Genomic DNA, 113036 nt, shown 5'->3' on the forward strand with positions numbered 1-113036 from the left:
AGGCCCGCGGGTCCCCAACCCTGCTCTCGATCCCCCCACGACGGTGGGACCCCCGCGGGGTCCGGCCCGCGCTCCAGCAGAGCCCCGCGCCCCGAAGTCAGACTTTGTCCCCAGCGCAGCCACTCGGCGGGGCCGGGGTCGCGGCGGGGCCGCGCTCGCGCTCGCTCCGGGGGCCCCGCGCCCCCGCCCGCCGGCTCCCCCATCCCCTCCCCCGGCGGGAGGAGGAGACTCGGCGGCCCTCCCTCGGCCCTCCCGGCGGCGGCCCAGCCCGCACCGTGCCCGCCCCACCCAGCCGCAGCGGCTCGGACGTCCGGAGTCCCTCGGCCCTGGCCAGAGGTGAGCGCGGCGGCGGGGCGGGAAGCCACCACGGCCAGAGACTCGCTCAGGCCGCGAACGTCCTCCGGGAGGGAAGGGGGTTAAAGGTGGGGGGCGTGCTGGAGGCGAGGGGAGGAGCGGGCGCGTCCGCAGCAGCCCCCAAACTTGGAGCAGAACTTTCTCGCCCCCTTCCCGGGCTCCCCCAGCTCCCGGGGCGCGGGCCTCCGCTGGGGAGGGGCTGCTGGGGCTGTGGGGGAGGGGGCCGCCTACGGAATAACGCGGGCCGGGGCCGGCCGGGAGGGGGCGGCGGGCGGGGGCGGAATGTGGAACTCTCCCGGGGGACCCAACGTGGTCACCATGGCGAGTGCAGGATGGACAGGCCGAACTGGCCAATCACAGCACGGTGCCTCCCTCAGGCCCGCGGCGGCTGCCAATGGGGGCCGCGTACTGGGGGTGGGCGGGACCGTGCCGGCCGGAGGCCCCGCCACCCACCGCTAGGGGGAGTGGGGCAGCTCGCAGGGCTGAAGCAGCAGAAGAGGGGGCGTCTAGGTGGGGACTTAGCCTGGTCAGGGACAAGGGAAGCAGAAAAGTAACTTCTGGATGGAGTTGGGGCAGGTGGAGAGGCGGCTCGGTGGGCCTCAGGTGTCCATCTTTTTGGGGTAGTGTGGAAAGGTGATGTCGGCAAGCCCCAGGTGCAACTTTGTTTTCTCTTAAGTAGGAATAATTACCCCCATCCTATCCTCTCTGCAGAGCGTTTGTGGGAAGTGGACTGTTTCAGGTTGACACAAAGTCTGCCCACCTGCTGGACAGAGCTTTTAGGAATGTTACTGCCTCTCTATATGTAGGAAAACTGAAGTCCAGAGAGGCCAGGGACCTTACATATCGCAGGGCATATCAATGACATCATTGGAATTAGTGGGACGTCTATTGTACAGAGGTAAAGTGTTCTAGGAGTTACTTTGGGACTTGGGTCCCCCCACCCCATGAAGGCGTCCCCCCTCCGCATCGCAGCTATACTTGTCCACTAGGCCTGGTATCTGAGGACCCCATCCAGGTGCTCCCATGGACATCGTGCCCTTCGTGACCCAGGAGAGGAAGCATCCAATGCCATTACTCTAGTTCCCTGTCCTGCCTTTACTGCTGATTCACTGTGTGGAGCACAGAAGTAGCTGCCCCTCTGGGCCTTAGTTGATCCAGCTGTATGAGAAGTTAGAAGGACCGCGCGATAGAGCACTTGCCTAGCATGTGCAAGGCCTTGGGTTCCATCCCCAGCATTGGAAGGAATTGGAATCTGTGACCTGGAATATCTTTGGGGCTGCTCAGTGTGAGATGAGGGTGCCTGGAAACAGGCTAGGTGCAGCCTGGAGACCTTGACACTCTCCCACCCTCCCAGTTCTCTCCTGGAGGTCCAGCAGCTAGAACCAGGGAAGCAGGTCAGAGGGACAGGTGCCCACAATCTGTGGGCTGACCAGCCTTGGGCCCTGCACTTATCCAATCAGGCTGTCCTCTGCGGTTTCCTGCTGGGCTCTGCTCCCTGCCCGCATCCAGGCCTGTGGCCATGGGCTTGTCCCAGAGTCCTACCTGAAAGATTCTGGGAGGACAGAATGAGGGGCTCTGAGCTGAGGGAAGGGGTCCTGGCTTCTGAGCCCTCAGTTCCCTCAGCTGGCTCCCATCCAACATTGCTCACTCCTCTGGATATTAAAAGACACTTACAAACATACTGAGGGCAAAACACAAGGATGTCTCCCTTGAATCAGTTAGGCTTCCTCAGGCAAGCAGCCAGACCTCTAACTGACCTTGACCACAAATGGCCTCAGACACCTACCTGTCTCAGAGCTGGGTGGAAAACTGACTTCTGATCCTTAAGAAAGCTCAACCCTCCCAAGCTCTCCTGGTCACATGGGGACCCCCTGACAGTAGCCTGTGTCCGTCTTCCATCCATCAGCCCAGAAGTGTTTGCACTGTATGCTGCATGCTGGGTCATGTGCTGACACCAGCAAGACCAGGATGCTCTTAGGGCCTTCACAGTGGGCACTGCTGAGAAACTAGGTGTCTGGTGCTTTGGGAGAACTGGCCTGCTATACACAGAGGTTAGGGAAGGCGTCTCAGGGGAGGAGATTCTGCCTAGGGGTTTTGAAGGATGTGTAGGAATTTGCAGGTGGAGAAAGAGAGGGAGAGACACTCTACACAGGTCTGTGAACAAAAAGAGCCTCTGGTCACTTTCTGTGGGCAGGGTGAGGAGGCTGTAGACTGTATGGAATGTGAAATCAAAGCAGCCTTGTTCCTGTCCTAGGGCAGGCAGCTATGGGGTTCAGGACCTCTGAGTCCCACTCAGCTCTGCTGCCCAGCCAAAAGTATGAAAGATCCAAGTTCAGCTTTCTTTTCTCTCCATTCCACCAGCTAGCTTTAAGCAGCTACTATACGCAGGGCACAACTGTCGCTCCTGTGCTGTAAGACAGAGGGCAGCTGGCCAGGTCTGGCTGTGGAGGCTGTAGGGTTGTGTTCCACGGGTGGGGGATGGGGCAGGGGCCATTGAGGCACTTCCTGGAAATGGTGGCACCTGAGCTGGAAGGATGAGGGCTCATAGTCTGGGAGGGGGCATTCTGAATGAAGGGGGTCACCCTCAAGAGCAAGCCAACTCAACAGCAGGAACAGATGTCTGATAGCCAGCTGTGGTTGGGTACATCTCTAATCCCATACTTGGAGGCTGAAGCAGGAGGATGTACAGTTCAAGGCCAGTTTGAGTCATGTAGTGAGACCCTGTCTCAGAAAACAAAAAGGAGGAAGTGTTTGGTTAACTCTGTGGCAGTAAGGAGGGGAGGGTGGAAAGGGGAGGCTCCCCAGGACGTAGATCAGCAGGTCCCACCCTGACCTTTCCTTGGGGGAATCAGGAAGCCACCCCCCACACACACATGCACCCCACAGGAAGAAGGCATGAGTCTGATGGGCAAGGGGTTAGGTACGGAAGCCTGGCTCTACAGTGAGCCAGGCCTGTGTGCCAGTTACCAGGGCTGTGTGTGAGCGTACTCAAGTGTGTCACGTGAGTAGGGAGGAGTAGGGGGGGAGTGGGGGATGTGTTGCTAGGCAGGGGCTGTCTGCACGGGTGTACAGGATTCCTGGTATGCTGGCGGCGGGTGAACATCTGCAGAAAGCCAGCCTGAAAACTCCTACCCCTTCCCCTACAGCTCCCACTGCGCCTTTCCTACCCCTTACCCCCACCAGAGGGCTGACTCTGGAGCCCCCACCCCTGCCTTCAGTGTGGGTGCCTGGAAGCCATTAGGGCCCGTGTGGTGCCTGCTCTACCCCTGCAGTACAGGCTTGGGATTCCTGGAAAGAGCCAGTGCCCCCTTCCAACCTAGCTCCACGCCAGGCCTGGCAGCTCCCAGAGGCGAGTGTGTGGCGAGTGTGTGGCAGCAGCCTCCCTGCTACACTCTTACTTTAGGGGCTGGAAGAAAGCCACGGAAGCTCTGCAGTGGCGGGGCTCAGACTGGGACTACTGGGCTGGCATTCGGGTTTCCTGCTTTCCCCCCTCCCCCTCCTCTCTAGGCTCTGGGTCATATTGCTTCTCTTTTCCAAGAGCTTCTCCCTGTGGAGCTGGGCCAGGAAAGTGGGGCGCGGAGTAGCGCGAGTGTGTACGTGTGCATGTGCGTGTGTGTGTATCCGCTTCTCTGAGAGGCTGAGTATAAATCTTCATGTCTTTGGGCCCATCTGCAGCGTGCAGTGCCTGTGTACAGGTGTGTCCATGTCTGCAGACGTGGAGCCTCTCCTGCATCTGAGCAGCTGGGGAAGGGGGTGCGAGTCCATCTCTGACTGTGTGGGATTACATGTGTGCCTGCAGGTGTGTCTGTGTGTGCATGGATGTCTGGATGCTTGTGGACTTCAAGGCTGCCACCTTGTTGCAGAGGAAGAGACCACTGGGTCACAGAGGGCATCTGCCAGGGATCCCTTGGGTTGTTGGGGGGGGGTGTGTGGAACTGAAGCCTGATCTGTCCACATCTGTCCACACAGGCGTTGTGGGGGTAGGGAATGTATGTGTCTGTGTATGGAAATATGGGAAGGCAACACTGAATACTCACGCACCCCAGACTTGGAGCCCTGAAGTGCCACTCCCAGCTGCATACCTACTGAGTACCCCTCTGGGGGATGGGGCTGAGGAACTGTGTTTTAGGCAAGTGTCCAGGTGAACTTGAAGCACCCCCTGATAAAGACATGCTGGAGTCCCTCACCTGCCCCCATTCCACAGGTGCAGAACCTGAGGCCCAGAAAGGCCCTGTGGCTTATGTGAGGTTGGTGGTGGAGCTGGGCCTACAATGCATGTCTGGTAAGGGCACAAAAGAACTAGAGAAAGGTAGGGCCTTCGATTAAGACCCAGGAGTGGGAGCTGGATAGGGGACAGGGCCACACACAGGGTACTATGGCTCCTTTGGGCTGGAGATTGTTGGAGTTGGATTCCTAGAGGGAGTGAGCTTGGAATTGATGCTAGAGTCCCAGCTGTGGTAATGAGCAAGGGCACAGTCAGGTTTGCATTTTTAAAAACTCACTCTGACTGCTGCTGCTGCTGCTGCTGCTGCTGCTGAGACTGAATTTGAAGGAGGCCAAAGTGCTTGAGAGATGGCTCGGGTGGGGGCTGGGCAGGGGAAGGAGAAGGCTACCCAGGACTAAGACAATGAGCTGGGAGCCATCAGGGAACAGGAGCAGGAACAATGGTGTCCAGAACTGGAGAGCACTGGAAGCCATCTGACATGAATGGCAGGTGAGGGAGTGATGGTAGAGAATGTGGGCCATCTGCCTGAGCCTTGAAAGGAAAGAGAGGAGGAGAGGGGAGAGTGCCAGGCAGGAAGGCCCCTGAAAGGATGACATCATTGGCAGGGGTGGGACGAGGGCCTGCACCCAAGCAAGGAGAGCCCTGTGCTCTCTCAAGTAGAGGGGAGGGGACCACAGGGCTTGATAGCTTCCCTTTTCACTTTAGATCACCTGCAGACTCTGAGGGGTTTAGAGATTGGGAAAGGGTGGGTGAAGGGGGACAGGTAGCCAATGGCTCCCTCTGAAGTGCCTGGAGTCCCACCAACAACAATGGTCACTGGGAAGGGGTGGGTCTTTGAGGTAGGTGTGAAGATTTGTGGACCAGACAAGGAGGGGTGTGATGTCCTGGGGGCCGGCTAGTAGCTGTCAGCTACTAGAGCCTAGAGCAGGTTGGGGACAGAGAGGACAGATATCTTGTTTATTTTAAAGGGAGGTGTGGCCCATGAATGGCAGAGCCATGGGTGTGGGGAGGCTGAGGTGACATGCAAGCCAGAGGGAGAGAGAGATGTCTGCAGGGATGACAGTGCTGAGGTGTCAGGGAGGAGTGGCTCTGGCAGAGGAGGGCAGGGAACCTCCCACCTTCCCAGTTCCCTGCCATCTGTGACATTGGTCTGGTTCCATCGTGTCACAGGTATGTCCATTTAGTCAGCAAATCCTCACCACTGTTTGCATTTTGAGTCGTGGATATTGTAACCAGTGATAATTCTCTCACCTCAAGACTGAGAGGAATAAAGGAGGTTTCTCAAATAAAGCCCTGGTCTATAGTCAGAAATGTCATTGTCATAAGTGTTGGGAGTAAACTAGTGTCCAAAACCCACAGGTGCAGTCCTGAGCAAACTCACAGCCTGGGACTACATGGGGAGTGGACATGGATAAATGGTTGGTAAGCATAGTGAGGAGGAAGGGCAGGAGTCTCAGAGGGCTTCTAGGAGGTGGTGATATCTCATGAGTTGCAGAGATGGCCGGTGTAGGAAAAGGCAGGGAGAGGTCGCCTGGCAACACGCTGGTGATCCCTCAAGGTTTGGTGTGGATGTGACGTCTACATATTCAACCAGTGGACCGGCACAGTGAAGATCAAAGACAGCAAATCAAGGTTTCAGATCAGTCCCTGGCTAGGCTGAGGGATGAGGGGATTAGAGGGGGGTCGGCCTTTGTTCGTGGGTTCCGCCTACCTCGCAGGTGATGCCCTGGAACACACCTCCCTCCTCCACCTGTGCCCACTGCCCGCCCACATACACCTGATCTTAATGGAACGTGGGTGGGCAAAGCCTAATGGTTGTATTCTCCCACAGGTCCAAGGCGGCATCCCCCACCCTGTGGCCTGGAGAACAGTGGGTCGTGGCGGTCATCATGCACAGTGGTATCCTGTCCACCTAGCATCCCCTGTTCCCCCTCTGAGCCCGGCCTCAAGTTCCAGCCCAAGGCCCGCCCCAGCCACACCATGAGCCACGGGCCGAGCCCCCGGCTGATCGAGTCCCCACAGTTGTCCAAGGGCAGCCTCCTGACCATCCTGGGCAGCCCGTCGCCCGAGCGCATGGGGCCGGCCGACTCGCTGCCGCCCACGCCGTCCAGCGGCACCCCCTCGCCTGGGCCGCCGCCGGCGCTCGCCTTGCCGCCGGTGCCCGCGCTGCTGGCCGACGGGGACTGGGAGAGCCGCGAGGAGCTGCGGCTGCGGGAGCTGGAGGAGGCGCGCGCGCGGGCGGCGCAGATGGAGAAGACCATGCGCTGGTGGTCGGACTGCACGGCCAACTGGCGCGAGAAGTGGAGCAAGGTGCGCGCCGAGCGCAACCGCGCGCGCGAGGAGGTGCGCCAGCTGCGCCAGCGCCTCGACGCGCTCACCAAGGAGCTGGCGGGCGCGCGGCGCGAGCGCCAGGAGGCGCAGGGCGAGTGCGAGGCGCGGGGCCGCGAGCTGGCGCGGCTGCGGGGCGCCGCTGACAAGACGCACGACGGCCGGGAACCGGATCCCGAGCGGGAGCACGAGCCGGTGCGCGACGTCGGGTCAGAGAGGCCTCCGGGCAGCCAGGTGCAAAGCGGGGCTACAGATGTGGGTTTGGGAGGAGGCCAGTGTGCTGCGCCCCGCCCCCGTAGGGACACAGATCAGCTCCCCTCCCCAGACCCCCAAGATGGATAATCCCAGATTCTGGACCCTCCACTGCCACGCCTGAGAAGTCAACACAACCAAGAAATTGTTCCCTTTGAGCAGGAGAGGGATGCAGTGACTTGCCTGGAAGTTATGGGATTAGTAGCAGAGCTGAATCCATTCATTCTCTGAACTTGACTTTGGGGGCAAATTCACCAGGGCAGAGGGCCTGGTGAGTCTGGGGATGGCAGTAGGGGCCCATCACTCAGTAGGAGCCTCCACCTGCTCATCCTGCCAGTGCACTATGTAGTTAACCCCCACAGCAGCCCACCAAACCCAGATCTAAGCCGGTGACTACAGCTGCTGGGTTTGTACCTGGGCAGTCTGGCTTCAGAGCCAGACGAGTATGGCTGGGGCATTAATGGTGGGTACGAAGGCTGCCCATCCTGAACCAGCAGGCCTCTCACTAGAAGGCCACCTGGGGCAGGAGGCTCATCTCCCCAGCTCCATCCACAGGCAGGCCAGCTTCTCCTCTCCAGCCCTGTCCCCTGCCTGTGGACACTGCTGCCTCCTGGTGGCTGAGCCCCACTGTGAGGGGTCTGGGTAGTGTTTGGAGGTGTCCCCTACACCTGTTGGGGACTTCCAGCTCCTGTCCTCATGGCCTGTTATCACAGTCTGGGAACCCACAAGTACTGTGGGCAATACTTGCAGTCAGAGTTTCCACACCAGTCCAGCCACTCTGTGCTCTGCCACCCAGATCCAGTTCCCTCTTTCCCTGTTTCCCCATTTGTGAGATGGGGCTTTGGACCAGATAGCATCCAAGGTCCCCACTAAACAATCTGAGACAGCAAAAGGAAAGGAGGTCAGTCCTCCAAATGTCATCCATCTCCCTGCACCTCAATGTTTGCCCCCTAATAAGTCAGATCATGGAGCTAGAGTTCCTTTTGAGGGAATTGTCTTCAGTCACAGTAGGATCCCTGCTTCGGTATCCATTCCAACCAGTCCCATCAAGGTTTGCATACTTGCAATGACAGGGAGCTCACCCCTTTCCTGGATACATGAAACTCTGGTGGCTGATTGTGCAGTTCCAGGAGATAAAGGGGAAGACCCAGAGAATGGTGTGTTCCCCCAGCCCCAGAGATGGAGGAGGCAGCCGCAAAAGACGAAACTAGGGCCCAGCAGCCTAGAGTCTAGAGTCTCTCTTGTGACTTGCCCCAGGGCAGCCAGACCAGAGCCTGGAAGAGGCCATGAGAAAGACTGCCTGGGGAGGGCCTGGTGGCCAGGGGTGGCCAGGGGTGGCCAGGTGCAGCTTCACCTTGATCCCCACAGGAGCTGGACCTGGTGGAGAGCTTGCTGAAGAGCAGGCCAGAGGAGCCCGAGGGCTGTTGGGAGGCATGCAGCATGGCAGCCGGGGGCCCGAGGAGCAGCTCAGGCCGCCAAGATCGCAGCCGGCTACCCTGGGAGGACACAGCTGCCACCGAAGAGGACACCTCCAAGCTGACTGCCCTGCGGCTGCGGCTGGACGAGTCCCAGAAGGTGCTGCTCAAGGAGCGAGAGTGAGTCTCGAGGGGCAGGTGTGGGCTGGGGTACTCCCAGAATCCCAGAATGAAATCCGTGTCTCAGAATGTGAGACCCACAAGGTGCTATTGAGGCAGAAGTCTTGGTTTAGAGCAGTGGTGTTCCAGCCGAGGACTGAAAGCAGGATTTTATTCATTCTAATGAGTGTGAGGCATCTGCACAGGCCAATCACTGTGCTCAGCCCTGAGCCAGACTGGGGGGCCAGTCCTGAGGGCCAAGGTGAAGCAGGGAGGAAGTTGGGGGATTGGGTTGTAGGCAGGTGAGTGTGTGAATGAGACTGGGGTAGAGAGACAGGCAGTATTAAGAGCCAGGAGCCTGAGCCAGCGAAGTTCAGAAGTTGGCTGGGGGAAGGGGGAAGCAAGGGAGATGGAGAATGGAGCCAGTTCCAGTTCTGGGGAAGAGGACCAGAGAAAAGGTGTTTCACAGAGGACAGAGTGGTCAGCTAGCCCTGTAAAGAGGACTGAGTGCTGGCCATTGCCTTCAGGACATGAAGGTCATTTTGATCAGGGCAGTTAGAGGACCCAAGCCTGATGCTAATGAATACTCAGCCACTCTGCTGTCCAGAAAATAAATATGTAAATTGCACACTCCATCTACACACAGGATTCTTCACACGTGGAGTTCTCTTTTTTTGTGGTACTGGGGCTTGAACTCAGGGCCTTCACCTTGAGCTGTTCCACCAGTCCTATTTTTGTGAAGGGTTTTTCGAGATAGGGTCTCTTGAAACTATTTTCCTGGGCTAGCTTCCAACTGCCATCCTCCTGATCTCTGCCTCCTGCATAGCGAGGATTACAAGTGGTAGCCACCGGCGCCCGCTCACGTGAGTTCTTGTCCAGCATGCTCAAAGTCAAGATAATGCCATCAAGAAGATGAAGGTCAGGGTGACACGTTCACAGGTGTCATTGCTTTTGTGGTCAAGGAATGCCAAAGATGGGCAGCCAGCCAGCAGAAACTGGGGAGAGGCAGGGGCAGGTTCTTTGTCACAGCCCCAGGCGGAGCCACCCTGCCAGCACTTGACCTTGACATTGACCTCCTAGCTTCCAAGACTGTGAGAGAATACATGTCTGCTGTTTAAAATTTAAAAAGTCAAGCTAATACACTAACTGAAATATCAAGTAGAAATGAGAGTGAGTTGTGATAACACATGTATTGGCCTGTTCCTTCCCCAGGGACAAGCTGGCACTGAGTAGGAGCATTGAGAAGCTGGAGGCAGAGCTCAGCCAGTGGAAGATCAAGTATGAGGAGCTGAACAAGACCAAGCAGGAGATGCTTAAGCAAGTGAGTCTGGAGACGAGAGCAGCTTCCTGGAGGCAGCAGTCGCACACTGTTGAATTCTAGCAGTGGGGATGAGAAAGTGGGATTCATTCACTGAACGGCTACTCTGAGCACTAGGGATGGCGGGATGGCTGCAGGCCAGGGCACAGAGACAAAGTGACCAGGAACTTAAAATCATGAGTGGTAAAGAGTAGAAGCAATATGAGAGAGATGGGGTGGGGCCCAGGAAGGGCCTGTATAAGAAGGTGATGTTTGAGGCAAGACCTAAAGGAGGGTAGAAGAAGTCACCCTTGAGAAGACACGAGAACCAGGTGTTCACCGAAAACGCAAAGGTCCTGAGGCAGGTGAAAGCCTAGTGTGTACTGGACTTAAAAGAAAACCAGTGTGGCTGGAGAGTCCTAAGTGAGAGGTGAGGCCACAGCGGCAGATTTCACAGGGCACGTGAGTGGAACGGAGGAGTCAGATGGGACATCATTGACCGCCTAGTGTGTGCCAGACGTCATTGAAGCCTCGTGGCAGTCAAGGGGGTTTGGGTCTCACACCTCCAGCTTACAGATGAGGAAATGGGGGAGCCCACTGTTGCAGTAGCCGGGCTCTGGGCAGACTGGGCTGTCATCTGTCTCCTGCACCAGCCCAAGTGACCATCAGGGGGCGTAGCCACCCAGGGAAAGCCAAGCTGGGCTGGGTTTCCAGATGTAGAAAACCACAGCCCTCAGCACCTGAAACTTGGCCCTATAAGAGACTGGAGCCTGGTCTTCCTTTAGGATTTCTTAGGGAACTCCTAAAAGACAGTCCCAGGGCTCAGCCCCATCCGTCTGTCTGTCCATCATCTTTGGGGATTAGATCCTGGAACCTAGCTCTTTCAACTTTTCAAATGTGAAGTATGGCTGTTGAAGAAAAGTGAGTGAACTGTGAATGTGCACCATAGTAGGAAATTCTCCCTTTTGTGTTTGGCATCTTTTCTCAGCTTGCATTTTTCAGACTCACCCCTGTGATGTGGAGCCTGTTGGGTTTGCCACTGTGCAGCAGGGAAGTGTATCATTTTAAAAGCACTCTGAGTAGTTCTGCACCCCTCCTACAGCTCAGTGTGTGTGTGTATTGAGGGCTCTTGGACCAGGGCCATGCAGGGATACGAAGGTGGAAGACAGACAAGCCTCTGTCCTCTGGCTTGCATTCCAGTAGGCAGTGAGATGAGGAAACCCCCTCCTCTAGGCAAGGTGGGAAGGAGTGGCCTTCCTAGGAGGGGGTGTTTGGGCCAGAGCCTGAGGATAAGAACAGTCAATCCTGCAAAATACCTCAGAGCATTCCAGGCGAGGAGACCACATATGCAAAGGCCCTGCAGTGGGCAGGAACTTGGCATGTGGGAGGAATAGAAAGCCACCCATCGCCTGAACACAGTGGACTAGCGGGAAGGAGGTAACTGAGGTTGAGGAAAAGCGCATAGGAATCTGATTGTACAGGGTTTGTGAGACCACAGGATTTGGATTTTAGCCCAAGAGGGCAGAAGAGTATGTGATTGAATTTACCTTTTATCAACGCTAACTCTTTTTTGTTGTTGTTTTTTGGTGGGGGGCAGTTTTGCGGCTGAACTCAGAGTCTTGTACTTGCTAGGTGGGAGCTCTACCACTTGAGCCACACTTTCAGCTCTTTTTGCTTTAGTTATTTTATAGGTAGGGTCTCTCATTTTTGCTCCACTGGCCTGGACTGAGATCCTTCCATCTCTGCCTCTCATGTGGCTGGGATGACACCACATCCAGCTTGTTCTTTGAGATGGTAGTCTTGCTACCTTGATCCTTCCTATCTGTGCCTCCTGAGTAGCTGGGATTACAGGGATATACTACTGTACCTGGTTTAAAAGCTAACTCTTTCCTATGGTGGAAAACAGGCTGACAGAAGTCATGAACAGACACTCAGAGGCCAAGTGATGGGGAGGTGGGCAGCGAGAGGTGTGGGAGGCATAGAGTGTTCAGGTTCAGGGTCTCTTCTGGGTTCCTTGTGCCTCATTTGGGCGCTACCTTGGGCTCCTGCCCAGCACTCCTGCCCCACCCCCAGAGCTGGTTAACCAGGTTAAGTCCTGGTGGTCCTCATGTCATCATGCTAGGCATTGTCTTTGCAGCTCAGTATCCTGAAGGAGGCACACCAGGACGAGCTGGGCCGCATGTCTGAAGACCTTGAGGATGAGCTGGGTGCACGGTCCAGCATGGACAGGAAGATGGCTGAGCTGAGGGGCGAGGTGAGGCAGCTGGGAGGACCCTGGGAGGCCTGGTGCTTGGGGGTCCAGGAGCTGCATCAACAGGTCACTAGGAAAAAGGCAAGAGCCAGGGCTGTGTTCTGAGGGGGCATCCAGTCTGCAGGAGGTGCCCCCTCCCACCCAGAGACTAGAAGCACCCCACGTCCTTCCCACTGTGAAAGAAGCCCAGCCTAATTATGGCTGCTACAGCTGGATCTGCTTCCTGGAGCCATTTTTGGCTCTGGGAGGTAGGGGTCGTCCAGCTTGGCCCTCTGTGCCCATCCCCCAGGAATCTCACTGTGTCCTGTCCTATTGCAGATGGAGCGACTGCAGGCCGAGAATGCTGCCGAGTGGGGCCGCCGGGAGAGGCTGGAGACCGAGAAGCTGGGCCTGGAGCGGGAGAACAAGAAGTTGCGGGCACAGGTCGGGGACCTGGAGGAGGCGCTGGCCCGACGGCGACGGCAGACGGCCAGCGCCCTGGACTGCGACCTGCGGACCAGCCAGGCCGCACTGTTCGAAAAGAACAAGGTGGGGCCAGGGATTGAAGTGGCCAGGGCCTCCGTTCAACTGAGCAGTGCACCTACTATATACCCAGCCTGTTGATAAATTTGGTCCATTACAGCCTCTCTGGCCCAAAAATCTGAAATCCGAAATGCTCCAAAATCCAAAACTTTGAGCACCAATGTGATGCCCACATCTGCCATGTAACAGGTCCCAGTCAAAACGCGGGCGCACTAAAAATACTGCACGAGATTCCTTCAGGCTCTGCGTGTTATTCAAGAAAAGTGAGCAAATCACTTTTGAAAAGTATGTGTGAAATATATATGAATTTTGTGTGCAGATGGGAGTCCCATTCCTAAGACATCTCATTATATACATGCAGATATTCCAATGTCCTAGAAAATTTGAAACCAAATACACTTCTAGTCCCAAGCATCTTGGGTAAAAGATACTCACCTTGCTGCACTTCCTGAGCACGCACTGGATGCTAGATGGGTTGTAATTACAGCAGCTGTATTTATTTATCAAGAACCTCCTGGGTGCATGAGGGCACAGCAGTGAACAAGCCAATGTGCTGCCCCTCTGTGGAGCTGATGGCTAGCGGGGGTGCAGACATTGCTTTTGATCACAAAAGCTCATATTGACTGCACAGTCCATGGTTGTGGTAGGAAGAAGGGACCTGGCTTAGGCCCGGGGTCTTGGGAAGGCCTCCTGGAGGCAATGGTGTTTGAGCTGAGGTCTCCAGGAAAAGCAGAAGTTAATTGGTGGTGAACTGACTTTGCGGGGGGTGGGGGCAAAGACTGGGAAATGGCATAAGTAAGCGTCCCATGGGGAGAGGGTGAAGAGGGTCAGAAGAACAAGAAGGTCTATGTGACTGGAGGGACTGGGGTAGAGGAGGCAGGGGCCGTGGCCTCATTGGGAGAGCTTTACCAGAGGGGAGACCACTGCCATTGCCTGGGCAACAGGGATGATGGAGACCTGGACCCGGAGATGAAACAGTGGATTCAGGAGACCCGTCCCCATTTGACAGATGGGGACACTGAGAAGCCCAGAGCTTAGTCAGGGAGTGGGGAAGCAGTAGCATCTGCTTTGCCAGCCACTCGGACCTCTGATCTCTTCCTCTGACACCCACTTCTTGGCCTAGTTCACCCCAGACCAAAGCTTAATGCCCGGCTTCAACGCTGAAGCCTCCAGGCCCATCCCTCCCCCAGATCCTGACCCACAGCCTCGGCCTGCGGGATGTTTCCACACATCGTGCAGTTACACTTCCAAGTGGAGCCCCCAGTCCACCACGCCTTCTTTATTACCCCAGCCTTCTCGCCTTTCCTCTGGCACGTCTAGGCCCCAGGTTCCCACACAGCAGATGGGGAGACCCTGTGGAGAAGACACCAGCCAGCCCGCAGCACCACCCGGTGCCTGTGTGACCCTGCCTCCCCCATCCCCAGGAGCTGGCCGACCTGAAGCACGTACACGGCAAGCTGAAGAAGCAGTTCCAGGAGAAGGTGGCAGAGCTGGTGCATGCCAACCGGCGGGTGGAGCAGCACGAGGCGGAGGTGAAGAAGCTGCGGCTGCGGGTGGAGGAGCTCAAGAAGGAGCTGGCCCAAGCTGAGGACGAGGCTAGTACCCGCAGCCCGGGAGGAGGGCAGCCCACAGGATCACCTGTGCCACTCTGTGCCAGGGCCTGATGCCTGGCACAAGCCAGATGCTCAGGAGGCACCCAAGGCAGTGAGCAGGCGGGTGACGGGTGGGTGAGAAAGAAACGGTGAATGAGTGGGTGAGTGGGTGAGTGGATGTGTGGGCATGGCTGAGTGGAAGTTCAGAAGGAGGACTCCATAGATGGATGGACAGGTGGATGGAGGACTATGTGGACAGGTGGATGGGAGGGAGGATGATGGATGAGATATAGCAACAGACATCTACTGGCTAGGGGAAGGCTGGGTGGATGATTGTGTGCAAACAGACAGATGGCTTGTGGGTAGACAGTAGACAGATGGATGGACAAGCGGCTGCATGAGTGCGTGGAGGAATGAGTGGGCCAGGGAAGGAAGGAGAATGAAGACAGGTAAGTCTGGAGCATGTGGCCCGGCAGGTGCTGAGGGCCAGGTGGGTATCTCTATGGGCAGATGGATGGCTGATCGGCAGTTTAGGCTATGGAGGGTAGGGGCAGCAAGAGTGGAGAACAGGGGTGAGCACTTCACACTCCTGGAGGAGGTGGCACTGGGGCCAGGCCTCAGGAGCACATGCTGTCCTCCCACAGTGGACCAGGGGAGCTGGTTGGGCCAGGGCTGCCCCCACCCAAGGTAACCCTCATGCCTTTGGGCTCACTCACCCACAGTTGGATGAAGCCCACAACCAGGCGCGGAAGCTGCAGCGGTCACTGGACGAGCAGACAGAGCAGAGCGAGAACCTACAGGTGCAGCTGGAGCACCTGCAGTCCAGGTAGGCCTCCCGGGGTGGGCTGTGGGGGAGGGGACCATGCCTGGCCCAGGCAGGCAGAGGATCCAGGACTGGGGCTGGAGCCCCCAAGAGGGCCAGAGGGGAACACCAAGAAGGAGGAGATCCTGGGGCCAGAATCCTGTTCCCTCTGGGCAGGAAGAATCAGGGCCAGGAAACCAGGAGGGGGTCGGTGCAGGAAGCCAGCCCAGCTGGGGGCCCTGGAATTGTCTCTATCTGGTGGGTGTAGTAAGGACCGGAAGGGCCAGCAAGGTCAGACTAAGGCTGGAGACAGTGGGTGGGGCCAGTGTGGCTGGGAAAAGAGCAAGTAGCCCCTGACGTTGCAGGACAGCAGGGCTCTGAAGATCTGGAGGACAGGGAGTGACAGAGGGTCCCTGCCATGGCAGGCCAAGCCATCAGCTGCCCACAGGACCTGTCAGTCCCTGTGGCAGGTCTGAGGGTCTCTGGTAGGCTCATCTGGCCCGCTCGCCTCTCCCTGCCCCACACCATTGTCTCTGAGTTGTGTGAATCAAGTCTTCTCCCTGCCCCTCCCCTGACATCAGGAAATGTCAGAGTTCACATTCAGTCCCTCCCTGGAAGCCGCAGGGGCAGCAGGGCCACAGCACTGACCACGCCCTCACCTGCCTCCTCTTGTCTATGGAGCAGAAGGCCCTGGGCTCTGCAGCCCAGCTGCCTGCGAGGGTCAGGAAAGCTGGGTGGTTGGGACGCTTCGCCTCCCTGGTCAGTTTTCCCTTCTGTACAGTTGGGAGGATGGTCGTAACTCTTACCTCTTGGTCATTGTGAGACTCAAACAAGCTGATTCATGTTGCTACAAGCACCTGGCACGATCAATGCTGAGTAATTGTCCACTGCTGCTGTAGTCACTACCACAGTCACTGCCAACCTGGGCAGGGGGCTTAGGTTTCAGTTAGATACCATGCCACAGAAACATGTACCATCTGTGAGCCAAAGAAAGGGAGAAAGCTTTCTTTCTAGGGGGCCTGGCAGACAAAGCCCAAGAGGGAAAGTCCTTTGGCAGCCACACAGCTGGAGGGGGGCCAGGCCGGATCACCCCTGGCATCGGTCCCCCATTCGTTGAACATGTACTAAGTGCTACTGTCTACTGAGGTCTAGTGACTAGGAGCATAGGCTCTGGAGCCAGAACAAACAGTGGTGTGTCATGGTCATCTGGGCCTCAGTTTTCCCATCTGCCTGTGGTGATGGCTGAAAAGTATTGTGCAGGGGCCCAGCCATAAGTCTTCAGTCGCCCTTGTTGTGGCCAGCTCTGCCCAGTGCAGTGGCCACCCACACCCCTCCAAAGGCCACTTGGTCTGGGCTTTCCCACAGTGTCAGCTGCATTCCTCAGGAGCCATAAACTCCCAAAATGGGCAGGCGCTCTGCTCAACCTCCCAAGCCTTCACCCGGGCCGCCTGGGCCACCCAGCTCTGCCGCTTTAATGTTCCCAGACAGCTCAGTAAATCACCTCACAGTAATGGAGCCCCACACCGGGCCCTCCCTGCCATGTTAATAATTCATGCCTTCCAGTAAGACGCACCAGCCGGGCAGCCGCTTTGCTGGGCTTTTGGGGAGACGTATTTCCTCCAACGCCTCTTCTGAGAGGCAAAGTTTCCCTGGGCCATTTCAACTTCGGGAATTTTAATGAGAGGAACTATGACTGACGATGTTCTCACTGATGGTGGGAATACAGGGGGCCCAGACCACCACCGCCACCAAACTCTCTTCCCTCTGCTCTTGGATCCCCATCTCAGCAGCATGACATGGAGCCAGCTATGTCACCTCTCTAAGCCCCCAGCCACTCCAAATCCTGTGCTACAGTTCAGAGCCCAGCCTCACGGTCTCTCCTCTGCGTGGCTTTGGGTCGTTCCTCAACCTCTTTGCCCAGTTTCCTTGTCCATAAATGGTGGTGACACTAGCACTTCCCCCATACAAGTGGAGGTACCACAGGTTGTCTGATCATGCATAAGGGATGGTATAGCACTGGCAGTGCAGCTGAAGCCGCATCATCAGAAAGCAGCAGAGCCAAGACTCCTGCTCTGAGGTCCTGTCACCCATGCCCCACAGGCTCCGCAGACAGCAGCAGAACGCCCCCCTCTTTGGGAAGATACGCAGTGCCCGCTTTGGCAACGAGGAGGCTGGGGATGGAGCCAGCGACCTGGATGAAGACGAAGACCTGCAAATCCAGGTGGCCTAGGGCCTCCAGGACTGGACAACTGCCCAGCCGCTCGAACTGACACAGAGGCCTCACTGCTGTGCTCACTGTGGGTCCACACCCTGCCCCCTGCCACAGACCACTTTCTTCTCTCCCTGGCCCTGGAGAGGGGAAGCCTGTTTGATATATATATTATATATATGCCTGGGGCTGCTCGCACCCATTTGGTTTATAAACACAGGACCACTGCTGCCCAGGCCAGGCAGCTCCGCCCACCCAGGACTTCATGCAGGGGTGAGGCCCCCACCTAGGCTGTCTCTCTAGGCCTTGGCAGCTTGACCAGAGCTGTTTATAATACAATGCAATGAACCTAGTCGTTTGTAATAAATGGAGTTCAAGTTCTCGAAGCAGAGTCCTGAAAGTGTGACAGATACGGGGATGGGATGTAGGGGGCTCAGCATCAGCCTGCACTGACACTGAACCAGAGCTCAAAATTGTTAAGTGATTTAATGAGTGAATGAATGTGAACAGAATGAATGACCATCTGAGCTGCTGAGGGGTCTGGTATCGCACTCCTGTCGAGGAAGGTGATAGTATATGTCCACTGAGGAAAAGAAGAGACTTCAGTTCCAGCACCTGGTAGACTCAGATCTCTGCTCTGTTCCTTATTGGCTGTGCGGCCTCAGGCAAGTTACTTGCCTTCTCTGACCCTCAGTTTCAATTAAGATGTCTCATAGAGCAGTCGGAGGATTATAGGAGCTCCTCTGGAACTCAGTGAAGTTATTATTAAAATACTTGGAGGTCTGCCCTGGAGAGAAGGGATTTGCCAGCTGGACACAGGTAAAGAAGTTCCAGTGAATTTACCCAGGGATAGAGTTCACAATAAATAATTAACCCTCTTGTTTTTTCCTTAGCCCTACTTGGGTAGTAAAATTACAGGTAATTTTATTTTCTAAACCTTCTGCATCAGGCAGATGTGTATTGAATGTGTAGGAATGGTTAGAGGAACTCGCCTGCCCTTGGTGAGCTGCTGTGGTTAGGTATTGTGAGCAGATAGTGAGTTCCCCATATCCAGGGGTGTACAAGGAAAGGCTGAGGCTCAGCCTGGCACGGAAGACAAATTCAGTTGATAAAGGGGCTATCTGCTGGGGTGGGCAGCTACGCTGAATGACTGGGACCAGGGGCACCTCAAGCCCAGCTGGGAGCCTGTAAATGGGGCCCTCATCCTGGTCCTCCCTGCCTGGCCTGACTAATGATGCTATTGGGTGGGTTTGCTGCTAGGTTGATGCCCCGAGTCTACTCCTAGGCTCCAGGAGGAAGGGGTAAGTGGGCGAGACCTCCTTGAGGGTCCCCCTGGAGGGCTTCTTCCCTGGGAGCCAATGTCTGTAGCAGAAACCATTTTCTCCTAGGGGTCTTTCTGTTTTCTCTCCCAAACAGGAAGTTGGCCCAAGAAAAGGCTGAAGGTGCTGCCCTTTGACCCACAGGAGCCAGACCTGTACTGACAGCAGCCCTTCCAGCCACTTCTCAGGACCTGGCAGTCCTAGATAAGAGCAGACCCGGCTAGGCCCCTAGACTCCCTGGCACCTCTGGAGAGATAGTGCTGAGCGAGGGCCTCATTTACGGCCCCCGTCTCCCTGCTGCCACCACTATGTGCTGAGGATGTCAGCCAGTGAGCAGTGGGCCTGGTCCCCCACCTCCGTGAGCACAGGAAGAGGAAGGCCCAGCTTGGTGACTCTGGGGCCTGGAATGTGTGCTGCATCCCCCCTCATGACCCTTCTGTGACTCTCTTTTTACCTTCAGCAAAAGTCACCCATGGTCATGGCCACAGCATTTGCCAACAGAACCATTAAGTTTGGCTCACGTGATGTGTTAAAAATCTTTAATGCATTGCTAATATTAGTCATGGGAAGTTTTCACATCAAAATGCTGGTTTCCCTCTCCTGAGACGTCAGCGCCTCTGACCACACTGGGCTCCTGCTCCCACGAGGCCACAACTTCCGGGCTGAGAGGCTGAGGGTGGCCGTGGTGCTCAGCAGTCTCCACCAGCCCCTGCACCTTACCCTGTGCCCACCTCCTTCAAGCAAATCACCTCAGCACCCCGGGAGGCATCCAAGGACCATGTCCCCTCTAGCCTAGTCCAGTTTCTCTGGACTTGGAAACGGGTGAGCGAGAGGTTGGGTACAGAACCCACATCACTGTACAGCTAAGCCAAATCCACCTGTCACCCACAGGCTCAGAGACCTCACAGACTCCTGTCACTGAAACCAGAGTTTTGGACCCCAGGTCCAAACTCAGGCTCTCACACATCAGGTCTGACCACTTACCCCTCTATGCCAAATAGAAACATGGTGAAGGGCAGAGCCCAGGACGTGCATGGGAAGAGGCAGAGCGAGCACTCAGCCCATCTTCAGCCATCTTTGGGGCGCAGGCAGGCGCTTTAGCCTTAAATACGCAAAGAATTAGGGCAGGGGGCAAAAGTATGCATAGGCAGACAGTCCCAGTCACAGGTGTGTTCCGGTGGTCAGGGGTGGTACCAGGTAGATGGTCAGGCAGCTCACTGTCTTAGGATTGGTCAGGTGGGGACTGCTTGGCCATTGTCCCAGTCCTTGTTCTCCAAGGCTTCCAGAGAACTTACTAGCTGTCATCACTTGAGGGATACATTCTTGTTTTCAGGAAATGATTGCTTCTACTCCAAGGTGCAGTCCTCATTTGGAGGAGGGGATGACCTGTCCTTCAGGGCTCTATTGTTCCTTAAGGGTAGTTTGGACCCTTGTCATAAAGATGGTATCCATCAGTCCTGTCCTTCCCTGATTCCAAAGTGGCTTTAGGAGAGAATGTCTCAGAGCAAAGAACGACAGGTACAAAAGGGAGCTAGGGATACCAAGCTTTTCTCCTGCTTTTAGTTAATTGATGAGCCCAAGTAAGAAGCCAGCGCTTTCCAGCAAAAGCAGTTTAAATACCTCTCCCATCACTATAGGCTTCACTGCCAAACACACTTCATGGTTATTGCTTCACATGTCGCCTCTCACTGTTCACTCCCAACAGCCGGGTGAGGCAAGTACTACCATTGTCCCATTTATGCTGAGATTCAGCGGCCCAGAGAGAGCAAGTAAGTGTCCCAAGGCCACACAGCTGATTAGTCATGAAGCTGAGCTCACGACAAGTGGTCTGAGTCCAGAGCTGCGCAGACTGCCCCTCCATGACAAGGTCCCCTCTGGACCCACCTTCTGTAGCCTCCCAGAATCACCCACTCCCAGCAGAGTCCCATGAGTTCTGCAAAACCAGGCCTATTGGTTCATTCTTAGAGTGTTAGTGGGTTGTTTATTGTCTGCTTCTCCTGCCCCACCAGCTGCTCCACTTGGGAGGGCAGACGATCCTAACAGCCAACATAGGGACATGCGCCTAACGGGCATGTTAAGTGTTGGGAGGAAGAGGAGGAAGGGAGGAGGGAAAGGGATGGATGGAGGAAGGATGGAGAGGTGGAATGATAGAAGGCTAAAGCCAGAAGCAGAGCACCCAGCCCCACTACACCGATTGCAGACCGGTCCTAGCATGGGTCCACTGGACAGCCAATCTCCTTGGGAGGAAGCTGTCAGCCCAGGTGCTGTACACGCAGCAGTGCAGGGCAGCGGTGCCAGGCCTCTCCTCCCAGGCCTGGAGTGCCCAGACAAGCTGGAGAACCGGCTAGGTCAGCCACTGCCGCCAGCCCTCCCCACCCTGCAGTCTGAGTGAGGGCTGGGAGCCCTGACGGCTGCCCTTGCTCCAGCCAAGGTTTTTTTCCGCAGCCTGACTTTATCAGGCAGCCCCTCCATGACCAAGAGTGAGCAATCCCCACTCCAGCCCTCCACACAAACCTGGCTTCTGACCCAGCCTGCTTTCTGGCTGGCTGTGTGCCTTCTAGTAAGCTCCTGCCCCTCTCTGGGCTTTAGTTTCCCTATATGTAAAATTGGACGACAAACAGGCTAACCAAACCTACATGTGAATTTACCATTCATGTTATTTGTCTGGCTTTGCCAGAGCAATAGCTCTGCACTCCCTTCCAAGACCCCAGCACCTTCTCCACCTGGGGACCTCCAGCCACTCTGACTAACCCTTCTGGGGCAGTGGGTAGGGGGTTGGAGGCAAAGGCAGCACCCAGGAAGGAATCAGCTGCAGCTCAGCCACCTATCCCCTTCCCCCACCCACCCACCCAGTTCCTCTGCCGACTTTATCTACTAATTGCAGGGTTTCCATATGCCAGCTGCCTCCCAGGCACCAGGCAGGTGCTTCCCAACAGAGCAGGGGCTCCCTGGGAAACCTTCCAGTACCCCCAGTCCACAGACCCAGCTGTGTCAGGTGGTCTCCATGGTGCTCAGACTCCTCCCCTTCCCCTCTGGGGAGAGGCCTGAAAAGGTGAGAGCAACAAAGCCTTCCATTCCAGGCCTCCCCTCCCAACCCAAGACCAAGCATGGCTCCCCACTGCTGGACCAGCTCCCGTCCTCAGCCTAGCAGGTGGGGGCTGATTCTCACCTGTGAGTAGGTTCTTCAAGTGCTCTCAATGCCCTGCTGCTCTGGGATGAGGTCCAGATAGGCCTCCTGCTGTGGCCCCTCTTCTACTGCCCCCCATCCAGCTCGTGCTCTGCATCTGCCCTACTGTAAGTCAGGGCAGATGGCTGGCTGCCAGACAGCTCCACAGGGATTTGGGGACCTCCATCCTTAGCCTGACCAAACTCTGAGGATAGCCATGCTGCCTGAAGGAATCCCAATGTCCCCAGGAGACGTGGGGGAATGTCATCTGGGCTGGTGTGCCTTTTAATTTTAATCTTCACAACTATCTGGGAGGTGAACAATGGTAAGATGAGAAAACTGAGGTCCCGAAATGGTAGGGACCAGCCAGTAAGTGACAGGGTCAGGATTTGCAGCTACACCCCTCAGCCCAGTGCTGGTAGGGCTGCTGAGTGAGGTGCTGGTAGTGTTGGTGAGAGGAGGCAGGGAAATGCTGGAGAGAGGGAAGCCCAAGCCAAGCCATCACCGTCCTTGTACTCCAGCATCTCACTGGATCCTTTAACTTAGGCAAGTCAGAGTTGGGAACCTCACTGCCCACATGAATAAATTGGGGTTGAGTGAGCCAAGCAGCTTAACACCCAGTGCACCCAGCCACTCTGTCCTGGGACTGCCACACCAGTTAGTGGCATTGTAGTCCTTTGCGCCTTCATGTCCTCCTTTCAGATAACTCAGAGAGTGCAGCTCAGTGGTAGAGTACTTGCCTCGTGTGTGAGCAGCCCTGGACTCCATTCCCAGCCCTGCAAAAATAAATGGATAATAAATAAAATAAGAGAGAGCAGCCATACCGATGTGGATCTGCCTATGCCATTAACTAAGCCACCTTGCCGAGCCTCAGTTTCCTCATATGCTATATGAGGATGTCCTGTAGATGTTCTGGGGTTGGGAAAGGACAGGTGTCCAGCTCCCAGCACAGGGCTCGGCACCCAGCATGCTGTGGTTTGCCCACATTTGTTCAAGAGCTCCTGTTGCGTCTTGGGGGAAGACAAAGTACACTTGTCTGCACTGGGCTGGGAACCCGTGTCCAGGATCTGCCACTTGCCTGTGAGGATGAACTCACCTGCCCAGCCCAATCCCAGAGGCCCCTAGCTGAGTATCTTAATTCCAGCAGGCGGTGGGGTAACCCTCAGAGAGCAAGGGCTCCTCCTCTGTTCCCAGACCTCCTCCACTGGCTGGCAAATTGGCGTCAGGTGCATAACAACCTCCTTGGGAACTTGGCTGGTGGGAATCCTCCATCAGACAGAGCTTATCTGATTCCCCCAGTCCCTGAGGCATAAACTGAAGAAGCTGCTAAGCAAAAAGCAGTAAGGCAGAGGGAAAGAGAGGGGCCAGGCTGGGCAGGTTGCTTCCATCTTTTGTTGCTCCTGACAACCCAGTGAGGTAAGCACAGTTATTATTCCCACCTTACAGGTGAGCAAGCTGAAACTGACACCTTCAGTGGCTTCCTGAGGTTTCATAGCAACCAAGAGGCAGGACTTGAACCCAGTTCCCTCTCCAGAGCTGACGCTGGTCACCCCACTGTCCCAGAGGCTCATAGAGCACTTTGAATGGAGCACATGCCTCATCCTGGGCCTCCAGGGTTGTGGAAGTCTGGACAGTGCCCCTCCCAAGCTGCGTCTCCCACCACCACCATTCCAGTCACTGGTCTTCTTTCCACTCCTCCAATGCCCCAAGGCCCCTCCTGCCTTGGGGCCACCAGACATGCCATTCCTTCTACCTGGAACCATCTTTCCTTTATTCATGTCCTGCCCATCTCCTTTTCTTTTCCTTTCCTTTTTTGTCGGGGAGGGGCATGTAGTGGTACTGGGTTTTGAACTCAGGTCCTTGCACTTGCTAGGCAAGCACTCTACCACTTGAGCCACGCCCCTAGCCCTTTTGCTTTTGTTATTTTTCAGATAGGGTCTTGTGCTTTGTGCCTGGGCCAGGCTCAGACCGTGATGCTCCTACCTCTGCCTCCAGAGTAGCTGGGATCACAGGCACACACCACCACGCCCAGTTTATTTGCTGAGATGAAGTTTTGGTAGCTTTTTGCTGGGAATGGCCTTCAACTGTGACCCTCCTGATCTCTGCCCCCCAAAGCAGCTGGGATTACAGCTGTGAGCCACCTTGCCGGCCCTGGTCTCATTTTAAACATCCCTTCCCAAGGGCAAGGAGGTGAGGAGCATTTCCTAGCGCTTCCCTGGCTCCTCTAGCTACCCAGACATGCCCTCTCCTACTCCCCCAGGAGCCCCATCAGCCTGTTGATGTTTTGTTTTTCCAGATGGCTTCACCTATGTGATTGCTGATTGCATCAACTGGCAGGGCTGCCTCCCTCCTCCCCTGAGATTCTTCCTTTTTTCTTCATCTGGGTATCCCCAGTGCCTTTGCCTGTGACACGGCCGGAGCTCACTAAACAGTGCATGAAAAATGAGTGAATGAGTGAATGCACAAACCCTTCCTTTGCTCCCTCTCAGGCCCCTGCTCTGGGCAGTGAGGGAGGCCAGGCCCAAGCTCAGGCCAGTAAAGACGGCAAGAGACATGTCAGAAAGCAAGGCAGACATAGGCCTTGGTGAAGTTTTTTGAGAGGAAACTCAAAGATGCAGTGCTATTAAAAATTGATACTTCAATGAGATAATCTCGCTCCTAGGCTTTTAATTGATTGTCTAAAAAGCCTTCCTCCGTTGTTGCAGGGCCCATTAATTTTTTTATGGATGAGCACACCCGGAGAGAGTAGAAGGGCTGCCGCATGGCTGGTTCAAAAACTGTAACCAAGGCGCCAGGGACAAACAGCTGGAGGGTCACCCAAAGCCTTAGCTGTGGCCAAGGGTACTGGCCTTGGCTCTGCGTGCTGGCAGGCTGGGGCTGATTCCCTGAGGACGGGGGTGCTCCTGTGTGTCCAGAACACACACCCTCACACTCACACTCACACTCATGCATTCACGCTCCAACCCACAGCCTCTGAAAGGAGAGGGGTTTGAAGGTGAAGGCTCCACGGGTGTGGGAGTGAAACTCCTGGGTTCACCCACTCCAGGCCCCTGCTTCCCATCCATCCCTTTCAGAGAGGGGTGAGAGGTAGAGGAGGACGCACAGGCGAGTGGGAGGCAGGGTGTCTGGTCCTGCCCCCTTCCCCTCTCTCTGCCCGTTTACTCAAAAGGGCTCCAGTCCCACAGGGTGGCTCTGAGGGCCCAGCCCAAGCCCAGCACAGTGTGCAGGTAAAAGCACCTGGCTCCACCTGCCTTTCCCTCCCCATTCACCCACTTCATACGGACAGACAGACAGTGGGAAGGAGGCCCCAGAGGGCTGCCATCTGTGGTACCAGTGAGCCAGGGCTGGGCCAGGCCAAGACCCTACTACTGGCCCTCTCTTAATTGACTGCCCTGAGCAGCCACCCCCACTGCCACCCCATGACAAGGGTGAGGGAGGGAGGCCATCTCAGGCACAGCAGACTTCACAGCCAGGCCACCAGTATGGTCAGTGGTGAGGTCACACAGGCCCAGCAGCCACTACAAAGGGCCCAGCTTTGTTTAATGTGCCATTTCTGTCACCTTGGAATTACCGATAATTGGGAAGGGGCCTGTGTTCTCATTTTGCATCAGTGGGCAACAAATCACGAAGAGAGGAAAGTCCTGCAGCTAAGGGACAGAACTGCCTCAGGAAGTGGCCACAGGGTGTGTGCCCAGGACAGTTCCCCAGAGGGTGACTTTGTCCCTACTCCTTCCCCTCCTCACCTTGCCCAGGCCCTCCCACCTGCTCCTCCAGAAGGGAATAACTGATCAGCAGTGTGTGTGGGAGGGGGGAATGACTTCTGCAGCACCTCTAACCCTCAGATCCTGGGGAGTGGCAAGTGGTCCCCAAATTTGCATGTTCACAAGGCTCATCTGAGGACTGGAGGAACAGGGACAATGGTTCTCCCCAGGAAGCTGTGAGTCCTCAGCACAGAAGCAAATTAATTTAAATGATCTGGGGAAGTCATAATGGCCTTTGGTCAACTTGTTAGGGTTTGACCTTTTTTTTTTTTTTTCAGCTGCCTGATATTAAAGGCACCACGGCTTTGACCTCCACCAGTGATGGCCCTCCTCAGGCAGCAACAGGGCAACCTGGCCAAGTGCAGCAAAACACAGTTTGCTTCTAGACACTTCCCTAAGGACATCTGTGAGTGCTGTCATCTCTAAGAGTGGGCGCAAATATTCAGCCTCACAAGAGCTCATTGTGGCATTGTTTAAAAAGCAAATACAGGGAACACTCAAGGGCAGGGGGCAGGGCTGGTAAAGTGAGTGGTGCCCCTCCCCAGAACAGCTGAGCTCAGGAAGCAGCCCTGTTAAGAGGTGAGGGGGAGGAGTCAGGTTTGAAAAGAGTGTGCCAAGGGAGCTCCGTTTTCTCTCTACAGATATGGAAGAATCGATTGCACAATGTTAGCCTACGGGTCATTGCTTTTCCGCCTTCTCCTTGACTTTCCTGGCAGCCGGTCATCAAGGTCAGGGACGCTGGCCATTCTTTTTTTGGTGGTACTGGGTCTTGAACTCCAGTATTGATATGGGCCTTGCATTTGCTACACAGGTGCTCTCAGGGACCACTTAGGCCACACCCCCAGCCCTTTTTGCTTTAGTTTGTTTTTCAGATAAGGTCTCTCACTTTTGCCAGAGCTGGCCTCAGACCAAGATCTTCCTACCTTCACCCCCTTCATAACTGGAATTACAGGTGTGTACCACCACGCCTGGGCCTCCATCCATTCTTTAAGGGTGGCCACAAGGATGACAAATTTGAATCTTATCTCTTTCTCTCTGTAAAACCTTTGCCTAGAAATCTGTTGCTCTTACGATGGGGACTGAACCCTGAACTGGCCCACAAGACCCTAAGTGGCCAGCCTCACCACAGGCCACGCTTTTCTCTTCTCTCTGTGCTCCACCTCTCTGGCTTCTTCCCATGCTCTTTCACAGGTCAGTGTTCTGCCACTGGGCCTTTGTACCTGCAGTTCCTTCCACCAGAACAGTCCCTTTCCCCTCTTCACCTGGCGAAGCTTCCTCTTTTGCTCTCCCTTTAGGAGTCATTTCCTTAGTAAGTTTTTGTAGACAAATTATGTCTCCCTCTACCTCTCCCAGAACTCTGTAGCCCTATCCTCTCCCTTTCCACCCTTCTCACAGTTTTACCTGCTACAGTGGAGCTCTTAGATCAAGGCAGTCACTTGCACTGCCTGACAGAGTTGGTGCTCAGATGTTTGTCGAATGAATCCATGAGTCAGGGAGGGAGGGGAGGCTGGCCAAAAATTCAGCCTCCCTTCACTGGTGGTGTGCACACTCCAAGGGACAGCTTATCAAACCTGCTGTAATTGTGCCATATATGTGTTCAGAAGGCAGCCTAGGGAGACCTGCTGGGGACTCCTGTGCTGGGAGGAGGCTGGGATGTTGTCCAGGCCTCCTCCCTAATAGTTGCTGTCCCAGTCCATCGGAAACCTCCCTTCACTCAGCCTCCTGGAGGAAGCAGAGGGAGCCTGTGGGCCTCCTCCTTCCTCTCCACCCCTGCTGGTCAGTCCACTTTGATGTGAAGTTTCCTTGAGGCTGGTTTGTGTCACTGTCAACTTGAGGGAGGAGACAGGGTGGGGCCTCATCTTCACTGGCCAAGCGATGCAGATGTCAGGGTTCTCACCAGCTTCTCACCATCCTCCCACTAGCCTCATTTGAAGAACTCACCAAGCCAATGGCTGCTATGGCATTGCCTGGAATACTAGGGGCTCCTCACCACTGTGGTTCTCTGGCTCTGCCAAGCTTATGTTTTCCCAAAAGCAAACCCAGGGGGCACTGGGGAGCCAGGACCTTGCAGGAGGCACCACATGGGGTCATGTCACAAGGATCCCCATCCTAGGTTATGTCAAGACCCCAAGAAACAGTCTTCATGGTCACCAGTTCAAGTTCTGGTGTGACTGTGTCATCTTGGGCAGGTCTTTCTACTTACTGGGCCTAAGTTTCTCTACCTGTGAGATGGGGTGGCACTGCCTCCTCTGGATTGCTTTGGATAGCAAAGAAAAATAGGATGATGTCAGTCACAGGCCACAAAACAGCTCCAATCAACACTGGGCTGGACCGACCGTGAGAAAGGGATTCTCTTTTCCGGCTGCTATCAAGGAGAAAGTCTTAGGCAAGTGGCCGCTAGCTGGTTCCCCACCTCTCTAGCACTTGCTGATGCCTTTTCAGTAAAAGCCTTGGAAAGGTGGGGCATGATGACTCACACCTGTAATCCCAGCTATGGGGGAGGTATAAGTAGGAGAAACATGGTCCAAGCCAGACCCTATCCAAAAAAAAAAATAAAGCAAAGTGGTTCCAGCAAGTGCAGTACCCCAGTACCACCTCCACCAAAAAAAGAAAAAGCATTGTTGGCCAGCCCAAACTTAAGTTTCCTGGAGCTTTAACTCAGGGCCCCACGCCTGCTAGGTAGGCAGGCACTCTACCACTTGAACCGCTCCACCAGACTTTCTTTGTGATGGGTATTTTTGAGATAGGGTCTTGTGAACTATTTACCTGGGCTGGCTTCGAACCTTGGTCCTCCCTATCTCTGCCTCCTGAGTAGCTAGGATTATAGGTGTGAGCCACCAGAACCCAGCTTAATGTCCCTGTTTTATTTTCAAGGTATTTTATTTATTCAACTTGTTCCTGAGGCTAGTAGAGAAACTTGAAGTCATTTGAAGAAAGGTGCTGGTTAAATAAGGGAAAGTACTCTCCCAGGTCAACATGGGAGAGGGCTTTGCACTTCCTAGGGGAGAGCTCAGGCCAGGGGCGGAGGCCCAGAAGGAGTCACAGAGGCCCAGAGCAGTGACTCCTGCATTGTAGACACTCAGCCCCTGCCACCAGGGATAGTATTTCCTTACCTCTCATCGCTGCCACAGTCGGGGCAGGAAAGTGGGGCTCCCAGTGAGCTGGATTGGCCCCACATGCCTCCTGTCTTTGTCCTCGGGTGACATTTCCAGGTGGCCATGGAGACACCAAATCCCACCCTCTCCCAGTGGGCCTGGGCTGCCCTCACACTCAAGGCTTCCACTCAGGGATTTGTCCCTGCAAACCCCCAAAACCGGGCATGGCAGAGGCAGGAGGGGTGAGCATGCAGTTAACTAAAAGCAACACATTTTGTACTTATTAAGGTTTTTTTTTTTTTTTTGAAAAATTTGCAGATGTTCGTTGTAGAAAATTTATAGGCAAAAACAAATACATAATTTCTGTGGAAAATAACTAACCCATTTTAGGTTCAGCCCATGTGCTAAGGCTTGACATGTATTTATACGTATTTCCTCAGAACTCTAGGAGCAGAGACACTCTTACAACCACTACCACCACTGACATCACCACCATCATCATCACCCCACTTCACAGATGACAAAACAGGCCCAGGGAGCAGGTCAGTCACTGAAGATGGACGCAGGCCCCGGACTTGCTGATCACTGCCTTTTCTGCACAGGGCCCTCCTGGCCTTTGAAGTATACCACACAGGAGACCATGTGCCTCCTCCCCCCCTCCCCGTTTCCTGAGGGAAACAGAGGCACAGAGCTAGGTTTACCTTGTCCATCGTCCTGTATTCATTGCCTCAGTTTCCCTAGCAGTACATTCTGACTGCAGGTTTCAGGACCTTAGTGTTCCCTCTCAGCCAAGAAGGGCCTGGGGGATGGAAAAAAGGAGCAAAGGCAACAGACCCTGAAAGGAAACAAGGCACGTGCCAGTCAGCTTGGTCACCACTGTAGCTCACCGTCATGTCTGCTCCACCTCATCTGTTCCAGACAGAGCAGGCCAGGAGCGACTCCCAGAACAACACTGTCGGTGATGCTCAGACCAGAGGCAGAGGCAGACTCCCAGCCTAGGAAAAGTGCCAGTTAAGGAATGAAAATGGGATAAAATGAAATTGGTCTTCCTGATAGGGCCAAGGGACTTTCACAGAGGCCTTGTGGGACTGAGCAGTCTGTGAGCCTTTTCCTCAGCAGACAGCCAAACGGTCTAAAGAAGCAATCACAGCTGGGGACCAGAGTCGCTCCACCTGCAGGGCCCTCCAGGCTCAGCATCAATGCTGGACTGAAATGGACTGAGGACCGTGTTCCTGAGCTGGCACCATCAGCACTGGGGTTGGGGGTTCATCCTTACAATTAGGGGCTGCCCTGGTCCCACTCATGATTTCAAACACCAGGGGCTGGGATTCTGAGACGAGGCCTTGCTAGTGGCCTCACAGACAGAGGGACTTCACACAGTGGCTGGGATGTACCCTCTACTCTCCAAGTAAGTCTTTTTTCCTAGTCATCCATAGTGCCTTCCACTGTCCCTACCTCCTTCTTTACCCAAGGGTTCAGTGGCTGCTTATGGGGATGACTCGTGAGTTCAAATTTAGAAATTTGATCTTGAGAGCTGGGCACCAGTGGCTCACACCTGTAGTCCTAGCTACTCAGGAGGCAGAGATCAGGAGGATCGCTGTTGGAAGCCAGCCCAGGCAAATAGTTCTCAAGACCCTATCTCCAAAAAACTCCTTCACAAGAAAGGACTAGTGGAGTGGCTCCAAGTGTAGGCCCTGAGTTCAAATAAATAAATAAATAAATAAAATAAAAACAATTGGACCTTGGAAAAATTTTTCAAAGTCACAGTTTGTGGATACTGGATTTTCGACAGCACGTGAGTGAAACAGTTGATTGTAACTTGTCATATATATGCACTGTGTGTGTGTGTGCGCGCGCGCAGAATTGTATGGTGGAGATTCTCTTTTGTCTGGCTTCTCTCACTTTCACTCAGCACCATTATTTTAAGATTCATCCACATGGTTGCATTTATCACCAATTTTCTCCTCTTATTCTGACTTGGACCCCAAGGTATGTACACAGTCATGTATTGACACCTCTCTCCACAGTGGATTGCACACACAGTGCTGACCTCATAATATTATTTGGCCTCATGTTGTAGCTAAGTCTAAGTTTGTGTAAGAAAACTCCGTGATCTCACAATGATGGACTCACCTAAAAACGCATTTCTCAGAATGTATCCCTGTCATGAAGTGATACATGACTGTATCTATGAAAATTTTTAATGCAAACTAATATATTGTGACAAAAAGAAAACAATGAATGCCTGGAGCAGACAGGCAGGGGAGTGATAAGGAGGAATGTGAAGAAACTATGGAATGTGTTTGCTATATTGCTTGTGCTGATAGTTTTCTAAGTGTGTACCTACATCAAAACTCATCAAACTGGGTCAAACATGGTGGCTCACACCTGTAATCCTAGCTACTCAGGAAGCAGAGATCAGGAGGATCACAGTTCAAGGCCAGCCTAGGCAAAAAGTTAGCAAAATTCCATCTCAATAAATAAGCTAGGCATGATAGTACATTCTATAATCCCAGCTATACAGGAGTGTAGGTGGGAGGATCATGGTCTGAAGTCAGTCTCAGGCAGAAAATGTGAGAACCTATCTTAAAAATAACCAAGGCAAAAAGGGCTGGTGAAGTGGCTCAAGCGTTAGAGTGCTTGCCTAGCCAATGTGAGGCCCTGAGTTCAAACCCCAGGACCTCCAAAGACAAAACCAAGAAATTCATTAAATTGTACATTTTAAATATGTCCAGTTTATTACATATCACCTATACTTAACAAGTACACACAAATACATAATCTAACACCACTGGTCCTGTGATTTAATGGATATCAGTTGCTTAATTCAAAGGAAGAGCAGGAATGGTGTTTATGGTTTTTTGTTTTGTTTTGTTTTGCTTTTTAAAGTGAGTTGGCTCTTTGGCTTCTGGGAAGATGGAAAAGGCCTGAATGTCCCTTTTCCTTCCACTACATGCAACTGATAATACTCAAAGTCACATGTAAAACAAGCACAAGAAGACCCTGACAGGTGGAGAGGAGGGCAGACAGGTTAGGGAACATAGGACCTAAGCAAAACCAAGACTCCTGGGTTTTGGTTTTCCTCATGTATTGTACACTCAGAGCTGAAGAAGCTAGCAACCCAGAATACAGAGGTGCACAAACAAACAGCAACAACAAATGCACACAGTCTGCTCTCTCCAGCCCAAGGACCAGGAAGGAGGATCCTGGCAAGACAGAAAAATCTTAGATGATACCACTCTACTCCAGAAACCCATGGCCCCACCCTCACCCATACTACCAAGGCTGCATGGGGAACGTGGATTTCTACACTTGCCTCACAATTATGAGGCAGCCCAGATAACAGTGAGGCTCTCTGCTGCAGACCATGCAGCCCACATGGGGCCACCTGCCCTGGAAGTCACCAGGTGCCCTGCTCCCTCCCTTCTGGTATCACAGAAGGCCTCCTGGGTCAGTGGGGGGGGGCAGGAAGGTGCAGAAAATCCCACCCTTGCCCAATATCAACAAGCAACAGTGCCCTCCGAAGTATCAGCAGAAGCCAGCAGAGAACTTGGACTTCTGCTTCCTCCTTCCAACCCACCAGTGCACCCCTTCCCTGCTGGAGCATCAGAGAACACCAGCTAAGACAGAAGGCATAAATACAATTCAGAGTCTCATTACATGATATGAAAATGCCTGGGGCTCCAAAAAGCACTCATACCAAGAATCAGAAAGATCTCAATCTGAAATAAAAGGATAATCAACAGACGCCAACACTGGAGTGACAGAGATGTTAGATTTACCTGATAAGGAATTTGAGGTGGCCATCATAAAAGTGCTGCAATGAGCAGTTACAAATATGTTTGAAACACATGGAAAAACAGAAAGTCTCCACAAAGAAACAGAAGATACAAAGAGAACACATGGAAATTTTAGAACCAAAAAACACAGAAACTGGAATTAAAAGCTCAGTGGATGGGCTCAACAGCAGAATAAAGGGGACAGACAGAACAATAGGAATTGCCCAAACCAAGCAACAGAGAGAAAATAAAAAGTAAACAGAGCCTCAAGGATCTAATAATAATAGTGAAGATCTAATATTTGTGCCACCAGAATCTCTGAAAGAGGAAAGAAAGAGGACAAAACTGGAAAAGTCCTCTACAATATAAGAGCTAACCCCAAAATCTGGCAAAGGACAAAGACCTCCAGTTTCAAGAAGCTGAGTGACCCTCAAAAGGGACAACCCAAAGAAATTCTGAAGCGTAATCAGACTTCTGGAAATCAAAGGTAAAAATCCCCAAACCAGCCCTAAAAATCGATATTTCACATGTGGGGAGACGATTCCAATGACAGCAGATTCCTCATAAGAAACCATGGTAGCCAGAGGAAATGGAACAGTGTTTTCAAACGTTAAAAGAAAAGAATTGTCAACCAGAACCCTACACCTAGTGAAAACATTCTTAGAATAAAGGGCAGATCTAGCTGCTTACCAGGCATAGTGGCACACATCTGCAGTCCCAGAGCTGAGACAGAAGCAGGAAGACCACAAGTTCAAGGCCTGCCTGGACATAGCAAGACCCTGTTTCTTTTTTGTTTGATTGTTTTGTCTTTTAAAGGCAAATCTAGACATTTTAAGATAAAGGCAAACTAAGAGAATTATACCTACCCTAAAAAATAGCTAAATGAAATTCTTCAAACAGAAACAGTGAAAGAAGGAACCTTAGAACATCAGGAAGAATAAAAGACCATGATAAGCAAACATGCAGGTAAATAACAAGAGGCTTTCCTTCTTCCCTCCAGTTTTCTTTTTCTTTCTTTTCCTTTTCCTATTTTGTTGGCAGCACTAGCGTTTGAACTCAGAGTGCCTTGCTAGACAGACACTGTATAGCATGAGCCATGCCTCCAGCAAGGAATTCACATTACAGGTACTAAGTAATACTATATGTGTGTGTGTGTATATACATATATGTATATATATATATATGTATATATATATACATATATATGTATACATGTATGTATGTACGTCTGTATTGGCAATCCTGGGGTTTGAATTAGAACTGCTAGGCAAGTATACCTCCAGCAAGTTTTCTAAATTGCTTTACAATTTAAAAAGCAAAAATTATTGTGTCATCATACACATGGGGTTCTAAATGTACACAGAGGAAAATGTTAAGACAATTCTGTTATAAATTGGAGAGTTTAAAGGAACTTAGAAGAAAGTGATGTTTCTATACTCAACCTGGTCAAATGGAGTACACAGACATAATGTATATAGCAACAACCAAAGAGCTCCACAAACAGATACAGTCAAAACGGAAACCAACTGAAAATGCAACCCTGAAACAATGTTTCTAGTGGCTCACAGGAAGGCATGAAAAGGAAAACACAGAAATAGAAAGCAGAACAACAGAAAACAAAAAATAAAACAGCAAATGAAGTCCTAGTACGTTAATAGTAACATCAAATGTAAATGATCAAAATACACCAGTTAAACAATAGATATTGAAAGATTCAACTTTAAAATATAAAGCAACTACATACTCCAAGATACTCATTTCAATTATGATGATACAGGCAGGTTTAAAATTAAAGAACGAGCTGGCCGCCAGTGGCTCACGCCTGTAATCCTAGCTTCTCAAGAGGCAGAGATCAGGACGATCACATTTCAAAGACAGCCTGGACAAGTAGTTCACAAGACCCTATCTCAAAAAAACCCATCACAAAAACGGACTAGTGGAGTGGCTCAAGGTGAAGAACCTGAGTTCAAACCTCAGTACGACAAAAATAAATAAATAAAAAATAAAGAATGAAAAAAGACATATCATGTAGATACTAGTCAAAGGAAAACATTAATGTAACTACATTAATGTCAACTAAAGTAGCCTGCAGAACAAAGGAAATTTCCAGAAGCAGAGAAGGACAGTGTATAATAATAAAAGGGTCACTCTACCAAAAAGCCCTAGCAATCCTAAATGCTTATGCAGCAAACAACAGTATATAAAATATGTGAGACAAAACTGTTAAAATTGAGAAGGGAAATGGACACCATAGTTGTGATTGGAGATGTCAACCTTCCCCTCAACTATTAATAGGACAATTAGACAATCAGAAAGGATAAAGAAGCTGGGCACCGGTGGCTCATGCCTGTAATACTAGCTACTCAGAAGGCAGAGATCAGGAGGATCATGGTTCAAAGCCAGCCCAGGCAAATGTCCAACATAAAAAAGGGATGGTGGAGTGGCTCAAGGTGAAGGCCTGAGCTCAAGTCCCAGTATCAAAAAAAAAAAAAAAGAAAGAAAGGATACAGAAGAACTGTCAGCCAACAGGATCAAGTTGATATTTACACAACAGTCCATGCTAAAACTCATTGTTTTTAATTGCTCATGAACATATATCAAGATAGATCAGATCCTGGGCTGCAAAACAAACTTCAATACATTTAAGACAATGGAAATCTTATGGAGTAGTACTTTTGACCACAGTGCAATGAAACTATAAATCAGCAGCACAAAGATAACCAGAAAATCTCCAAATGCTTGGAACTTAAATAACACACTTCTAAATAATCCATTTGTTAAAAAGGAAGAATCAAAAGAAATTTAGAATACTGCTAGCTGAATAAAAATAAAATAAAATATCAAAATTTGTGGGACACACCTAAAGCAATGCTCAAAGGGAATTACTGTGCCGAATGCATCAATTACAAGAGGAAAATTTTCAAGGCTATCATCCAAGCTCCCACAATCCGGACCAAGAAAAGAAGAATAAAATAAACCCAAAGTGAACAGAAGGAAGGAAATAAAGATAAGAGAAGAAATCAATGATTTTTTAAGTGGAGAAAAATCAATGAAATAAAGAGCTGGTTCTTTGGAAAGATCAATGAAATTGACAAACTTCTACAAAACTAACAGAGAAAAAAGAGAAAGTAAGAGAAAACATGAATTGCTCCTTTCAGGAATGAAACAGAGAATACCGATATAGACCCTGAAGATATGTTTTTAAAAGTATACTAATAAGAGAACAGTATAAAACCTCTGCACCTGGGCTGGGGTGTGGCTCAAGTGGTAGAGCACCTTCCTAGCAAATTTGAGTCCCTAAGTTTAAACCCCAGTACCACCAAAGAAACAAACAAAACCTCTGCACCTGAGATGAAAGTACCACTTCCCTCCAAGCCCAGAGTACTACAGCTTGCCCATCAGGAAATGGGTTATTTGAGTAGACTGATCATAATTAAAAAAATTGAATTTGGCCAGGCACTGGTAACTCACACCTGTAATCCTAGCTACTTGTGAGGCAAAGATCAGGAGGATCACAGTTCAAAGCCAGCCCAGTGAAGTAGTTCACAAGACCCTATTTCAAAATACTCAACACAAAAAATAAGAGCTGGTGGAGTGGCTTAAGTGATAGAGCACCTGCCTAGCAAGCATGATCCCCTGAGTTCAAATCCCAGTACCGCCAAAAAATAAAGGGTTAACACCAGTTGTACACAATCTGTTCCAGAAAACAGGAGAGGAGAGAACACTGTTTATTACTCTTATGAAATAACTCAGTACTGCCCTAGTACCAAAACCAGATAAAAATGGTGGGGATGCAAAAAGATGTAACAATAAACAAAAATTTAAAAATCCCACAGGCCAATATCCCATGTGAATGTAGATGTAGTACTGGGCTTACACCTTGAGACACTCCACCACCCTTTTTTTGTGATAGGTTTTTTCAAGATAGGGTCTTGTGAACTATTTTCCAGGGCTGACTTGAATCATGATCCTCCTGATCTGCCTCCTGAGTAGCTAGGATGATAGGCGTGAGCCACCAGTATCCAGCTGATACAAAAATTCTTAACAAAATAGTAACATACAGAATTCAGCGATACTGTAAAAGAATTATACATCAAGGCCAAGTGGGACTTAGCCAGGGATGCAGATCTGGTTCAATATATGAAGTAAACAGTTGGGCGTAGTGTTTCACTTCTGGAGTTCCAGCTACTCAGGAGGCTGAGACAAAAAGATCATTTGAGCTCAGGAGTTTAAGGCTTGCCAAGCAACACAGTGAGACAACAATCTCAAAACAGGAAAAATTGGGTCTGGTGGAGTGGTTCAAGTGGTAGAGTGCCTGCCTAGCAAGTGTGAGGCCCTGAGTTCAAAACCCAGTTCTGCCAAAAAAAAAAAAGAAAAATTGAAATCAATCAATGTAATCCATAAGCTAAAGAAGAAAAATCACATAATCAAATCAATACTGAAAAATCACTTGACAAAATTCAACATCCATTCATGATAGAAACTCTCAAATAAGCCAGGCATGGTGGGGCATGCCTGCAATCCCAGCTATTTGGGAGGTGAAGACAGGAGGGTTGAGGTTTGAGGTCAGCCCTTATCTCAAAAGCAGAAAAAGAAAAAAAGACAGATAAGAAAAGAAATAAAACAGTGTGTACACATGATCTGATTATCTATGTAGAAAATCTCGAAGACTTTTCCCCCAGCCTCCTAGAACTAAGTAAGCTCAGACATGCTGCAAAATATAAGGTTAATATGCAAAAAAGTTATTTCTATGTATTAGCAATGAACTCATGGCTGCAAAATTTAAAATATCATACCACTTAAAATTGCCAAGAATAATTAAATACTTCGATGTAAATCTAACAAGTGTGAACAAGACTTGTGTGCTGAAAACCCCTTAATGCTGATGAAAGAAATCAAAGAAGATATAGAAATAAATTACAGTGCTTTTAACTGAAAGACTCATAGTAAGATGTCATTTTTCCCCAGACTGAGACGTGGAGTTAATGTAATTTCTATCGGAATCCTAGAAAGAAATTCTGAACGTATAGAAAACTGTGTTCTAAAATTTATATGAAGAGACAAAGGATCAAGAACAGCTGAAACAGTTTTAAAATGAATAAAGGGGCAGGATGAGTGTATCTGAGCTCAAGACTTATATATGGCAAAAGTAACCAAGAGTATATGTTTTTAGCAGAAGAATGGAAACATGTATCATGGAACTAAACAGAAAACCCAGAAACAAAGTTGCAAAAGCAACTTTAAATGAAAGAATGAGAGCTTTTCCAATAAATGTGGTTAGAAAAACTGGAGAACCATAAGCAAAAAACCAAAAGCAAACCGAAACAACAATGAAACCATAAAACCGCCAGAAGGTCACAGATTTAAATGTAAAACATGACATTATAGAACTTTTAGAATAAAACATAAAATACAGATTTTGTAAAGTTGGTACCCAAAGCATGAGTCACAAAAAGAAAATTTGAATTTTGGAATTTATAAAAATTAAAAGCGTATGTTCTGCAAAAGAACCTGTTAAGTGGATGTAGATACAAGGTGGAGACTGGGGGAAAATATTTGCTAATCACACATCCAAAAAAGGACTAGTACCTATGATATATTAAGAACTCTCAAAATTCAACAGCAAAAATACAAATCTTCAGATTAGGATGTGGACAAAAGCCACCAAGAAACATTTCATTGAAGAAGATATGCAGACAGAAAATTATCACCACATGACAACACATTCGCTGTCATGCCATTAAGGAAATACAAATAAAAACCACCTTAATATGTCACTACACACTTACTGGAATGGCTTAAAAAAGAACAGAAGTAGCCAGGTGTGGTAGCTCATATCTGTAATCCAAGCACTCAGGAGATGGAGGCAGGAAGATTCTGGGCTATGCAGCAAGACCCTGTCTCATTTCCCACCCCATCTCCCAAAAAAGGGGAACGAAGTGATGACACCAAGTGCTGAAAAGATGTAAAATGATACAGCTGCTTTAGGAAAAAGTTTGGTGTTTTTGTTTTTGTTTTTTAAACACAACATGGAACTGCTACACAACCCAGCCATGGGACCTGTAGGCATCTATCCCCAAAAGATGAAGCCATACATTCACATAAAAACCTATACACACTGTTCATAGCAGCTTTCTTCACAATAGCCCCAAACTGGGAACAGCCAGAGTCCTAGAACGAGTGCACGAGTGAACAAACGGCCTGCGTTCATGCCACAGAATACTGTGCACCAGGAGGGGAACTCAGGGACTTGTGCTCGCTAGGCAGGTGCTCTACCACTTGAGTCACGTCCCCGGCCCAGGAACAAACTATTGATCCACACAATGACTTGGATGAATTGCCTAAGATTACTGAGTGACAAAAAGCCAACACCGGAAAAGAGCATGATTCCAGTTGTAGCACTTTTGAAATAACCAAAGTAGAGACACAGAAACCAGAGCAGCGGTTGCCAGGGGTCATAGATGAATGCGAGTGGGCAAGGCTTTAAAGGGTAACAAGATCGGTGTTTGGGTGATAGACATGTTCCTTATCTTGACTGTAATGACATCAATATCCCGGTGGTGACACAGTACTGTAGTTTTGCAAGATGTTACTATTGAGGGAACTGGGTGCTAAGTACTCAGAATCTCTATATCATATCTTACAATTGCATACCCATCGACGAACATCTCAAAATAGGTTTAGTTTAATGTCAGGTGTGGTGGTTCATGCCTGTAATCCCAGCACTCGAGAGGCAAAGCAGGAGGATGGAGAGAGAGTTCCAGACTAGCCTGGGCTGCATAGCAAGACTCTGTCTCAAAAAAATAAAAGAAAGAAAGTTAAAGAAAAAAAAAAAAAGCCCTTTAATTAAAAAAAATTAGTTGAGCTGGACGCCAGTGGCTCACACCTATAAATCTAGCTACACAGAGATCAGGAGAATCATAGTTTGTGAGACCATAGCTCAAAAAAAAAAAAAATCATTACAAAAAAGGGCAATGGAGTGGTTCAAGGTATAGGCCCTGAGTTCAAACCCCAGTACTGAAAAGAAAATTAGTTGACAATAAAATGGTGCAAAGAGAGTGGACTGGGCACACAGGCTGAGGCTAAGAGAATGAAGGTGTTTGGGAACCCCACTGCAGAGAAGAAGCTTTTTATTGTGAAACTAGTTTTCTTTGTGGTGGACAGAGCTCCTCCCAAGGTGTCCAGGGTGAAAGCACTTTGCTGTGATGGATCAAGTGCTGGTACCTTTACAGCCTGTGGTTTGAAGCAAAGCAGGTGGAGTCAAGTTGGAAGATGCCTGGGGAGGTCAGGAGGTTGAGGCTCAGGCCAGGTTGGCCCCAGGGAACTGGAAAAAAATCACCTCTTTGAACTTTGATCTGGGCTGGTTAGCTCTAGTTCAGGGCTAAAGGCTGCTGGGAGTCCCTGGGGCTCCCTGTCTGGTCACAGGCTCCACAGTGACCATTCAGTGACTCCCTGAGAAGACAAGGCTAAGGCCCAGGTGTCTTGGAGGCAGGTGGATGGACTCCGTGGTGAGTGGTGAGTTCTTGGTGCCTAGCCCTCTGAGAAACCTGGGCAGTGGTTAGATTGGAGACTTTTTCATTTCTCAGAATTTCAGTTGTTTAGATATGGCCTTTTTTGTTTTGTCTATGTGGCCTAAAATAGGGATTGTCAAAAAAAAGCAGTGTGCAGCGGAGTCACCTGGGGGCCTGTTTAACAGATTTCTGTCTGAAACTCCCAGAAATTCTGATTTCACAGATCTGGAGCCTGGGGGGAATTTGCATTTCTCACAAGTTTCATGGTGACACTCAAACTTCTGGTCTGAAGACCACACTTTGAGAAGCGCTGGGGTAAAAGTGCACTGAAGGAAAGACAGAGGGAGAGACTTGCCCATCCCTGTGGGGTACAGCTGAGGCCTCTGGTTGGGGTCCCTTTGGGCAGTGACCAAGTACCCGCTCAGGCTTGAAGGACAGGGCTGAGTATTGGGGTGGGGTGAGGTAGTGGAGGGGATCATGGGGGTCCTGGGTTGAAGCAGAGGGGTTCTCCAAGAGACAGGGGCTAAGGAAGCAATTCCTGAAGTTGGAGGTGAGATCCGGGGCTCTCGGAGCTGATGTGGGGTTCAGCTCTCAGGGACTAAGAGGCGATGTGAAGTTGGGCTTTGAGGCCCAAGCAGGGGACTGAGCGCGACCTGCAGGGTGGGGCGGCCGGCAAAAGTGCGTGCCCAGCGGCTCGGAGGAATACGGCGGGGGCGGAGCGGAGGGGCGGGGGCGGAGGCGGGGGCGGGTCCGGGGGCGGGGCGGAGCGCGCGAGCCAGCCGAGGAGGCTGCACCGACGAACCCCGGCCGAGCTCCAGTCTGAGCCGCCGGCCGCGCCTCTCTCGCGTCCCCGCCCGGAGCCCGGTGCCGTCGCCCTGTCGCCCCCGCCGGCCATGCGCCGACGCGGGCATGAGCCCGCTCCACGGTCCCGCCGAGCAAGCAAGCGCCCTCGGCCCGGGCCAAGGCGCCCAGGTAAAGAGGGGGCGCTAAGCGGGGAGGGGGACCTAGGCAGCGCCGAGCCAGCGGGACCCCACCCCTGGGCACCCTCAGTCACCTCCCGAACCTGAGACCTTCCTACTTCCTGGGAGTACAAAGATGCGCCCCCCACAGCAAGCCAGCGTGGGCCCAAAACTATCCCTGAGCTGTCCCCACCCCAGCTCTGCTCTCTGGGGAGTCCAGGTCTAGACCTGACCTCACCTGCACCCTCGCGTCCCGCATCAGAGACGCCCGGCCCCTGGCTCCCTGGGCCCGCTCTCTGGAAGGGGCCCAGCCCAGCCCCCCGCAGCTCCCCTCCGCTTTCCTGCTTCCCTTGGCCTCCTGCTCCCTCATCTCCTCCAAATTCCAGGAGTTTCTCTACCCACATTGCTACCCCCACCTGCAAACAGGGTTCCTACCCATCGCTATACCCTCGGCCAGCTGCCTCCTGCCCTTGAATCTTTCTCTCTCCTGTCCACCTTCTCTCCCAGAGCCCTGGCTCCAGCTGAGTGCCTTGTATCACCGCAAAGTGACATGAGCCCAGGCTGGGCACCCGGTTCATGTGGGCAGAGCAAGGGGCTGGGCAGCCTGCCTGCTTGGAGCTGTGTGAGCTAGACAGTTGTCAGGCACTTGGGTGGAAGGCTGGGGTGTAACTCCAGGACAGTCAGGGACCTACAGTCAGCTCCAGCACACTCTGTCACCAGGGGTTAAGGGGTTGGGCTTCCTGCACATTCTTTCCTGGCCCCTTTCAGAGGAATATGGCTGTAGTTTAGGCTGTTCCTGTCCTCCATCCAGGATGGGTCCCCAATGCTGTGTCGCTCTTACCCTGTTGCTTATCTCTCTCTGCGTGGGTGTTGGGTACTGCTAAGGCAGGACAGCAGGCTGGGTGTGACCTTACCCAACCATCCCAGCCCAGGTGTGGCCACCCTGCCATGCTTGGACACAGCGTCAGTCAGCAGCAGGCTGTCCCCTGAGGCAGCTTTGATCCAAACTGTGGGTCCTGGTTCTCAGTAACAACTCTGCTGATCCTGCAGGTCAGTGCTGAGACCCAGGAGGTGGGAACCCGCTGCTGCTTCTGGAAGTGGAGCTGAACCAGGTGGGTGTTGGAGGTGAAGGGAAAAAGGATGAGGACAATCTGGAGAGTATTGTTCATTTTCCACCTACTCTGCTCTAGTCAGCATTCTAGGAGCTGGGATGGAGCTGTAATTAACAGAAAGGCCCGGCCTTCGGGGACCTGACATTGTAGATGTCTGTCGGTGGCCAAGAAAGAGGTGAAGGAACCAGAAAATCCCCTAGTGACATGTGTGACAAGACAGTGACACCAGGGCATTGTGAGGGAGCTCCCTAGCAGGGCTCCTTGGACCAGAGTAGCCAGGATAGGCCTCTTGGAGCAGGTAGCCTTTGGAAGCAGTGGAGTGAACTTGAGACCGGATGAGAGACAGTGTGAAAGACAGGGAGCAGCCAAGTGCAGTGGAAAGGAGCTTGGCATGTGGCCATAGCAAGAGACTCTAAGAGAACAGATGGTGGTAGTATGGGGTATAACACCATTCTTTGGTCTGGGGACCATTGCTACTCAGGTGTCCCCTCCTTCTGTTGTTCCTCTGTCCAATTGGGTATTTGGTGTATCTTTGCCACCCAGTTTGGGGGGCAGCTCCTTGGTGGAGCTGCAGAGGTGCGAGGACAGGGAGGGGGCACTCCTTGTTGGCTCCTGATAAGATGGGGGAGGTGTGCCAGACTGGCAGGTAATGAGAAGTGGCCCTGGTGCTGGAGAACCTACCCCACTGATAGGATCTTAGCTGTGGGTGGAGACAGCAGATGACAGGGAGATGTGTCCAGGTAAGGCTGTTCCTGAAGACCTGATAAGATTTGATCATCAGGGGTGGGGAGGCCCAGCCAGGCAGCAGCCACTTCTGCTCTGCCGTTGGCTGCCAGCCTCAGCAAGTAGCATTTGTTCTGGAGCCAAAGCCTCCAGGCAGACTCCAGGGAGAGAGCTCCAGTGCTGCCCCATGGAGCAGGTGGGCAGGGAGGGCCCCACCCTTTGCTGGCACCATGAATCCCCCTGTGCCTCCCCCATGGGACACTTGCCCTTCCTGGGGATCGGAGCATCTCTCAGCGGGGCCGGCTCTCTCTGTAAAGGAGCCTAGAGTGAGGTACTGTCCCTGGTGGAGCAGCTGCATGGGTGTCAGGCTGGGAGAAGGGATCAAGGGCCCTTGCTCCCCACCCCAAATCATGAGAGGGTCTGCTGGACCCCAGCTTGGCTCTTCTGGCCGTGCAGAGCTCATAGGCCTCATGCCCAGTGCTGTGGGAGGCCGGGACTTTGGCTCTCTCACATTAGTGGCTATTGCTCCCTGCTGTGAGTCCATGAGAGGCTGGTGGTAGCTCACCAGCAATGGGGATATTGACCCCAGGGTGGGCAGGAGAGGAGCTGCCTCAGCTGCTCCTAGTTCTTGACACCTATTGGGCCTTCACGGGGCAGCTTGGTGACTGCCTGGGGTGGGCTGTGGACAGACACAGCAGGGGCACTCTTAGAGCTTGGCAGCCTGTCCCAGCTCATGGGTGGCTGATGGAGTCAGGAAGGAATGGGCTGTGTTGGGCAGGTAGACAACTGGCTTGTGGTAGTTTTCACAGCCCTGAGCTGTGAACAGTTTTTGGGAAAAAAAAATAATAAAACCAATAAAAACAGCCCTTGGGGATTTCAAGGCAGAAACTCTGGGTGCAGAGTGGTAAGCAGGTTCACCATGACTTCACTTCCTCATTAAAGTAGATAGATGTAGCCTTTGTTTTTGAGCCAGTGGGGAAACTTTGGCATGTCTAGGATCTCACAGCTTACTGGATTCACACTCCGGACTGCCGCATCTGGATGAACCCAGGGGCCAAGTGGTTTCTAGGCGTGTTGGAAAAGGGCCTCTGGGATGCACAGCCAGTGGCTTTACTGAGCATCTTGGGGGACCTCATGGAGCCAGTCCTTGCTGTGGGGACAAGGCAGCCCCAGAGGCAGGCGATACAGACAGAGCTGGGAAAATTGACCCCTCTGATTGCCAGAATCCAGGTGTAGCAGGAATTGTAGGGACCAGACTTTCCAGAGGAAGCAGAGTGCTGGTGTCTTAGCTCCGAGGAGTGGAGGAGAGGAAGTGAATGGTGGAGAAACCCTCAGGGGGCCATCAGGGTGCACTTGGGGTAAGGGAGCATTGCCCTCAGACCCACCCATTGTTCACATGTGCCCACTGAGGTACCCTATATGTCCCTTATATATGTCAACAGACGGGCTTCCAGGAAAGTAAATAATGCTAAACTGTCAGCAGATCCAGCAGCATGCTTACCCCAGGATCCCATCCCAGCACCCCAGAAATGCTGCTGCATTCCCTCTTAGTGACCCCTCTGATTCCTGGATATACAGGGGCCATGTTGCTGTCACAGCCCTGCCCCTGAGGCTCGATGGCAGAGGCTTAGGTGGTGGCAGGCAGCCAGAGGTGACCACAGGACAACACTCCATCCTCAGGCTGGTTCCCATCACCAATTCCAGAACTCATTCATCCCTGGCTATACCCAGACTTGGTGTGTGACCTTAGTTCAGTGGATTACTATCTCTGAGCAACTTTCTTTTTCCCATCTATAAAGAGAGGGTCATTGCTGAGATCTCCCTGAGTCTGTCTTTGTTATCTGTGGATCTGCCTGATTCCAAGTGGCCCTGCTGTACCCCCATGTCCTATTCCATATTGAGTTCTGTTTGATGCCCACACCATCTCCTGCATCATCTGGACTCTGTCCTGTGTCCAGGCCCCAGCTAGTTCTTCATTTAATTCCTGCACTTCTTGGCCTTCCAGACCCAAGTACCTATTGGGGACCAGGCCCCACCCACACAGACTGGGCCAAACTTCCCAGGGCCAGGGCCAGGATGAGGCCTGCTTCCACAGTGGCCACCTCTGGCCAGCCCAGCACTTTCCTCAGACTTATCTGGGGACCCGCCTCCTGGACTCTGCCCTCCCATCTAGGAAGCAACACCCAGAGGAGTCCAGGGGCCAGGGGCAGGGCCTGAGTAGTCTGGCTGTCATTCCCAGCCTGTCCTGTGGGGCTGGAAAGAAACAGATATAGGGCAGGGTGGGTGGGGGATTGGGGTCTGCTGAGGCCAACAGAGCAAATTGTCTTTAACCTCAGGGAGCATGGGGATCTCCCAGACTAGTACTGGGCTACTTCCCGGGCCCCTCCCCATCTCTGGAAGCCGGCCCCTGGAGGCTTCCACAAAGGGAAGGGGTGTGCCTGGCAGGTTGCCCTGAGTTTGCCTTAAAGTTGTGACTGGAGAGAGTGCCAACCCAGAACCCTGGCCACCTCCCTTCCTCTGCCCACCTCCACAGCAGGAGTGGGAGCCAGTCCTCCCAAGAAGGGGTTAACTGCCAGCCCCAGCCATGAGGGAGGGGACTGGGCTGGACCATTTTCCTTGCTCAGCTTCCACCTCGGTTTTCCTGAATGGTTCTGCCATCCTGGGGTGGGGAGGAAGGGAAGGAGGAAGGGCGGGCAGAGGGAGGAGGGAGGGAGGAGTGTGGGAAGAGGAAGGAAAAAAGAGAGCGAGACAGCGAGGGGAAGAGAAAGATGTCACTGTCTCTGATCTCCCCTTCATTTGTGTTTCTAGCAGGCACAGGGGGAAGGAGCTGCTAGAACAATGCTGAGGCGGGTGAGGTGAGAAGCAGCCTGAGGACCCAGCTGGACAGAGCGACTGGAACAGGTGATCCGAGGAGCCCCAGACCGGACTACCTGGGTACCCCTCCCTGCCTCCTCGGCCCAGCCCAGCGCCCCAAACACAGTGGGGCCACCATGGCGACCAATTTCAACGACATCGTCAAACAAGGCTATGTGAAGATGAAGAGCAGGAAGCTTGGGGTGAGCGACCCTCACAGGGGCCCCTCATAAGGGACAGTGCTGAGGATGGGCTGGAGCCTTGGTGTGAGGGGTGTGCTCTGTGTGCCTGGCCACACTTGGCACTGTGTGTTTGTGGTTCAGGCTTCTGGCCACAGGCTGCCTGGCATGTGCCGGCCCAGGCTCTGCCTGCTGCAGCCTCCGCCCCAGCAGGGCTGGCTGGCATCCTAGCCACCAGGCCAGTGGTGGTTGCCGATGGGCAGGCAGCTCCCCTGCTATTGTTGAAGTTGTGGCAGCAGCAGCAGCGGAGCCACTGGAGAGCCAGGCTATGTCTGAGAGCAGCATTGCCTCCAGCCTCCTCACCTCTCCTGCCTCCCCGGCTCTCCTGGCCTTTTTTTCTTTAAAGTGCTTCATCTCCCCTACCTTCTGTAGCTTTATGAGCCTGGAAACCATCATATTTTTGATGTTAAAGAAGTGTTTGAAAGGAGCATGGCTGGTTCGGGGGGCGGGGCAGAGGGGCACGAGGGGCAGAAGCCGATACTATGTGGTCTGTGGATGAGAACTTAGGACAGCCGTTGCTCAGGAACTGACTGTTTTCATTTGAGTTGTTGGTTGGTGGTAGCTGTGTGCTTGTTTCGTGCTGGGCCCCTGAGTTGAAGATTGGGGTCGGGGGTAGGAACAGGACAGAGATAAAGCCTCAGAGAGCATGCACCCCACCCCCCTGCAAGCCCCCAGCTGGGGAAGGGCATTAGTAAGGGCCCAAGGGACCCACCTCATGATCTTGGTGAGGTGCCTAACAGCTGCCTTTATTTCTCTGCCATCCGATCTCCAATGAGGGGCCCAGCAGTGACCCCTCCCCAGCAGGAAGGAGAGCCCTGGTGATGGGTGGCCCAAGTCTGTGTCTTACCCTTGTCTCCCTGTTCTGTGATAGCTGGGGTGGGGTCAGGCTGCTCAGGGCTTCCTGGCTCCGCCTTGGGGTGGATAGAGGGTGAATTGGGGAGGTCTGAGGAGCTCTTGGCTTCCCTGGCTGGGAACCAGATGGGCAGGGTGGCCTTGGAGAGGGGTGGTTCTTGCTCCTCCTGGGCCCGTCTAGGATGTGTTGTGTCCAGGCTGGGGCGAGCAGCCCCACTGCTACCAGGTGGACTATGGATGATACAGGGTAGCACAGGGGTGCACCGGGTCTTGTTGAATTTGAATTTGTGGCCCAGCATGGTGGAGGCTCTGCTCTTCCTGAGGCAGGGCTATAGCCCACTGACTTGGAGTACAGAACAAAGGGCGAGGCTGAGGCCAGGTGGGGAGGCCCAGGGAGCTGGAACCCAGCTTTTAACTCTACTCCTCCTTTCTTTGCCTGGACCTGTGAGTCCCCAGGGACCTGTGGGGACTGAGGCCCTGGCAAGAACACAGTTTGCCAGGAAGGACTGGCCAACCCTCTTGGGGTTGTTCTCAGACCTGTTCCAGGGGGAGCCTTGGGAACCCAAGCAGACAGGTGGAGAAGCCGGGGAGCAGGTGGGGGGGTAGGCAGGAGGTAATGTGTGGCCAGGTCCAGACTGCGGTCCTCTCTGTCCTGAGAATTCAGCTGCCCTCTGCAGATCTTAGACTCACTTGCCCTGGTGTGAGGGGTTGCAGTCACCCCAAGCAGCTGCTCCTGCCTCAGTACCCCCCTACCCGGTTCTTAGGCAAGGGGAAGAGAATACAAGCGGCCGAAGACTACCCTCCCACTTGCACAGGCCTCCCTCCCATGCCCACGTGGCAGCATGCTTCTGAAGTGCTGATCAAAGACCTGCAGTAGTGGGAAGGAGGGCTCTTGAGTACAGCTCCCTGGGGCTGTGTGAGTGTATCCTGTAACCAGGCAACCAGAGCGCTCAGGCCCCCCAGTCTCTGCCCCTGATGCTGCAGGCAGCCTGGGGCCCAGCCTGCATCTGGGTTGCGAACATGCATTCATTCATTCATCCACCCACCCACTGTCCCTTCATATGGTCATCCACCTGATCAGTAGAACTCTGTCTGAGAGCACAGTATAGTGTGCCTTATATGAGCTTCCAGCTGAGAGAAGGGCCTGCTGTGGCTTCATTGGACAGGGCAGACATGCCTCCTAGGATCCTGAAACAGCCCATCTCCAAGCTGGGTGCAGTGGCTCATGCCTGTAATCCTAGCTACTTGGGGCTGACATCAGGAGGATAAATGTTTGAGGCCAGACCAGGCACATTAGCTCATGAGACTCCATTTCCAAAATAACCAATCCAAAATAACCAAAGCAGGGCTGGCAGAGTGACTCAAGTGGTAGAGCGCCTGCCTAGCAAATGTAAGGCCCTGAGTTCAAACCCCAGTACCACAATAAATAAATAAATAAAAATTACCTGTCTTTGGGGCTTCTTGGGATGTGGGCTACCTAGGACCATTGTACCTTGGGACCCCATTGCTAAGGGCCTGGTGCACCTGTGGTGTATTAGGGCTGGGGAGGAGGTAGGGCCTTGGGGTTCTGCCCCAGGTCACCCTCCAGGTGCCTCCTCTTTGCACTGGGAGTGGCACCGGGGACCCCTGGCTTAGAAACTGCTGGAAGGAGCTGGTAAACCCACCAGACTCCAGACTGGAGAAAGCCTGAAGCAGGATGGAGGGGTCTGGAAGGAGGAATGGGGCAGTTTTGGCAGGTGACTGGACCCACCCCTCAAGGTGTCTGATAGGCCACTTTGTGCCTCCAACCCTAGAGAATAGTCAGCCCATCTGCAGACGTTCATAAAGCTTGGAGAATTTTACGGTGGCATAAGGCACAGGGCTTTGGCAGTGGGTAGGGTGTGGAGGCACCCACCCAGGGAAGGCACTGTGCTGTGGGGGGCACTCCTGGTTCTCTGCCTGCCCACCTCTGAGGGCCTCTGCTTTCCCCACAGGAACTAGGAAGTATCCCCAGCCCCTTATGCAGGAGGAGTGGCAAGAGGATAAGAGGACAAGGGGATGCTTTGGGAGACAAGAGTAGTTACAAACACCAAGCACTTTGCCTGGCTTAGAGACAGAGCTGTGGTGATGTGCAGGCTGGCTGTCCCTGTCCTTAGGAGACTGCTGTGTGGCAGGTGCCCCAGCCAGAGTGGCCTGTGTAGTGGGCTACAGTTGCTGGCTCTGGCTCTGGACAGCCTCACCATTTGTTAGCTATGGCTTCACTTTCTGGTGCCTCACTTTCCCCATCTCTAAAATGGGGCGATAATAGAACCAGCCTCAGGAGTTCATGAGACTGAAGAGTGCTGATAGAAAACATGTGGACAGGAAGCACTTTAATGCTGGAACTTGTGGAAACTCAGGACCATGCTCATGGGAAACTTGTGAGCCCCTTTGCAGAACAGCCTTACCAAGCTAGCTGCCGATGACTGCCTTTGCTGGTTGGGGAAGGGGATGTCACTCTGGTGACTTTTATCCCCTGGTGTCCTGCAGGCCTCCTGGGAGCTGTGTGGCACTGCCCCCTGCTGTAGGGAGGGGTAACTGCAGGGCTGTGGTGGCAGAGTGGGAGTGGTCCGAGGCTGAACTGATCCCCTGTGGTCTTGTCTCACAGATCTACCGGAGGTGCTGGCTGGTGTTCCGGAAATCCTCCAGCAAGGGGCCTCAGCGGCTGGAGAAGTATCCGGATGAGAAGTCCGTGTGCCTCCGAGGCTGCCCCAAGGTTAGGGGCCCTGGGCCCGAGAGCACCCTTCTGGGGGTGGCAGAGCTGTGGGGAGGCAGAGGGAGATGCCCAGCATGGCTAAGTCCCTTATGGATACTGTCCCAGGTGACTGAGATCAGCAATGTCAAGTGTGTCACCCGGCTCCCCAAGGAGACCAAACGGCAGGCAGTGGCCATCATATTCACGGATGACTCAGCGCGGACCTTCACCTGTGACTCAGGTGGGGTTGCTAGCTCCCTCTGGTCTTCCAGACTGGCCCGACAAGGAGGAGGCAGAGCAGGCTGACTGTAGAGGGTCAGAAGGGAGAGTCCTCAAGGGTACAGGCCCAGACTGAAGTGGGCAGGCAGGCAGCCTGACCTTTTCCCTTGCATGGTGGGTAGCAAAGGCTGAGGCGGATGGGTGGGCTGCTGGGGACCTTGAGCTGGCCCCATGACAAGAAACCATTTTCTCCAGAACTGGAGGCAGAAGAGTGGTACAAGACACTGTCTGTGGAATGTCTGGGGTCGCGGCTCAATGACATCAGTCTGGGAGAGCCCGACCTCCTAGCTGCTGGGGTACAGAGTGAGCAGACAGGTGAGTCCCTGGGTTTGGGGGTAGGGAGCTGAGGGGAAGGGAGCTGGAGGCCCCTTTGGGTAGCTCTTATTCACTCAGCCTCTCCTGCTCCAGATCGATTCAATGTCTTCCTGCTCCCCTGCCCCAACCTGGATGTGTATGGCGAGTGCAAGCTACAGATCACCCATGAGAACATCTACCTCTGGGACATCCACAACCCCCGCGTGAAGCTCGTCTCGTGGCCCCTCTGCTCCTTGCGTCGCTATGGCAGGGATACCACACGCTTTACCTTTGAGGCAGGCCGGTAGGACCCTCTCGCCTCCCTACCACATCTCACTATGGTCACAATGGTGAATGCCATCTGCGCTGTGCTAGACGCATCATTCATACAGCAGCACAGTCCACAGGGGAATCCCATCTTCCTGTTTTACAGATAAGGAGCTTGAAACTCAGAGAAGTAACTTGTCCCCGGTAGGCAGGTCAGGTAAAGCTGTTTACCAAAGGCCAAACTGCTGGGTCTCAGAATACATTCTATTGCTGGCCCGTATGGGCTGTGATGGAGGACCAGAGTTCTGATCAAAAAGGGGAGCACCTAACCCAATAGAATTATGGTGAGGATGGGGTGGCCCTCAGCTGAACTGGAATCTGCCTGTCTAGACTTAGATTCTGCTTAAGTCTGTATAATTAATCTTGGTTGAGTTGCTCAGCTTCTGTATGCTTCAGTTGGCTCACCTGTGAAATGGTCAAGGAAACACCATAGTGAGGAATCTAGACTGGAGGGTGAGGGACAAAACTTAAGTAGCTTAAGTGGCTTCTTGAGAAGTATTCAGACCCTACCCTGGCCTGTGACAACCACTGGGCACCCTAGACTACAGCCCTCCTGCTCCCAAAGGGCCAGTGCAGCCCCAGCTGGTGTGCAGAAGGGTCTGACCATGCACATACTTGGATGGTGGGATTCGTCACCTCACCCTCCTCGCCAACCTGTGTTCACAGGATGTGCGATGCTGGGGAAGGGCTCTACACCTTTCAGACGCAGGAAGGGGAGCAGATTTATCAGCGGGTCCACAGTGCCACCCTGGCCATCGCTGAGCAGCACAAGCGGGTCCTGCTGGAAATGGAGAAGAACGTGAGGGTAAAGCAGTGGATGTTAGTCCAGGGCACAGGGGAGGTGCCCAGGGGGCTCTGCCGGTGTGCTTGTAGTAGAGGCAGGCCAGGCCTGGGGCTGGCCACTCAGGGATATGTAGGCCCTCATCCCCCTTCTCTGCTCCACAGCTGCTGAACAAAGGCACTGAGCATTACTCCTATCCCTGCACACCCACCACCATGCTGCCCCGCAGTGCTTATTGGCACCACATCACGGGTTCCCAGAACATCGCTGAAGCCTCCAGCTTTGCCGGTGAGTCCTGCCGTGCCTTACGCCTGTGGAGGGCAAGGCCTCCCCAGCAGGGCTCTTTTGCTCAGATCTGAGTTCTGAGCCTGCTTCTGTGCTCACAGGTGAGGGGTATGGAGCAGCCCAGGCCAGCTCGGAAACGGACCTCCTCAACAGATTCATACTGCTAAAGCCAAAGCCCAGCCAGGAGGACAGCAACGAGGTCAAGACCCCTTCCCAGTGACAGCAGGACCGTGGGTGCTGATGACTGCTGGGCTGCCTATTGAAGGGCGGACTACAGTGTCCCGTGGACAGCCTCCAGAGGCTGTGGACCAAGAGCCTGAGAAGGGGAGCAAGCTGTTCCCTCCTTGCCCCCTGGGTGAGGCTGGACCAAGGCAAAGGGCTGGCCACACCACCTGAGCATGTGTGAGGGGCTGGAGCTACCGCGGACTATATACTTTAATGATTTTAATATATATGGCTTATGACATATTCTATATTAATGAGATTCCCCCTCTATCCCTCCTCACCAACACACATTTTTTTAATCCCATGACCAGGTCATGGTCATGACTATTTTTGAGGATGACTGGCTGTTTTTGTCCTCCATGGTACGGCCCTCCTATTGCCAGGACCCACTTGAGCTGCGGGGGCCAGAGGGGGAACAATCAGAACTCAAGGCTGGTGCTGCCTATTGGTTTTTCTCAAGTAGCCCAGGGGCCAAGACAGCAGGTGGCTTTTCAGTTTCTCTGGGCCTGGAATGGCACAAGAAGGATATGAATTTCTACTGTGCCACTTGGCAGCCTTGCACTTTGGAGTTTTAAGCAGAGGTGACATCTAGTTTTAAAATGTAATTTCTGCACAGGCTCCTTCCTGCTCAGTAAGCTGAGATGCCCTCAGGATAGGGGTTCCAGATTACCTTGGCCTAGAGGATAGCTGGGGCTACTTCCTGCCAGGCAGGGCCAGGCGGGAAGGCTGCAGCAGGACTGCTGTGGGGAGCACCCCTGCTGCCCCCTCTCACTGGCCAAGGGTGGCCAGCAGAGTCTCTCACCCTGAGCTTGGCCGCCCTGTGCCAGAGCACTCAGAAACCAAGACCTTGCCATCTCCTCCCCACATGGTGCTGAGGCTCCCTGCTGAAATGCAATTAAAGCAATTGATTTTCTAGTGCTGGTATTTATTGACTACCGAGCAGAAGGGCTATCTTTCTATTCACATCAAATCTTTGGTGGTTGCGTGGCTTTTGTTTTTTTTAATACTTTAGGATTCTGATTTGTGGGAACAGACCTTCTTGTAAATAAATACTATTCACATTTGTGATAGGAGAATGATAAAATAAGAGGCCCCCTCCCAAGGGAGCCCCAGAGCCTGGGAGGTGGCACAGCCAGTCCAGCTCTTAACGTGACCCAGACAAATAAGCTAATCCTGGGAGGGAGGCAGAGCTGGCTGGCTCAGCTAGTGACACGATGACGCATGAAGGAGATTATGTTGTGCTCTTTATTGCCAAAAATAAAAACTTTTAAAAAGACTACTGTTAATCAATAAATAGCCCTTCCTCTCTGCAACGATCTCTGGGTTTCTCCTGGCTGCCTAATGAACTGCTCTGGGTGTGCTGCCTGGAGACAGGGCTAAGGGGCAGGGTCAAGGCCTTCATTAAGAAGTGAAATGTGTGGGAGGGGCCTGTGTTCCCTCCCCCACACCCACCCCACAAATGGTCAGGCTATTGGTGGTGAAGTAGATCATGACCCAAGGGTAGAAGATAAAATAGCATGTTTATTTGTGGGAGAAGGCAGCAGAGTCCAATGCTGTTCACAAAGGGTTACTTTTCAAATGAAGGACATCTGGAAATTTGAGGCGCCAGTAGGTTATGCCTGAATGAAGGTTCTGGGACTCAGTCCTAACCCCAGAAACCTCAAGACATCTGTGAAAATTTCTTCTTTAGGACAGAAAAGGTTAAAAGAGCTGGAATAACCAGGAGAAGTCTAGCTCAGTGATTCTCAACAGGGAAGCAGTATATCCTCCTCTTGGTGTGCTAGGAAAAAGGATGGAAGGGATGTTTGGGGTTCTAGAGAGCACTACTAGCTTAGCACGCAAGACCAGGATGCTAAATGTTTAGTAAAAAACTCTTACCTCGCTGGGCATGATGGCACAAGCCTGTATGGGGAGGCTAAGGTAAGAAGACTGAGTTCAAGGCCAGCCTGGGCTATATAATAAGACCCTGCCTCAAAAAAAAAAAAAAAAAAAAAAAGAGAACTTCTAAAGCTGCCTGTCTGGCTTAAATCCTAATGGCACCCTGGTTTTCCACCCACATTTCCTTCCCAGCTGGTCTGATGACCTGCCAAGCAGCAGCAAGCAGTCCAAAGCCCAGAACGTAGGGACTCAGGAGAGACCTGAAATCCAACTGTCATCTCAAATCCCCACATTTGGTGAAAACAGACGAGCTGCTGCTAGTTTATGGTTAGTACATCACTCTGGATCTCGTGGCTTAATTGAGTTTGTAAATCACTCAGCTTCTTCTTCAATCCAGAGAGGGCTGAGAGGACAATGGTTTCAGGGCGCAGAGAGCCACAGGACTCCACGTTGTAGTAAAACCTAAGAGGCAAGAGTGCGGTGAGAGCCCTCACAAAGCAGGCTGGCCGCCTGAGCATCAGGCCCAGATCACCCTTTCTCCTTGTGGGACCTGATGTCATTCCTCTGAAGAACTTGACCTTGGCACACTGCTGACCTCCCTTCATCTAAAACCTGTTATGCAGAGTGGTCTAAACCTCCTCAAGGAGGTTACAGCTACTTCAAAAGGTATTATGAAAATTCTAAAATCAATCTGTTCATGTATGTCACACTAGGAAGAGTGGAAAAACCAAACAAGCATTGACTCCAGTCTACAGCCCTTCAAGATTCTTCCCTGTAGGGCTGTGGTCAGTTTTCACCCTGAGCTTGGACCTAAATGGCCTCTTCTTGGCAGCTCAAAAGTGAAACTGAAAGAGCATGAGTCACTGGAGGGCTGCTTTCTCATGGTGACCAAAAGTGGGATGAAGACCAGCCTGGGACATGCATGTATCATGAATTTAGTTTGGCAGTTAGCCCTCCTGGAATGCTAGGGGAGGGGACTACCTAACAGCCCTCATCCACACTTCACCATCCCATGCGAGACCAGGAAACTTACCTCTCAGGCTTGCCATTGGGGTCATAGGGAGCCTGTGACTCGTCCTCATCCAGCTCTGAGTACTCACTCTTTGGCCTAAGGTCAAAACACGTCAGCATTTAGGGCACTGTGCGTTTAGGGCACTTGAGTTCACTGAGAGCAGCCCCCCTTCTATCTCACTCAGGAGCAGCCACTGCCATCGCAGCCCCCACCCTAAATTCCTGTCTTCACTTCCAACAGGAACATACCATTCCTCTGGTTTGGGGTACACTGTATGCCTCAGAGCATTATCTGGATCATATTCAAAAGCCACCCCTGCAGTAGGGTTCCATTTGGCATGTTCTTTGCCAAAGCCCTTTTTGGCATAGGCTCGAAGTCTCAGTTCCTGGCCTTTCCTCAGCTTGACAATGAGGATGTCTGCAGGGAGAGGTGCACATCAGTGATGGGCCAGGAGAGGCCAATTTCTGACCTGGAGAGCTGCCTGAAGACCACCCACATGTGGAAAACAGGTCTAGAGCCAGAAAGTTACAAGGAGCCCAGGCAGCACAAGAAGCCGTGTTTGGTCTCTGCACCCATGGCCCACACAGCGATGGTCAGGAAAATGCCTGCACTCTCGCTCCAGTCCCTTACCGTCCTGCTCCACGTAGTCATTAGGGTCATTATCTCGGTTCCGTGATGTCACCTATAGGGAGCCCAAACAAGTGTTTATGAGCTTCTCATTTTCCAGTCACCTCTTTTGGTAACTGTCTTCCAGCACCTCTAACCTGCATGCTGACAAGCCAGGGAAAGAGGACCGAGGTGGCAGCAGAGGTGCCTACAGGGCTTCTACCCTATTTTATGCTGTGACAGCCTTCTCAGTCAAAACAATTCCATGGCCTCTAAAAGGGTCCCTGGGCAACAGATGGCCCACGGCATGAATGCTCCTCTGCCCAAGAAAAATCCAGAATCAGCACTTCTAAGCATCAGGCTGAGGCAGATGGGTCATAGAAAGTTTCAGCATCTCCTAAGTATTCACTCCAATCTGTCCCCCTTGGAGCCAGAAAGAGAAGAGCAAAGACCCTGGAGAGGGAGGGTACTCTCAACACTGACCGGAATGACCCGGGGGCTGTTGGAGATGAGGTCTCGAGATGTGACATGACGCGTCTGGTCTTCATTGCACCGAACGTCAAGAGTGAACTCCACAGAGCACTCGGGGCAGAACTCTTCACATGTGCAGTCCTGAGGCAGGAAGAGAAGCAGTCTATGAATCGACAGCAAATCCCGACTGAACTCCCTGCTTCAATACCTGAATCCTTTAAGTTTCATCATCTGCGAAAAGGAAGTGGCCATTCTCTAGGATCTAGTGGGCTGTGGCAATCTGGTACACCATTCCCATGGACTACTCAAGTCCTATGCCTGCTGACACCCACATTTCCTTCCCACCCACTAGGAGATGCACTGCTAACATCTTACTGCCCTCAGAAGACCCCTCTTCAGGGGACCAAGGCTGTTAGGGGAGAAGATGCTTCACACACTACAGTCCAGCTTGCCATGGACTAAGCAGACCATGACAGTTACATTCCTGTGTAACAGGAACAGAATAAAGTACCTTTTATGTTCTAGAATATTAACCTTGTCTCTAAAAACCTCTCTTGCGTGGAAGGGAAATGAGGGAGAATGATGGAGGGGGTGAATCTAATTAAGATATATTGTAAGCACATATATTAAATATCACAATGAATCGCCCCAACTATTAGGTATTAATAAAAAACAAAAAACCTGTTATGAAATATTTCACCCATACACAAAAATAGAGAAAGGTGTAATACATTGTGGAAACCCTTCACCTGGTTTCCACAATTATCAACACTTGCTATTCTTTCTCTTTTTTTTTTGGCAGTGTCTCACTATGTAGCCCAGGTTGGCCTGGAACTTGAGGTCCTCCCGCCCCAGCCCCAGCCTCCTAAGTGCTGGAATTACAGGTGTGTACCACTGTGCCAGGCTCAATGACTTTTTTCTTTTTTTTTAACTGCAGTACTGGAGTTTGCAAGTCAGGTGCTCTACCATTTGAGCCATGACTCCAGCCAGTAACTGACTCTTGAAAGGGCCTATCCCACATTAGGGATTCTCTGTGGCAATTTAACTTAGGGCAAGAAGACTGTTCCAAGAATGTAATCACAAAAATAGACTCTCCCTCATACCAGGGAGGAAAACCCAACATATTTTGACTTTTGCAAGATGATGAGGGAGAAGAAGGAATTAGAAGTCACACTTGAGTAGTCTGTAGTCATAACAGGTAGGTGGGGGACAGGAAGGCAATCCTGACCCTCAAGCTGAACTCCTAAGAAATACAGAATGAAAACCAGGTGTTGTTGTACACAACATGTAATCACAGCACTCAGGAGGTTGAGGCAGGAGGATCACAAGGTTAAGGCAAGCCTGGGCTATAGAATGAGACCCTGTCTCAACAACAAAAAAACAAAGAATCAAAAAAAAAAAAAAAGAAAAGAAAAAGAAAAATATGAAAATGGAAGACAAACAAGTGAGAGGAGTTTGTTGAGGGTGAAAGGAGATAAAGAGCTATAATCAAGTGAAAGTTGACTATATCACAGATCCACAAACATCCAAAAAACAATAAAGAATATTTTGGAAACAGCCAGGAAAAATCTAAATATGGACTGAAGATAGGTATTCTAATTTACTTGGGCATAATAGGGTGGTTACAGAGCAGAACACCCTCATTCTTAGAAGATGTGTGCTGCAGTGCTTAGAAAGGTCAAGATGTCCACAACTTATTTTCAAATAGTTCAGCTAACACTACATTAAAAAAATAAAGCAAATGTAGCAAAATATTAACAACTGGTAACTACAGGAGAAATATTATTTCACTATTATTCCATTTTTCAAATTTTCTGTAATTTTCAAAAAATTAAAAAAGACCATACCATCTTTGTTCAATGAATACAATACTAGAAAAAATGTAGTAGAAGGAATTTCTAGGACATAGAGAACACAATCTATATGCAAGATACTACCAAATTGTTCTTCGTTGGTTGTACAACTGTCCCCAATATCTTTACAAAAAAAAAAATAAAATGAAATCTTGGGCTGAAGGTGTTAACTCAATGGTAGACCTTTTGCCTAGCACACACAAGGCCCTGGGTTCCATCCCAGCACCCCCAAATGGATATCTGAAACAGTATCACAAAATGTTAAAATGCAACAAGTTGCTAGGTGGAATTTGTATATTAGCACCCTACTTTTCTGTGTGCTTCACTACTTCTCTTAACTCCTATGTATTTATAAGACACACCAAATGAACCAACACTGGGATCAGAAAAATGGATGGATTCAGGATCACCCAAAGCCACCAAGAGGGCATGGCATGGTCTCAAGCTGTTATCTAACGCAGTGCCCCATCTGGGGCAGTAATACTCTGGCCACATGTAACTAGCATCACCTACAGGGAGAAGAACGCATCTGACAAGCAGATCCCTCAAGTGCTGCTCTTGTGGAACAGTCCTACTTCCTCTGCTCCTTGTTCTTACCCATTACAACCTGCTGCTGGCTCCCTTTGGCCTGCCAGGCCCTGCCCCTAGGAAAAGATGCTGTGGAAGTAAAGCTGATAATTCAGAATAACTGGACATTCTGGAGAATGCCCCTTCTTGTGCAGCTGGCTAATGATGCCCTGTGAGCCATATCTATCTGAAGCTCCACTAGAACCAAGGCCAGTGGAGGGTTCTAGACATCATCTCTACGTTGATTTTCTGAACTACACTACACTCCAATGTAGAAGATAGATATCTAGAAAGATACCTCAGAGACCTGAAGCTCCCTTCCTGAGTCCCAATCCACTCAGCATGCACATACCCGAGAGTACTGCAGCTTGTCCACAATGTCATCACTGGTGAGGGGAATTAATCCTATAAAAACACAGAAAAGCAATTTAAGGAAGAGCCCAATAGCCAAGGCAACACGAGAACTCCTTGGGGTTGGGATGTTCTGACATCAGCAACAGTACCCTCCCGCCAGCCTCCCAACACCAGCACTTACCAAGCCTGTGAGCGATGAACTCATCATGAAGGACCGAGGAATTGGCATCAATTTGAACCCAGTCGATGGCTAAAAAGTGAAGGAAGCAGAGATGCACACGTGAAAGGGCTGTAGCTCAATGGTAGAGTGCTTGCTTGCCTAGCATGCACAAGCCCCTGGGCTCCATCCAGAGAGCCATATGTAAGGTTTGGCCACCAAATTCACCTACAGACTTGCAGCAGCATTCAAGATTTAAGACCACCCAATGCTTACTAAATTGCAGATGCTGGAGCCAGGATGCCAGAAGCTCTGATTCCACAGTGCTAGAGTGGGGTCTAGGAATCTGCATCTTAACAAGAACCACACACTTCACTTCTCCTCTACCCAGGTGAATTTAATGCAGGGTTTCCCAGTACCACACAAAGAAACTCACTGAGAGAATATTGCAAGAGTGAGAATACATTTTTGAGCTGAGTATTTCTGTCAGAAGCAAATCTGCTACCTATGCCAACATCAAATCCAAGATCAAAATCTATTTGGGCGCTTAAAAATGAGGGAAAACCTCACAGAAGTATCGCAGACATATGGTCCACACCTCATTTATGTATAATCACTAGGTTCCCCATGAAGACCTCCAATACCACTCCACCAATGGATGCCCACCAAATTCCTTCAACAGGCAAAGCATACTTAGTTAAAACCCAATTGCAGGCTGGTGGAGTGGATCAGAGTGGTAGAGCACCTGCCTAGCAAGCATGAGGCCCTAAGTTCAAACCCCAGCACCACAAAAAAAAAAAAAAAAAAAAAAAATCCCTTCCAGCAATGAGCAGGGGCAGCAAAGACCCAACTCTCTCTCTCTCGCTCTCTCTCTCTCACACACACACACACACACACACACAAAATAATACACTCAAAACAAACATGCGCACCTAAACAATTAAAGCCAGAAACCAAGTGGCACTGGAGCCCAACCGCCAAATAAGGGGTATGGACACTAGGAACAGAGTTCAAAAAAGGACCAACCTAAGCAAGGACCATGACAGGATCCCAGGCCACCATCCCTGGCAAGGTACTACCACCTCTGCACCCCTCCTCCCCAACAGGTGAAAATCCTGAGCCTCTAAAAACCAAGGCTTGTCTGCCGTCCATGCTAGAGATGTTACTTATTCCCTGCCTTGAACCCTTCCTTCTCTCACAAAACTGCAGACTCCCTTTAAGATACCTGTCACGTTTTGCCATGTGTCACGTATGTGTATGTTTTGTCTCTACCTCAGGTCTGGCACTTTCAAGCTCCAAACATGTAGCTAACATAACAGATTCATAAAAGACATCTGCCAGAACAGATAAAGAAAATGTGGCACATATGCACAACTGAGTATTATTCAGCCATAAAGAATGAAATTATGGGACTGGCGGAGTGGTTCAAGTGGTAAGTAGCAAACACGAGGGAGACCCTGAGTTCCACCCCCTGTATCACCATGAAAAAAAAAAAAAGTCAAGAACGAAATTATGCTATTTACAGGAAAATGGAACCAAAGATCGTGTTAAGCAAAATTAGCCAGACCAGAAAAACAAATATTGCATGTTTTTCTCATATGTGAATCTAGATTTTTAAAAATGCAATGAAAGCCGTTATTGTGTACACGACACGCACAGTCACATGCACAGGCATTCTCAACAGCGCGGACCCCCAACAGGGAACGCTGGGGACGGCGAGGCGGCAGCACCGGGGATTAACAGCGGGCCACTGGGTGAGCGCAGAACTGGAACCCTGTCCGAGGACGCGTCCTCGTAACGGCGACCTGAGCGGCGGCCACCGCCCGAGGTCCCTGGGTCCGGTCGAGTCTCCGCACCGCAGTTTTCTCAGCACACCGTCCCCCGCGCGCCCCACCGAGGACCGCGGCAGGAGCGCCCAGGTGGGCGGAAGGGGGGGAGCGGGGAGAGGGCGGGGGTCGCGTACCTATTATGGGCACCTCAGCGATGAAGACCCTCCGAATAGAGTTGGCCACTCTGAAGGAGAAAAACCAAGCTGCGTGAGGGCACCGCGGCCTCGACAGGCCAGCCCGCGCCCGGCGTCCCCGCACCGAAAGCCCCGGCACAGGGGCCGTTCTGGAAGGACCTCCCTCTACCAGCCCCAACTTGGCCTCCCGGAGCTCCAGGGCCTCCACCTCCGCCCTCAGCCGCCTTACGCCAGGTCCGTATTCTCGATGATAAACTTGACGTTCTCGTCGGTGAGCTCCGTGATCCGCACGGTGGGCTGGTTAGCGTACGGCATCACGCCCCCGGCCCGCGGCCTCCTGCGTCTGTCCCACCGCGCCTGCGCCGCCGCCGATCCCGGAAGTCGACTAGCGCGGCCCCCGCCGCTTCCGCCGAGGTGCGCGCGCAGCGCCACCTGTTGCTCGGAGTCCGGTACCACCCGGGCCCACTTTCTCTAATCCCACCTGCTTCAAAATGCACCAGATTCAACCATTTTGGAGGGTGCTGTAGCAAAACATGTAGACCCCTGACTCAACAATAAACTTCTAAGAATTCATACTGCAGAAGCACCTGCACTTGTAAACAAAGATACACGTACAGGGTTGCTCATGCCAGTACTGTTTGTAAAAGCAAGACAAAACTCCATGGCTTTTGAGAGACCTGGTTAAAGCATAGGAATACAATGAAGCGTTTTTAAAAGAAGTGAGTTCAAAGTCCAGTACCGCCAAAAATAAGTAAATAAATAAAAATAAAAGATGAAAAAGAGAAAAAACCAAATTAATAAAAAAATGAAGTAAGCGTATACCTCTATACTTAACAGTTGTATGTCCACTTTAGCAAAGTATTCAACCATAGGCACACACCCTTCCCCTTCCACCCTCAAGTCTGGATGACACACTTCTGAAAACTGCAGGAAGATACTATGCTCTTTTACACAAGGTGTCACCTACAGTTCTGTGTAGTTGTAGTGGGCGGGAGCACTGCCACATGGGATGTATGCTCAATCACGAATTACCAAAGGCACCTAAACAGTCTGAAGACATGTTTAAATGAACTTCAAAAAGCGGAAGCTGTTCACACAGACAAAAGCAGCCCTTAAATAAAACCTAGCAGGAACTACATTTAGAGGGCAGAAAAGTCACGAGATAATAAAGAGGTCTGCAGTAGAAGCAGCGACACCTCTTCCCAAGACTAGACAAAAAGCACTGAGCCATTGCTCCACAGCCCACACCATCTCAGTAAATGATGCAGTACACTCAGCTGGGTGTGAGGTGGGTGCTATGAGGGATAAAGGAAGCTGCAATGAAATGTGGAATGGCTACTGAGGAACTTCAGTCAGGAAGTCAAGAGGCACAAAGAATCAGAGGCCCAGAAAGGGCCCAATGAAAAGCCCACACGGAGACCTGAGAATTGATTAGCTCCTGACTTCCCCATTGTTATTCAGCTAACTTGAGCAAGAAAAACAAGCAGAAGACAGAATGAACCAGAGGTGCAAAGGGAGTCCAGTCAGTGTAGAATCTGAGAAAAATCATTAAAGAATGTATCACTGAAGTGGTTAGTGACAGATCAGGGCAGACAAGAGAGTTCATGGTCTGGGGAAAGGCCCTATGACCCCCATTTGAGTGATGGGAAGACCTGGGCCCAGAAACACCACATTACCATAACTGGCCTACAGGTATTGGGCAGCACCAGGGCCAGACTCAAGTCTCTTGGCTGCTAGGCTTCAGCCTTTGCCACAGCACTGCTGTCTCCTGCTGGGGTCTTAGATACCAATCATAGATGGAAACTACACAACTGGAAACTACTTCAAACATATTTATTATTTTTACAGATTCTAAATACACTAATAATTCTACAATGCATGCATGCTGGTGTAAAGTGCTCTGGCCAGGCTGAGCATCACTGTCCACCAGGCACCAGTCTTACGGGAGGCAGCTTTGAGAGAATCCATAGGATAACATCAAGGGACAGTGGGAATGACCTCCTGTGTACACATCCCTGTGCTGTTCTAGGGATGAACTGCCACCTTGTGGTAGCTTTGGATCTTGACTCTGGCTTGGAAGCCCAGAGAACATTTCTAAAAAGGCTAAGACACGAGCAAGGTGCCTATTGAAACCATGACAGGGAGGTGCTGAGTTTCTGTGGCTTGAATGCTTGGGTGTAAGCTTTGTTTTTGAATCACACAGCTGCAATGCAGAAAGGCGTCAGGGGGCCATGCCCAACAGTAGGAACTGCAGGAGTGGCTCAATCCCTGGCCACAGCCCTATCAAGTGCCCTTTGGTTTCCAGGTGGCTGTAGGAGTGACACCAGAGCCCTTCAGTGTGTTCTCATTAACATCCTGTTCCGAGGATGGCACTTCTTACTTGTCAAAGCCTTTTAAATCTATCTGCTCGCTCCTCTCCTTCCAGGCACTTAGGCTGACACGCCTTCCTCTCATCGACGCTGGTTTAGACCTGTCAAGTTCTTGAGCTGATACGGGATGGAAGCAGAGAGAGTGGTGAGGCCTTACCCTGCCTTTAGAACTCCAATGAGAAAGATGGCAGACATGGCTAAGATACAGATTCTTGACACACCAGGGGCCCAGAGTCAGTAATATTTCTTGATGCCAGGAAAGAAAGACGTGGGGCATTTGGGATCATGACATGGCTAAACCAGTGTCTGTCTTATTAGCTTTCAGTTTAAGGCTACAAAACTATGTGGCATCAGTGGACACATGAAAATAGCAAAAGGCCAGCGTGGAATGGAGATCGGCAGAGATGAGCTGGGCGATACTCACCGTTACTGCTGCACCCATGAGTCCTTGCACCAGTGCCTCTCCAGTGGACTTCACCTAGAAGGAGCATGGGTCAGTTCCCGTAAGCTCCCAACATTAGCTCTAAGGTGGGACAGGAAGGACAAGTCAGGAAGTCTATGAGCCACCAAGTGGAGTCAAGATGGCCCAGTGTACTGAGGGGGGAGCCTTGGACAACACAATCACACACGGGTGAAGTATGGTTAAGGACAGACTAGCCAGGCAAGATGATGTGCTGAGGTTCTCAAATGGCCAGTCCCCAACTACCTGCTTGGCAGTGTGGCCCATGTTCATGGCGTCATTAATCCGGTTTTCCAGGAAGCGCCAAGTGTCCTCGAAGTCTGGGGATGTGTCCTGCATCATCACTAGCTCTGTTGTGTTGTAGATGCCAGCCAGCACAGCACGGCGGGTGTACCAGTTAAACTGCAGAAAGACCCACCCAGCATGGGGCTGACCACTGCTCTGTGGGCCCCAGGAATTCTAAGGTAGTTCCCACCCAAGGTCTTGGGGACTCCTGGGCTCTCTCCTGATTTCTTCTTTCCTTCATAGAAACAAATAGCCCACTAGACAATAATGTTCTGAATTTATCTAGGCATCAGAATTGCTTGTGAGATTAAAATGTAAGCTTTGCTGCACATGGTGGTACACACCTGTAATGCTAGTACTTGGGAGGTAGAGGCAGGAGGATTCCAAGTTCAAGGCCAGCCTGGGCTACAAAGTGAGTTCTGGGTCAGCCTCAGCTACATAACAAGACTCTGTCTGAGGGAGAGATGGCCCAAACAATGTATGCACATATGAATAAATGAATAAACAATAAAAAAAGGACTCTGTCTCAAAAAGGGGAAAAAAAAGTCTGAGCCTAACCTTTTAGAGTTGAGTGTGCCAGGAACCAGTACTTCCATTCTGAGTCCCTGGGAGGCTCTGTAGTCAGCCAGTTATGACCAAACGTTAAGTGTCCTAGTCAGTAGAGTGAGGACTGAGGCAGGGACAGGTCACAAAACCTGGGCAAATCTCAGAGTTCAATCCCCCCGTCTTCAGAGATGCAGCTCAGCTGCTTGTGTTTTATTCCTTTAATTTCTTTGTTTTCTAATTTTGTTTTCCTGCTATCTCTGTTGGTGGTGTATTCCCACATGGAGGAAGCTTATTAAAGCACTTTGTTGTAAGTGTGGCGGAGTATCTGTGCGCCTCCTCTCCTGGATCCCACAAAGCGCCATCATACTTTAATTGCTGTTATGAAGGCTGCTTTGTTTTTTAATTTCCCACTAGAAATATGGTAGCATTAACAAGTCAGATATTTCCTGATGACTGTCATAGGGGGCTTATTGATCTCTTACAAAAGCAGGTTAAGGTGTGTGGGGGAAGGGAATTTCTTTTTAGGGCGTCTCCATGGGATTCTATTTTTTTTTAGTTTTTTTTTCAAAACCAGTCTCAGCAAAGATAGACACTGTAGAATTCTGCAGAATCTACATCTTAAGAGACAGAAAAGGAAATGGTTATAAAAAAGCAACCCAATCACAAATTTATGTTCAAATGCTGGTTCTTCAACAAAGATGACCTAGTTCCCACTCTGTCCTATCGAGAAGCTTTCCTCACAATTTAGGAATGACACTGCAGGCACCCCAAGGAGATTTGTGATCAAAGCAATTTCACAAACTTCTTGGAGAAATGCTTAACCCTAGCCTTTCTGGTGTCCTGGGGCCCGCAGAGAACACTCACATCCGTGGACTGGTCCCCAGCGTAATGCCACATGTCATCCACCATGCTGGTGAGCAGGCTCAGGCTGGGTGGGATGTTGTGAGGGAGCAGGAGGATGCTGAGGGCCTAAGGAGAGAATGACAGAGGAACAGGTACCACATGCAGGTAACAATAGCACATAGGGGGTTCACAGAGTGTACAACAGGGATGGTCCCATTCGGGTTCTCTGAGACCTACCATCTCCACCCACCAGCGTAAGCTCCTGGCAGCTAACAATCCTACAGCTGATGAAAGCCAGGGGCACAACTGCATCCTAAAATGGCCCAATCAGATTTTCCATCCCTAACATTTGGATTTGGGAATTATGGATAGCAGAAAGGTCTAGCCTGGTCTAAGAGTCCTGAAAGCAAGGACAGGGGAGGGCACCCCATCCTTTCAGTTAGATGCAGAGGAGTGGGGAGGTCAAAAGTAGGGGAGTCTAGGGTGCTGAATCAGGAAGGTAGCCAATGGCCCCAACAATGTAGAATCAGAGCTTTAACACAAGGGCAGGACTGACTTGGCTATGACCTCTCACACCTAGCCTGGGGTTAGGCAAGCTGCAAGTGCTTGAATGTATGTCAGCTGGATGAAAAGCATCACATGTGCAACAGTGCTCCAACTGGAGGGAAGACACTGGCAGTTTGAACCTCTCATTTCTGATGTGCTTTAACTCTGTACTTTTCAACTCAGAGAATGGCCCACACTGTGACAGGCTTCGAAAGAGGAAAAAGGAAGCTTCAGAGAAAGGGAAGACAGCCCTTGGAATGCAATCTCCTTCCCCAAGCACCGCGCTGACAATATGACAAGAAGTCCTAGTTCTTGAGATCTGGAACACAACAGGCTAACTGAAGCAAAGATGGCCAATTAGATCTTCTGACTATGCTAATCTCTTTCATGGATTCTTTATTAAAGACCTGGTGGCATGTTCAGGCCACTGGGTCCACCCAGGATATGAACTAATATGCAGGCCACTCCCAAGTCTAAGAACTGAGACATAGATGGCTTGGAGCTGCTCTGTTGGTACTCCCAAGCTTGAAACCAGCTCTGCCAAATGTATTAAGCCTTCCTGGGTTATGGAGGTTAGTGAGCTGACTTCTAAACTGTGCATAGTCCTCTGGGTGGAAGGTGCTGAGAATGAGAAATGTTAGTATTATTGTTGCTTTAGGGCCTGGATGTGGACTGTACCCGAGGCCAGTGCTCAATGTACGGGATCAGCATTCTCAGTCTGGTTTCCACTGCATCCCGCAGGAACTGGTCTGTCTTCCTCTTCCTGGAAGAGGAAAAAGAAAACAGTGTATCTCTGGGTACACTGCATACTCAGCTCTGGGAAAGAGGGTCTCTAGCTCCTGAGGGAAACCATCAGAACTGGCTGCTTGGCCATTATGCCACTTTCTTTTGACTCTACTTGGATTGGCTCCATTAGCCTGAGTCCCCCATCCTCGCTGCTGCCCTGAGCAATAATGCCATAGGACTTACTCTGCCTGGCCCAGCTGCACCAGCTTCTGCTCCTCTTCCAGAATGTGGGTAAGCTGAGCATTGCACTGCGTCACAAAGTGCAGGATCAGCTCACTGCCATCATCCCCAAACATGCTGGCTGCTGCACTGGAGAGTCCCAGAGACTATAGAAGGGAGGGAAGACACAGATGAGTGGTAGGCCAGTGCAGTGGATGCTAGTTGCCTGTTCATCATTAAGGCTTCTTCCCATAGCAGGGGCTTGATTTGCAGTGGGACCCCTACTCTTCACTTCTTGAACTCCTAAGTTTTCTTTGAAGCTAACAACCACCAGCTCTTCATACCCCACCAAGCATTTGGTGTGTGGGCAAAGCACAGCTCCAGGCTTGGATGATGAGCTTAGTGACTGGCTCAGAATGGGCAAGGGACCCAATGCAGGACTACTTTGGGACCCTCACCACTCATACTGAGGGGAAAGCCCTCAGTGTGGGCTGCCAAGTCATGTTTAGTCCCGTGGAAAGGCCCTGAGAAGGAAGCTCAGACAGGAGGCAGAGCAAAGCAGAGGTGGTGAGGAGCACAGCCTAGGAACACTGTGTCAGAGTTCCCTCCAAAGCTTTCTATAATTAAATGAGTAAAAACATTCCCCTTCTAGCATAGGTCAATTAGAATTAGGTTCTGGCACTGGAACCCTGGAACCTGGGATGGGGGTCTCAGGATTATAGGAATGAGTCACAAGCCCCCAACCCCCTTCCTTCCTCCTGTCTGTCTACCTCCTCTCCCTCTTCTCCCTTCCTTGTCTTTTTTGAAATAGGATCTTTTTATATAGTCCAGGCTGGACTTGAACTCATGATCATCCTGCCTCCACCTCTCAAGTGCTGGGATCTCAAGTGCACCAACACACCCACGCAAAACTTTTCTTAATGAGTTGTCAGGGGATTAACAAAGCCACAGAAACCCTGCACTATTCCTGATCCATAGCAATCACTGAGCATCTACCAGAGGCAGAAACCTGACAGCAATAGGAGACAGCAGGACAGGAACAAAAATATATTAAACATGAACTCCTCCTGCTGAGAGGGGAAGCTATCTTTATGGAAGACAATTTGGCACAAGGACAGAGCTGCAGCAGCACTGACACTAGGGTGACAGTAATGCTCACTGCAGGTTACACACATTGCACACAGTCTCTATGCACCTTCACGGCAGCTCTTCAGATACGTGTTAGCACCACCCACATTTTATATATGAGGAAATGGGGCTGAAAGCTCCTCCTCAGGAGGCAGGAGGATCCAGATCAAAGCCTGTCTGGGCTACACAGCAAGATCTGTTTCAAAACAGAGAGAGAAAAAGCTTTCATCCACAGGCTAATCACCTAATAGGCAGGCACGTATGCAACAAGAACATCAAAGATACATATACTCTCTGGGCCAGTTGTCATTGTCTCAGCTCTATACCTGCCCCTGCAGACTTGGACTGCAATGCACACCATTTGGCTAGCTACCTGTGGGTCCCCAGCGAGAGGATGAGGAAGAAGGGACCTGAGATTCCTGGGAACAGTATCCCAGGAATGTCTCTCCACCCCGCCCTGGCAGCAGGACCCAGTCTGCAGTTTTCTCAATATTTGAAGCACTAGTTTCATCAAGCCACCATCCCTCCCAATTCTGCCCCAGGTGGGGTGGCAGTCCCAAAGGACTCCCCTTCAAGCATGGAAACACCTGCACCAGCTCTTGATTCCTCTCCACAGGGCCTCTCCTTCAAACCTAGTTTTAATCATTCCACATCTTCCATTTGTTCTCTTAGCGCTGGGACAGGGCTGCTTCTTGCAGTGCTACCTTCATAATATGGCAGTTTTTTGGGTTTTTTTTTTTTTACTTCTTTGTTACCTGGTTACCAACTTTATATCTAGTCAGCAACTTTTTTTTTTCTTCTTTTTGGTGGGACTTGGGTTTTAACTCAGGGCTTCATACTTGCAAAGCAGGCATGTGTCTACTGCTTGAGACACACCTCCAGTCCATTTTGCTCTGGTTATTTTGGAGATGGGGGTCTTTCAAACTATTTGCCTGGGCTGGCTTCAAACCGAGATCCTCCTGAGTAGCTAGGATTACAGGCATGAGCCACTGGCACTTGGCTTTCCCTCTGTTCTATTAACTCCTGTGGTTGTTTTCTCCTGACTGAAACTTGAGTGATAGGGTCCCTGAAAGAGCAACTTCACTTCTTGAAATCTGTCCTTAAGAATTAATCAAAACTGTATACAAATATATTGTACAAACAGGCCTATGATATAAAAAAATTGGAAAAATCCAAATGTTTATCAACTGAAGTTGAGTAAACACAAGAGATAAGACACAGTCACTATGAAAGAAGACATTCAGTGAGAAAAGTCAGTTAACTGTCAAGATTATTCAGTTTAATCTGATTTTTCCAAACAATCCTGCTAACTTCTTTTTGTGGTATTGGGGTTTGAACTCAGGGCATCACACTTGCTAGGCAACCACTCTACCACTTGAGCCATGCCCTCCCCCCACAATCCTACTAATTTCTGTTCTCTACTTCTTTCACCACTTTCTGTAGTGTGAGCCTTCTCTACTCCTCAAATCTTTGTCTCCTCCCACCCTTTCCTAACCTCAAGTTCACAGGCAATCACAACTACTTCAGAGAAAACAGAAGCCATCCTCTGGGGACATTTAGTTTCTAAACCAAATGTGCAGCCTTCTTCTCCAACTCTACACCTATTTCACCTAAGGCCAGTCCTTCAGGTCTCGTTTCTCTTGCCTTCAAGGAGGCTCATGCTTTTGATTTTGCCTACCTTTTCTTGGACCTCCACCCTCGCTCATGTTTCTCTACTCTTCCCACGAGTGTTCAATCATGCTCAACCTTCCATCTTCTTCCTCTGGCTTGGCACGTTTCACAACCAAATGCTGCTCCTCTTCCTTACATTCTACTCAGCCTCAGCACACTGATTTGTGCAGCTAGACATCTCCAGCATGGGAATGTTCTAACTTTTTGATGGCTCGTCCTGTCCTACCTACCCCACCCTTAAATGTCAGTTTCTTTAGGGTTTGCACTCCTCTTACCAAATTACCCTTGCCTTGGGCAATCTCGCTGTGGCCAGTTTAGTTATGACATACATAAGGTATACCATCCAAAGGGGTATCACTAGTCCCATGATCTCCTCCAGTTCCATACCTGTATGCTAAACACCTCTATGTGTCTGACTCAAAGACTCCTACACAATAAAGATCAAGACTACTAATGACAAAACGAAGAAAAAGAAAAGACTATGCTAATGATCCTTCTCTAAACCTGCCCTCTTCCAGTGACCCAACTCAGAAAGTGACACTACCACATGCCACACATGCATACTTGAACTCTGGTGACGTCTTGCCACTCCCTCCTTTGTCCAATCTATAGTCAAGGTACCCACTAATATCATCACTGCCACTGTTCTAAGCCAAACCATCTTATCTCTTCTGGTTAATTGGTGGCAGGTCCCGATGAGTCTTTCTGCCTACTATTCGCTTTCCCCTAGCAATACTAGGTAATGTCAATTTTAATCCTCTATCTCCATTTGTTCCTACAATAAAAGCCTAACTCCTTAGCACGACTTCAGGGTTGGCCTGATTTCACCTCCCCTGACTTTTCTCCATTGTACTCACCATCTTGCATCACTCTACTTGAAATTTCTCCCACTCTGCACACACTACTTCTCTATCTTGACTTGTCTGTCTCAGGCCTCCTCCCATACCAGATAAAGCCTGCTCCTTCCTCAGTTCTCAGTTCAAAAGCCCAAATTAGATCAGGTGTCTCCTCTGTATATCCCATTCAACCACTATATATTATTTGTCTTGACACATTTGAGAAGTACATATATCTGCATGTATTTGGTTAGTATTCTGGACACGGAAGTTCAACCAGGGCAGGAACTGTGTCTGTCATCACCAATGTCACGTCCTTAGGACCTGGCACAGTGCCTAGTGCACATTATTTAATCAAAAAATATTTAGAGAATGACTAGTACAGCTTTTTAAAAACATTTAAAGAGTAGGCATTGAAATGTTGATAGTAATACGCTAATAAAAAAGATGTCCATAAAAAATGAAATGTTGATAGTAGGATGTTTGGTGTGATTTTCTTTTTTTCTATGTGGTGCTGCAGATGGAACCCAGATAATTTATTCTTACATTCTTTTTTGTAGCTGTTTGTATTCAAAGTTTTTACAATGTCCATATCCAATGGAGCAAAGTTTACATAGTGGAGCAAAGTTTACACATTTGACTCATATGACCTCTGTTGAGAGACAGGGAGAGAAGACAAAAAAGTAAGTTTAATTTAAATTAAGGCAGCAAACTTGCCCTTTGTGCAAAATGTTCTGCAGCAAGCTCGGGCAGACAGACTTGACTATAATTCCCTCAATCTGTTCTCAGACACTTATCACAGGATGGTATCTGGCTACACTGGATGATTCTGGACAGTGGCCTACACAGAGCCTACTGCTTACTCTAAAGTAGCAGTCTGTTAAAAGCAGGAAGAAACACTCGTAGGTTATTCAGAGAAATACAGTGTGGTGGTCTCCAAAACCCTTATGGACTTTCAAACACCAAATCTCATTAATTCTAAAACACACATCTACTTTTTCATTTAGGAAAAAAATCTATGATTCATGGAATTTATGACACGTCATAGCTTAATAGGCAGCATTTTTTAAAATTGATGCATTAAAAAGAGTACTTTCTTTGAAGTATAGTAGTGTATACCTGTAACCTCAGCATTTGGGAGACTGAGATAGGAGAACTGAAAGTTCAAGGCCAGCCTGGGCTACCCAGTTAGACCCTATCTCAAATTAATTAATTAATTAATTAATTAATTAAAAATTTAAAAAATAAATAAATAATGCAGCTTCTTACAAACAGTGGCATCTTAGAGTGAATGAAATATGGCAGTTTTGATCACATTCTTGCCTAACAGGCTTCCTTAGAACATAACTCTCAAGAACCAACTCTGGGGCTGGTGGAGTGGGTGAAGTGGTAGAGCACCCGCCTAGCAAGTATGAGGCCCTGAGTTTAAACTCCAGTACCACCAAAAAATAAAAATAAAATAAAATAGGTGGGGCACCGGTGGTTCATGGCACCTATAATCCTAGCTACTCAGGAGGCAGGAACAAGAAGATCACAGTTGGAAGCCAGCCCCAAGCAAACAGTTTTTGAGACCCTATCTTGGAAATACGGGCATGATAGTGCATTGCCGTCATGAGTTCAAGGCCACCCTGTACTACATAGTGAGCCCATCTCATCCCCTACCACCCCCTAAAAAAGCCATTTCCATCAACGGAAAGAAAAAAATGCAGAAAATCCTGTGAGGAGATGTGAGCAGAGCTGGGAGGCCCTCTGCCTCATGACTACAGGCTGATTTGGGTCAGGTTGACATGGTTTCACCTATACACACCTTGGCTCCTTCAGCAATGGCTTCTGCCGTCCAGCCATGGGCAGGCACGAACTCTAGAGCTGCAGTCAGGATACGGTGCTGTAGTTGCTCCTCACTCTCATAGTCCTCCTCCTCCTCTCCACTCTGGTCTGTGTACCTGAGACACCAGGACAGAGCCCAGCATACTTCATCTCACAGTCCACTGCCTGGCTGCAAAATGAGCCCAACCGGAACCCAGAGGCCCTGGATTTCTCCTAAGCACGTATGAGAGGAAGTTCACTTCTCTGCAATATATCATCCTTCTCCTCCCACAGTCAGAGAAGAAATCTGGAAACTTGAAGGCTTGTTATGTGCAGGTGGTGCTCCTGCAGCAAGCACCCGGGGTTTCCTGCTTACAGGTTTTCTTCTTCCATGCCTGCCCCAGACCGTAACTCCATAGGGCAGAGCAATGGTTCTATTACTCGCAGAGTGTGGCACATAGTAGAGCCTCAAAAAATATTTGTTGAGTTGAAATGAAAAGCACTTTAGTTAGGAAGCCAGAAAAAATGAGCACTCTAATTACACACTGAGGAACATTCGATTTCCAGTGGCAAGATTAAGAAGAAATACCAGATCCAATGGAAATGTAAATTATTATCTTTCTGGAAGGCAAGTGACCCCACAGATTTAACAAAACTTTAAACATACCTTTTTTTTTTTTTTTTTTTTTTGTAGTGCTGGGGATTGAACCCAGGACCTTCCACTTGCTAGCCAAGCATTCTACCACTTTGAGCCATGCCCCCAGCCCTATAGGTGCAAATCTCTTGACTCAATGTTCCCACTTCTAAGGAGAAGCAAAGAAAATTTAATAGTCATCAATAAGATAGGTTAAGTAAAATTTGGTCCATTCATTGCCAGAAATGTTATACAACCACTGAAATAATGTCCACAGTGAAAGATGTTAAACATGTCCTGTTGAGTGAAAAAACAGGCTCTGGAACAGTGTGCAGAGTGTAACCAATCATTTATTATGTACATTTATGTATAAAATATGCTTACAGAAACATCAGCAAGGCAAAAATGTTATCAGAGTAATGTGAGTGTAATCGCAGGTAATTTTTGTTTTATTTTGTGAACTTCTCTGTATTATTTAGATGCCTTAGAAGGCAACAGGCACCATTTTTACAAAAACAATTGGTACTTTTCAAAGACAGCCTTAGAAAGGATGGCAGGTGGGGGCAGGGAGGAGAGATAAAGTGCAAGACAAACAGATAGATACCCAAGCATGCAAATGGCCAGAAGTGGCTGGATTGGAGTTCTGGTACCTACCTGGGGGATGGACGAGGAGACTCAGAATTGGGTTTTCCTGCCCCCTGTGCCTCAAAATGCTGCTGAGAAAAAGAGGGGGGAGGTTGCTGCTTCTGCTCTTCTGAAGACTTTAGTCCCACAGAAGCATGGAAGGCACGTGACACCAGCAGTGGTCGGCAGCGGGACACTGAAACAGAAACTGACCTGTCAGTCAGGGTTATTCACCAGAGAAGCCCCTTTGTGAACAGAGTGGCAATAAGAATGGAGAAAAGGAAAAACAGGGCAGAGACACCTTTCTAACCATTTATCCCAGGGTCCCCCGCAGAAACCTTGGGTAAATTGGAAACCTTGAGACATGATGTGGTGGCAAAAGTCATAAGTCATGAAACCGAAGACCTTCCTGGCTTCTTGGCCTGTTTCTGTGTGGCAATAGACAAACCATTTCCCTCAATATACAGATATTGATATCTGCCTATTTAAAGTAATAGTCTCCACTAGCTCAATGAGAATATTGTGAGGCCCAAACAAAAAGTTAAAGTGACTTGAAAAGGTTTCGCATTTATATGTCTGGAAGAGCACTGGAGGAAGAATTATTTTGAAACACCGTCTCGATATGTAGCCCAGGTTGGCCTGGAACTCTCAATTCTCCTGCCTCAGCCTCCCAAGTGCTGGGATTACAGAAGATTCTTTCCTTGACCAAACTCTAGTCAGATTCCTCTGAGCCATTTAGTAACTCAGCCTCACCTTGGCTTAAGCATACATTAATGCAGTTTCACTCAAGGCCTTAACACTAAGATGACTCTAACCCTCTGTAAAGTGTCTGCCTAAGAAAACTCAATGCTGTCAACAAGTTTTACTATTTGTTCCAGCCAGTACCAAGGGAAGACAGACTCCTAACTTCAGTAATGGGGCCTAACATTTCATTAACTCTTTGTCATTTATCAAATTCCTGATTCTACTAATCCCCTCTCCCTCATTCTTTTTCCAAAATGCCCAGTTACACCTCCATGAGATAGACTCTTCCTTTCTGAAATAGTTGATGTTATCCAACTATTAGCCAATCTATCCTTACAGCTGGGTGACGGTGGCTCTCACCTATAATCCTAGCTACTTGAGAGACAGAGATCAGGAGAATCATGGTTCAAAGCCAGCAGGGGCAAACAGTTCTTGAGACCCTTCTTGAAACACAAAAAAAGGCTGGTGGAGTGGCTCAAGTGGTACAGTGCCTGGAAAGTAAGTGTGAGGCCCCGAGTTCAAACACAGTATCACCTAAAACAAACCCTATCTTTACCATTTTAACCAGGGTCTTTGACAGTTCTTTAATTTTGTTGCCCAGTAGTATCCCAGTAAGAAACATAATTGCTTTGTTGATGGATAGCTGCTGTTTTAGTGCTCAACAATTTTAAATAAAGATGCCACAAATACAAATCTTTTTTGTAGACACATGCTTTCATTCCTTTTGGGTAAATACCTAAGAGTGGATGTGAGGCTACAGACATTACTTCTACTAAATATTTAATCTGGAGCTTTGAAGAAACACAACTAAAAGACACTCATTAAAAAAAAAAGTCTATACATCAGGGTGTGGTGTTACAGACCTATAATCCCAGCACTCAGGAGGCTGAAGTAGGAGGATCATGAATTTGAGGCCAGCTGGACTACATAGTGAGTTCCAAGCCAACACAGGCTACATAGTGAGACTCTGCCTCAAAAAAAAAAAAAAAAAAAAATCTATAGAATAACAGGGAACAATGATTTTTAAGGAGCTGGAGAGCTGGAGGCATGCTCCTGTCTAGTAAGTGAGAGGCCCTAAATTCAAATCCCAGTACTGCCAAAACAATCAGCACATGAAAAAGAAAACCAGAACAGCATTTATAAAAACATCAATATTTTGGTATATTATTTTAGTATAAATACAGCAGATATCTGTTAAACTCTGAAACGGTAGGAAAAGGTTCCACCGTATGACTGTGGAACTACTGCAGTTCATGAGAAATTTTGAGGTGAAACATAAGAAAATATGTCACTTGCTATATCCAGTCAATGCATCCCACATTGGGTGTAAGGTGACTTTGCTTTTCAATTTATATTAGTGTATAAAGTTTCCTCTTTTAATAAATGTGTGTTTTTAGAATAAGCAGATCCAGAAATAAAAATACTGAGCAAGACTGATCATGGTGGCTCACATCTGTAATCGAAGCAACATGGGAGCCAGAGATCTGGAGGATCGCGGTTTGAGGCCAGTTGGGGCAAAAAGTTAGTGAGACCCCACGTCAACAAACAAGCCCAGTGCTCGTGTACCCAGGTACGCGGGTGGTTCAGGTGGGAGGTTTAGGTAGGAGGATCGCGGTCTGAGGCCAGCCGGAGACCCTGCCTTAAAAATAACTAAAGCAAAATGGGTCGGGGGTGTGGCTCAAGTGGTAAAGCGCCTGCCTAGCAAGCGTGAGGTACGGAGTTCAAACCCCAGTATCACAAAAAAAAAAAAAAAAAGAAAGAAAGAAAAGAAAAGCCCTGAGCATAAGGCGACAAAGGTGGTAAGAGAGGGTCATGTCAAAATTAATGAAGTGGCGCGGAAATGATCGGTTTTGGGAAACAATGGACAGGACGCTCTGTGTGAAGCGTTCCCAGCAGTCCCTGGAGTGATGGCCAAAAACAGAGAATCGGTCTGCGATGGCCAGTTCTGCAACTCAAGAGCCCTGTGACCTTGGTGGCGCCCTTCTCTGAGGTTCCGTTAACCCTTGAAATGGGGATGACAGGCCTTGTCCCGCTGCTCAAGAACGGAGACCAAAGCCGGCCAATTAAACTCGCGACCCAGGTGGCTCAGTGTCCATGTCCTTCACCTCACCTTGCTAGCGAGCTGCCGCCACGACCTTTTCCGCCCCGCACCCAGCCCAGGCCGACAAGCAGCCCCTTCCCACATCTTCCCGGCTCCCGGGCTCGGCAGCCCCCTCACCAGGTAGGCACCGCAGCTGTAGAATCCTCCAGCCAGCCAGGCCCAAGACGCCAGACACCGCCGCCGCCATCTTGGAAGCGGGCACGTGTGCAGACGTCAACGACGCGACAGGTAGCGTCAGGGCGTCTGCGTGGCCGCTTCCGCCCTCTTGACGCGACGCAACTTCTTCTCGCGAGAGGAGGGAAACGAGAAGCCGGCGGCAGCGGAGAAGCACGTAACCTAGGCGGCAGGTGAGCACCCTCTTGGTTACCTGAGCGCTCGACCTTTTTCCCAAAGGTCCTCTCCCTGCCCACTCTTGTCCTGTATCCTCTCGTTGCCTATTGGCAGCCCAGTCTTTCAGTGGGAACGTAGCCACGCCGCCCCGCGGAGAGCCCCGACGGTCTTGTGCCTCGCGAAGCCTGTTGGAGGAGCCAGTCTGGCCCTAGCCCAGCTTGCCCCGGGCTTCTGACGCCGTGGCTCTCCGCCCTTTTGGCTGCCTCTTTTCTTGCTCAGCCTGCCCCGGACATTGCGCACCGAGAAGGGAAAACCCTGAACTGTTGTCCAGGACACCTGGGTCTGTACCTGGCTCTTCCCGTAAGCCTACTGTTGTGACCTTGGGTCTCAGTTTCTTCAAAGAGCCTGTCTCTTAGGGTGCCTAGCAACAAAGTACAAAGCTTGGGGGGACCTGAGCTCGCAGATTGTAAATTTGAGCTCATGACTTGTCTGAACGCCCACGGTCCTGAGTTTTTCCCAGATTTGGCCAGGTCGAACCGAATTGTCTAGCACGCTTGTTTATAAAACACCGAGGTCTTTGTCCTGGGTTGTTAACTCGATGTCTGAGTGTGGTCCAGGATTCATGCCCCGCGTGATCTGTAGGATCTGCAAGTTTGAGAAGGCCCGTGGATTTCTTCTGACCTTACAAAGTGCTCAGGCTCTGGATGGTGGCTCAAGGTGTGGTCACTAAATAAATGTGATGCCGAGTCCCTCACTGGGCTGTCATCAGAGAAAGCTGATGAAGAAATAAATGGTTTTTTGATTAGGAGTATTTGCAGGAACTTGTAATTCTGTAAAATTTTGTATGTTTGCAGTTAGACCCCCATCTTTTTTTATCTGTCAAAGTTATGTTTTTGCACACCCCTTTCAAAATTTTTTTTCCAGAAATCCTGATCTCCCCTGAATGGGTGTGGGAGAAGACCTAATCCAAAATTATCTCCAAATGTAAAAATTTCAGGTTCATATCTCTGGATTTAGATAAATAATTGATCGTTCAGTGGGGCTTTGTTTCTTGTTTGTTTTTTAAGACAGGATCTTGCTATGTAGCCCAAGCTGGCCTCAAATTCCTGATCTTTGAGCCTCAGCATCCTGAGTTCTGGGATTATAGGTGTGGAGACACCCAGTTTATTTTCTTTTTCTGTTTTTGAGATGGGGGTCTCACTGTGCTGCTCAGGTTGGCTTTGAACTTGTGGGCTCCAGTGACCTTTCTTGCCTCAGCCTCCCAAGTAGCTGAGACTACACTATGACTACAACACTGTGCCAGTAGGCTTTGTTTCTTAAGTTCTGTCCACCCATCTTGCCTTGAGAGAGGGTGTTTAATGTAGCCCAGGCTAACCTCGAGCTTAAAATCCTCCTGCCTTGGCCTCCCAAGGTGTTCTTTTTGCAGATGTGCCTCACTGTGTACGCCTGGCCTGTCTACCTATCTTTGAATGAGTCTTTCCTGTGTAAACTCTGGCATATCCTTTCTGAGATACTTGATTTGTGATGCACATACTCTATTTCTTTTTCTTGAGTTTCCTGTTTCCTTACTGATTTTCGCCTTTTTGTTTGTTTATTTATATCTTTACTTTTTTGGTACTAGGGATGGAATCCAGGGCCTTGTGCTTGCTAAGCATGTGTGCTCTACCACTAAGCTACTCACACCTTCAACCACTGTCTACTGAGTTTAAGGCTTAGTGTTGATCTTGCAGAAAGCCAGTCTTAAAGTGCATCTGGGTCCCACCCTACAGAAGGTGGATGCAAAAGCCATTTTCCCAACAAAGACACTATTGGCATTTGAACAGGATAGTCCTCCTTGCAAGGTGATTTGTTTGGGTTGTCTGGTGCAGGGGATTGAACCCAAGGCCTCCTACACCTTAAGCAGTGCACTCTAGCTCTGAGCTACACTCCTAGCCTGATTCTCTTCTTTAAAAAAAGTGAAAAAAGTGCTGTGTGTGCGTGGAACTTTGGTCAGTTAATTATAATGAAAATTTTCCTTTTAGATAATTAGCAATATTCTAGCAGTTTTTAAAAATTAATTAATTAATTTTTTTTTGCACCTGACTTAGAAGAATTCTGTCTTTAGCCATCTTGAAATCCAAACTTCAGTCTTATTTTTTTTCTTTTGGCCACTTTCCTAAAAGGGATCACGTCTCAAGATTTGATGCTTACTGGGTACTGAAAAAATAAACAAGAATATTTCCAGAAGTTATTCTTAGACTTTTGCTTTTACATCCTGCCAGTAAGATTTTAAAAGATCCATGGGTATGTGAATTGGAGATGTAGCAAACAAGGTTAATGACATGACTGCAACTTCTATTCTTTTTAGTTGTAAAACTGGGCCCTGAGTCACAGCTCCTAAGTGTATTGGCTTGGGTGTAGATATTTTTTCCTGGTGGGCAATTCCTTTTTTTTTAGACAGACACAATAATAACACAAAACTCTGAACTCCTTCTTGCCATAAGATTAGTTTGTGGCGGTATGAAAAGTAGGGCATTTTATTGACATTCTTATAATTTACTGACACAGCCCACAGGAGTACTTTCTCAGGTATCATAAAGTGTAGCTCTCATACTGTGCAGTTCTAATAGTGAAAAAAGCATAGCTTAGCTCCATGGGGAGTTGTCTTGGGAAGCATGGCTGAGAAGGAAGGAAAAGGTTTTATAGGACTGTTACAAGCAAAGGCAAATAATCCAGCCACAGAGAAGTGGAAGCCCAGAGTTCTGAGAACATTTTTCTGTTGAGCTCAGTATACTAGCTCCTGCTGAGTACTTTATATATTTTATTTTCTCATTTCTTACAGAAGCCTTGCAAGATATGAGGTTGTGTAACTCAGCTAATAACTTATGGACATGCACCTACTGAGAAGACCCAGAGTCATTTATTTCTTAGAACTCACTGCCCAGCAGTCATTCCTGTCCTCCCTGAGTGGTTCTTTACATGTGAGCTTAAGGACTGGGGCATGGCTCAAGTGGTAGAATGCAAGTCAAGGCTCTGAGTTCAAACCTCAGTATGACCAAAGGGAAAAAAAGTGAGGTTGGTTCTGAGTTACTTGTCCTGAAGATTTGCAAGAGTTCTTCCTCAACATCATGTGACAAGTAAAAGCTTAAAAGTTTTAGTTGTTGATGCTGTGTTTTTAGGAATTTAAAACCCAAAATTAAATGACTAAGAAATCCTGCCTGTCTGATAATACTTGGCATCCTCACCCTGGGGTTTAGAGCTGAGTCAGGATAACAAGATGGACTTTCCTCTGAAGAAACTAAAAGGCAGAATAGAATGAAGATGCAAAGGTTTCTCACAGAATAAAGAGAGACTCACTTAGGCATGGTGGAGCCCTGAATCTAGCAGGGTAAGGCACTCTGATTTTGCTCTAGAAATAAAAACTGGCAGTAACTCATTCTGAAATGAGTAACAAAGTCAAGACCGTAGTAACGCAGGGTGACTGGTTTGTAGATAGAAGAGACAGTCATCCAAGTGAATGCTTTTTGTACAGGAAGAGTGCAGTGGACATGGCCTAAATTAAACCCCAGAATGTCTGGTGGCATAATTGTCAACTGAAGTTGCCACTTCTGCCTTTGTTTCTTTTATTTGAGCTTTTTTAAGTCAGAGGCTTGGTGTCATTAATGTTTAAGGAAGGGAGAGCTGAACAGAGTGCTATCTCTTGACCTCATTTCATGGTCAGCACCTCATCTCAGCTGCCTGTCAAGTAGGAGATAAAGCTGACTCTTGCAGGGAAGTTTCCATGGTTATTGCGTGGGCTCTACATTCAGATTGATTTGGATTCAAACCCCAGCCCTTTATTCACACAGCACTTAACAGCTTGTGTGACTTGCACAGTGTTAGCTGCCTTGTTTCCCATCTGTAAACTGGGAATAACATGTAGTGTAAAGCTGGTCTGTGGGATAAAGCTGTCTATTGAGATAATGTGTGTAAGATGTGTGATAGTCTGGGCTAACCTTAAATGGTGAAAACATAATAGATACCATCAATCATTGTACATTCAATGGAATTGAATTTTCATATTTTGATGATAGGGAAAATATCAAAATTTAAGTGTATTGTCTCTTTTTTAAAAACACTAAGCTGAGGTTTGGTTATGTCTATCAATTTATTTACCTCCTTTGCTGAGTCACACTTCTGCCTAATTAATGCCCTTTGTTTTTATGTCTGCTCAAAGAGAAAATAATCTTTCTGCCTCCAACCTCTTTATTTGACTCTACCCACTTTTCTTGACTCTGCCCTGTCAGGAGTCTCCACAACAGCTTTGTCTGGTAATGCTGGGATTATGAAGTGGTGAGGAGGTTTCATTTATTCAGACTCAAGCATCTACACTAAGATTTGTGATGTCAGCATTCCTTGGTGTAATGATTCTAATCGTATCTGGGTAGATAGTCCACGGATTCAGTTGCTCTGTTGTCTCTCCTCAGTCTTTGTTCCCTCTTACCCATTGCTTTTAGGTCCGTCAGCACTGCACGATGGCAGACTTTGGGATCTCAGCTGGGCAGGTCGTTGCAGTGGTCTGGGATCAGTCATCCCCAGTGGAGGCCCTGAAAGATATGGTGGATAAACTTCAAGTGCTAACTGGCAGTGAGGGCCGAGTGTCTGTGGAAAACATCAACCAGCTGCTGCAGTGTAAGTCCCCACCCTCATCGTCTTCACAGGTTTGGAGGGGTTTTGATGGGAGCTTCGTGCCTTCAGTGCCTTCATCTCTGTTTTAGTTTCAAGTGGCACAGGAAAGCAGTCTTGGTCACCCTGTTGTCTTTCAGTTGAGGTATAGTGGACTTAGGAGTGTAATTGATTTCTGTATGTTCTTGTTCCTTTTTAAAAACAAAACAAAACAAAAAAAACTACTCTTCTTCCAGCTTCCTTTTCCCTTCTTTCCCTGATCATATGAAAAAATATAAAATAAGTAAGTCAGAGAGATCAGAGCAGAGCCTTCCTGGCGCTTTGCTAGCAATGGTGGTTTAACAGTGCTATCAACCAGGTTGGGGCTTATTCTCCTGGGGTGAGGCCTGTTGCCTTCTTGGGGATTTGGGGTTGTTAGGAGATTGTTTCTTGGCTTAGGTGATTGCTGATGAGAGTCTTCCTTCTTTTCAGCTGCCCACAAGGAATCCACCTTCGATGTTATTTTGTCAGGAGTAGTCCCAGGAAGCACTGCTCTGCATAGTGCTGAGGTTCTGGCTGAGATGGCCCGGATCCTTCGGCCTGGAGGTTGTCTTTTTCTGAAAGAACCAGTAGAGACCGATATAGGTAAGCCATCTTCCTTGAAAGACCAGAGTTTGACAAGGTTTGGGCTTACTACATTTCTCTGAGCCAGAGATATTGTAGGAACAATAAGTTATTGTCAAAATCTGAAACAATAGAACTAAAGAAATTGTGGTCTTTAGTTGACTCATTAGGTAGGAAAGTAGAAAGAAACTACTGCCTAAAAAATGGTGGAGTCATTCAACAGGTAAAAGTTAAACTTTGACATATCCATAACATGGAAAATGATGCAGCAATATAAAGGAGCATACTTAGCCAGGTGTGGTGGCCCGTGCCTGTAATCTTAACTGCTAGAGAGGCAGAGATAGGATCACTTTAAGGCCTGGCTGGGCAAAAAGTTAGTGAGACACCATCTCACTCAATTAAACTTGGGTGCATGGGCCAGGGGGGAGGCTCAAGTGGTAGAGAACTGGCAAGTGTGAGGCCCTGAGTTCAAACCCTAGTACTGCCAAAAAAACAAAATACAGAAATGCTTGGCCCAGTGGCAGGCAGATCATGATCCAGGCCAGCCTGGGCATTAAACAGCAATAAAAAAAAGTGAGATCCTATCTCAAAAATACCAAAGCAAAAAAATAAATAAAAAATAAGAACAGAGCAAACTTAGCAGGGCAAGGTGGCACACACCTGTAATCCTAGCTCTTGGAAGGGTAGATCTCAAGAGAAGTGTACAGAGAGAAAAAAGCCATTCTCAAAATGTTCCATGCTGAGATGGCCATGGTGGCACATGTGTAATCACAGCACTATGGAGGTAGAGGCAGGAGGACGGGGAGTTCAAGACTGGCTGTGCTACATGCTACATAGAGAGACCCTGTCTCAAAAAGGTTCTATGCTATATAATTCTTTTTTTTTCCCCCCAGTACTGGAGTTTGAACTCTGGGCCTCAAACTTGCTAGGCAGGCACTCTACTACTTGAGCCATTCTGCCAGCCCCTTTTTGTGCTGGATATTTTTGAGATAGGGTTTCACATTCACGTTTGCCTGGGCTGGCTTTGAATCACAGTCGTCCTGATCTTTGCTCCCTAAGTAGCTGGGATTACAGGTGTGCTCCACCAGCACCCAGCTTATCATTTTCTTAAAATAACAGAATTACGGCAACAGAAATCAGATTAGTGATTGCCAGGGGCTAGAGGAGGTGTGTATGGCTATAAAGGGGTAGTATTCAATTTCCTGATCTTCACATTGTGGGAGATGTTTGTTACGTGAGGGAAAATGAGATGAAGGATGTATGGACCTCCCTGAATTCCCAGGTTCCTGTGAATCTATAGTTATTTCAAAATAAAGAGCTTAATAATAACAGCTAGAAGTCTTGAGAGTGAAGAGGTAATTCTTGACTCATTAAACTAATGACAGTGTCCAAGAGATTAAAAACCTCTTTTTTGTTTAGCAGTGTAGCTGTCAGAGTCATTCAGTTCTGGATTGTTAGCACTAGACTTTGATTCAAAATGTGACTGTTTTGCTGGGTGTGGTGATGCATTCCTGTAATTCCAGCACCTGCAAGGCTGAGGCAGGAAGATCTAGAGTTTGAGGCCAGCCCAGGCAAAAGTTAGCAAGACCCATCTTAACAAACAAGCTGGGCAGGGTAGTTTGCATCTGTGACCCCAGCTAAGATGGAGGATTGTGGGCTAGACTGGGCCAGGCAAAAATCAATACCCTATCCAAAAAAAAAAATCAAAAAAGCCTGGAAGTATGGCTCAAATGGGAAGATGCTTGCCTAGGAAGGTCAAGGCCTTGAGTTCAAACGCCATTGCCACCAAAAAAAGTGGCTGACTGTATTTCATGAAACAAAATGATAAAAAGGAATGTGTTCTGAAGTAAATAAAAGCATTCATTATTTATTTGAAACTATGACCTCATGATGTATACAATAGACATTGGCATTCTTTGCTAGAAACTTAAGCCTTGGGTCACTAAGTACATTGTCTCTGGCAGAATTTTATAGAAAGAATACTTGTATTTCTGTGCATTTTGCAGTTTATAACATTCATTGTTTCCAAACAGCAGAGTGATAAGAAACAATAATAATGGGATTATAATATTTACCAGCATAGGTGAGAGCCCTTTCAACAAAAAGATTTTCAAGTTAAATTAAAATACTATCGCTGAACTAAATATGCATTAGACAGGTTATGTTATTGTTGGAATGCCTGCTGACCCACTCAGGTTAGAGCCTCTATTGTTTTTCCTGCTTTGACCTGGGAAGCTATTAATTGGGATTCTCTCTTGGCAGTTAACAACAAAGTGAAGACAGCACCTAAACTGTGTTCAGCCCTGACTCTTTCTGGCCTCGTGGAAGTAAAAGAGGTACGTGCATAGATGGCTTTTCTTTGCTGGGAATTTAGACATTGGGTGACCAAACCAGGAGGCTGCTTGTCAGACAGGAGGAGGGGAGGAGAGAGGAGGAAGAGGTGACCAGTGTTGCTCAGAAGTAGGAAACAAGTTGACACTTGCCGTCCAGGAGAAGTATGTGATGCCTCCAAGAAGAAACCTGAAGTAGATCTCCCTTAGAGAGGCAGCTGGGTCTGTGGGCGTGGCTTGATCTGGTCTCTCATGTACTTACTTAGTGGTGGTGGTGGCTGTGTTTTCAAGGGAGAGCAGAGAGCAGGTGCCCTGCTGCTTCCGTTCATCTCAGTATACACAGATCCTAGGTCTGGGTTAAACAGTTGTCTAGACCAACCTTCTGCTTGTGATGGGAGGCTGGAATAAGTTGGGGGAGAACTGCATTTCTGACAATTCAGTAGAGACATTCAAATTAAACAGGTGTTTCTATTTTAGATTCTTTAAGCCTACCCTTATTTTTTCTAAAAGTGTAAGATTTTTTTTGTTCTTGATTCTAAAATAAGGAGTGCTCATAAAAATTCTATTAAGAATATAGAAAATAAGTGGTGATGTCTCAGTCCTTGTCACACTCCCCAACCCCCCAACCCGTCCGAAGCCATTTTTGTATGACTTCTCAGAATTTTTTTCCTATGTGTTTACCACCATATGTGTGCACGTTTCTTTCTTTCTTTTTTTTTCTTTTCAGATAGTGTCTCACTATACAGCACAGGTTGGCCTGGAACTCTGAATCCTCCTACCCCAAAACCTCCTGAATGCTAGAATTATAGGTGTGTGCCACTTCGCCCAGCTACATACTTCTTTTTTTAATGTAAATAAGATCATATGTCTACATTGTTCAGTTACTAGCCTTTTTTTTCCATCCTTAGATAGTTTCAGTTTCTTACCCGCTTTAGTATATTTCTTCTCATTTTTATTAACGATGTAGCAGGCTATAGACTGGTTTATTTAGCCATTCAGTAATTGTTGGACATGGAGTTGGCACCTGCCTTTACTCTCTGCTACTTCTTCCCAGGGAACATAGGAAGGATTTCCCTCCCCTTCTCTCTCAGGGTAAAAGTTCCATGACTGCCTTCACTGTGAGCATGCTCCTCTGTTATTCAGCAGGACCCTGTCTGATTGATTCTGTAATCATAATCATTATGGTACCATAGTACCTTGTACCTAATATTTTATAAGTGTTTGAAAACTTTCAAAGGGTAGGTTCAAAGCAAACATTCTGACAAAATTAGACCCTAGGGTCTAATTCATGAAATGACATGTGTTACCTTCTGCTATCGTATACTTAATATACAGGGATGAGTGTTAACTCTACCCAGGGGACACAGCAAAACATCTGTTGGCAGGAGTGTGGACTGATTCCTTGGATGTCTTGAATTGCAGCTGCAGCGGGAATCCTTAAGCCCTGAGGAGATGCAGTCAGCGCAGGAGCACTTGGGCTGTAGCAGTAATGGCCTGCTCTGTGTTCAAATCACAGGCAAAAAGCCCAACTTCGAAGTGGGTTCTTCCAGTCAGCTTAGGCTTTCCATCACCAAGAAGCCTTCTCCTCCAGGTAAGGCTGACCTGGGGACATTCCATGTGAAAGGGCCTGGGGGGAAATGTTAGGAATTGAGCCGGTGATCTAAATATTTTTAGAGGATTAGTCCTTTAATTTCTGTCATTTTCATGGGCATGTTATTATCCAAACCTGAAATAGTACATAGTACAGCCCCTCTTATGAACCAGGGGACACATAGGCTGCCTTATCCTGGAGGTCTGAGTCATGGGTTTAGTTGATAAAGTCAGCTAGAAGACCTTGAGGCCATGGTGATACAGAGAAGGGGCCCTCTGCCTTTTACCAGGACTTTTCCTATGCCTATAAAGTCAGCTTTTTAACATTGTTTTTTTGTCAGAGCTGTAGTCACAGAACTTTGTCTGATTTAGGTGAAACATCATCTAGACTAGATCCTCTATTTAAAAATTTTTAAAAACCCAAAAAACTATATCTCTCCTGCCCAGAGAATTATGTGCACAAAACTTTGCTGCAGCTGTTGTCTTGCCTGTCACTCACTGTCCTTTAAAGCCTGATTTATGTCCCAGTTGTGAGGAATGCAAACATGTACAGATATTTACTGGCACATCCACACTGCACCGTTTTGACTGTGTCCAGCCTAAATCTTCAGGAAACATGTTGGGATCTAACCTTTGGATTCATGGTTCCAAAAGGGTGGGAGCCTTCTGCATGAGCAGTTGGCCCTGTGGGAGTTCTAAACATCCATTGTGACAGCGATCATTGGGGCCGGGGAGGGGGGGTGGTGTTAGTGCACTTGTCTAAAGCCCTTTGAGGATTAACCCACGCTGAATCCCCAGCCTCAGCTGTCTCAGGTCTATCCTTATATTCTCCTCACCTGGACAGAAAATCAGAGCCAGGCACTTGTGGCTCACATGTGTAATCTTAGCTACTCAGGAAGCAGAGATCAGGAGGATTGAGGTTCAAAACCAGCCCAGGCAAATATTTGTGAGACCCTATCTTGAAAATACCTAACACAAAAAGGGCTGGTGGAATGGCTCAAGGTGTAGGCTCTGAATTCAAGCCCTGGTACTGCAAAAAAAGAAAAGAAAGAAAGAAAGAAAGTCAGGAAGTGTGAGGTATGTCTGCTGTTACCTGGCCACCAGCAGCTCTAGAGCCTGTATTCTTATATAATAGGTTTAGGTGAGGCTAAAATTTTACGATTTATGAAGTCCTTGACACATTTCTTATTTAATCCTCAAAATGCCTATAGAAGGTAGAGGAAGTGCTATTTGGCCTGTGTTATAGGAATAGAAACTCAGATAACAGGAAGCAATGTAGAACATAGGCTAAAAACACTAGACAGACTTATACTTGTGGCTTTATCTAACATGCCTAAGTGTCTAAGCCTGTTTTAACATGCAGGTGTAAAATTAGAATGACAAGTACCTTGCAGTTGCTCCAGAAGTAAGTTAGCTAAGGTGTATGAAGTGCTGGTGCAGTGCCTGGTGCAAAGCAAGTGCTTAGTAAATGGAGACATCGGTTAGTGTGATAAGGGGGCCAGGACTGTCTACAGTCTCCCCAGAAAGTATGATGGGTACTTGTAGTTTTTTCTGACTGTTGTTACAGAGCTTCTTTTCTTTTATTGTTGGACTCAGTGAAACCTGCTGTGGACCCTGCCACCGCCAAGCTCTGGACCCTCTCAGCCAGTGCCATGGAGGACGAGGGCATGGTGAGTTGGCACTGGATATTTTCACGCTCCCTTCCAGGCCCAGGCAATAGCCGTGCACAGCCATAGACCAGAGGCCTTTCAGACTTGAGTTGTAAATCTGTTTAAAGCTCAGCAGTGTGGCTGTGCCTGTCACTGGTGTCTTTGATTTAGAAGGACACTTTATGTTGGTGACATTTCAGATTTTTTTTTAGTATTTCTTTTCTCTACAGATTTGTTCTCACTTTACATGACATGTTAAAGACTCTTGTGGACATATGTGAACCAGAAAAGAGTGTCAGCTCAAATGTGTTTATTGACCCCTTCCTCTGGGAGGGTCACTGAAGGCTCACCATCAAAGGCAGTGCTTTCTGTCCTCTATCAGCCCTGTCTGTAGTAAAGTTCTTTTCTATACCTCTGCAGCACTAGGGATAGAGTAGGAAGCAAAACAGGCCATGGTTCCTGCTCACAGACTACAGACCCATTGTCCACACATTTACAAAGAATGGCACACATGTGTATCATTATTTTTTTCTCTGAAGTTTTGTAGAAAATATTTCACTCCTTTTCCACATGACTCTTTCTGTACTCAGTATAATACTTCTCTCTTTGTTACACCTTTGCCCCTCCCCGCCCAGGAATATATTTTCTGCACAGCCCTCGCCAGTTTTAGAGCTCTCTCTCATGTAAATCACTTCCCAGCTCCCTTACATCCTTGCACATCTCCTGTGGACTATTAACCTCTGAACCCAGAGCAGCTCAGATTGGCACCTTCTTTACCCAGGACCCTGTGCTTTTGTTCTCATAGCCTGTGGTCATCTCAGCTTTCTAGTAAAGAGACCATGACTGTGTCACTAACTGCTTTGAACACTCTCCAGGATCTCATTGACTCGGATGAGCTGCTGGATCCAGAAGATTTGAAAAAGCCTGATCCTGCATCTCTGAGGGCTCCTTCATGTGGGGATGGGAAAAAGAGGAAGGCCTGCAAGAACTGGTAAGTGTCAGGATGAGCAGGGCGCCTATGTGTGACTCTCCAAACAGTCACTTACTTCCTCGCAAGGAACTGCCCCTGTGAGGGAAAGCCCAGGTTCATGTATTACTGGAAGGCTCCCAGGAACAGGTAGCTGAGCAAGCTCTTTGGTCCTGGTTTGCTCTCAGCTTTGTGGAGAATCTACAAAAGCCCCTTCCAGGGAACTTAGTAGGAAGAGTGTTTGGAGGGAACAAAGGGTACCCTGCAGTTAGGATGGCAGCCACTGTTGTAGAGAGATGCAGGTAGTAAACGGGAATTAGAGAGCCCTCAGCTCACCAGAGCCAAGCTCTGCTCTCTGGAGCAGGTCAGTGCAGAAGTGAGTGCCTTCAGCTGACCCAGCCTCAGTGTGGAGGGGAAAGTACTAGAACTGTAGCTGAGGTGAGCCAAGGACAGCAGCTGGGCTGGCTTGCCTGGCCTTGGGTAAAATGATGGCATGATATACCACAGGGATTGTGATGATGACAGCCTTCAACAGGTCCAGCTCGCATATGACTGCGTCTCAGAGCTGACACATTGGCATCTCTTTCCCCTCTGTCTCATGGTAGCTTTTGTTTCCTGTAATCCATGTTGGTTTCTTGTGTGGTGGAACAAATTTTCCAGTAGCTTTTTTAGAAAAGCTGCTTGGGAGATAAGTTTTGCTTTTTGATTTTTTTGTTTGTTTTGTTTTTAGACCTTGTTTTTGTTTGTTTGTTTGTTTTGTGGTACTGGAGCTTAAACTCAGGGCCTACACCTTGAGCCACTCCACCAGCCCTTTTTTGTGCCAGGTTTTTTCCATATAATGTCTCATGAACTATTTGCCCAGGCTGGTTTCAAACTATAATCCTCTGATCTCTGCCTCCAGAGTAGCTAGGATTACAGGCGTGAGCCACGGGCACCTGGCTTTTTTTAGACTTTTGTATGTGTGAAAATATCTTCCTTCTCCTGAAATTGACTGGTAATGTGGATGTAGAGATTAGGGTGGAAATCATTTTTCATGTGGTTTTGGAGATGATTCTGTTTTCTTTCTTCCAAGGGTTCTGATAAGATAGCTGAGGTCAGATAACTTTGATCCTTTCCATGAGATGTCTTTTTCCATTTTGGAAACTTGTGGAACTTTCTTTTCCCTGGTATCATTTTGTAATCTTTCACACTAACCACCCAGCGCATCTTTTTAGTCTACAAAGCCATGCCTGTGGTCTTGGGAAATATTTTTTAATTTTGTTTGTAAGTTTTGTCTTTGAATAACCTGTGGCTCAAATGTTGCACATCTTTGCTTTTATAATTTTCTATTATTCCCTTGAGCCTTTTTCTGGGAGATTTTTTTCATTTACTCTCCAAAACCTCTGTTATTTTATTCCTACTATTATGTTTTTTAGTATCTAAATTTCCTTTTTTTTTCTTGCCTTTAAAAAACAAAAAGTGTCCTGTTTTCTCTTTTCAGGATATTAAGAGATCTAAGTTTTTCCTCCCTGCTTGGTCTCTGTTTCTTCAAGTTGCCTCTTTGCTTTCTTGAGACAGGATCTCCAGAGTCTAGAACCACAGTCCTCCTGCCTCTGTCTCCCAGGTGCTGGAATTACAGGCTTGTGCCACTATGCCTGCTTGTCGTCTCTGTTAGGGGCATTTTAAGGCACTTGAGGACCCCTGCCTTCTTCATGATTAAAAGTGGGGGACAAAAGCTGAGTGTCTAGGTAGATTTGTTTGTTGGTTGTTGCATTGAAGGGAAGCTGGGCAGGCCTTGTGGGGAGCCCCATACTCGGGATCTGTGCATCTTTCTGCTTAGATTGGTTGGGGTTCTCTGAGAAGGTCTCCTGGTTCTGCCTCCTGAGGTTTTGAGGTATTGTAGGAGTAATGCCCCATCTGTTAAGTGGGTTTTCCTCCCTCCGCATGTCCTAGGTTTCCAGTATGCAGCACTGCCTCTTCCATTCCAGTGGCTCTGGCTGCCTGGGCTTGTGTCTGTGCTGAAGTTTTGGGGTTTTGAGGGAAAGTGAAGTTGCACGGGCCTCCTGCAGTCTGTTCTTAACCTGGGTGGCTGGGTTGGGTGTTTTACATTTGTTTTATCAGTGGGTGAAAGAATGGTAAAATGTTGACTGGTGTTTTTGGTTGGTTTTATTTTTGGAGATAGTCTCACCATGTAGCAGCTCACTGGTATGCCCTACCACGCCCAGCTTGGGCATGTTTTTAAGTGTGCAAGTTGCCAACACTTACAAATCAGGAGGGTTCGAGTAAAACTCCATATTGTTTTCTCTTCTGACAAGCTGGGTCTGCTGCCCACGAGGGTAGTCAGTGAAGCTGAGTCATGGTTGCCCTCTGTAGGCAGGGTGTCTGCTCTGGCTCTCTCAGCCACCCCACTTAACTGCCTCCCAGCAACCTCACCCCTGATGTTGTCTACCTGGCCCCATGGCATCTGTCTTGACACCCTGGTAAAGAGCACATTTTGGTACTGTTAGGGATTTGGAGTTTCTGGGGTGACAAATCTCACTTAACTACTGATCCCCCCAGCACCTGTGGCCTTGCAGAAGAGCTGGAAAAGGAGAAGTCAAAGGGCCAGAGCTCCCAGCCCAAGTCAGCCTGTGGAAATGTAAGTGCTGAGCTCAGATGAGCTCCACGGCTCAGGGATTTGCTGTCCACGCATTGTTCTGTGGGCAGTGGGAGGACGGGTAGAGGTGGTAATGAGGAAGGGGCTCTCGCTGAAGGTTGAAGGGAGGGCTCATATCTTATTTTTTGCCCCTCTGTCTCCACATCAGAGTGGCCTGATGTTACTCAGCCATCTGAGCTTGGGCTGCGATTTGAACTGCTCAGAATATAGACAGGTGGCCTTTTAAGGAACTTATGTATTACTTTTCATGACACCATAGGGTTTTGTTTTGACTCAGTCTTGGCAACACTGGGGTTCAAACCCAGCTTTGTTTTGGATGGGATTTTGCTAACTTCTTGTCCTGGCTAGCCTTGAGCCACAGTCTTCTCCATCTCTGCCTCCCAATAGTTGGGATTACTGGCATGAACCACCACACCCGGCCTGAAACCAGAGATCTTGGAAACTAGTATTTGCGTTCCAAGTGAACTACAGATGCACCCAGCTGTTCCTTTTGGCCCTGGCTTCTCCATGACTGCCTGTTTTCTTTCCCCAGTGCTACCTGGGCGATGCCTTCCGCTGTGCCAGCTGCCCCTACCTCGGGATGCCAGCCTTCAAACCCGGGGAGCAGGTGCTCCTGAGCAACAGCAACCTTCACGATGACTAGGGTCCCCACAGGACACAGCTTCTCCTCCGCCAACTCCTGTCCCTCCCATCCTGCCCAGCACTGTGGCTCCTTCACCGCCTGGGTTCCTCTCTCTGTGAAATTATTTACAGGGAGGGCACTGCAGTGCTGTATAGTGCTGCTGTGTGTCAGCAGACCACAGCCCAACAACAGGGGCCTGCTTTCTCACCCCACACACAGATAGGAGGAGAGCTGTGCCCTGAAGAATCCCCTCGTGAAGTTCTGATGCTGTGACAAGCTCCAGGCTCTCCTCTGGCCTGAGCTCAATAATGCTGCTGCTGACCCAGCTTCCCAGGTGCTGGTTCACTCACTGCACTTGGTGCCATGAGCCAGCCATCTCATGGCCTCAGCACCAAAGGAGTCACTCGCCGGTTCCTGTGGTCCGCCCTTGTCCCTGTCTCCAACCTCACCCCATTCCACTGTAGTGTCTGTGTCCTGTCATCCTTTCTGTAGGCCAATAAGTATTAAACTTATCTTTTCACGTGGCGTCCGTCAGTCATCCGCACTTAGCTTGGACCAGGAAAGTTTCTTTTTGTCGCACGCGGGTAAGGGGGTGCCCTTGTGGAGTAGGCCTTTGCATCTTCTGTAGAAGAGTGCAGGTTGATAAGAACTTGGGGAGAAGCAGGATATACTGAAGCAACAGTGATTCTGAGCAGGAAACCCCCCTGTTCTCAATGCCCAACCACACAGTCCTGGAATCCATCTCACCAAGTCTTTGGAAAGATGTGTGGACTTAGGAAACCTGGATTTTTATATTTTACCAAGAAATAAAAGTATTGATTGGTATCTCTCCCTGAGCCTTGCTTTGAATCTCAGCTTACTTCTTACACTGGTCCCTGGCACTGGGTTTAGAGGTGTGACTAAAAGTCCCAGTGGGAGGCAGAGTTCCCAGTGGCCTCCTCCAGATCGAGCAAGACCTGTGAGGGCCAGTTCTGGTATTGGGGAGGTTCTGTGGCAGAAGTGTAGGGATTTTGCAGGTGTAATTAAAGTCCCTGGTGGAGTTAGATTAAGAGGAAGGTTAACCTGAAAGCCTGACCTCACTGCAAGGCCAGTCAGTTGATCCTGTAGAGACTGGAGAACAAAGAGCTTTTCTTGCTAGCTGGGCAGAAGTTGCCAAGTTGTGAAGTTCCACACAAGAAAATGCAGGTTCAGGACATCCCCCAGCACACAGTCATGGAGAACTCAGGCCTGCAACAGCAGGAAGCTATGTTCTGCCAGCACCACATGACCTTGAAGAGGACCTGCCTGGGTTCCAGAGAGTACCACCTAGTGAGATCCAAGTGGATCCACAGAAACCGAGGTCGTAGAGTGGGGAATGCAGCTCAGTAGTAAAGCACTTGCCTAGTGTGTATGAGGCCCTCAGTTCAACCCCCAGCACCCCACAAATAGATAAAATCCACACTTGTCTCGTGCCAGAGCAATTGAACAAGAAAGCCAGATAATCATGGGTGTGTCAAGTAGCTAAATGGTGATTTGTACCCAGAAACCAACAGCCTCAGAATGGTTTGGCATTGTCATAATTATTGAGCCAACAGCTATTGGTTGTTTCTGCTGCAGCTGCAAAGGTGAGCAAACATCAACCTCCTGGTTGAGGACGAGGACATGCTCCTGGGCTAGGTAGTTACCACAATTTTTCCTGATTGTTGAGTCCCTGCTGTTGCTGGCAAAAAGGATGACACTAGAGTTGGTGTGGTTAAGGGGATCCCGTTGGCAGCTGAGGGAAGCCAGCCAGTTCAGTCAGTGTCCTGGGATGGTGGGGAGAGGCCTTGCAGTGAGCTGCACACATCTGGGCCTCAGAGCCCATCTGCAAGACTGCAGTGAGGAAACAAGAAGGGACAGCTGGTCCTTGTATCTATGACTGGAAGACACCAATATGCAAGCTCACAATATTAGAACCCCAGTCCCAGTTATGACTGAGTTCAATCTAAGCCTTTGTAAGAACAGATGGCTCGTGTCTTGGACAGTCTGAGGCAGTAGGCCTGAGGCAGGGCTGAGAATATTGTTTTCTATCTTAACTCTAAAGTCTTGGCAGTGTACATAGGGGACCTCCTCCCCATCTGAAATCACTCAAAAGCAGTAAGGAGTGGGCAGCAGGGACAAGCCACCCTTGGGGTTAGGTGACAACTGTTGCTTGGAACAGGCCGAGAGCAGGAGCCTTGGAACTGGAGGGTGGAAGAGGAGATGGAGAACAAATGAAGCCACAAACCTCCAGGGCGAGGTGCCCCCTGAGCTGCAGTTACCCCTGGTTGTAACAGTGGCTTTCAGTAGGGCTGCAGGGAGGGTCCCACGTGGAAGCCTCTGGGGTTAGGGGGAAAGGAGATTTTTGTGTGAGGGGAAGGTGAAGCTAAAACCCTACTGAGCTGGGCACCTGTGGCTCATGTCAGTAATTCTGTCTACTCAGGAGGCAGAGATCAGGAGGATCAAACCAGCCCAGGCAAATAGTTCGAGAGACCCTATGTCAAAAAACCCTTCACAAAAATAGGGCTGGCGGAGTGGTTCAAGATGAAGGATCTTAGTTCAAACCCCAGTACTGCAAAAATAAATAAATAAACAAATAAATAAATAAACTCCTACTGTACACAGGTGAAAGTGTGGCCAGGTAGGAGCACACTTGGTGGTTAGTGTAGGCAGTTCAATGCTGACAGCATATTAGAATTATTCCTCCTCCTCCCTGTCCTCCCCTTTCCCTACTCCCCCTCATTTTTCTGTCTCTATATAGCCCAGGCTGACCTAGAACTCTTTTTTTTTTTCCCCTTTGGCAGTACTGGGGTTTGAACTCAGGGCCTCAAACTTGCTAGGCAGGCACGCTTAGGGCTTGAGCCACTCCGTCATCTCTTTTTTTGTGATGGATTTTTTCGAGATAGGGACTCACAAACTATTTGCCTGGGCTGGTTTTGAACTGCGATCCTCCTGATCTCAGCCTCCCAAGTAGCTAGGATTTCAGGCGTGAGCCACGAGCTCCCAGCTGACCTGAAACTCTTGATCTTCTGACCTCAGCCTCTTTAGTGCAGGGGACGGTAACAGGTACTTAAGCGGCCTTTGCTGAAAAGCACTGACTCCTTACCTGGGCTCACATGTTAATGAAAAGCTTGGTATCTCTCCTTCATTTTTTCCTATCAGTCTTTGTCTAAGCCATTCTCTCTGCAGTCTCCTTGCAACCAGGAAGGACAGCACTTATCAACAGCATGATTACAAGGAAGGATGGGGAAACTACCCCCAAGGAAGGGACATCAGAGACCCCCCTCCCAGGACAAGCGATAACAACTTCTGTGGAACCTCTCCCAGAACCAGGAAAGAGATAATGACCACCGGAACACACCTGTGACTGGGACTGTCTGCCTATGCATACTTTTGCCCCCTGCCCTAATTCTTTGCGTATTTAAGGCTAAAGCGCCTGCCTGTGCCCCAAAGATGGCTGAAGATGGGCTGAGTGCTCGCTCTGCCTCTTCCCATGCATGTCCTGGGCTGTGTAATAAACCTCCTTCCTCTGCCCTTCACAGTGTCTCTCTTTGGCGTAGAGGAGCGAGAGACTGAACCTGACATGGAAGCCCAGGAGTTTGGGCCCAGGTCCAAAACTCAGCTCCAAAATGAGTGAAGTGAGACTTTTTGAGAGTGGAGAAGTCTCTGGTTCATGCTCATTGCTTATCCTCTCCCTCCCTTCCCTCTCTGTCTTTGATGCCATTGCTGTCTTGTTACAGTGACAGGACAGGAGGGGGGGTGGGAGGTTGGGACGGGGGACAGTGCAGCTCTCACGGCAGTTCTTATTTCTCTCCAGGGACAGAAGCCTCCAGTGGGCTGTCAGTGACTTATTCCATAGGAAAGAGGGTATAGTTTACTTTTTTTTTTTGCAATACTGGGGCTTGAACTCAGGGCCTACATCTTAAGCCTCTCCACCAGCCCTTTTTTGTGATGGATTTTTTTCAAGATAGGGTCTTGTGAACTGTTTTCCAGGGCTGGCCTCAAACTGTGATCCTCCTGATCTGTGCCTCCTGAGTAGCTAGAAATACTGGCATGAGCCACCAGTGCCTGGCTTAGTTTATCTTTTTTAAGATGAAGTTTACATAACATAAAACTAGTCATTTAATATAAACAACTGGGGCTGGAGGCAGGGTTCAAGTGGCAGAGAGCCTGCTTAACAAGCCCAAGGACTTGAGTTCAAACCCCAGTTCCACAAAAAAAAAAAAGTGAATAAACAGGATGAACAACGGAGCAGTGTTCAGTACATTCACAGTGCTATGCAGACGCTGCCTCTGTCTTGTTCCCAAACATCTTCATCACCCCAAAAGAAAACCCCACTCTGTGTTGTGACTCTGTTTACCTCTTCTGACATGTCATACCTATGACATCCTACAACCCACAACCTTAGCACAATATCCCAGATTCTCACTTGCGGTAGAATTTATCACCAGTACCTCATTCCTTTTTATGGTGATATAATATTCCACCACATGGCCATGCCATTCATCTGCGGTCGACTCTGGGCTGTTTGTACCTTGTGGGCACTGGGAGCATCCTGCTGTGAACATGGGTGTGCACATGCTGATGGAATCCATTGAAACTCACTTCCTACCAAGGTCCTGGTCCTTTTGCTTGACTGGGTTTTTTGTCCCTGTTGTCACTGTGTTGGCTCTGGATAAGGGCATGGGTGGGGAATTCCCGTGGCTTGGCAATTTAGCAAACTGCTGCCCCTAAGGCAACGTGAGAGGCGAGAAGCAGCCCACAGAGCACTGAGTCCCTTTACCGGGTCCACCCGCATACGAGTCAGAGAAGGCCAAGCCCATTGTGGAGGAGCAGGCTCAGGAAGGGAAAGCAATCTGTGAGGTCTCACAGCCAGTCAGAGACAAAACAGAGACTGAGAACAGGTCCTGACCCCTTACACTAAAGTGCATCTGTAAGATTTGAATTTGTGGAGGTGACCGAATGATGACACAGAGGCCAAGGTCATTGAAAGAAGCTTTTGTTATCTGCATTTCCCAGAGAAGAGGGCACCCTGCCACCCGGGCCTGGGGACACACTAGGGTCAGTGGGAGCCAGGGGGGAGCGAGGGGAAGGTACTGGCAGGGCAGGGAGGGAGTGAGCTTCGGATTGGTGAGCTGGAATGATCCAGAGGCCACAGGGACTGCCCCTAGCGGTCTGGTGCCTGGTTCTGGGTGGTTTAAGGCAGGAGAAATATTGGCTTAGTGTGAGAGTTCCCCAAAGGAGATGGTAGGGGCTGGACTGGGGTTGGTTGGATATTATCATTATTACTATTGGATCTCATCATGTCGCCTGGCTGATCTCAAACTCCTGGGTTCTAGGAATCTTCCTGCCTCAGCCTCTCAAGAAGCTGGAACTACAGACATGAGCCACCATGCCTGGCTTTGCAATGACATTTGAGTACCTACAAAAGCCAGATCACAGAAGTGTAAGCAACTTTGGGTGTTCATCTGGCCCTGTAATAAATGAATGACAAATAGACAAATGCACAGAACAGCCCTGCCAGTCCTCTTGACACTCCCCAAGTTCCTCCTGGAGTTCGTGGCTCTGCAAATCTCAGCGGCATTTTTTTTTCCAGGTGCTCTACCACTTAAGCCACTCCGCCAGCCCTTTGCTGTGATGGGTTTTTCAAGATAGGGTCTTGTGAACTATTTCCCCAGGGGGTTGGCTTCGAACCTCAATCCTCCTGATCTCTGCCTCCTGAGTAGCTAGGATTACAGGCGTGAGCCACCAGTGTCTGGCTCCCAGCAGCATTTTTACCTTCTCCATACAGCTAGCCCCAGGCCTCATATTTGGTAGTTTCCTGGCTCCTGCTCCCTGGGGAGAAGACACTCTATATTAAGGTCTTGTGCAGCCACAACCAGATGTCCTCCTGGGAACCAAGGCGCTCCTTAGCATCTGGAGTTTTATGTAGGGTTGGAGCGCCATCTTGTGGGTAATTGGGGTAACACACCAATTTTAATTTCCACCTCTTCTCAAGTCTGATGCTTCAAGCTCAGTTGTTAGGGCTCCTTGGGAAATTTCTTTCCCCACTAGTGCCCCTTGTGGAATCCACCTGAGGAACTGTTTATGAAATGTACAAATCAAATGTCCACCATGCACAAAGGATGCCCTCCCCTTGCAAAGGAGTTGTGTACTGAGCTGCCTGACCCAAATAGCTTCCCAGTGAACTTATTGGATGAATCTATCCCACCTCCTCTGCCAAAGGCAGCAATAATAACAGGGGCCCCCCAAGATTAGCAGGTGGCAGCAGGGAGCTGCTGCTGCTGGTGGTGGTGGTGTGTATGTGTAAGGGGGAATCAGATGAATCAAGGAGACCAGGAAGGGCCTCCAGGAGGAGATGGCATTTATGCTGAGCTCTGAAAGGGAACTGGATTTATTTCAGAAGTGGGAGAGGAACAAAATAATGTAGACCTGGTGCCCCCTTTACTGTCTACCTGTCACTGCCTGCTCCTCTTTCTTCCTCTCTCCCTGCTCTGCAATCCTAGGATCTCCAAGCCACAGTTCCTCGAAATGCCCCAGAGGACATGGTAGCATCTCACCCCACCCTCCTTGCACTCTGACACTGTTACTGAGCCCTTGGGTTTCAACCCTGCATCCTGCTACCTGACTCTCCTCATCCCTGCCCAGTGGTGGCTTTGAAGCCCTACTCTCTCTCTCTTTTGGGAGTCCTAGGGCTACTCCCCACCTCCTCACAGGCTTCCACAGTAGCTCTGTCATCTGAGTTTGCCTCTTTTAAGAAGAATTTGCAGTGCCCAGGGTTAAACACACTCTGAGGATCCTTTGGCTCTGGCCTGCAGGGTGCAGCAGCCCTGGCCCCAGCCTTGGCTCTCTCTGCTGTCTTAGGAGCTCCTCCTTGCCTCTCCCTTTTCTAAACCATCCTTCCCCCACCCTGTGGGTCCACAGGGTATTTTTCCACCAAGACTGAGGCAGTTGTTCGAGGGAAACTCCTTGGCGTCGGGGCAGGAGGAGAACCCATTTTGTGGCAGAGGGGACTCTGGGGTTCCAGAAAAGCCAGTTGGTCACCAGCATCAGCCTCTTTATTGTTACTGTGTTGGTCTTATTTCTACCCCCACTGGAAAGTGAACTTGGGTTGTCATCTGCCCTGTGATGAGATGACTGGCCACAAGGGGGCAGCAGATGGCAAAAGCCTTGGGATGTGAGGAGGGGACTCCCCTCCCTTGACCGCAGCCACAGAGACACAATGCAGGGCAGATTGTCCCAGACTGTCCAAGACACAAGCTTGCTGAGTAAGTGAGGCAAGCCCGGAATGCAAAGTCCCTGATTCTTTCTCCACTACCCACTGTCGCTCCAGCCTTGAACTGACCTTGGCAGAGGGGCCCAAAGACTCCTGTCCCATTCTTCAGAGCCCATGGAGGTTCCAGAATGGCTCAGGGAGCCCTCAGTGTAATGGAGGAGTCAGGACTGATAGACACACACAGGCATCGCTGGAAAAGAACTCTGCCCCAGAGGCAGGGGGCACTGCAGCCCCCTGAGAAGGAAGGGAAATCCCAGGAGGCTCAAAGTTGGGGTGGTAACTGTGGTCCACGCTGGAGGAGACAGCTCACACCCATGTCAGGAGCCCTGGGACCACAGAGGGGGACTGGGCAGGCTTCCTGGGGCTGGAGAGGAGGGCTGGGCCAGAGGGATGTTAAGTGGCTTAGCCTGGGAGCTGGGCTGCAGGTGGAGCTGGAGGGTTGGCCCTGAAGTGAGTGTTGGAGGGGGCTGAGAAGTGGGGGAGATGGGCCTCAGCTGCAGGAAGTCCCCATCCAGGGAGATCCCCAGCACTTAAGAAGGGTCCTGCACCCACTTCCGGAACAGAATCTAATGCATGCTCTCAACTTTGCATGGTGCAAGGATCAGGGCTGGTTTGGGGGCGACTGGGAGACTTCAGGTCCAGGAAAGACAGAAGGGGATCCAGCCAGCCCTCCCAGGACTCCCGCCTGCCAACACATGCACAAGGGAGGAGGGGGCAGCCTGCTGTGGCCTGCTGAGCCTCTAGTCCACCCCTGTCCTGCGTCTCTCACCAGGACCTCCCCTCAGCCTCAGTTTCCCTTTCTGACCTGGACAGGGCAGGACCAGATGTTCACCTTCCCATGTGACAGGCCAGAGTTAAAGGGTGTCCTGCACTGTGGAGATAGAACACGCTGACCCAGACTGAGGGAGGAAGACTTTAATCTGCCCATGGCTTTAATTTGAAAGGGGACCAGGTCTCCCTCACTGTGACTCCCCTCTGTCCTCATGAGGCATCCACTGACCCAGAACACCAACGCTGGAAGTCCCCCACAGTTCAGGGAGAAAATCAAGACTGCTGGGTGGCACGGGACTTCTTGAGGGTTTCTAAGTACTTCATGGCTTTCTTAACATGCTTGTCCTTGGGATCTGAACAGATGAACTTGCCCTGGATGGTCACAAACCTGCACAGAGGGAACCCATGGGGGTGTCAGGGTGGGAAGGGCCTTCCAGAACCCCACAGCCAGCCCCGCCCTGTGCTGATCAGGACCCTGGGGTTCTGAGAATCAGGAATTTTATGTGGTCACACATGCTGTCAGCAACAGGCTCTGATGGCTCCATGTCTTTGAAATCCTCGGCCCTGGTGCAGTTCCTGCCATTCCAGTGGTCAGGGACCAGAGCCTGGCAAAGTAGAGGTAGCACAAGGGACCTAGTGCTGGGATCTGTCCTTTATCTAGCTCAGGCCAGGACAGAAATGGCCATATCACTTCCCACTGGCTCTGTGACCTGGAGTGTCCCATCCCTCTCTGGCTTCAGTTTCACCATAAATGAATGAAAAGTTTGCACCTCACAGCGAGGGTGCAGAAGTGCCATGGGGCCAGGCTAGTGACAGGCAGAGAGCTGCTTCTCCAGTGGCCATCTGGGAGTCTAGGGTCTCCCCACTCCCCATGCTTGGTCCTAGGAACGGAAGTGGGGGTGGAAGGAGACTCACACAATGGCGTTCCTGGAACACTCGGGTGGGGTCTTGTACCATGTTGCCAGCCTTCTTACAGGAATGGCCCCCTTGAAGAGCTCCCGGCAGCACTCCCGGCCTGTATTGGGGGCTCGAGCTACAAGAGAGACAGCAGAGCCAGACTGTCCCCAAGGGGCCGTCCCTGTGGTGGGCCTGCATGTGCGTGTCTGTGTGTTTCTGCAGGAGGTCACCACGTGCGTGTCCTCTCTGTGCCTGTGCATCTGCATGTTACTGAGGGGGTCCGTGCACACGTGTGTGGCTGGTGTCTGTCTGTTAATGTGTGCGTTTATGACTACGTAGGAGACCTATCTGCCTGCTGTGGGGAGGGCTTGCTTTTGTGCACATCTGTGCATTTATCTGTGTGTCTGTGTGTGCATCTCAACTTTATTTCAACTTTCCTCACCAAAAAGAATATAAAAGCTCTTTTTCACTAGCTCTTAGAACCAGTTCTCCTTATGTTGCATCCCTCGTACCTATTAATAAAACAGATGCTGACAAAGCCTGAGGATGGTTCTTTCTGCACCATAAACCACAGTTGTGTCACTGCCTCCCACCACTGCAATGTGAGATGTGCCACTCGGGCTCACCAGGCAGGTCCCCCAAGGCAGGGTCAGAAATATATCATCATAATTATCCTTATTACTTTCTTTCGATAGCTTTCCTTGGAGTGTTATTGGTGCCAGCTCTGCGGGTCCTTTGTACATGAATAGTACATGAATGTCAAGTGTGTGTTGCTGTCATGGTCCCTGTGCCTTCATGTCTGTTGGGGTGGGTTCCTTCATCCCTGCCTCCCCCCTGCCCCGTCCCCACCACCTGTGCCCTGGTCTCTCTCACCAGCTTGGCTGTGCTGCAGGGAAGCTCCCAGAAGCAGGATGGCCAGGAGCAGTGTCCTCAGAGGTTGCATGGTGTCAAAAGCCTGGGAGAAGGTGTCTGCACGGGTCCCTCTGCTCAGGGGAGATGAGGATGCAAGCTGAGATGGGATGACCTATTTAACCTCCGGGGGTCATGCCCCGCCTCCTGTACCTTCCTCCACAGTCCTTCCTCCACCAAATTCCTCCATCTCAAATTCGAAGAATTTGAGATGATTCAGGAGAAGTCCAGTCTTGGAATGTTTGTGGCTTTCCAGAGAATGGGCACTCGACTGGGGACAGAGGTGGGGTCCATGTGTTCAGGGCTAAACAGTGATCTACTTCTCCTTTCAGAGGGGACATTTCTTGGTTCCTCTATTAGCAGAACCAAAAGGCCTCAACTGGGTTTGCCGCCTGCTCTGATATGGTGAACTTCTGTTATGCCCGGTGCCCTGCAGGGACACTCGGGGTGGACACTCAGGCTGGGCTCCTCCCTGGGTTGTGGAAGAGCTGCAGGGTGCCCAGGAGGCCAGGGGTGCTGTGTGCAGGAGCCCAGTACTGCTTTGCAGGGAGGGAGGCACTGTGGGACCCTGAACAAGTCCAAGACTTAGGCAAAGCCCAGAGCGACTTTCAGCTGTGTGCCTGTCCTTCCCAGCCTTGTCCTGACCAAAGAAGGCCAGAGCCCAGTGGGCTCTGTGTGCGTGGATGGGTGGGGAAACCCAGCTCCCCGGATGCAGAGTAGAGTGAAAGGATGGCAAAAGACAACACTTCTCCTGCAGAGCTGCATCCCCGAGTCTGCACTGGACACTGACCAGGGGCCAGTGGCACCAGGGCCTGAGCGCTCTTTCTAGAAACCCACGTGGAGCTTTCTGCTTAGTCTGAGACCAGGGGTCGCTGCAGGCTGGTCAGTGCCCTGGCTACCAGGGGCTTCCCAGGACCATAGCCTGGCATCTCTTAAATACGAGGGACCCATGCCCTCCTCCAGGAGCCTGGTGTCCCGGCAGGGCGGCTCGAGGCGTAGAGGTGCCTGGACTTTGATCCCAATACATGGGATCTGGGCCCATGTCCTGGGTTCTCCTTGTCCTTGAATGACCAGAGCAGCTCAGAACGGCCACCCCAAAGCCCACAGCATGGTTTCAGGTACATTCACCCTCTCATGATTCACTGTGGTAATCATTGAATTGTCATTGCATTTTCATTAACGGTGATGATAACAGCAGGTTGTCTGTTGAAAGCTGACTCTCAGGAGAGTACTCAGAGGTCCCGTGAGGGGACCAGATCAAGGACAGAAAGGCCAACACCCTTCTCCCTGGTCAGGCTCCCTGGGGGCTGGCTGGGGCTGTTTCAGTTCCTGTGGGGGAAGGCTTTCCCTGCCCCTGGCAGAATGTCCTTGCCTGCAGGTCCTCTCACACTGCTTTGCTGTGTGACCTAAGGCAGCCCAATTTGAATTGTGTCTCAATTTCATCACTTACAGAGAAAAGTCTAGATGGTTTCTAGGAAACCAACCAAGATGGTAGGTCTAGGCAGTTAGAGTAGTGCATGCCTATATTCCCAGCACTCTGAGTTCAAGGCCAGCCTGGGGCTACTTAGTGAGACACTGTCTCAAAAAGCAAAATACAGCTGGGTACTGGTGGCTTATTCCTGCAATCCTAGTTACTCAGGAGGCAGAGATCAGGAGGATCATGGTTCAAAGCCAGCCCAGGCAAATAGTTCACAAGCCCCTATCTTGAAAAACTCTTCTCAAAAAACAGCTGGTAGAGTGGCTCAAGGTGTAGGCCCTGAGTTTAAGCCCTGGTACTGCAAAAAACAAATAAGCAAATAAAAATAAAAAGCAAAATACAAACAAACAAAGACGGTAGATCTAGGAAAGATAGAATCCTCCATTGGTGGTCCTCCGACCAGCATTTGTCTGCTTCCCTTGGAGTCGTTTAAACTGACAAGACCTGAATCCTGCCCCTCCTGAAGCCATAGCTGGGGTAGGGTCTTAGCCTCCAAGCTTCTGACCAGGCCCTCAGCTCAGGACCCCAGGGCAGGCTTCATGGGCTTCCTCCTTGGCAGGGAAGGTTCCAGGGTGCATGTCCTCGGGCAGCTTCCCAACAGAAGGGGACGAGCACCCTGCTGCACCCCTGGTTGTGGAGTCAGGCTGGGCTGGGAAGGGCTATGAGGAAGGAAGCTCTGACAAGGAAGCAGGGGGCCTGGGTCCTAGGAAGAGGCAGGAGGGATCTGACCGCCCCCTTCAGTAGGGTGCCCTCCCTGCTCCCATTCCCTCTGGCCAATGGCTCCAGCCCAACCTCCCACAGCTCCTCTGCCTGCTGCAGAGGCCACAGCACACAGTTCAGAGATAACCCACAGCAAGACACTACTGTGGCCGGGCACTGGTGGCTCACACCTATAATCCTAGCTTCTAGGGAGGCTGAGATCAGGAGGATAGAAATTTGAGGCTAGCCAGGGCAAATAGTTCACAAGACCCCCATCTCCAAAATAACCAGAGCAAAATGGACTGGAAGTGGGCTCAAGCCATTCTAAGAGTGTCTGCTTTGCAAGCAGAAGCCCTTAGTTCAAACCCAGGCCCAGAAAGAAAAGAAAAGAAAGGAAAAGGGAGTCTACATTCCCATGCTAGGATTGGGAACTCATTCACACACTTTGGCTCTAGACCCCATTGCTGGGGAAACTCCCTGCGTGGGTTTTGAGACCTCTTTGGTCTGTTGCACACTCAAAACTTTTCTCCAGAAGGACCGAAATTCCCCTGTTCTTCTAGGGAACCTATCAGGGCACTGACTAGGAGCAGAAGGTTCTGGATGTTGCTGGGCTGGTGCAGCTGCTAGAGCAGGGAGGGAGCCACCTGGTTAGAGCTGGGCCAGCCCAATGCAGCCTCAGCACTTAGTGGGGGGGGGTGCTCACAGTGGGGAGGGTACAAGGGAATAGGGCCAGGCTTCTTATAGGGAGTGCAGGTGAGATTAGAGTTCTGGAGGGCAATGAGGAGAGAAACCTTGGAAGGCTGCCTGGAGGAGGTAGTGCTGAGCTGAGCCTTGTAGGTGGAATTCATACCCAGACAGGAGAGAAAGGCATTTCACACGAGGGCACCGCAAAGGTGTAGAGGAGAAAATGTGCAGAGATAAACTGGGAGCACAGCGTGGAATTCTGTTGTGGAAATGCCAGGACACTAGGCTGAAACAGTGAGGCCCACAGGACAGGGCCTTATCTGCTCAGCCCAGTGCCCAGCATCCCCAGCACCAAGCACAGTGCCTGGAAGTCCACTGGTGATGCTCTACAGCATGGGCTGAAAATGGGATGGAAGAAAGGAGGGGTGAGTGCGGGGCTGAGCACCTCTACTTGTTTGAGAAGCAGCCCAGGGACATTCATGAGGGACTTTCCCATCAGGGATTAGCTGCACCCATTCCCCTATTTCCCCGGCAGTGACACGGATTCCAAGGGACCTTCCAGATGGAATGTTCCGGAGCTGGCCTAGGAGAAGGGTCTGGAGAGCCCTTTCCAGGGCTGGGAGGTCTGTCAGGGCAATCAGGAACGCTGCATGGAGGAGGTAACCACAGCAAGGCAGGGCACTGTGGAAGGACAGCTAGGAGAGGGTGCTCAGGCTGGAGGGAGGGAAGGAGGAAGCCAGGAAAGAGGCCTGATGGGTCTGCTAGTAGCAAAGGGTACAAGGAAAATTGAGTGTGAGTTGAAGGAAGACACGGTAGTCACCACTGTCTGACCTGTCCGGACCCCCGTGAACTAAAGAGGGCCAGACACAGGGCCTAGCTCTCTTGCCCCACGTCTGCTGCTGCTTCCAGGGAGCTCCTGGGGCAAAACCAGCTGGACCCCATCCTGCTGTGGCCAGAAGGGTGTGGACCAGCAGGATGTGGGGTTCCTCACCCTGAGAGAAAGGAAGCTCGTCCCCAAGGGATGGGCGGACCAGGGATGCTCTAGGTCACAGAGTGGGACTGACTTGACAGTTGTCACTGACCAGGAAAATGAATGTAATCCCAACTCATCGTCCAGTGGGTCCCCTCTCAGGCCCAGTGATGGTCCCCAAACAAACATCAGCGTGAGCAAGGGACTCCCCTCCTCAATCCTTCCCTGCCTCCCTTTGTCCTCAAGGGAGGTCTACCTTCCTGCCGATTCAGCCTCAGCTTTCCCTCCAGCCCTCGGCCTGCCTGCTACATCACTGTTTTCAGTTCCTTGAAATGCTGGGCCCACACTGGTGTCCAAGCCTTTTTGTACAGGCCGCTCCTCCTGTATGCTTCCACCCCCAGCCCACTTCCTCCCTCTCCTGTCTTCCTTCAGACAACAGCTTGGACCTTCTCTCACTTCTTGAACTCCCACCCACCTCTGTTCCCAAGGCCACTGGCTTCCCCATCGCAGCTGTCTTCACACTTCCTTGTGGTTGCTCACTTGTTTGCTGTGTCCCACACAAAAGTCTGTGACATCCTTGAAAACAAGGGCTGCTTTTGTGTTCTAACTTGTCCATCTAGGACTTAGCACTTAGTAAGTGCTCAATAAGTTGTTTATTGAATGGCTGAAAAGGTTGGTGGTTGGATGGATGGATGGATGCATGGATGGATGGGTGAATGAATGAAAGAATAAATGGATGATGGATGGATGGGTAAATATGTTTGTGGATGGATGGGTGAGTGAATGAATGAATGAAGGGGGGATGGGTGGGTAAATGAGTGGATGAATGAAAGATGAATGACCTAAGGATGAACACGCGGATGGATATGTAGATGGATGGTGGATGGACAGATAGATGCATAGGTGCATGGACGGGTGTGTGGTCTCTTACAAATTTCTGAAATGCATCATGGGACCAGCTTACATTCCTTTTTTTTTTTTTGGCAGTTCTGGGCCTTGAACTCAGGGCCTGTATCTTGAGCCACTCCACCAGCCCTTTTTTGTGATGGGTTTTTCTGAGGTAGGGTCTCACAAACTATTTGCTCACTGGCTTCAAACCTCAGTCCTCCTGATCTCTGCCTCCTGAGTAGGATTACAGGTGTGAGTCACCAGCACCCTGCTTTTTTTTGTTTTGTTTTGTTTTGTTTTTTTGGCACTACTGGGGTTTGAACTCAGGGCCTTGGCTTGTTAGGCAGGTGCTTTACCACCTGAGCCACTCTGCCAGCGCTTTTTTGTGATGGCTTTTTTCGAGATAGGGTCTCATGAACTATTTGCCTGGGCTGGCTTCAAACCGTGATCTTCCTGATCTCTGCCTCCTGAGTAGCTGGGATTACAGGCGTGAGCCACTGGGACTCAGTAGGACACACTGTTTGATCCAATGTGACCCAATATTCCATGAATCACTCTGGAGTCCTTCTGTCACAGGTAAGGTAGAGGAACCCTACCTACTTTCCCTCTTCTACTCTTTCCCTATCTACTTTACAACTTTCACGTGGGTTGTGGCCATGTTCCCCCATACCTAAACTGCTTCAAGGGCAGCTTTGATGGCAATCCTCCCCCACCCAGAGGGGCCTCCTTCCCTCAGCCACACCCCCACCTCCTGCTTTCCCAGTCTCCCTCCTGTGGACAGTAGGGTCCTGTCTCCCTGCTTCATAAAGACCTTGCCTTGACCCTCCCACTGCCTTCCTATTTCTCCTTTCATTCATGACAAAACTCTCCCGCTGTGTGGCCTACACTTCCCACCTACCGTTTCCCCTCTGCTCACTTGTGACTTATTTAATCCTTACGACATGGCTTCTGGCCAGGACATTTTGGGCGGGGGAGAGAAAGCCATTCTCTCTGGGCTTTTCACTCCCTGAAGGTCCCATCTCCTCACGTGGCTGTGTGGGGCAGTGGTTACCTCAGACACCATGAAAGCACCATCTCCCAGCACCTCTTCTATCTGGTCCTGGCTGTGTAGCTGAGAACAATGACAGCCTCACGTTTCTGTCTGCACAATGGGTGGAGGATGGACACTCCTGTCCCTGCGGGTGTGGCTGTGAGAATTAATCCAGGTGCTGTATGTGAAGTTCCTCACCTCCAGCTGATTCAGTAAATCGTATCACCCCTGGGAACCCCTTCCCTTTCCTTCCTGATGCCATAGGGGATGCGATTCTCCCTCGGCTCCCTCGGCTTTCCTCCCAGGAACATCTGGATTCTTATAGTGACATCTTTGAGTTTATTTTGTTCCCATGATGGCCTCAGGAATTAAGAACTATGATTACAAAAAAAAAAAAAAAAAAAGAACGATGATTACAGCTGGGCGCTGCTGGTTGCTCACTTCTGTAATCCTAGCTATTCAAGGGGCAGTGATCAGGAGGGTTCGAGGCCAGCCCAGGCAACAAAAATGAGCCCTATCTCAAAAATACCTAACACAAAAATAGGCGAGTGGAGTGGCTCAAGTGGTACAGCTCTTGCCTAGCAAGTGTGAAAACCTGAGTTCAAACCCAAAATAAATAAAAATAAAAATGTGTCCCAGGGCACAGAGCCAGCAAATGGCATGAGTGCACCCAGGGCTCTGTCTTAGACTTGCTTAGCCTCAAAGCAATCCTCTTCCCTCCCCATGTCATCTGCTCCAGGCCTTTGTCCCCCGGATAGACATCCTTAACTTCTGTCCCCAGCTCAATCAGACACACCCACTGGCCCCAGTGGCCTCCACTTGCCTGTCTGTCTACCAGCTCCGTCAGTCTGCTGCCTCACAGTCTGCCTGCTCTGGGTAGTTTATGTCCCCCACACTGAGGGGCAGAACTCTGTCCCCTCTGGTTCACTCAGCCCCAAGAACAAGTTCCCTCTCCCATCTGCACCCTTCTCACCTCACCGTCTGTCCCACGCCTGTCTACAACCTTGCCCTTGACTCATTCCTCGTCTCTAGCCCCCACATCCCATCAGACAGACTCTGCTCAGCACCGTCTACCAAGGGTGCTCAGCTTCCTCACCTCCTCCTCCTCATTCCCGCCAGCTCAACACCCAGATGGTCTCTCGGACCTCTCCTGACACAGTCCAGCCTGCACATGCGTACCTGACAGGTCTTGTACATGGATTGCTCCACCGTGGAATAGCCTCCTCAATGGCTGTCATGGTTCGAATAGGAAGTGTTCCCCAAACAGCTCGCGTGTTGAGGACATGGTCCCCAGCTGGTGACTATGGATGGGCGATTGGATCGTGAGGGTGCTAACCTCATCCTTGGGTTAATCCATGGATGAGTTCATAGCTGAATGAGTTTAGGAGGTGGGATCTGGTGGGAAGAAATAGGCCACTTGTGGGCCAACCTGGAAAAACATACGTGTCCCTATACCTTCCTCTCTCAGCTTCCTGACTGTCATGAGGTAAGCATCTTTGTCCCACCATGCCCCCTCCTCATGATGCTTTGACTAACCACAGCACCAGATACTCAGAGTCAAGTGATCATGGACTGAAACTAGGAGCCAAAATAAATCCCTCCTTTAATTAAACTGTTTCTCTCAGGTGTTAGTCAGGGGGTTGAAAAGGCTGGCGAACACAGGCTCCCCGCTTTCTTCCTGATGCAGCTGGAACTCTTTGGGCCACTCTAAGTGAGCCCTCACTTAGCCCATTCTTCCTACTCCTCTCACTGTCTTTCTCTCACCCTGTCCGCACCCTCCCTCCCCCCACCGCCAGCTTCTGCAAGCATCAGCGTGTTCCCTCTCTCTGCGACATGATTTGCTGCTTCCAAAGTCCTGTGCTGCTCTCTTCTGGATTGTCCCTCCTACCTGGAGCCCAAGTCTATCCATCTCTGAAATAAAACAAGAGGCAAAGCGAGGAGCCACCGAGCAGAAGGGTTAGGAGCAAAGACTGAGTCAGGTAGCCTGGTTTGAATTCCACTGTACCATCAACAGGCAATGACACTTTGAGCGCAAAGTCACTTCTCTCTGAACCTCAGTTTCTACGTCTGTGAAATGAAAAGATAGCAATGACATTGAAGGTTGTGCTGGCAGCACTGCCTTAGTGCCTATATCTGGCAAACAGTACATGTTCCCAACTTTAAATATCATCCATATGCCAGTGACTCCCAAGTTTCGCAAACTTTAGACTCACAGATCCAGCTGCCTACTCGACACGACAGATAGGCATCTTCAAGCCCCATGTTCAAAGCTGAGTTCCTGAATCCCTCACTCCCACACCTGCTCCACCCCCGTTCTCCACCAGCCCCTTTCTTCCGGTGACTTGGGCCAGAAAACTGGGCTCTCTCGATGCCTCTTCCTCTCACCCCCACGTCCCATCTGCTGGGGAGCTTATGGCACTGCCTCCAGATCTACCCAGACCCCATCCTCTCCCCCATGGATTGCTGCACCGCTTTGAGGGAACTCTGTCCCTAGCGCAGCAGCCTGAAGGGCCATGGCTCTCCTGTGCTCAGAAGGTCCCCATGGCTCTGTGTTCACTCAGAGGGCAAATCAAGGCCCTCCTCTCTCTGTGCCCTCCCTCCACCCAATTTGACCTCCTCAGTGCCCCCAGCTCAGCTGCCACCATGCTGGCCTCCTACTGGGTTCCTATGCTGGACACACTCCCTCCTTAGGCTGTCTGCTCTTCAGCATGGAGCTTTCTCTCTCCAGATACTGTATGACTCTCTCCCTCACCTCCTTCAGAACCTGTTTCAATGCCACCTTTCCATGAGAATGCCCCTCCTTAAAACCGCACCCACCCCCTTTCCTCTGCTTTCCTCTTGGCTGTCTCATTTGTCCTCCAACACACTGTGCCACCTACTCACTCTTCAGGTCTATTGCTTACTGCCTGTCTCCCACCCGCATCCTCCACTCTCTTTGCCACTGGGGTGCAAGTCCTGCAGGACAGAGGCCTTTGTGTCTTTTGTTCAATGAAGTATATCCTCTGGTTCATAGTAGATCAGTGCACAACTATTGACTGAATGACTGGTGAAAGAGTGAATGACTGAATGAATGATCGAATGAATGAGTGAATGACTGAGTGAATGACTAAATGAGTGAATGGATGAATGACTGAATGATGAAAGGGTGAATGGCTGAGTGAATAGAGTGAATGACTAATGACTGAGTGAATGAATGAATGAAGGAGTGAGGGAATGAGTGAATGACTGGATGGCTGAATGAATGTAGGCATCATTTCTGAGGCAGAGTGTGTAAGTCTCATGAGCTCTCACTCATACTAACGGACTTGTCTCCATGTCTCTCTGATGCCTAGGCCTCAGGACTCTGGGCTGCCCTCTGGCCCATAAATCAGTTCCTCTGTCCTTTTGCTAGAGTCCTACTCTTTCTCCATGGAGCATTTGTTCCTGTTTCTGAGTTATTTCAGAGGCAGGTCCTTGGTTCCCCAATGGTTCTGGGGTGCAGTGACAAAAGTCACTGAGAAGTCAGAAGTCTGTTCGTAGCCTGGTAGCCTGCCTGGGGAGCTGCAGGCTTCTTCCTGACACATGGGCCCCTCTGGACACCCAAGACAAGTTCAGCACCAGGGCCAGCGCTAGCCTCTCCCACCCTCCCCCGGGAAAGGAGTGCCTGGGACTCTTTCCAAGGAGTCTCCTGGATCTGGCCTACCCTGATCTTCATCCATCCCAGCCTGGGCCAAGAAGCCAGCAGGGAGAGGGTCACGGCTCATTAGCCATGATGATCCAACATGTGCACTGTCTTCCCTGGGTCATGACTCGCCCCAGCTGGCTGAGGGTGGGAAGGGGTGTGGCCATTTCTAAACAGGGCCCAGACCTGTGAAAGTGAGCCCCTAAAGACCCCTCTCTGAAAAGAAGCCATCACCCCTCAGCCCTCTGCACCCCATCAGGATAGGCAGCACTCCTGTCACCCCGCTTGGCTTGCTCAGAGTCCCCTCCCTTCTGCCTTGCCTGGTTCCTTCCAGTGTTCTCAACTCATCGCTGCTTCTTCTATTTTTAAATGAAGTTAAAACGATCTAATCCATCTCCCGAAATAATATGACATTTTTATTGGAATCACATAAATTTGTGATGACTTAGGGAGGATGGACCTCTGTCCCACTCATCCTCTCTGCTCCCTGGGTCTTTCTGAGCCTGCCCTAGTAGGGCTCCCCAGCCAGTGCCTTCTCCTGCCTCCCTCCTCCCCCAGGGCTGCAGGCAGGAGCAGGTGACCAAGGTCCTCCCTCCTCTTAGGTGGGTCATTAAGGATGTGCTCCTTAAGATGGGAAGGGAGTGGGGAACAAGGACACAGGGGGACCCAGCAAGGAGGTGACCTCAGGCAAGGTCCCTGGAGGGTCACTTCAGCTTGATCCCTGGAGTGCTCAGGAGTGTGATTCAGAAGTAAAATCAAGCAGTGGGGTCTGGGTGGGCACCAGCATTGCAAACCACACCACATGTTCATTAATAACACATCCAGTGTTAATCCTGTGTTACTCCGTGTCCCTGGAGCTTCAGGCGCCTCCCCTCCAAGTATGGAGGAAACACAGAATTGGACCCCCACTAGTTCCAAACATTCTTCTGTATTTTACCAGTGCGTGTGTTTCCTTAAGCAATCTGCATTTGTTTCTCTGTGTTCAAGGGGAGTTGATTCCAGGAGCCCCTGAGGATACCCAAATCTGAGGATGCTCAAGTCCCTCCTACAAATGATGTAGCACTCATGTGTGACCTACACGCATGCGCCATATACCTTAAATCCTCTCTAGGTCATCTACCGTGCCCAGTGCACTGTGAACGGTCGTTTTGCTGTATTGTGGAGGGGAAAAAGGCTTGCACGTGTTCCGTATGGACACAGTTTTTTCCCAAATATTTTTGATCTGTGATTGGTTGATTCTGTGGATGCAGAAACTGCAGAGATGAATGCCGATGGTGTGGCATTGTTTCTGCACATTTTAAGCTTCATTTTTTTTTTAAACCGTGATATCATAACTGTACTTCCACATCTGGCTGTTCTGGACTGGACAGAACCCTTTGTGTTGATAGCTGCCGATGTGTTCCTTTCTTTTCATCACTGTATGTATGTAATTCCACACAATAACCATACCAGGATAACTTAAAGAAAAGCCAGGTCTCAAAGCAGACTGCCATCTGGCTTAATCACTTACCAGCTGTGTGACTTTGGGTAAGTTCCTTAACCTCTCTGTGCCTTTATAGTCCTACTTGGAAAATGGGGCTCTTATGAGTATGAACTGGTAGAGCTCTGGTAGGGGTTTCATGAGGAAATTCATTCAAAGTCTCCCAGCAGGGCTGGGGCTATGCTTAGCATGCATGAGATCCCAGCAACACACACACACACACACACACACACACAAAGCAAAGGCTCACAGTGATGTGCCAGGGGCAGTGAACCTCACAAGGTGAAGGCCAATGTCTCATTCTGCAGAGTTTCCGGTCATCGATGAATGATTGCTCCCCTCCTCCCCTCCCCTAGGTGTGTGGTCACCACCCTAGACCACAGTGGTACCCAAATCTGTCTATCCAATAGTCATAACAGTATGAGCACCTGGATACTCGTCCTATGGGTCCCAGGTGAGAACAAAGTGGACCAGGAAAATATCCAACTGGGCAGCAGCTCAGGCACTCAGATACCTGAGAGTCAGGGCTGCCAGATTCCCACTCCACCTGCCACTCCTCTGGAGAGGTTGGGGACAAGCAAGGTCTTGTCTCAGCCCAGGCTTCCTAGGGCTTTGGCTAGGCTCAAGGGAGCAGCACGTCCTGACCGGGATGTTGGAGGGTAGGAGGGGTCTAGGAGGGGCTTGACCACATGGCCACTTTCAGTGGCTCGCACTCCATGGAGGCAATTAGGTATCCCACCAGGAAGCGCCTTGCATGTATCTTCCCCACCGAAAGTGGGCTTTCTGCGAGTTAGAAAGGGGTGCAGCACCTCCAGGCCAGGGACAGCCAAAGATGCAGGTGGCTCAGGC

General features: G+C 50.1%; 6 protein-coding genes across 11 annotated transcripts; 3 read left to right on the top strand and 3 right to left on the bottom strand.

The window, feature by feature from the left end:
* The first annotated feature begins 248 nt into the window (after positions 1–248).
* Positions 249–17792, top strand: Ccdc102a (coiled-coil domain containing 102A). 6 transcript variants are annotated; one of them, XM_074055946.1, is made up of 10 exons: positions 316–336; positions 5939–6211; positions 6411–7141; positions 8528–8754; positions 9946–10054; positions 12168–12284; positions 12600–12809; positions 14228–14398; positions 15118–15221; positions 17298–17792. In XM_074055946.1, the coding sequence occupies exons 3-10, from the start codon at positions 6560–6562 to the stop codon at positions 17425–17427; spliced, it is 1650 nt and encodes a 549-aa protein (XP_073912047.1). In that variant the 5' UTR covers positions 316–336; positions 5939–6211; positions 6411–6559; the 3' UTR covers positions 17428–17792. The 6 variants fall into 6 exon arrangements, with proteins under 6 accessions (XP_020020154.1, XP_073912047.1, XP_073912045.1 ...); XM_074055944.1 differs by lacking the exons at positions 316–336; positions 5939–6211 and adding exons at positions 2923–3355; positions 4559–4636; XM_074055945.1 differs by lacking the exon at positions 316–336 and adding an exon at positions 4553–4636.
* A 23045-nt stretch (positions 17793–40837) lies between these two features.
* On the top strand, positions 40838–52955 carry Dok4 (docking protein 4). The gene is made up of 10 exons (XM_074055948.1): positions 40838–41009; positions 42047–42108; positions 45640–45887; positions 49402–49509; positions 49615–49729; positions 49963–50082; positions 50176–50365; positions 51055–51193; positions 51334–51457; positions 51556–52955. Exons 3-10 carry the CDS (start codon positions 45822–45824, stop codon positions 51672–51674), a joined length of 981 nt encoding a protein of 326 aa, XP_073912049.1. The 5' UTR covers positions 40838–41009; positions 42047–42108; positions 45640–45821; the 3' UTR covers positions 51675–52955.
* Positions 52956–53180: 225 nt separating this feature from the next.
* On the bottom strand, positions 53181–62200 carry Polr2c (RNA polymerase II subunit C). The gene is made up of 9 exons (XM_020164632.2): positions 60770–62200; positions 60541–60590; positions 58602–58670; positions 58419–58471; positions 55659–55787; positions 55200–55251; positions 54818–54986; positions 54591–54665; positions 53181–54019 (listed from the first exon to the last, which is right to left on the bottom strand). The coding sequence occupies exons 1-9, from the start codon at positions 60853–60855 to the stop codon at positions 53875–53877; spliced, it is 828 nt and encodes a 275-aa protein (XP_020020221.1). The 5' UTR covers positions 60856–62200; the 3' UTR covers positions 53181–53874.
* A 156-nt stretch (positions 62201–62356) lies between these two features.
* On the bottom strand, positions 62357–76326 carry Coq9 (coenzyme Q9). The gene is made up of 9 exons (XM_020164631.2): positions 76196–76326; positions 73264–73429; positions 71977–72112; positions 66559–66701; positions 66268–66352; positions 65065–65169; positions 63616–63771; positions 63334–63387; positions 62357–63026 (listed from the first exon to the last, which is right to left on the bottom strand). Exons 1-9 carry the CDS (start codon positions 76263–76265, stop codon positions 62991–62993), a joined length of 951 nt encoding a protein of 316 aa, XP_020020220.1. The 5' UTR covers positions 76266–76326; the 3' UTR covers positions 62357–62990.
* On the top strand, positions 76297–91973 carry Ciapin1 (cytokine induced apoptosis inhibitor 1). The gene is made up of 9 exons (XM_020164562.2): positions 76297–76425; positions 80884–81058; positions 81524–81676; positions 83918–83991; positions 85408–85576; positions 87172–87245; positions 88100–88215; positions 90730–90808; positions 91359–91973. The coding sequence occupies exons 2-9, from the start codon at positions 80902–80904 to the stop codon at positions 91467–91469; spliced, it is 933 nt and encodes a 310-aa protein (XP_020020151.2). The 5' UTR covers positions 76297–76425; positions 80884–80901; the 3' UTR covers positions 91470–91973.
* A 7648-nt stretch (positions 91974–99621) lies between these two features.
* Positions 99622–108513, bottom strand: Ccl17 (C-C motif chemokine ligand 17). Its single transcript, XM_020164659.2, has 4 exons — positions 108226–108513; positions 101263–101372; positions 100408–100525; positions 99622–99880 (listed from the first exon to the last, which is right to left on the bottom strand). Exons 1-4 carry the CDS (start codon positions 108282–108284, stop codon positions 99766–99768), a joined length of 402 nt encoding a protein of 133 aa, XP_020020248.2. The 5' UTR covers positions 108285–108513; the 3' UTR covers positions 99622–99765.
* Positions 108514–113036: the final 4523 nt, after the last annotated feature.

The sequence above is a fragment of the Castor canadensis genome, chromosome 15 (genome assembly GCF_047511655.1).
Source record: "Castor canadensis chromosome 15, mCasCan1.hap1v2, whole genome shotgun sequence".
Classification (NCBI taxonomy): domain Eukaryota; kingdom Metazoa; phylum Chordata; class Mammalia; order Rodentia; family Castoridae; genus Castor; species Castor canadensis.

What these genes read in the sequence shown, in the direction of transcription:
- Polr2c (XM_020164632.2), bottom strand. Translation starts at nt 60,855, where the DNA reads ATGCCGTACGCTAACCAGCCCACCGTGCGGATCACGGAGCTCACCGAC. An exon ending in CGCTGAGGTGCCCATAATAG is followed by an intron (nt 58,671 to 60,540) that starts GTACGCGACCCC and finishes TTCACTTTTTAG; the next exon opens with CCATCGACTGGGTTCAAATT. An exon ending in GTTCATCGCTCACAGGCTTG is followed by an intron (nt 58,472 to 58,601) that starts GTAAGTGCTGGT and finishes GTGTTTTTATAG; the next exon opens with GATTAATTCCCCTCACCAGT.
- Ccdc102a (XM_074055943.1), top strand. Translation starts at nt 4,459, where the DNA reads ATGGGGCTGAGGAACTGTGTTTTAGGCAAGTGTCCAGGTGAACTTGAA. An exon ending in AGAGGCCTCCGGGCAGCCAG is followed by an intron (nt 7,142 to 8,527) that starts GTGCAAAGCGGG and finishes TGATCCCCACAG; the next exon opens with GAGCTGGACCTGGTGGAGAG. An exon ending in TGGCCCAAGCTGAGGACGAG is followed by an intron (nt 14,399 to 15,117) that starts GCTAGTACCCGC and finishes ACTCACCCACAG; the next exon opens with TTGGATGAAGCCCACAACCA.
- Ciapin1 (XM_020164562.2), top strand. Translation starts at nt 80,902, where the DNA reads ATGGCAGACTTTGGGATCTCAGCTGGGCAGGTCGTTGCAGTGGTCTGG. An exon ending in ACCAGTAGAGACCGATATAG is followed by an intron (nt 81,677 to 83,917) that starts GTAAGCCATCTT and finishes CTCTCTTGGCAG; the next exon opens with TTAACAACAAAGTGAAGACA. An exon ending in GCCTCGTGGAAGTAAAAGAG is followed by an intron (nt 83,992 to 85,407) that starts GTACGTGCATAG and finishes CTTGAATTGCAG; the next exon opens with CTGCAGCGGGAATCCTTAAG.
- Coq9 (XM_020164631.2), bottom strand. Translation starts at nt 76,265, where the DNA reads ATGGCGGCGGCGGTGTCTGGCGTCTTGGGCCTGGCTGGCTGGAGGATT. An exon ending in CTGGGGACCAGTCCACGGAT is followed by an intron (nt 63,772 to 65,064) that starts GTGAGTGTTCTC and finishes GTCTTTCTGCAG; the next exon opens with TTTAACTGGTACACCCGCCG. An exon ending in TGGGCCACACTGCCAAGCAG is followed by an intron (nt 63,388 to 63,615) that starts GTAGTTGGGGAC and finishes TGCTCCTTCTAG; the next exon opens with GTGAAGTCCACTGGAGAGGC.
- Ccl17 (XM_020164659.2), bottom strand. Translation starts at nt 108,284, where the DNA reads ATGACAGCCATTGAGGAGGCTATTCCACGGTGGAGCAATCCATGTACA. An exon ending in CCTGCAGCACAGCCAAGCTG is followed by an intron (nt 100,526 to 101,262) that starts GTGAGAGAGACC and finishes TCTCTCTTGTAG; the next exon opens with CTCGAGCCCCCAATACAGGC. An exon ending in TGTTCCAGGAACGCCATTGT is followed by an intron (nt 99,881 to 100,407) that starts GTGAGTCTCCTT and finishes CCCTCTGTGCAG; the next exon opens with GTTTGTGACCATCCAGGGCA.
- Dok4 (XM_074055948.1), top strand. Translation starts at nt 45,822, where the DNA reads ATGGCGACCAATTTCAACGACATCGTCAAACAAGGCTATGTGAAGATG. An exon ending in GGTACAGAGTGAGCAGACAG is followed by an intron (nt 50,083 to 50,175) that starts GTGAGTCCCTGG and finishes CTCCTGCTCCAG; the next exon opens with ATCGATTCAATGTCTTCCTG. An exon ending in TTTACCTTTGAGGCAGGCCG is followed by an intron (nt 50,366 to 51,054) that starts GTAGGACCCTCT and finishes CTGTGTTCACAG; the next exon opens with GATGTGCGATGCTGGGGAAG.